The sequence below is a fragment of the Malaclemys terrapin genome, chromosome 4 (assembly GCF_027887155.1).
Source record: "Malaclemys terrapin pileata isolate rMalTer1 chromosome 4, rMalTer1.hap1, whole genome shotgun sequence".
Lineage (NCBI taxonomy): Eukaryota > Metazoa > Chordata > Testudines > Emydidae > Malaclemys > Malaclemys terrapin.
The window spans coordinates 144,113,662-144,243,309 of NC_071508.1; the positions used below are offsets into that span (position 1 = coordinate 144,113,662).

General features: G+C 42.8%; 3 protein-coding genes and 1 non-coding gene across 5 annotated transcripts in view; 2 read left to right on the forward strand and 2 right to left on the reverse strand.

Moving 5' to 3' along the window:
• The window catches only part of MAPK1IP1L (mitogen-activated protein kinase 1 interacting protein 1 like), a 14,056-nt gene extending 1,178 nt beyond the window's left edge, over positions 1-12,878 (reverse strand). The window contains exons 1-4 of the mRNA XM_054025761.1: positions 12,783-12,878; positions 3,656-3,683; positions 2,389-3,102; positions 1-1,588 (exon numbers count right to left, since the gene is read on the reverse strand). The exon at positions 1-1,588 is cut by the window's left edge and continues 1,178 nt beyond it. Of these exons, the coding sequence (XP_053881736.1) occupies positions 1,577-1,588; positions 2,389-3,102; positions 3,656-3,679 (750 nt within the window). The 5' untranslated portion in view covers positions 3,680-3,683; positions 12,783-12,878 and the 3' untranslated portion in view covers positions 1-1,576. The remainder of the gene's footprint in view (positions 1,589-2,388; positions 3,103-3,655; positions 3,684-12,782) is intronic.
• Positions 12,879-41,217: 28,339 nt separating this feature from the next.
• Positions 41,218-53,302, reverse strand: SOCS4 (suppressor of cytokine signaling 4). Its single transcript, XM_054026875.1, has 2 exons — positions 53,216-53,302; positions 41,218-43,495 (listed from the first exon to the last, which is right to left on the reverse strand). The coding sequence occupies exon 2, from the start codon at positions 43,394-43,396 to the stop codon at positions 42,086-42,088; it is 1,311 nt and encodes a 436-aa protein (XP_053882850.1). The 5' UTR covers positions 43,397-43,495; positions 53,216-53,302; the 3' UTR covers positions 41,218-42,085.
• A 37-nt stretch (positions 53,303-53,339) lies between these two features.
• Positions 53,340-101,847, forward strand: WDHD1 (WD repeat and HMG-box DNA binding protein 1). Of its 2 annotated transcripts, XM_054026873.1 has the most exons (26): positions 53,340-53,424; positions 57,078-57,166; positions 60,652-60,763; positions 66,928-67,079; positions 71,367-71,478; positions 72,069-72,119; positions 73,071-73,166; positions 74,811-74,903; positions 75,864-75,970; positions 80,871-81,012; positions 81,196-81,394; positions 81,582-81,766; positions 82,652-82,836; positions 84,433-84,674; positions 85,556-85,693; positions 87,307-87,463; positions 90,031-90,145; positions 92,446-92,577; positions 93,270-93,487; positions 95,303-95,424; positions 96,844-96,900; positions 97,173-97,216; positions 97,356-97,514; positions 97,953-98,077; positions 99,535-99,670; positions 100,885-101,847. In XM_054026873.1, the coding sequence occupies exons 2-26, from the start codon at positions 57,090-57,092 to the stop codon at positions 101,086-101,088; spliced, it is 3,360 nt and encodes a 1,119-aa protein (XP_053882848.1). In that variant the 5' UTR covers positions 53,340-53,424; positions 57,078-57,089; the 3' UTR covers positions 101,089-101,847. The 2 variants fall into 2 exon arrangements, with proteins under 2 accessions (XP_053882848.1, XP_053882849.1); XM_054026874.1 differs by lacking the exons at positions 53,340-53,424; positions 57,078-57,166; positions 60,652-60,763 and adding an exon at positions 65,460-65,537.
• LOC128837519 (U5 spliceosomal RNA) lies at positions 60,775-60,887 on the forward strand. The gene has a single exon (XR_008444958.1). It is a non-coding gene; the product is annotated as a U5 spliceosomal RNA (small nuclear RNA).
• Positions 101,848-129,648: the final 27,801 nt, after the last annotated feature.

Genomic DNA, 129,648 nt, shown 5'->3' on the forward strand with positions numbered 1-129,648 from the left:
CAGTCAGTTTATTTTTAAAAGTCCACTACGCTGTGCATGCAGAAGTCCATAGTAAGGGAGAGAAGAGAAAGTTACCTTGATTTCACAGTTCCACTATGAAAAGGGATTTCCTAATGAGCCGATGTATTACTAATCCGTCAGTATTACTAATTCAGTTTTTTAATTCCACCAACAGAGGCTAAATTAAGATTTCCCAGATTGAGATAAAATAACTTCTGCCTGGTCACAGAAAGTCTAGGTAATCAAAGTACCATAATGAATTAAAAAAAGCCCAAGTCTCAGTGAAGAATGTGTCTTGGTAATGCAAAACTACCAGTATGATAATTCCATAAAGATTCTCAGTCAGGAAAATGAAATTGATAGCAGTGACCCTTCCGATGAAAGGCAGCTACACAGAATTCTAGTCATTCAATTAAAACCAAATCAGATCACGTCATTCAGCAAGGTACAACGTACATTTAGGTATGAACAAAGGGACTACCCAATTACTATGTTCAATGGAGCTCTGACATAAGACTGGCTCATTTTCAAACTATGGCAGAAGGGAGATGGATTCTAAGGCTCTATCTAGGCGATAGGACTATGTGGAAGGCCAAAAGCAGCTTTTTGCCACGGGACTACTTGAATTTAAACTCAGGCTTAATTTCCAAGGATGCTGAATAAAAGTTCTGCAGAGTTTACACCGCTTGGCAGCAAAGCCAAGTTTCAGATGGATAGAACCCAAGTTAAGAGACAGGATTATCTCCCAGTGGGATCAGTTTATCTTCATGTAGAGAACAAGCCAAACTTCTAGTCACCACTGCTAATTTTGGGCTGGCAAAATTATGCCCTCATTTTCATGCACAAACTTCACATTTGTGAATTTAAATTAACTGAACTGCACATCCAGCTACTTGATTTGCACATAAATGCCTGTTTGCGAATGTGAACAGGTGTGCATACAAGTTAGACTAAGTACTTTGGCCTATGACCACTCCGCTGTAGTCCCAGAATCTGAGAGAAATTCTGCTTGAGTGTATATTTATATAAATGCTGAGAACACCTTCAAATTCACATGCTCCATTTCTCTTTAGTATGCTGAATTACTGTAGCATGTTTAAAATATTAAGAGATTTCACAAAGAAATCTCAAAATATGTTGTTTTTACTGATATCTTGGAATAACCAGAAAATAGACAAAATATGACCATCCATCCATTTAGTGACCCCCACAAGTCTGGTATCAAAACTTAAACATTAAATGTCAGTGAATGCTTAACTTTTTAGTAAGACTTTAGGCCTGATCCTGTAATCCTTACTCACTTGGCAATTCCTTTTTCCCCCAAAGGAAGCTCTGCCTTGAGTAAGAACCACCGGACTTGACTGTCTGCTCATCCTAATTCACTTTAATAAACCAAAAGATGCCAGCATATGAGCAAGTTAAAATGTATACAGATTACTCCTTCATACCTCAGAAGTACGTACAAGAGGTGACTGCTCTTCACAATTCCAAAAGTTACTGAAACAAATTTTTTTAAAATCTCTGTAAATAGTGGATGAAGGTGGAAAGCTACAGTACTTTGTTGCCCAGCATGAATTCAACGGTAAGGCTGTAAAAATTAAAACATGAAATTCAAGGTCAATTTATGGCTTTAGCACAACAATACATCCTCAAATCAGCACTAAGCAAATGTCTCAATTAAAGGCAAGGACAAATTTAAATGTACAAGTCAATTGTTACTATAGTGGTTTGTTTTGGTTTTTACCGGTAGTTCTACAATCTAAGGCTATGTCTACACTAGAGACCAACGGGAGAGAGCTCTCCAGTTAGCATAATTAAACCACCCCAACGAGCGGAAGTAAGTCTATGTCAGTGGGAGAGCATCTCCTGCCAACATAGCACTGTCCACACCAGTGCTTATGTCAATGAAACTTATGTCAGTCAGGGGGTGTTTTTCCCCCCCCCCACCTGATTGACATAAGTTTTTTCCAACAAAAGTGCTAGTGTGGACATGGCCTTTGATTCTAGTCCCTATACAAATAATTCTTTCCATTCTCTCATTTAAGCAAGGGGTCGTAGCTGCACGTTCATGCTTAGAAAACACATCAAAGTGATGTCTAAAATGGAAGTATTTTTGGCAGACCAATAAAATACAACCCTAAAGACTATTGTCATAGTTCTCAGGCTTAATAGTATTTCAAATCTGAGTTAACTGCATAAACTGAGCATTCCCATACTTTTTAACTCCACTAGGCAGCTAATTTCTCATTAAACTGTTGACTGGAAAAAATACATAGCAGTTCTAACAGTCCATACCATTTTATTAAGTGGTCTTTCCACTGCCCAACATCAGCACTTGTGTGTGATAAATTTTGGAACTGTTCAACACAGTACAATTTAAATACTCACATGGTGACCACCAGGCATTGATGGAGTACCAGCAGGACCAGATGGCACTTGAAAAGGATTAGGGGGTGTAGGATATAGTCCTGGAGCTGGATATGATCCCGTGGGTGGAGGAAATGGACCCGGTGGTGAAGGTCCCCATGTTCCAGGTGGGACAGTACCCCACGGTACTGTAGGTGCAGCCCCGGGTGTCTGGGTAGGAGTGGCATATGGCCCAGGGGGTGGATATGGCATACTAGGTGCAGGATATTGCCCTCCCATTGTTGCTCCCCATGCTCCAGAAGGCATGGATCCCCATGGCCCAACAGGAGCAGGAGGTGCAGCTGGCTCTGTTGGACCACCGTATGGTCTTGGAAGCTCTGGAAAGGGCATATTTGGTGGAGGATATTGCCCTGGTGGGACAGGACCTGGCACAGATGGGGGTGGATATGGACCACCAGGAGGAGGGCAAGAGGGTCCAGTAGGAGGAGGTGGAAATGGAGCAGGCGGTCCAGGTGGCATTGAAGGATACATTCCTGTTGGGGGAGGTCCAAATGGCACACTGGAGGCTGTTGTATTTGGTGGCAATCCAGATGGCCCCGTAGGTGGAGCACTTGGGGTGTTCCAAGGATTGGAAGTTGGCCAGCCTTGTGTTGGCTGACCAGTTTGTTGACCAGATTTTGTATTGCTCACTTTGGAGGTTTTAGCAGGGGAATGATCCGGTAAAGCATCTGCCAACTAGAAAATAGAGCACCAGTGAGACTGCAAACTGCCTGCTATTGTAATCACTAACTGTGCATGGCAATCCATTACATTTATAAATATTGGACAATATCGTTAGGTAAAGCTATATTAGCTCCCACATGGATGTGCTTAATTTCATATAGCTTCTCTCTTCAGAACAGCTTCACTATAGAATAGAATTTAAGAGGTATTCTGACATGCTATAGCTATAAAACTGAAGACAAAAGGAGAGATACCATATGTGACAATAAGCAACCTTTTCAGTGCAAACCCAGAGAGAAGGGTCATTAAGCATCTTCTATATAACTACCTTGAAGGCATCATGTTGGAATTACATTGCAATACTAATCTCAGACCTGAAAATCCCAAGGAGACCATCTGACAGTTTAGTACATTTAGCCCTCTGAATTGATCTACTCACTCCACAGCTAATACCACAACTGCAGCACCAAAAGAATTACCTCCCCATTTTTTCTTAAATAACTGTCTGGAATTCAGAATGAAGTTGCTTGGCCAAGCGATTAAGAAAAAAAATGTGATTACTTACCGAAAAGTCATCAGCTCCAGACATTTTACTGAAATAAAGAAATAAAGAAATAAAAATGAAGTTAGTTGAAAGCAATTCTCAAAGTGTTTCAGGCAGGAGCTTGTAAGGAAGCTAATTCCTGCCTATTTGTCTAGGTTCAGTGCACACAGCAGTTCTACTCTACTAGATGTCAGTGTTTCCCCAACCACGGCTTTGTTTTCAGGATTCAGAGCTGAACAGATATCGATCTGTTGCCAGAGCGGACTAAGGTAGTTCTCTCATGGGAGAAGAGTCAGTTTTAGTAGGGCCTCTGTCTACACTACAGTTCCAGCACATCAGGGAACCAGTCATAACATGATAGATGGGACCTACCTATCCTGTAATTGGACCATATAACCAGAACTTAAGAATTGCATGTGCTTAAGGCAAGTTGGAAGCTGCCCCAGGCAACTGCCCTCAGTTTCTGCAGAATCTAAACGCTCATTTTAAGTAGCATTAAATTTGTGAAGACAACCTTCAAAATGTGGACTAAACAGATGCTGTCTTAGTGAATCTAAAGACAAACCATTCCATTGTCTACTGCTGCTCAGAACCTTCCCAAACTGCAGCAGGATGAAAACTGACATCTTGTCAGTTTTTACTGCTCCTATTTGGAACAGCATGGGCAGCAGTGAGCTGAATCAAACCGGTTTCAGTCTGCTGCTTGGGCAAATTGAGGGTTGGCAAAGTTTGGCCCTTGAGCTACTCATTGAGGATGCCCACAAACAAAGGAGGTGCAGAGTAGTGGAGATACTTTGTAGCAACCAGAAATCTTGAGGGATAGAATGGGTGGCAGATGGCCCTTCATCACTGTGGCCGGAAGGCTAGAGGGAGGCATAAAGAAGTGGAGGTGCAAAAGTCTGTAGTGCAGACCTGGCCTTCGTATCAATCTCTGGCTAGTAGATTTAATCTTCAGGCTATTAGATCTCCAATTAACTTCTAAGCCCTATGGTGCATAGATAGGCATGAGGTGGGCAGGAGTGAGCTGGAGAGACTGATGGACAGAGCTTAAGGCCAGAAGGCAGCATTTTATCATCTATTCTGGCCTGAAGAGATTTGTGAGGAAAGTAGGGAAAGAGTAAAGCTTTTCTAGGGCAGGAGCTAGAATACAAAACATAATGGGAAGAGAAGAAACAGACCACAAAGCCAGCTCAGGAATAGATACTCATGATTTATTATAGAAAAAGACAATGGGCAGTGAATCCGGAAAGGGAAAGAATAACAAAAAGCAAAACCAATATAAATAGGGATGGCTGAACAGTGTTCATCAAATATATTTATCAAATGGTACATTCAACATGTTTTGCACTATTTGACCAAACACTTTGAAAAATACTAACTAAATATCTGTAAAATTAGTCAAATATAGTCAATGAACGTTTTTCTGTGGTGATTGACAATGTTGCCGTTAAAAACAATGCACAATTGTTTTATTCCGTTAAATTACAAAGGACATAGCCTGGTGTGAGGTTTTAACAATAATTTTTACTTTGGCAAGTAGGCCTAACCCTCAAACTAGTAGACATCAAGTAAAATTTAAATGCTCTGTGCATAAATGGGCTAATCCCATGCATGTATCGGGTGCCAGGTCAGAGGACAATCATTTTATATCTAGTATCCCCTACTGTGGTTATATTTTTAGTGTAGACTTGCCATACCAGTTTACCCCCTCCCCTTTCCAGAGCCCTAAAAGTAAACCCTTAAAACATATTAGATACATTAAGGTGAATTAATTATATTTTATGTAGTTTTTCACTAAAACGTTTTAGAAATTATATTTAAATTAATATTCCGTTCAAGTTGTTCAACGCAGTGAAAATACAGATCCCCCAAAGATCTGTATTGGGACCTGTGCTGTTCCACATATTCATAAATGATCTGAAAAAGAAGGTGAACAGTGAGGTGGCAAAATGTGCAGACAGCACAAACTTACTAAAGATAGTTAAGTCCAAAGCTGACTGGGAAGTGTTACAAAGGGATCTCACTAAATTGCGTGACTGGGCAACAAAATGGCAGATGAAATTCAATGTTGATAAGTGCAAAGTAATGCACATTGAAAAACATAATCCCAACTATACATACCAAATAATGGGGTTTAAATTAGCCGTTACCACTAAAGAAAGGTCTTTGGAGTCATCGTGGACAGCTCTCTGAAAACATCTGCTCAACGTGCAGTGGCAATCAAAAATGCTAATATTAGAAACAACTAGGATAAATAAAACGGAAAATATCATAGTGCCACTATATAAATTCATGGTACGCCCACATCTTGAATACAGTTCTGTACAGTTCTGGCTGCTGAATCTTAAAAAAGAAATATTAGAACTGGAGTAAAGAGAAGGGCAACACAAATGTTTGAGGTATGGAATATCTTCTATCTGAGGAGATATTACAAAGACTGGAACTGTTCATCTTAGAAGAGATGAAAAAGGAGGGATGTGACAGAGGTCTAGACAATCATGAATAGTCTGAGAAAGTGAATAGGGAAGTATTACCCATTTATAGAACACAAGAGGTCACCCAATGAAATAGACAGCAGGGTTAAAACAAACAAAAGGAAGTACTTCTTCGCGGAGTGCACAGTCAACCTCTGGAACTTGTTGCCATGGAATTTTGGAAAGGCCAAGAGTATAACTGGGTTCAAAAAAGAATTAAATAAGTTTGGGGAGGATAGGCCCATCAATGGCTATTAGCAAGATGGTCAGGGATGCAACCACATGTCCATAAGCCTCCAGCTGTCAGAGGCTGGGGCTGGATCAATCTAAATTTGCCTGTTCTGTTCATTCCTTCTGAAGCATTTGGCACTGGCCACCGTCAGACAGGATACTGGGATAGATGGACCATTCGTCAGACCCAGTATGGTCATTATGCTTCAATTAAAGTCTCAATATGCCAGATCAATTTGTAAATGCTTCATTTGACATCTTTTCCCCTTGATACTCTTCATATATGCCTACAACTAGTTAGATGCAGTGGAGCTGTAGCCATGTTGGTTCCAGGATATTAGAGAGACAAGGTGGGTGAAGTAATATCTTTTATTGGACCAACTTCTGTTGGTGAGAGACCACTCTACCTTGAATGGTCCCTTAGAATACATGTTAACTATTTATGCTAAACAATCTTTTCCACCTTGTGTTTAGCTGTGAAACTCTGAGTACCTTTCATATGCCTGAAGAAGAGCTGTGTGGCTCAAGAGCTGGTCTCTCACCAACAGAAGTTGGTTCAATAAAAGATATTACCTCACCCACCTAGTCTCTACAGCTAGTTAGACTCAGAAGTGGAAAGTATTTTTATTCAGCAACATCCAATAATTCCATTTTAAAGTCACTGCTAGCCATGGGCTCATAATTGCATGGGTTCGCAGCAAATGAGATGCTGACTTCATTTTATGAAAAGGGGGTGGTTAACAGTATATGGAATCTCATTTTCCTGTTGAAACCAGCTATTTTGCTATACGTTTCCTAGAAAACCATTACACAAGTGCTATCACTTACAGAGACAAAAATGAAGCCAATTAATTTAACGGACATGGTTTTTGCGCAAGAATTTGGAAGATGAAGTACTCTATTTCCAATGACAGGTTTCAGAGTAGCAGCCGTGTTAGTCTGTATCCGCAAAAAGAAGAACAGGAGTACTTGTGGCACCTTAGAGACTAACAAATTTATTAGAGCATAAGCTTTCGTGGACTACAGCCCACTACAGCATCCGAAGAAGTGGGCTGTAGTCCACGAAAGCTTATGCTCTAATAAATTTGTTAGTCTCTAAGGTGCCACAAGTACTCCTGTTCTTCTATTTCCAATGCTTCTTTTTGGGTATAAGGGAGAAAGGCGTTATCTAGTTTAAGAGTTTGACAGGGAGTGGGGATGATTACAGAACTGAAAGAAAGAAATCAAACCCAAGTCACGCTTCCCTCCATTTGTGGCAAGACAAAGGAAATTCTGTCTTATAAAGACCCCTGCCTCTGGAAACACCCTCCATGCCAGCTCCATGCCCTGCTCCAACAGATCCAGCAGCTTTGAGACACCAAGCCTCAGCAGCCTCCACCTACATATACAGCCACAACAGGGTGAATCAGGGGAAGGGAGATGGAGCTGCTAGAATGGTCTGTGAAAAGATTCTGATTCTAGATGCCAACCACCTCCCTCTTCCCCCAGCATCTAGGATAAGAAGAGGGCCTGCTAGATACTCCATTATTCCGATCCAGAGATGAAATGGGGCATAACATTCCAGCAGCCTCCAATTCCACAGCAGACCTAACAACTGGACTACATACTCCTGAAGTCACATAAATTTACACCGACTTTTAAAATCATATCCAACTCTCCTGCTACTCACTCGCGCTCTCTCGCCCCCCCCCCCCCCAAACACTACTCAGTTAACCCTAACATTAAGTGCTGGTGATCTATTAGCCATTCTTTTTCTATACTTCATGCTTTATGAGAAGCCCTGCCACTTTTTCCAGTCCCCCTCCACACCAAATATATCATTCAGTCTGACCCGCACAATCATTCTTCACTATAGGACTATAAATACATGTGGAGGAGATATGCGAATAATTAGGTCATTAACTAGCTACTGAGATTTGATAATCTCTGTCCTTGTGCCACCACAACTGGGCTTGAACAGGAAAAAGGGCTTTGTAGGATTTTTAAATATTCTCTGGAACTAACTAACAGCTATTTCCAGGACAGGCATAAGGAATGGCAGGGCAATTGCCATAAACACACATGGCCCTTGGTATCAATTATTTACAACTCAAGAGCCAAGTTTACTTCACCTTAAAAATCAAAATAAGAGTGTTTCCCATAGAAGACTGAACTATTTGGGCATGTAAGTTTCTTAAAGCTTTTTTTCATATTCCTACCCCACTCTTTTCCTTCCTGCTGGGATTTCTATTTGTTGCCTCACCACATTTTTATTCTTTCACTTTCTCTTAGCATTACATAGCTTCTTTATTCTCAGATTCAGAGGGTTTAAGGACAGAACGGACCATTAGATAAAGTCTGAACTGTACATCACAAGCCATTCATTTTCACTGTTACCTCTGTACTGACCCTAGTAACTTGGGTATGGCTTAAGCATATTCTCCAGAAGTACACCCATTCTTGATTTAAAAACATCTAGAGATGGAGAATCCATCACTTCCTCTTGGTATTTCTGGCTTCAGCTTCCAGCCATTGGCTCTTGTTATGGCTTTCTCCACTAGATTAAAGAACACTGTAGTACCTGATATTTTCTCCCCTTGAAGGTATTTACACTCTAGTCAAGTCACCTTTTAATCTTCTTTTCAATCATCTAAACAGATAGAACTGTTTAAGTCTCTCATTGTAAGGCATTTTCTCCGACCCTGAAATAATTTGTGGCTCTTGTCTGCACCCTCTTATTTTTCAACATACTTTTAAGATATGGATACCAGAAGTGTACAATGTATTCCACCACTGAGCCCTTTCTTGTTTATGCTCACCCTGGATACCTCACAAGAAATATACAGAACTTTGGTGCAAGTTGTTTGCAGAAAGTCTAGAAGAGGATACTGATAAATTGAGAGATGTGTTGAAGAAAGATGGGCTCAAAATAAACAGAGGAAAGAAAGTATATGGTATATAACTTCAATAATATGAACACTGAAGAATTATCCTTGAAACTAGATGGGCAGACATTACTGAAAATGCAATGTTTCGAGTATATGGGTTTCAGAATCAGGAAAAATGGTGAAATTAGAGCTCAGATAATAAATGCCTGGCTCAGAGAGAAAAAGAGAGAAAAGTGCTGTAGTATGTGACAAGAAGATTAAAAGGTAAATATCTATAAAACAGTGGTCTATCCAGTTTTAGTATATGGTACTGAGGGCTTTTCTACACCTAAAATGCAACAGTGTAGATAACACCTACACCGACAGGAGGGTTGGCGTAGATAATCCACCTCCTGAGAGGCGGTAGCCAGGTCAACGGAAGAATTCTTCTGCCAACCTAGTGATCTGTACATGGGAACTTAGGTCATCTTAACTATGCCGCTCAGGAGTGTGGATTTTTCCACACTAGACTGACATAGCTAAAATCGACCTAATTTTCTAGTGTAGGTCAAGCCTGAGTGTTAGACAACAAAGAAGAAACATGAGCAAGTGATCTGTCCCACAGAAAAGGAAATGTTGAGGTGAATAAGTGGCGTAAGCAGGAAAGGCCATGTGAAGAACATGAACGTTGGAGATGCACTTGAAATAATACCCATACATGAAAAAAATATGGTTTGGTCATGTAAAGCACAGTCCTGATAACTATGTGGTTAAGAGAGTCCAACAGATAAAGAGTAAAGGAAAAAGAGAAGCCAAACCAAAAAGTGGTGGGAAGGCATAAACAAAGACAGGTTAGCATGTGGTGTGACAGGATTATGGCTAAGGCAATATTTTAGTCATGGGGTTTTTTTTTAGTAAAAGTCATGGACAGGTCACAGGCAGTAAATGAAAATTCATAAGAACATACTGGGCCAGACCAAAGGTCCATCAAGCCCAGTATCCTGTCCTCTGACAGTGGCCAATGGCAGGTGCCCCAAAGGGAATGAACAGACAGGTTATCATCAAGTGATCCATGCCCTGTCACCCAATCCCAGCTTCTGGCAAACAGTGGCTAGGGACACCATTCCTGCCCATCCTGGCTAATAGATTCACGGAAGATAGCCATTGATGGACCTATCTATCTCCCTTTTGAACCCCGTTATAGAATTGGCCTTCACAACACCTCTGGCAAGGAGTTCCAGAGGTTGACAATGCATTGCATGTTTGTTTTTAAACCTGCTACCTACTAATTTCATTTGGTGACCCCTTGTTCTTGTGTTATGAGAAGGAGTAAATAACACTTTCTTATTTACTTTCTCTATATCACTCATGATTTTATAGACCTCTATCATATCCCCCCTTAGTCGCCTCTTTTCCAAGTTGAAAAGTCCCAGTCTTATTAATCTCTCCTCATATGGAAGCCGTTCTATACTCCTAATCATTTTTGTTGCCTGTCCATGACTTTTACTATATGCCCCTAACTAAAACTTGGGTGCTGGGGAGGTGAGTGTGGGGTGGGGGAAGAGGTGCGTTGGCGGGGTCCCTACCCAACCCTCTGAAAGCAGTGATGTGTCTGGGAACTGCAGCCAATTGGAGCTGTGGGGGTGGTGTCTGTGGGCAGAGGCAGTGTGCAGAGCTGCCCGGCCACACCTCCGCCTAGGAGCTGAGAGAGGGACATGTCGCTGCTTCCAGGAGTCCCCCCAGGTAAGCGCTGACCAGAGCCCTCACCACACCCTAACCCAACCCACTGCCTCAGCCCAGAGCCCCCTTCCACACGCAAACTCCTGCTACTGCTGGCGTCCCCCCACCCTAGGTGCGGTGGGCACCTCCCCCCAGGTGCGGTGGCCTGAGACTGCCCCAGCCAGCAGTGGCCGGTGTGGCTGCCCGAGCTGCTCATGCAGCCCCCGGGCCAGCCACTGCAGAAGTGACGGAGATCATGGAATCTGTGACTTCCGTGAGAGATTCGTAGCCTTAATTACAGCATCAGAGAATTTGGAGGAAGAGGATTTGAAGTTCTGTCCGCATTTGATGGGATTAACACATGGAATAGGATGACTATGTATACAGAGGTAAAATCACCTCCATATTGCCACACCACTGCACTGGGAGCTCATATACAGATGCTTGTCCAGTAAGACACCTTAAATCCTTTTTAAAGTCATAGCTTTCCAGACTTCAGACCCCCTATTCTACAGGTATGGCCTACATTCCTTATTCCTAGATGTACATCTCCGCATACAGATGTACAGAAACCCATCTTGTTTGAACAGGCCGAGGCTGCCAAATGACACAAATCACACTGTATGAGTACTCAGTGCTCCTTATTTACCACTCTGCCAATCTGCAAATTTGATCAGTGACACTTCCAGTTCATTGATGGAAATGTTGCTGTGTCAGGCTTAGTCCCAACCCAGCAGAAACCCACTAATCTATGCTCAAATTCGTCAGTGGGGAATCTTCAAGTCTGTGAATTAGCCAATTAATGTATTTAACTTGTACATAATATTGCACATTAATTCTAAAATCAGAATGTCATGTGATACTAACTCAAACAGCTTACAAAAGTTTAAGTATTACATCTCACATGATCTGAACTAAAGTCATACTGAAAGGAAATAGGCTCGCCAAAGGCTTTCTTCAGTGAGGTGTCCTTGTACCCGAGTTTATATACATTTTAATAAGCATTTATAAGCTTAATGGGTGCTTTTTTAAACAGACACTCAAAACACACAGTATTTTTTGTACTATTACACTATATATAGCTGAACAAAGTTTAGACTGAACCTCTTTGCTTTTTACATGTTGTGTAAGAACACAGCACTAATTAGTATAAATGCTATTTTTATGATCAGCTACTAAGCAACAAACCAACTGGTTACCAAAATGCCCCCTGATGTAATACAGCATGCTGCCGCATTAACTGAATTCCTTTGTGCAATATTTCTTGTCATCCCAAGGGTGGCATTCGTTTAATGACACTTTGCTGTGCGCACAAATAGCAGCTTTGATGGATGACTCTGTGTAGGTTGCAGATGGTGTTTGTACTTTGAGGCACCTCCTTTTAGTGCGATAAATTGCACCTAGCAGGAGGCAATAACTAGGTCAGCAACCTCTAGTGTACGGGACTGTAGTGGGGCTTATCCCCTCAGCAAGAGTCACAGAGGAACCTTGGAACACTCGTCTACACGGTTCGCATGACACATCCACACCCACACCCTGCAAGGGCTTAGCAGCGGCTTCCAATATAACCCAACAAACCCTTCCACCGCCTTAAAAATAAATCCCCGGATCACCTCATGCAGGGCGGAGAAACCAGATTCTGCTCCTAATCCCCAGGCACAACCCTCCCCCCCCCCCACCCGCGGGGCGCTGGAGGGAACCAGAGGCCTGACCCCAGCCCAGAGGATCAGACCCACGGCTAGGATCTGTCAGAACAAGCCCTAGGGAGGCTACCCCGGCTGGGCCAGAGCCTCCCCCGCCTCGGGCCCCCGAGCCCACCTGCCTCCCAGGCCCCTCAGCCCGGCCCGCCCCGGCGCCCCCAGCCGGCCCCCGCCCTACCTGCGAAGGGCACCGCTCGCCGCAGACCGAGGGCAGCAGGGAGGAAGCCGGCCCCACAGCAGCACCGCGACCCAGCCTCGCACGCGGAAGCGGAAGTGCGTCTCTTCCCCCCAACAGGAAGGTCACGTCCGCTAGCCCCGCCCCTTCCCGACAGAGGAGCGATCGGACCCCGCCCCCTCGCTCCAAAGACGGGTCACGTGATAAAAAACCTCCACCCGCGGCCCGAAGCCCGAGCTCCGAGCGGCCTTTCCGGGCGCGAGATGGATCACGTGACACCTTCCAGCCTCCTCCCCTGTCTAGGCCCCTTCCTTCCCTCCCTGCTCCGCTGCCGATTTTTGAGGGCGCCACAGCGGCCCCTAGTGGAAGGCGAGAGAGGTGCAGCTGTGAGGGGCAGAGCCGTTCACGGCAATGAAGAAGGCGAGAGACTCCCATGCTTGGGCCATTAGCAAATAACAATAGCGCACCGACCAGTGAGGCTGATCATGGAAATAACCCCTTGCAAGAAGCCAAGAAAAACCCAAATAAAATAGCAACAGCCTAATGTGAAAGAATAAGTCACATGACACTTGCATATATGCTATGAAACAAACAATGAAACAGCAGCTCCCAGGGAAGGAGAACAAACACAGCCCTACCACTAGGGTTACCATATTTCAGCGAGCAAAAAAGAGGACGGGAGGAGCCCCGCCCCTGCCCCTCCCACTTCCCGCCCCCCCTGACCTCCCAACCCTCCCCCCGTTCCTTGTCCCCTGACTACCCCCTCCTGGGACCCCTGCCCCTAACTGCCCCCCAGGACTATCTAAGCCTCCCTGCCTCTTGTCCCCTGACTGCCCCAACCTTTATCCACACCCCCACCCCCAGACAGACCCCTGGGACTCCCACGCCCCATCCAACCACTCCCCACCCCCTGACAGCCCCCCCCCAGAACTCCCAACCCATCTAAACCCCTCTGCTCCCTGTCCCCTGACTGCTCCGATCCCTCTCCGCACTCCTGCCCCCTGACAGCCCCCCCCCAGAACTCCCAACCCATCTAAACCCCTCTGCTCCCTGTCCCCTGACTGCTCCGATCCCTCTCCGCACTCCTGCCCCCTGACAGCCCCCCCCAGAACTCCCAACCCATCTAAACCCCTCTGCTCCCTGTCCCCTGACTGCTCCGATCCCTCTCCGCACTCCTGCCCCCTGACAGCTCCCCCCCAGAACTCCCAGCCCCCTACCCCCCCCCCGCTCCTTGTCCCCTGACTGCCCCCTCCTGGGACCCCTGCTCCTAACTGCCCTCCAGAACCCCACCCCCTACCTAAGACTCCCTGTTCCTTGTCCCCTAACTGCCCCCTCCTAAGACCCCCCCCCAACTGCCCACCAGGACCCTACCCCCTACCTGTACCCTGACTGCCCAAAACTTTCTCCACTCCCCCCAAACCCCCCCCCCCGTTTCTTGACTGCCCCCTCCAGAACCTCCCTGCCCCTTCTCCTGCCCCCCTTACCCTGCTGCTCAGAACAGGGTGTTGGGCTCTGTGCGAGCCGGACACGTGGCTGAGCTCCCCAGCACAACAAAACCCGGTCCCTGGCCCTGCACAACAAAACCCGGTCCTAGGTCCGGACCGGGTTGCAGGGGAGAGCTGCCCTTGTATCAGCACAAAGTGCTCTCGCTCCCGTTTTGCTACGCTGCATGGCAGAAACCGCTCCCAGTTGCAAAAGGGGAGGGCTGCACTTTGTGCTGAGACACTTGCTCAGAATGCAGGGCGGAGCTCCTCTCCAGCTGCTCCGGAGTCCAGCCCGGGACTTTCCTGCAGCCCTCCCAGCCGCTCGCTCTGCTGTGCCGGGGGAGGGGGAAATCCCGGACATTGTGAGTGCTTTACAAATTCCCCCCGGACGCTATTTTTAGCACAAAAAGGAGGACATGTCCGGGTAAATCCGGACGAATGGTAACCCTACCTACCACCAGTAATCAGAACTGGAAAAATTCTGACTTAAACCCCCAAATGCTGGGGATTTGCTTAATACAAGAAGAATATAATGGGGTGGCGGAATTAGCTATTTGAAGAAACCCTGAATATTTTGGTCCAAAATATTTTTTTCATAAAATGCTTCATTTTTTATGAAGCAATAATGAGTCCTGTGGCACCTTATAGACTAACAGATGTATTGGAGCATAAGCTTTCGTGGGTGAATACCCACCTTGTCAGACGCATATAATGGAAATTTCCAGAGGCAGGTATAAATATGCAGGTAAGAATCAGTCTGGAGATAACGAGGTTAGTTCAATCAGGGAGGGTGAGGTGCTCTGCTAGCAGTTGAGGTGTGAATACCAAGGGAAGAGAAACTTATGCATCCGAAGAAGTGGGCTGTAGTCCACGAAAGCTTATGCTCTAATAAATTTGTTAGTCTCTAAGGTGCCACAAGTACTCCTGTTCTTCTTTTTGCGGATACAGACTAACACGGCTGCTACTCTGGAAGAGAAACTGCTTCTGTAGTTAGATAGCCATTCACAGTCTTTGTTTAATCCTGATCCGATGGTGTCAAATTTGCAAATGAACTGGAGCTCAGCAGTTTCTCTTTGAAGTCTGGTCCCGAAGTTGTTTTGCTGCAGGATGGCTACCTTTACATCTGCTATTGTGTGGCCAGGGAGGTTGAAGTGTTCTCCTACAGGTTTTTGTATATTGCCATTCCTGATATCTGACATTTATCCTTTTACGTAGGGACTGTCCAGTTTGGCTGATGTACATAGCAGAGGGGCATTGCTGGCACATGAAGGCATATATAACATTGGTGGATGTGCAGGTGAATGAGCCGGTGATGTTGTGGCTGATCTGGTTAGGCCCTGTGATCAGGGCCTGCTCCAGGCACCAGGCACCCAAGCACATGCTTGGGGCGGCACCTGGTAAGGGGCGGCGGGGGGAGCGTGGCGCGGCATTCCACGGGGGGGGGGCTCTCCGGCGGCGCGGCGCTGCGGGGGCGGGCTCCGGTTGTGCGGGGCTCGGCGACGGGGCGGCGCGGGCGCAGCGCTGGAGGGGGGTTCCAGCTGCGCTCGGCGGGGGGCGGGGGCGGGCTCCAGCGGCGCTCGGCGGGGGGGTAGCGCGGGGCTCGGCGCTCGGGGGGGGTTCTGGCGCGCGGCGCTTGGTGGGGGTGCGGCGCGGGCGCGGCGCTGGAGGGGGGGTTCCGGCGGCGCTCGGCAGGGGGCGGGAGTGGGCTCCGGCGGTGCGGTGCTGGGGGGGAGACAGCACGGGGCTCAGCACTCGGGGGCGGGTTCCAGTGGCGCTCGGCGCGGGGGGGGGCAGCGCAGCGCTTGGCGGGGGGGGTCGGGGGCGGCGCTTTTTTTTGCTGCTTGGGGCAGCAAAAAAGCTAGAGCTGGCCCTGCCTGTGATGGTGTTGCTGATGTAGATATGTGGGCAGAGTTGGCATCGAGGTTTGTTGCATGGGTTGGTTCCTGAGTTAGAGTTGTTATGGTGCGGTGCATGGTGGCTGGTGAGAATATGCTTAAGGTTGACGGGCTGTCTGTGGGCAAGGACTGGCCTGCCTCCCAAGGTCTGTGAAAGTGAGGGATCATTGTCCAGGATGGGTTGTAGATCACTGATGGTGCGTTGGAGAGGTTTTAGCTGAGGACTGTAGGTGATGGCCAATGGAGTTCTGTTGGTTTCTTTCTTGGGCTTGTCTTGCAGCAGGAGGCTTCTGGGTACACTTCTGGCTCTGTTGATTTGTTTCCTTATTTCCTCGTGCAGGTATCGTAGTTTTGAGAATGCTTGGTGAAGATCTTGTAGATCTTCATTTTTTATGAAACCCTAATTTTTATTTACAAATTTTTTTATCAGAAAAGTGTCAAGCAGCTGTAGCAATAATATAAATTTATATATATAAATAATAAAATATATAAACTTATATAGCACCATCCATCCAAAACTCTTACTCTATTACAAAGGGAGTAGGTGTCATTTATCTGTCAGCCTGTCTAGCGATCTATCTAGGACTCAAGGAGCTCAATCTATTTATCTTAGCAAGGAGAAGGTTAAGGGGTGACTTGATCACAGTCTATAAATACCTACATGGGGATTAAATATTTAATAATGGGTTCTTCAGTCCAGCAGAGAAAGGTCTAACACGATCCAATGATTGAAGCTAGACAAATTCAGACTGGAAATAAGGTCTAAATTTTGAACAGTGAGAGTAATTAACCATTGGAACAATTGACCAAGAGTCATGGTAGATTCTCCATCACTGACAATTTTTCAATCACTATTAGATGTTTTTCAAAAAGTTCTATTATTTTTGGGAAGTTCTATGGCTTGTGTTATCCGGGAGGCCAGGTTAGATGATGATCATAATGGGCCTTTTTGGACTTGGAATCTATGAATCTGTCTATGAGCTCCATATATTGTACCTAGCACATGTAGCCCTAGCTATTGAGTCTTCATCTTAATGAGCATAAACCCTCCAATGTGTTATTTAAAATTATATCCAAGCATTGGTGATATATTTAGGTAGGATTTTGGGACATTCTCCTGCCTGACACTCCAAACTGTAGTAATGATCCTGCAAACATTTTTGTATCTGAGTAGTCCCATTGAATTCAGTGAAATGTATTCATGTGAGTACACGCATGTCTGAAGAATTGGGCCCCTCATTCTATGCATTTGACTGTTGTCATAAATGTACCTCTTTTATCACTTTCCAAGGTCTTGCTCCTGCTCCCCTTTGAAATCACTTACAAAAGTACCACTCTCTTCAATAGGACCAAGGAGAGGCCCCAAATGTTACCATAGCTGAAATAGGAATGAGAATGTAATAGCTTTGCTGATGCAATTTATTTACATAAATTATTATTGCCTAAGCCAAAATATATTAACTACAGTCCCAATCCTTTTATGAGGTAAATGATGATTTAATAGTATCTCTGCTAATCCGCTCACTCGGCATTTAATGAAATACAATGGATCATTTAGGCCGGCTTCAGCAATTCTTTACTACTGTAATTTTATCTTTGGCTTTTTAGATTGTCTGGCCAGTGTCATCACCACTGATGATTGTACCAGAACGGCCCTGACCAAGTTGGAAAAACGAGGAAATAATATAATAGTAAAATGTACCCTCTTGCCAACAAAATGCCATTCGCAATGGTTCATTTAGTAGCATACTCCAGATTAAGGTGTCCAAGCATGGTAGCTGCTCAGACTGTCTAGCGAACGCTGTACTGAATAACCTGGTAGCCAGGAATCTTAATTAAAGAGCATATGTGCAGCTAATGAAGGTTACAATGTATCACCTTAAATGTTGACCTAAAGCTGCCCTAGATCAGTGGTTCTCAAGCAGGGGTATGCATATCCCTGGGGGTACACAGAGGTCTTCCGGTGGTACATCACCTCATCTAGACATTTGCCTAGTTTTACAACAGGCTACATAACAAGCACTAGTGAAGTCAGTATAAACTAAAATTTCATATAGACAAATGAGAAAGGAAGTAATTTTTCAGTAATAGTGTGCTGTGACCCTTTTGTATTTTGATATCCAATATTGTAAGCACGTAGTTTTTAAGTGAGGTAAAACTTGGGGTACGCAAGACAAATCAGACTCCTGAAAGGGGTACAGTAGTCTGGAAAGGTGGAGAACCACTGCCCTAGATCCATCACATCAATAATACTGCAAGCGTGAAGAGAGAGAGATCTGGTATGTATTGCCCTCCTTCTTCCCCCAGGAAACAGAAAGGGTTGTGCATTTTTACCAAAGATACCTATTTGCACATACAGTCTTCCATTTCTTTGTGTGAGGGCATATTTTGTGTATGTGTGCAAATGCATATGTTGCAGGTGCAAAAGACATGAAGGCTGGAAAATGTAGCCTTGGTTGTGATTTGCCCAAGGCCACACAACTGTGTGTAAGAGCCAGCTACAAAATTCAGGCGTCCTGACTTCCAGTCCCATGCTGGATCTACCAGTCAATATTATTTGTTCATTCTAAAATATAGATTCATAGATTCTAGGACTGGAAGGGACCTCGAGAGGTCATCGAATCCAGTCCCCTGCCCGCATGGCAGGACCAAATACTGTCTAGACCTTCCCTGATAGACATTTATCTAACCTACTCTTAAATATCTCCAGAGATGGAGATTCCACAACCTCCCTAGGCAATTTATTCCAGTGTTTAACCACCCTGACAGTTAGGAACTTTTTCCTAATGTCCAACCTAGACCTCCCTTGCTGCAGTTTAAGCCCATTGCTTCTTGTTCTATCCTTAGAGACTAAGGTGAACAAGTTTTCTCCCTCCTCCTTATGACACCCTTTTAGATCCCTGAAAACTGCTATCATGTCCCCTCTCAGTCTTCTCTTTTCCAAACTAAACAAACCCAATTCCTTCAGCCTTCCTTCATAGGTCATGTTCTCAAGACCTTTAATCATTCTTGTTGCTCTTCTCTGGACCCTTTCCAATTTCTCTACATCTTTCTTGAAATGCGGTGCCCAGAACTGGACACAATACTCCAGCTGAGGCCTAACCAGCGCAGAATAGAGCGGAAGAATGACTTCTCGTGTCTTGCTCACAACACACCTGTTAATACATCCCAGAATCATGTTTGCTTTTTTTGCAACAGCATCACACTGTTGACTCATATTTAGCTTGTGGTCCACTATAACCCCTAGATCCCTTTCTGCTGTACTCCTTCCTAGACATTCTCTTCCCATTCTGTATGTGTGAAACTGATTTTTTCTTCCTAAGTGGAGCACTTTGCATTTGTCTTTGTTAAACTTCATCCTGTTTACCTCAGACCATTTCTCCAATTTGTCCAGATCATTTTGAATTATGACCCTGTCCTCCAAAGCAGTTGCAATCCCTCTCAGTTTGGTATCATCCGCAAACTTAATAAGCTTACTTTCTATGCCAATATCTAAGTCGTTAATGAAGATATTGAACAGAGCCGGTCCCAAAAAAGATCCCTGCGGAACCCCACTCGTTATGCCTTTCCAGCAGGATTGGGAACCATTAATAACAACTCTCTGAGTACGGTTATCCAGCCAGTTATGCACCCACATTATAGTAGCCCCATCTAAATTGTATTTGCCTAGTTTATCGATAAGAATATCATGCGAGACGGTATCAAATGCCTTACTAAAGTCTAGGTATACCACATCCACAGCTTCTCCCTTATCCACAAGACTCATTATCCTATCAGAGAAAGCTATCAGATTGGTTTGACATGATTTGTTCTTTACAAATCCATGCTGGCTGTTCCCTATCACCTTACCACCTTCCAAGTGTTTGCAGATGATTTCCTTGCTCCATTATCTTCCCTGGCACAGAAGTTAAACTAACTGGTCTGTAGTTTCCTGGGTTGTGTTTATTTCCCTTTTTATAGGGAAATAAATATGTAACTGTAAAGGTCAATGGAAGTTATGTGAAAGTATCTGATTGCAGAATATGGCCCTTAATTAAAAAACAAAAACAAAACTATTTAACATTACGTTGCATGATTCATTTGGGAATGTATCATGCGAATGATGACTTCAGAAAGGATGTTATGTGTAACCATACACAAGGCTATGATTAAACATAGGCCACATTACAAGTACAGTCTATAGCAGGGGTGGGCAAACTATGGCCCGGGGGTCACATCTGGTCCTTCAGACGTTTTAATCCGGCCCTTGAGCTCCTGCTGGGGAGTGGGGTCCAGGGCTTGGCCCGCTCCATATGTGCCGTGGCTCTGTGCAGCTCCCGGAAGCAGCAGCATGTTCCCCCTCCGGCTCCTACGTGTAGGGGCAGTCGGGGGCTCCGCACGCTTCCCCCACCACAAAGCCACCCCCGGAGCTCCCATTGCCTGGCAACCGCAGCCAATGGGAGCTGCAGGGGTGGCCCTGTGGATGGGGTACTGCGCAGAGCTGCCTGGCCGTGCAGGAGCCGGAGGGGGGAATGTGCCGCTGCTTCCGGGAGCTGCTTGAGGTAAGCACTGCCCAGAACCTGCACCCCTGATGCCCTCCAGTGCCCCAACCCCCTACCCCAGCCCCGATCCCCCTCCTGCCCTCCGAACCCCTCGGGGGTCCCACTCTCCTGCACCCCAGAGCCGCACCCCCAGCCAGAGCCCTCACCCCTTCTCACACTCTAACCCCCAATTTTGTGAGTATTCATGGCCTGCCAGACAATTTCCATATCCAGATGTGACCCTCAGGCCAAAAAGTTTGCCCACCCCCGCTCTATAATAGCTTGTATTTTTCTTCAGTGGCAGAGTTGTCATCCTTAGCTACTCATTGTAGATTGGGATACGGGAAAGATCATTAGGAAATACTTAATCTAGAATTTAAAATCTGAATAAAGTGTCAGCAATGCTATTCCATGTGAGAACTGTTAGCAATTGCATTTTCCATGAATACAAACATTGGCTTCCTTGGGGTTGCAGGAGTGAAAAAAGGGGGTGGAATTTGCATATTGTGCTTCAGTTATATTTCACAGGCATTGAGCTGTCATTGTTCCTACCAAGTCTGATTTAATCTTTTTCAGGGACAACAGCAGAGATGTGGAGATGACGAACATCGGAGCCAGGAAATCCAATCACACCCTCCAGGCTGTGCATACCACAAACAAGCTATCCAGAGAAACAATAACAAACTCTTTTTTTGCACCAGCTGTGTGAATCCAGCTACTCGGACCCATTACAGAATGGAGAAAAGAAGCATCTTTAACGCCCAGTCTAATAGAAGGATTTTTATTTTTTAGCCCAATAAAAGTTCTGGAATACAAAATGACTTGTAGTTCAGACAGAAAGAAATGGCCACAAGCTTACAATGGACTAGAATGGTAAACTATGTGAAATTAATCTGCAGTTACGCAGAGCTGGTTCTGGCTGAGTTACTTCCATTTTTATATCCATGCATCACTGTGCACTGTGTACATCATGCACTCTAAAGAATTAGCTAACCCACCCTGAATCTAGTTTGTAAAGGATACCAGATGGTATGTTCAATGCATGTGGTAAGCTTTTATGGGCTTCTCCCTTATGGCCAATCGCAGACTGATAATTTATTTCAGAAACCCTCATAAAATAAATCACATTGAAAAAGACGCTGTCTTCTAGTTAATAATTGCTCTTTCTCTAGGCAGATCCTTGCTGCCATGAAGATAAAATCAGAAAGCTGGTTTAATGTGCAATGAAATGGAAAATGCATCCTATTGAGAAAATGAGATTAGACTGGGTTTAACTGGAAAAGGAGCAGTGCTAACATCGTAGAACCTTTGATTCTTCCGGAATTATGTACAGGTGGTCTGTCACGAGAGACACTCTGATAATCACTTAGACTCTGGAACACAGCTCTGTGGCAAGGGGTGAACTCTGCAGCAAATTCTGGGCCTGTCGGACTGGGGAATATATGGGACCCCGATTACATATCAAGCTACTGTTTGAGCTTTTTTCAGGCCTCACGTATGTGGCCATCTGAATGTATTTAGCAGCTGCCCGGACAACCCCATCTATGGAGGAGGATGTTTACTTTCCATTGATGTTCAGTGAGTAGGAATTAGGTATTTCCAGTACATGTTGACACCCATAAACTGGGCCTAACTGGAGCTTCTCATATCATTTTCCATTCTCTAAAAGGGGGGGGGGATATTTTAAAAAGTACTAAACATTGGAGCTAGACCTGAATCAACCCCCCTACATCCGCACAACCACACATTTTGGATCTTGGTCCAGTGATGCCATCTGGCAAGTCTCACAACCTCAGCTGCGTTGCTTAAAGCTTCAGTTGATGCTGCCAGTTGATGGAACCAGGTGATGACATCAGAATCAGTCCTTGCTTTAAAAAAAAAAAAAAAAAAAAAACTTTTTCTAGCCCTCACTGTTGTAGAAAAAAGCTTGAAAATGTGACTCCTGTGGGTCCACAAAGCAGAAGGCAAATAAAAAGAACCCCAAATTTATAATTTTTTAAAAATCTAATGTCATGTAAAAATCTATTTTTTTTAAATCTAATCTAAAATTTAAAAAAGCTAATCTAATTATTTTGGGGGGCCTGACATGATTCTTGAATGCTTGGGGCCACCAGTACTGTGGATTCAAACTCCCTGGTTGGCTCTTGATTCTCTAATGAATAATAAGAGCTCTATTATGGTGCCTGGTACTACTTTTCAGCTCCACAGAATGTTGTATTCTTGTATCTCGGATGGTGCAGCAGCTTGGGTACATACATGTGATAGATTGGTCAAAAGGTATATGCCTTGTCACCCAGATCCTCAAAGGTACTTAGGCTTCTAATTTCCACTGAAATCAATGGGAGAGAGGTGCCTAAATACATTTGAGGATCTGGGCCTGTGTTCATAGTGAAATCCTTTCTGCAGCTTCTCTTATTTTGGATACTGTTTTGAATAGCACTAAAGCAATGAATGTTCTCCCATGGCCCACAAATATATGTCCAAAGCATGAACAGCATTTTCTGTAGGCAGTATGTCCCACAATTGCCTCCATGGCCATGTGAGTAGCCCTGAGCAGGGAGTATATTGTGCATCATACGACACGAAAAAGGATTCATGTCTACATACATAGCACATTACACCAACTGCAGGCATTTCAGAGACTCAGCAACATGGCTACATCAGTCAATTGTTTGCCACTTGATTGCTTACTTGTGAGTCAGCTTGTGAATGCGACTGTGTCTCACTTTGTCTTTCTGTGCAATGTTGTTAGGAGCCATCCGTCTGTCTAGAGATAAACGTGCATTCACACTTTTCTCTCTCTTTATCAAGCATGCTGCATTTCCTCTAGCAATCCCTCTTAGTTCCTTTGAGATCTCTAACTTTGTCCGGCCATAAATGTACACCTCTACCCCGATATAACGCTGTCCTCGGGAGCCAAAAAATCTTACCATATTATAGGTGAAACCGTGTTATATTGAACTTGCTTTGATCTGCCAGAGCGCGCAGCACCGCCCACCCCGGAGCACAGCTTTACCGCGTTATATCTGAATTCATATTATATCGGGTCGCGTTATATCGGGTTAGAGGCATATTTCTACATGTGAAATTAATTGTTCACAATATAAGGTTTCTCATTTATCTAGTTAAAATGTATACTAATGACGCACATATGGGTAAGGTCAATGATCCATTGATTGGTGCCAGAGAACACATTTGCAGTCGAATGGCTTGTATTAATGATTGGAATGAAGCATATATGGATCATTTGGACTTGTCAGGGGTCTATAAGTTACTCTGATGGCAAAGATGCTAATGAAAGGCATGTCATGAATTACTGATATAAGTGCTCCGTCGGAAGCAGTCTGTGGAAAGGGTTAGGCGTAGAAGGTCTGGCCCAAGAGCTAGACACAGGAACCTCACCTGGACAAAGGAGGTGGGTTAAATTTTCCCTTTTGTCTGGATGGGGACCATTGGAGGAGTTAGCTCCTGTGCACATTTGGTTTTAGTTCAACCTCTTTGCGGTTCCTTTGTGTTTCAGAGCAGCAGCATAGAAGAAGTTTTAACAGCCAGGCTAGGTTAATAACCAAACCTAGACTAGGGAAGGACAGGCCTATCCTAGAACCTTTTGCCTGGATCGTAATGTCAATTGGGGAGGGGGGGGGGTCATGAGAGACAGACCAGACATTTCTGTACTGGCAAAAGCCCCAGTGCTGACTCGGTTATACAGGCAGAATGTGCTGTTGCCAGTACTGTATAGCTTACCTCATTCACTGGACCAGTATAAGCTATACCACCAAACGCACTTTTTTGCTGGTATAAACTGGGTCTATACGAGTAGGGTTTGCTGGGATAACTATACTGGCAAACCTTTTTTAGTGTGGAGCTGGCAATAGTTTTGGGAACACAGGCATCATGCAGCCAGGGAGACAGTGACTTTGGGCTATGGGATTTCCTGGGAATAAAGTACGGGACAGAGGCAGGAGACAGGAAGCGTGTACAGTGGGAGCAAAGACGAGATCCTTAGCTGTATCCTCCCCACTTTGGCTCGTAACTTGATGGCTGCACCGCAATGCTGCCAGTAATGCAGGATCCAACTCCACGGCACTCCCTGTACCTCAGCCGCTTTTTACATTGCTCTGTCAGTTTCCAACCCTTCAAGAGCATATTGTAAAAACAGTCAGATAGCTCTCAAAGCTCATCAAATCAACACTATCAAGGATGTTTCTTGCCACATAGCTAAAGTTAAAGGGCATTCAGCCATTCAAAGCAAATCTGGATAAATAATACCCATGTTATTCTTCCTTGGTTCCCCTTTTCAGATTGAAGGCCCTGCTTTGGCAAATCACTTAAGCACATGCTTAAGTGCTTTGTTGAATCAGTCTCTTACTGCTGATAATACCAACCTGCATCTTCAATCCATGTGAAAGTGCTCTAGGGGCAGTGGGGGGGAAGCATTCTCACAATATTGCTTCTGAAAATCCACATGAGCGCTTCCATAGCTGGGTTTTATTTTCACATCAGCCCTCAGGAGAAACTCAGCAAGAAAAGAGGTTAGCCTGGGAGAGGCTTTTCTTCTCAACTAATAAAAACACCATGGTGATACTTATTCAGCGGCATTGTAGCTCAAATGGATTTGCCAAATCAATAGCCATCAATGGATGAATGATTCCTGTAAATAAATAAGAGACTTAGATATTTTGAAGACCTGTTTGACAGAGCTATTAAAATCCAAAAATTGGACTGCAATTAATTGAAGGCACAATCAGTTCAAGCCAAAAGACCCATAATAAAACCCTGAACATATTTTAATCATAGGGATCTCTTTAGTTAAATATATAGCAGTGATAATAAATTCAGACAAATTCCCTGAAAATCTCTGTTCTTCCGACTCTCGAGGCAATTAGCATAATCACCAGTTCCTCTTACCTTTTATGAAAAGAGGAAGAAATTATGCAGGGTAGGAGTATTTTAAACCCTAGCCCGCATCCCTGGGGAGTTTTATAGACATTTCAGTGATAAATTAAAAGATGGATAATTGAACGTTCTTAATAGGCTTGATCCAAAGCCCACTGAAGTTACTGGGAATCTTTACATTGATCTCAGGGCTCTGGAAAGGCCCATGATGAACAGGTCTTGTCTGGTGGAGCCCTGCTGCCAAGGCTCTCCCTGTGGGCAGAGCTCACAACAACTGGGTTTCACAGTGGGGATTACAGAAATGTTAATTCAACCTCGGGCTATATTCTAGGAAGCCAGGTACAGACCTTTTAGGAAGGCCCTGCTTTTTGGGTTTACCTAGCATTCCAGCTGGCTGGATTGGGATCTCAGATCATTATTATTTATTTTATCATTGTGTGTATAAATCCTAGTAATGCCCCAGGATTCTGTTGTGCTAGGCACTGTATAAACACAGAACAAAAAGAAAGTCCCTCCCCAAAAAGCTTAGAATGTAAGTATAAGACAAGAGACAACAGACAGATGGGAGAGTACCAAGAAACAATGAGACAATAGTGGTCAGCAAGGTAGGCTATGGTCTCAACACACCAGTAACCTACCTGTTGTCAAATCAAATGGCCTCCCTATGCTCATTCAAGCTCTGCCAGGATAAGAACTCAAGATCTTTCTAGCATCTAGACTGTTGTTTTAACTACTAGATGGCACAGTCTTCCTTTAACTATGAGGTATGTTACTGAACAGCAGATGCTATCCTGTCTCTTTTATCTGTCTGCTGAAAATCATGGCCCGTTCCTTTGTCTGTCTGCACTGATTCAAAATTCCCTCAGTAATTTTTTGCAAAGGGAGAATTGAGCCTAATTAATGAATATAAATATTTATAGTAATCAAGTTAGGAAGAAAGAGAATTTCGACAAAGCCCACTGCAAACACATTTGGTTTGACTAGATAGCTATATCACAGGAATCAGAGGATGTAATGACAGAATCATAGAACCGTTGCCTCGAAAGGACCTTGAGAGATCATCTCATCTAGCCCCCTGTGCTGAGGCAGGAGTTGCAGGAAACAGCTAGACCATCCCTGACACTTTCACCAGGCTGGGGCAGGGGGTTGGGGTGCGGGGGGGGGAGAGGGCTATGGCTCGGGGTGCGGGATCTGGGGTGGGGCTGGGGATGAGGAGTTTGGAGTGCGGGAGAGGGCTCCAGGCTAGGGCAGGAGGTTGGGGTGCAGGGAGGGGTATGGGCTCTGGGCTGGGGATGCGGGCTCCGAGTGGGGCCAGAAAGGAGGGGTTCAGGGTGCAGGAGAGGGCTCCGGGCTGGGGCAGGGGGTTGGGGTGCTCGGGGGGGTGAGGGCTACAGCTGGGGGTGCAAGCTGTGGGGTGAGGCTGGGAATGAGGGGTTTAGGGTGCAGGAGAGGGATCCGGGCTGGGTAAAGATGTTGGGGCCCGCAGGCACTGCCCCCACAGCTCCCTTTGGTCATGGTTCCCGGCCAATGGGAGCTGTGGAGCCGGCGCTGGGAGCGGGGGCAGCACGCAGAGCCTCCCTGTCTACCCATGTGCCTAGGGGCTGCAGGGACCCGTGCAGGGAGCCTGCCTTAGCCCTGGATCCCCACTGTGCTGCCGACTGGACTTTTAACAGCCTGGTCTGCAGTGCCGACTGGAGCCGTCAGGTCCCTTTTCGACCAGGCGTTCTGGTAGAAAACCGGATGCCTGGCAACCTTAGCTGGGACTTCGGGGCATGGGGTGGGTCGGTGGCACGAGGCCCCATACCTCTCCATGGCCCTGCCCCTCTCCATGGCCCCGCCCTGCTTCTCCTCTTTCCCCTGAGGTCCCACCCCCTGACCAGACAGAAGTCCTGGACCCTCCCCCTGACCTGGGCCGAGGGAGCCTGAGAGCAGCCCCTGGACCCTGGACCCTCCCCGCCTCCTGGGGCACACCACCCAGGGCAGGTGGAGGGTCCAGAGCTCCCAACAGCGGCCCAGGCTCCCTGGGGGGCTCTTACCAAACCCTGACGCTGGCTTCCGGCCTGGCCAGGGGGCAGGGCCTCAGGGGAAAAAGAGGAGCGAGGGGGGACCTCGTGGCGAGGGGGTGCTAAGGCTTACCGCAGTCCACCCCCCACACCAGGAAGAGGAAGGCGGGAAGTAACTGTCTCATTGTTACCTTGTGTTCCCCTAGCTGTTTGCTGCATTCACCTCCTCTCCCTTGAATTATACTTAGATTGTAAGCATTTGGGGACAGAGTCCATCTTATTAGAGTTTCCAGTGCCTAGAACAATGGGACTGCAGCCCCTATAGGGGCATAGACAACTTTTTTTATTGTGGGGGTGGGAATAAAGTTAAGAAATAATAAACGAATAGTTGTTAAATATCACGCTAATGAGTAGTTTTGTACCATGACTAAACTTGTCCACTTTTAATAAAGTGAAATAAATTAGCTTAAATTCCAAACTAAGGGTTTTCTTTCTTTCTTTATTAGTGCAATCCCTAAATTTTTGGAGGGGCTCCAGCCACCCTGAGCCTCCAGTTGTCTGCCTCCAACCTCTAGGTGCTATCTCAGTACAAATAATATAAATAACACTCAGCTGTCTACATCTTCTCTGTCTAGTATCATATTGAAAAGAGATCTCTTGCAGAAAAACATAACATCAGAGCTGGTTGCTGACCTGAGAAAACTAGTCACATTCTGGAACAGTTCAAAGAAATCACTCTCCCTTCCCCACCACTACCCTTGCTAAATACATTTTGAGAAAACAAGATTTGCTGACAAAATAGCTAGAATGGGCCAACTCCCTAAATGGCCGGGAGACCTTCCCCTAACTCCACCGATGCTTCAAAGCACACTCCTCCCTTCAGAACCAAGTATTTTTAGTGCTTCCACAGAGTAGCCAAGATTTTATGATGTTACTGTTTATGTGGTTGTTTTAATCAAATAACAGTGAGTTAAGAGCAAAGGGCACAATACTGCAATCCTATGAAGAGTCCTTACAAGACTAACTTCATAGAAAGACTATTATGTGAATAAAGTCTGCAGGACAAGAAACTAAATCCTGTACATTAGGGCCTCAAATCTGCACTGCATTTAAGCACATGCTTAACTTTAAGCAAGTGCTTAAGTCCCATTGGCCTCAATGGATGTATATATGTGCTTAAAGTTCAACCAGTACTTAAATGCTTTTCTGAATCAGGATGTAGGAAAATAATTTAGTTTTGCTGATTCATTTTGAAATTAGACCATGCAATAGTAGTTTGGAACATTTTAAATCCTTATTTACTACAAGGATTCAGTATCTGAACCATCAAGTCTATTCCCCTTATTCTTTATGGTATTTGAACCAACACTTATGAAATATGGTTGGGTCTCAATGATCTATATTATACTCCCCAATAAAAATATATTTATTGCAAATTTGTGGTTGAAGAAAATGCATTGGCTAATAGGAAAGTGATATTTTACAAGCTTACCAAAATCAGAAACCTATGTGAAAGGAAATTAATGCCAAAGGACATGAGACTTACTATCTTCCTGCATTTAAACTAGCTATCATTGTGTGGTCTACTCAAAATATTCTTATTCCAGGTTGTTGCTAATCCCTCTAACATTACAGTAAAGCGCAGGGGGGTCAATGAAGTGCAAAAAGAGATTTTATGTAGCTAGCCCAGAGCTTAGTTCCACTAAACTACTATTGCACTTTTGGTTAAGCAGCTCTTGTGTTGTGACTACTGCTTATTTGGCTGTCCATAATGATCTCATTGTTACCTTGTGTTCCACCCATCTGTTTGTATCCATCTTTGGGGGCAGAGACCATTTTTTGCTGTGTGTTTGTACTGCACCTAGCACCTTAGAGTCCTGATCCCTAGTTGGGGCTCCTAGGCACTATGGCCTAGATCCTCAAAGGTATTTAGGCACCTAACTTCCATTTAAATCAATACATAGCATGAAGGACAACACTTCTATACAAATGTCCTTTCTGAATGTCTGCCAGAGAAGTGATATGAAGGCAGATGAGGTCACAGTTAAGGTTTTGCATTAGAGTACAAGTCTGGGGAAGCTGAGGCTTCTGCTATTGGGTATCTGTTGGAGACAAAAGTTAAAGCCTTATGGGACATGCCGGGCCGGCTCTAGGCACCAGCGCTCCAAGCATGTGCTTGGGGCGGCACTTTCCAAGGGGCGCCACTCCGGCTCCTTTAAAAAAATTTGGTTTTTGCTTGGAGCGCAAAAAGCTGGGAGCTGGCCCTGAGCGGAGGTGAGCTGCGGCAGTGGAAGGCGTGGGGAGGTCCGCAGGAAGTAACTCGGGGGGGAGGGCAGAGGAATCGCTCCCTCCCCAGCTCACCTCCACTCCACTGCCGCCTGCTCCCCCAGAGCGCACCGCCGCTCCGCTTCTCCCCCCTCCCTCCCAGGCTTTCAGCATGAATCAGCTGTTTTGCGGCAAGCCTGGGAGGGAGAGGGGAGAAGCGGAGCGCTCGGGGGAGCAGGCGGAGCGGATGTGAGCTGCGGAGCGTGGGGAGGGCTGCAGGAAGTAACCCTGGGGGGGGGGCAGAGGAACCGCTCCCCCACAGCTCACCTCCACCTCCTCCCCCGAGCGTGCAGCCGCTCTGCTTCTCCCCCGTCCCTCCCAGGCCTGGGAGGGAGGGGTAGGAGGGGAAATGTGGCACGCCTGGGGGAGGAGGCGGGGCCGGGGATTTGGGGAAGGGGTTGGAATGGGGCAGGGAAGGGGCAGAGTTGGGGCAGGGCTGGGGAGGGGCATGGGAAAATGTTTTTGCTTGGGGCGGAAAAAAACTTGGAGCCGGCCCTGGGCACATGGGAGCATGTTATTGATAGTGCTGAAGGCCAGATGATGGTGGAAAGGAATGCATAAGTCTTTCCCCTTAACTTCTTATTTTAATGTTTTTAAGGTTATGGGTGGATGGAGTGTGTCCTGTCACAACCTTAACTGCCACTACATGTAATTTTTATATGCTAATACAAGACACTGTTTGTGTGAAATGGGGTACGCTTCTTTCTTGAATCACAAAGGGTTACACCCGGTTTCCACAGTATAATTTATATTGCAACTTTAGAAAGTGTTGAAAGGCTGAGCTCTAAAAGATGCTTTCTAGAGTGCTATTTGGTCATGTTTGTGTAGGAGTTTAATTGCTTAAGGATGCAGTTTTGGGGACGGAAGGCATTATAGTTAAATAACAATGGCACAGTTGTTGGCTTGATGAGTGGCTGGAAATGGATGAGTCATGTGCTTTTGCCCCTCCCCCCCCCCCCGAATCTCCTCTCCCAACTATTCCTGGCTACTTTGACTCCAAAGAAATTAGCATGTTGGGTACAAGAAGGTGGTAGTTTATTTCCTGCTTTTGTCATCAAATGAAGAAAAATATAAAAGTATTGACTATATGACCTTGACCCATGTAAAAGAAGAAAAGAAAGAAACCTCTGATTTCATCAGCCAGTCTTTGTCTAGCCATGAGTTTGCTACCTACACCTCTAATGTCTACCAAGGGAATGCACCTCTGTCATTTAGTCCCTATTCCTTTCCATATTGTTTCATTGAGGTTTATATAAATGTGATCATGAGCGAGATTTTCTTTGAAATCCTAGTACCTTATACAGTTTATATGCTTAAAGTCACACAAACCCACACAATATCTAACCCACTCAATTAATCTCCTATTCACCATCACACCTACCCCACCCAAGTGAACACTGGGTCAAATCCATCTACAGTGTAAATCTTCTGAGGCCTTTGGAGTTACACCAAGGATTAATTTCATCCCAGAGTTAAAAATGCCAGCAGTTGGCCTGTCTCACTCATTAATCCCATCTGAGAGTGGCTGAGGTTGGACTGAAACCAACCTCAAAAGCAAAAATGTTGTCATTCGACAAAAGATCTTAAAAGGGTCAGCCTGACCCTCAGTCTACAGCTGTTGGATCTGGAAGGTTTTCACAAGGAGATAAATGGAGGATTTCTGAGCAGTATTCAAGAGCTGTAGTATCAAGTTTTCCCACAGGAAATATGAGCGTGGGGTTTCCTGCTTTTATGAATGAAATACTGTGAAAGTGCAAGGAATTAACAGTTGAGCCAGGACTCTGATCACTCTGGCTCTAATTGGCTCCCCCAGAGAGGGCTGGTTGGGTAATTGAAGTTAATGATCTGATCAGGTGAGTGGAGGCTGGGTGAGCTAAAGAGCCCCTTAGCCCATCAGGCCAAGACTGATAAAAGCACAGGATGTCAGTGTAAGGAAGAGGAGGAGAGTGTGAGTGTGGGTTTTTGTTGCGCTCAAGGTCAGAGCGCTCTCCAGGAAGGGAGATGTCTTCTCCTCCTGGAGCCTGGGAGAGGGGCTGAGGATACAAGGGATGTGGTAAATCATATTGCTGCACAAAACTGGAAAGGTGTTGGTGGAGGAAGCATATACAAACAGCACAGTGTGGAGCAAGAAGGCAGGAGCAGAGCATGCCTTTCTCCAAGGAAACATTCAGGGGTTCCTGCAGTTTGATCCTGCACCACACTGAGCCGTACATCCACACCTCTCTCTTATTGCTGCAGTTTTCCATTTGGATATCTTCTATGTCTTCCCTTGTTCTCTTCACTTTGGGCCAGTAATGGTTTGTGTGCACTAAGCATCAGTGGCCTCTAGCATTTATATCAATGCTCTGACAATGCAAACCAGGTCCATTCTTTTTATAAATGCAAGCAGGTTACAACTGCTCAAAACAACACAAAAGTGTTTAGTCACCAACCTCTGTTGGGCTTTATTGAGACACTGCTGACACACATGGCATACAATCCTTGAGTGCTTAATTTGCTAAAGAAAATTTATTTTCTAGGGGGAAAAAACAACAACCCCAGAACCAATGAAACAATGAGTTTTGGGTGTGTCTGTGCAAATGATACAGTAACATTGCCATAGCTCAGATTAATTTTCACCCAACTAAGTTTACTTGATCAATTTGTCACGGTCTGAATATCAATTAAAAAAAACCCTGTCCATTTGTCTTGTGTGTTACTCCCCTACAAAATAATGAACTGTTTAATACCCCAGAGGCAATTTCAATTTATCTAGTTTAATGAGGGAGGTTGTGGCAGAAGATTTATTACCCTGTTTGATCTGCTAATGTATTTCCCTGACCATCCCAGCAGCACCAATCAGCATATTTACATTATACAGCTCTATTTTCAGAGGGTCATTACTTGCAGACTAAAAATGACACAGTAGATCTCAGCCCAAGAGCTAATCCAATTTTTTTTTAATTGGAAACAAAATTTGATAAGGCCACTTTCTAGTCAGACCAGCATCAAAAATTAAGAGACATTAACAGGGCTTTTTGGCCATCTTGTAACTTTTTTTAAGGCCTGTCCCGGGAATATAACTACACAGCTGCTGCAGGAGGACAAACTGCAGTCTAGTCCTTTAAAATTCACATTGTTAGTGCAAGCAGTAGGATGTAATTGGTGCTGATTAACATGTATTTTTAAAAACATTGTAAAAAAGACCTATTCAATTGATACAAACCCAGAGCTTTTTCTAGCTGTTGGCTCACAGTGACACTTTTAAATAAATTGCCTAAATATACAGAGTAAAAAGGTAAGTAAGAAATCATTCCTCTCTGATGGGTTAGAAAAAGAAATAAAGCAGGACAAGGTGGATTAGGCTGTAGATACAGACCCATGGTTACTTGTTCAAATCCTGATGAGGTTGGCAGTTTCCAGCAATTGTTACCAAATTGATTCATTGATTGCTCTTCCCTCATGGACATCAGTATGTGAAACAAGCGTGGTGGCTTTCCGGCTCTATTTCCATATACAAGAACCACCAGCACAGCTGGCACCCATCTTGTCTATCACAACAGAGAACCCAAATGGACTTAAAGGCTGAACTGCTCCCCCCTTTCAAAGTGTTCGTGCCATTAGGTTGAGTCACATTGATCAGGAAGGGTCCAATGGCACTGTCTGCATTATAGCAGATCCGCAGATACAGAGAGGATTTCAGTCCTTGCAGGGCTATTATCAATGAGGGTGATATAAATTACATAGGTAGATTAGCTGATCAAATATACTTAACATCAATCGTGAGTCTGTCTGAAAGTTCAAGACTGGATGTTCTTCTAAAATACATGCTCTAGGAATTTTGGGGGGAAGGTTCCATGGCCTTCATTATACAGGAGGTCAGATTAGATCAGTGTTTCTCAACCCTTTTGTGCGGGCAATCCCCTTTGGACTTACCCCTGTGGCACGGGGCCCCAGACCCAGTGCTTCCTACCCCCAACACCAGCCTTGTTTTAGACCCCCCTGAAGCTGTCTCGTGACTCCCAGGTTGAGAAACACTGGCCTGGGAATCTATGAATCTTGGCACCTTTAACAGATACATAAAGGTAAGTGTAAATTTTCCCACTGACATCTCAGGGAACAGAATCAAGGACAGAGATCCCACAGATTTAATGAAAATAAAGAAGCACTCAAGCTTTATTATGGGTATGAATGGCAACCTCCACTGGAGACAGGAACTTACCTACATAATGTAGATAAAATAAAATGAGCAAAACAGTTTCAATAAGGGTGGAAATGCCACTCTTAGAATATGTGGCAAAAGATCAAGGAGGGTTGAGTTTGCAAAGCATGTTTGTGTGTGGATGGGGAGGGAGCGGGGGTGGATGGAGAAAGGAGAGAGATTGCATTATAAGGCCTGATTCAGCTCCCTTTTCAAGCCAATGATGTAACTCACTAGCCAAGTGTGTTTTTGTCCTTTCTCATGGCCAGATCTCATAAAGAGGCTTATAAGCCTGCTATAGCCTTCAAGCTACGGAGCTGGTTCTTTAGCTCTAGCAGTAGAGGTTCATGCTTGTAGATCCAGATGTCCCTAGTTCATTTTCTGCAGACAACCTAACCAAGGGATCTTATAGTAAAACTCCCTTTGAGCATCTGTAGGAGCAGATCTGGAGTCCGGGGAAGTTTACCAGAATCTTTAGAGGTGCAACAGACACCTTTAAGAATGCATGCAATCCTCAGCACTTTCACTTGATTGTCAGAGGGGAAACATTTCGATAATGCATCAGCAACACTCATTGAGGCAATAATTACAATGAGTATTGGGGGTGAAGTTATTGCAATTCACCCCATGCATGTACTATTGATTTTATATGCAGCCGTAGCAAATCATGCAGAGTTGAGTAAACCTGTATTGATTTTTACACTGTAGCACAAGATGAATATTCCCAGCATTCTAAAGGCTTTCATGACGCTCTTGGTAACTATCCCCTCACCCTTGCTTCCTGAGAGTAGCATTTAATATGGACAATCAAGTTTAAAAATCAGTTAACAGCTACAGCCTTTGTTTCAAATGGAAATCAATGTACACAGGAGGTCAAATCTCATGCAGGGCAATGGAGACATCTATTGCCACTCCATTGTAGTCCAGCTTGGTTCAGAATAGATACTCTGCCCCCCAGATGACTCTACACATATCACAGTCTACAAGAAAGCAATGAGAAGATGTTTGAAATGGTGTTTCCATCATTCTCCAGTGCTAGCTGGTTCCCAGACTAGGAGTGACATTAGCTCCTGTGCATCCTGCCGAGACGCAGAATATAATAGATTATATGACTGCAGTGCTGGGACTGAGAAAGAAGATGGCTCTCAGTATCAAAGGAAGTGAGAATATTGTATAGATCAACCTAAAATCCCAAACCATCAGCGAAAGCTCCCATCAGCAATATATGAGCTGTGGTCAAGATTTCTGTCTCATTATGCCATCAACTTATCACATCCCAGACACATAAAAAAATAAAAACAAACAAACCTCAACAGCATTTTCTAATATAATGTACTTCAGAGATTAAAAAAAACACTTTCTTCACAGTTAATTTTGCTACACTGGACCAACGTACAAGTTCTTTATTGGATTTTTATTACAGCTAAAATTGACAGAGAAAATTACTAGGATATACTTAGAAATGGGAAGGAAATGTACGTTTACAATAAATAGGTCTCTGAAGGTCTCTTGTTTCATAGGAAGGAAGCTGTCTTTATATTACATGAACTATAAAAAATTATTAAAACTGAAGAGACAGGAAGCTGATAATTTGATTTATCATCTTAATGGCTATGATTCATGAATAAATAATATAATGGTTTATGTCTCTCTCTTGTAAAAAAGTAGGGAAGAGCAATTTGTCTAATAAATGACTTCAAAAATTACAGTTGAGTCTTGTTTGCCACATTTGTTCTATTTAAAAGAATGAGTGAATTCCTTATTTCTTATTACTTACTAAGACATTTGTTGTATTATTTATAAGAGTCAAAAACCTTAACTAAAAGCCACTCATCTTTGACCACAATCTCCCATTAGCTTTAAATTCAGGAAAGAAGATGGGATTGATCACCAGATCAATAAATCTAGCCTCAAAGCTGACTAAAAGCTTCCTTCCACCTCCTTCCTATGGGGTCTTTTTTCAAAATTAAAGTACCCCCTTTTTAATTATTTAAGAGCATGTCAGTTTTACAGTAAGGCCATGTGTGACAGCATCATACAAATATTCCTTCTTTATATTGGAAATGTGGGCAGCTTCTTTAAAGGGACAGCATATAAATTATGATCCCTGTATTTCTTTGCAGCTGGATGTGCCACTAAAGAGATATAGCTTGTAACAAATGACTGCACTGTAGATTTCATTGGTTTGAAGCTGCTGACAAGACTAGTAAAATTGACACGAAATATATACCCCTGATTATCAGACATGCTGAGCACCCAAAACCTTCACTCACTCCAATGGGAGTTACCAGGGCTCTGCACTGCTGATGTCAGGCCAATAACTTACATTGCTGCAGAGAGCTATATACACTCAGTGAGAGTAAAATCCAACATAAAGAGTAACAACCAAAACTATCTTTTCTATAGGAAAAGCTTATATCTGAAATTTGTCCACTGTACATTACAGGGCCTGACTTTCCTTTCTACGCTTTCTTACCAAACAACAATTTTACTGAAGATAATGGTAGCCAGGCCTTTTCTTTTCCTTACCAGATGGGAGGCCTAACTAGCAAAAGTTAAAAGCATTTCACATTTATTACAATCAGCTTGACATGTTTCTAATGTAGGGTAAAGAAAGCATTTCAAAGTGGTACCCTCCCCAGTCCTTCTGCTTATGGCAAGACTGGCAGTGTGGTCCAGTGAATAAGGTATTGGGCTTGGTCTCAGGAGAGTTGGGTTATAGTCCCAGTTTAGCCACTGACCTGCTGTATAATCCTGTGTCAACTGCTTCACATCTCTGTACCCCTTTCCCCTCCCATGCTAGTGTCTGCAACTTAAATAGCTAAGATAGGCAATCTCTTACTATGTGTATGTACAGTACCTAACACAATGGGTCACTTGATTGTGACCTACAAACAACAATTTACTGGCACTCATTTGTTGACTTGGGGAAGCACGGGTGGGAAAGAACATTTTGCCTCATGACAAACATATGGACCAGTTGTCAAACTATTGACATATGCATGAGTTTATCCACTGGATCAGCTTTAGGTGAGGAGTCTTGGGTTAGGAGTAGGAATTGTAGTGTCAGTCCTACAGCAGTACTCAAATAAAAGAATATATGGAGATATGCCTATCTCATAGAACTGGAAAGGACCTTGAAAGGTCATCAAGTCCAGTCCCCTGCCTTCACTAGCAGGACCAAGTACTGTCCCTGACAGTTCCCCCTGCCCCCCTATATTCTTCAATGGCCTCCTCAAGGATTGAACTTACCACGCTGGGTTTAGTAGGCCAACGCTCAAACCACTGAACTATCTCTCCCCCTGTAGACATGGATTTTCCTAACACTGAGTATGATGTTTGATCTCTAGCACAAGCTGAGGAGTGGTGATCAGCAGACTAGACCTTCTTATGCCAGGGTTTGGAGCCTCAGACAATAGGACCAGCATGGTATAGTGTAGGATTACCATGGGAAAAATCAAGCCCCAGAGGTTAAATGGCATGCCAGGTCTACTAGATTTTGCATGGACCTGGGAATCATAAAGATATGATTTATAATCTGGCTCCTGACACTAATTCTCTGTGTGATCTTGAGCCTGTCACTTAACTTCTGTCAGCCCCAGTTATCTTTGAAGAAGATATATTTGCCTACTTCACAGAGGTGGTGTTAGGCCTTGTATTTAAGACAACATATTAGCAAATCTGTTAGTGGCAGAGGTGGATAAAGAATCAGGGATGTGCTAAACCAGATAGCCTCTAAGAGGGTTTTTTCTCCAAAAACTGGACAGTTTGAGTTTTTGAACAAAAGAGGCTTTTTGAGTTTTCATATGCTTCACGGTAAAAAAAGTTTTGTCTTGTGAAATTACACGCCCACAGTCAGATCCCAGGGGTGCAAGAAAATCACATTAAATGAATTGGCAAAATAAAACAAACCTGTACAAATTTTCAAAAAACACTTGTTCAGCAATTTTGTTCCTATCTAGATACTTTAGACAGTTATGATTAATTAACCCACACATGAAAGGCTCTGTTTTGATACACACAATGGCTATCCTATTAAACTATTTAGTCTCCCAAAATTGTAGAAAAATCTGGAATAAGCCAAGCTACTGTTTCATTTCAGTGTTATAACAGATGCCACAATTATAGAGGCTGCATAAAAATACATAGACAAAGCTGAAAAAATGCAGCAGGTTGTAAAATTGCATCCAAGACACATTTGTCTGATGGCCTTTCACTGTGAAGGGACAATTTTTGTTGTTGAAAATGAAGAGAGTCTTTGCTTTGTAAGCCTTCATTAAAGCCCTCATCTTCCTTCTTAATGGGTTCAGTGTAAGAACTTAAATATTAGATCATCTTTATGAGTTGCAATCTAGTTTTTGTACAGTGTTATGGAAAACATGAACAATTCCACTTAAATAAGAAATCCTTTAGTTATGAAGCGCTTGGCTGATATTGGAGTTTCTGAAGGAGACCAGTTTGATTAAGCAAAGTGCCTCTGCAAATTTTGGATAAATTTAGGTTTGGACTATTTATTAGTCAATCATGGACCAATACCCCGTTGTGCTTGATGTTATGCACACATGGAACAAAAGAGGATTCCCGTTTTTCATCCAATCTTATGTGAATATGGCAGCAGTAGATAATGAAGAAATAGATTTCCTAACATGAACTAGCTTAAAAAAAATCATGGATCCTCTTAAGAGAATGTCTGGTCTATTCAATGAAGTTAATTGAAGTGAAGCAGTACAAGGAAGTATGCATTGATGACTATGGATAGTTTCATAGATATCACTTCCCTAATAGCACATACAGGGGCAGAGGCTCAACTGATGTAAACTTTTGATAGACTCATCGATGGTGCTATGATAGTTTACACCAGCTGAGAATCTGCCCCATACACCACTCAGAAATATTAATTAGCAGTGAGTTATTAGTTTTCCAGTGATATATTACAAGGCACCTTTTGGGTATATATCATGACATCAGCATGTTAGGTATAGTGAGTATGTCAGGCCTGACGAGTTGCTGACAGAACAGTGAACCACTAATGGGCCTCAGTGTCACATTTTCCTTTTCAGGCCTCAGCCCTCTCAGCATAGAAAACACCCTGAACAAATCTGGTGTCTTTGTGATGTAGACATTTTTCTACTAGGGACTAAAAGGAGACCATTGTGTTTGTTTTCACTTGTGGTTTAACAGGGATAAAATATTAGTGCATCAATCCATGTTATTACATGAACATATGTGCTAGAATTATGTTCTTAAAATGTGTTTGGCAAGAAATGCATAAGCCTAGACTGCCTTAGACAAAGGAATGTGAATTTGCTTGTCTGACCAGCCGGGTCCTCAGGCAGAAATACTGAAGGTACTTTTACATAAAAAGGAAACAAAGCCATCAAGCTAACATGGGGAGGAACCAGCGTGAAGTCTTCACCAGACTGCATGGCATCTCTTCCCCATAGGAGAAAAGTTACTTTATCTGAGAATACATTTCAAAAGTTTATTGGTCTATAGACGGGGGGGTCTGAACTTCAAATGATAAGCAATTGAATCAACTGATTGTAAACAATATTGCTGTATTATAAAAGTATATTGAATAAAGTCTTATGAAAGCCTATGACATGCTGGTGATGAATATCATTGTGAAATGTATGCATTAGTACTATATAAAGAATTATGGATATTCACTGATGATATGCTTTAAAGTATGTGACCAAACCCAGGGAGAAAAAAGTTCTCTCTCAGCCAGGAGGGAGGGCAGCTCTATACCAGTCTCCAATGTAAATTAAGCAATCAAGAAAAGGGAAGCCCTCCTAACATACAAACCAGCAGGGGGATAGGAAGTCCACAGGAAGCGTTCCTGACTCTTGAAACAGAGACAATGAACTTTGGAGTGATAGAAGGGGGGCAAAAAGACAGCGATCAATTACTTGTGTGATTCAAGGGGCCAGAGCTCTTGAAATCAAGGAACATTGGGTCCTTCAATTTCAAATGTTCAATAGGGGTTGAAGGCTTGAGGAACTGAATATAGGTGAGTAATCTACTTCGGCAATGATTGTATCTTGCTGAAATTAAGTTTTAGTCTTAGAAGGGTATTTTTACTTTTGTTTGCTTGTAACCCTTTCTATTTGTATTCTGTATACAAATAGAATAGGGTATAATTTGACCCTATGACTTTTTGTTTAATAAACTTGTTTTACTTTTACAGTTTATTAAACAAAAAGTCATAGGTAAAAATACCCTTCTAAGACTAAAACTTAATTCAGTTCTGTGACTAAAGTAAGAGTGTTTGTCAAACCTCAGTTAAATTAACAACCTGCAGTGTATTCTTTTTAAAGAGCAACAAATGTAACTTCTGTGAATGTTCCAGGAGAAGGGTGGAGGGAGACAGCTAAGGAAATTTGGGGGGCACTGGCCTCACTCTGCAAACAGTAACTGGGACGTGGAAGCCCGGGTGTAACCTCAATGGTTGTAGACTGACTGTTGGCACTCAGGCTGTGACCCCAGCAGCCTAGCATTTAAGGCATCCACAGTTGAAAGGGAGGTGATCACACAACCCCTAACTGGTCTAGGTTGAACCCCAGGATGATGTCACAGAAGAATTTTTAGGCAAGGAATGCAATGCTTCAGTGGAGCTGTGTGGGAAAGTTTGCACAGCAACCCTTGGCACTACTCAGTCTCCAACTTTTGGGGGAGGGGAGATTTGCTGTCCACAAATTCACATAATTTTCTGACAACTGTTTCTTCGGCCATTTTAATTTCAATGTCATGCTATTTTAGGTTCCAGTTCTGCAAACATTTATGCATGTGAGTGATCTCATTCAAGTCAAAGAGACTACTCATGAGTTAATCACATACGAAAGAATCAGGGCCTAAATTCCTAAGGGATTATTCAACATGTCAAAACTGTCCACGTGGTTAAATGGAAAAACAATATGCTCACTTTAGTTACCTATATTACTTATCACATTTGACAGACAGGCTAATCTGGGCCCAGTGCCATAAGCAGAAGTGAGTCCCTTCAATGAAGATAATGAGATTGGAGAGTGCTCAGCACATCACAGAATTGGGCCCCTCTGCCATTTACAGTGATTAGCTCTATGCCTGACTCTGCACCCACTGCGGTTCACTGGGATTATGCCATTGATTCACGTATGAGAAGAATAATAACTTTATTGAAAAGAAGGCAAGAGTTTGATTTTTGTAAACGACCACACAAATAGAACGTAAAATGGTGCAGCTTTTGGGAGGATTATCCATGCATAATTTTCGTGCACACAGAATTTGGCAGCAAGCAATCTTGTCTGGGGAGATGTAGTATTTGATCAATCTGTAGCTATTTCTTCTAAACCATATTTAAACAAAAAGCCCTCCCGCTACTAAGGAAGTAAGAAGGTTATCCATCTTCTTTTCAGGATTAACAGTGCAAGATAAAACAGTGCTGTGTCAAGAGTGTTTAAAGGAAAAAAAAAATGTAGAAAAAACTTCATAGCAATAACTGCCCATCAAAATATAAAGACTGAATAATATTTTACACACAGTAATAGTGTTAGAAATAGACTGATTAATTTTACTTTATATATAGGTCATTAGCACTCATTTTAAAAGATAGAAAATACAGATTAGTCAATCTTTAGTTTACAGCGCATACGTTTCAAACATGCCTGCAACATATGCAAATTACAATATAAAAAGACAGATCAAATTCAAATATGAATTTTTATTTTTAAATCTAAAGACTATCCCTATGTGGAAACCCTAGAAAACCTACCTGAAATTCCATAAAACCCTAGGGTATGAACATTACCAAAAAACCACAGAGTCGAGTGAGTTGACTAAAAAGGGGTGGCAGGAAGAGTCAAAGTACATTTGGATAGAAAGATGCAGGGAGAGATCAGTTTGGACTGTAAATAATCTGCAGAAAAGATTCAAATTGCCATAGAAAAAAATTCAAAGGAGGAAAGACAACACAAATTTTATCAGATCAAGAGACAACCCCTATTCCCCCCAAAAACTACATTCTAGTTTTGTTGCTCTGGTACATCGATCCTGAGTACTCTAACTTTTGATTTATAGTGATATTCCTTCAGATATAACTTGACAGATGGAGGAATAGGAAGAGCGTCAATGCCATCATACGTTGTAGAGTTGCAAATAACTGTTCTGCATATATGCTGAAGGGAAAAGGGAAAAGTCCTGTTTAAGGGAGTGGATAAAAGTGGTTCAAAGAACATACAAGAGCTCGGGTCTTTATAATGCTCTAAGAGACCAGTAATGTCAGGAGAATGGAAGACACAAGGATCATGAGCATCAAAGCTGAAGTTATGATTCCACTGTTCAATTCTTGCATGAAGAGAACGACTATAGCGTCTAAAACTAACAGAAAACAAATAGTCTTCTTGGGCAGAATCTCGTAGTAAAAAAGTTCCTTCTGGCTTTCCTTCTAGTAGTGCCTCAGCTGCATATTTGTCCATTACGCCCCAGTAGCATGGATTGTTATTGATCTGGAGAAGGTCTGGGACAAGACAGTGGACATAATCAATCTGGGTATGATATTTGGGAGGAGTTTCCAACTGTAGCAGTTCATCATCCGTTTCCCATTTGGGTTTGTTCCTCTTTCTAGAACTTGTGCAAAGTGTTATAACTTCATCATCAGAGTCCATATCACTCTCCTCTTTATTGTTCTTTAACACCTTACTCATAACCGATTCAGTCCTAGGATCACATTTACAGGAGTTGCTATCTGTAATGTCACACAGCTGCGAGAAAGAGTTTCCTCCCCCATCTGTGCTCGCTCCATCTCTCAGATGATCATCTGTCGCTTCATTTTGGGATAAATCAGGGATTATCCAATCTTCTGATTTTTGATTTATGGGGGCAGTGTGTCTTTTAATTAAATGCCATCGAAAAGCTAGCTCTGATCGCGGTGGGAAAGGACACTTATCTAGCATTAATTCACTGATATGAATTTTTCTCTTCGACGGAAGCACTGAAGAGTGCCGACTGCTACAATTCTTTATAGGAAAACACTGTCCCACAGCATCTTGCAATTTCTGTTTAAGAGACCGGCCTAAAAATCGGTGGCCACATGAACGATCTAAATCCAGTTCAATAGATGAACAGCTGTGCTTCCTCTCTTGACTCCTTAAACCAGCCGCTGGTTTTTCTACACTACTTGCTGCTTCACCATCAGAACAATTCTCATTCTTTTTTGACCATGAGAGCTTCTTTCCACTCCACACATAACCATCCTTTCTGTCTGCGCTCCTACTACGGGTGGTTTTGGGTCTTACATCGACATTTTTACTATTACTTTCTTTATTTTCCGCCATTTTGACAGCTTAACTCCAAAAGTCCCAGAGCTATATGTTGTGTTTTTCTGTAACAGTTTCTACAGCTTGAAACTTCTTTCAGGCATTTTCTGGAAGTATCTAAGGAAACAGAAAACACAACTAGGTTAACAGCTTTACAAGTTCACAACACAAGACCAACTCAACTGTATAAATTACAGCAATGGCAATTAACTGCTGGCATATATAAAAATAATATACATCAAGCTCAATTCATTAGGAAGATTCTTCACAAACACTGCCTTGGTCGCAGACCTAGAGGCTCTTAATCCTTCTCCATTATTAATATTTTCCAGTAGTTACCATCTCCTTGAGTATGAATAAGGCATACATACACCATGCTTTATAGCAGAACTGACAACAATTTTGCGCCAGGTAGGTTTTAAAATGGCACACTATATGCATTAGGTTATATTGCTTTGGTTGTTCACTGAGCAAATGCTGCATCTATTCCAATCAGCCTTTCAGGAAAGAACAAGCCAGAACAGAAACAAAGTAGGTCAAAGAGTACAAAGAGCTACTGTACCTAGATGATATGCTTGTTTATTACTAATCCACAAAGTATGATGCCTAGGATCCTATTCTTGACACTTTTGCGTCACTTTCAGGATACAAAATAAATTAAAAATAAGTAAGTCACAGATTCTGCCAATCTCTGAATGCTGTTTTCATTTATTTTTCAAAATGGAGTTAAAAAAACATTAGGTCCCCAGGGGGCTGAAATATCTGGGGCTTTACGTACAGAAAAGGATTAAAACAAAGCCAGATCTCTTACTAAAAGCAATTGAAAAAAGGCCACGAAAGATGGAGCTGCTTATTACTTATTACATTAAATGAGCGTTTTCCTGAGGCTTATACATGCTTAGTTCACTCCCTATGTTTGCTTCCTAAGACTTACTGCATTCTTAAGAATTAAAATGTGTGTGTGTGTGCGCGCGTATATATATATAAAAGCACTCCAGGTCTGTCGGTTTTTTCCATACCAAAAATCAGGATATGTGTCCTCTCCTCCACTGTTTAAAAACTGACAGAGATGGTGAATACAAAGAAGGGAAAGAAAAGGCATACGCTTCCTCTCTCCATCAAATCCATTCTCATCATGAGAATTACCCAGTATTACACCCCATCACTCTGCATTCCCTGAGGGGCTGAGCATGCTGGCACTTCTGCATGCTGAGTTCCCTCCTCTTCTGTTAGTGAGCGAGCAAGAGAGTCAGATGATAAAAGAAACCCATGTCTCTCATATAGAACTACACAGCACTACTAATAGGCTAGCAAGATGTTTACATTTAATCAATGGGCCAAATTCATCCCTGATGTAACTCCACTGTGGAATTTTGGAGAGTCACTTCATTTTACTAGAAAATATTTCCCACAGGCATAGTATGGACTTGGCAGCCTGGGTAGACAGATATATGGCAGCAGGGCTTGCACTAGTGCCCTAAAAATAGTTGTGTGAACACTGCGGCACTGGAGGAGGCTCAGCCCAGCCACCCGAGCTCAGACCCACCCTACCTCCTGCGTCCAAGCTCAGGTGGCAAACCTAAGCTGCCGGTGACGCCTCAACATCCACACAGCTATTTTTAGCACACTAGCCTCACCCTGTCTACTTAGGCTGGAAGGCTCACGCCCATTTGCTGTGTAGACATACCTTTTATGTCGAGTAGGGGAAATACACAGGAAGGGGGAGGGATAGCTCAGTGGTTTGAGCATTGGCCTGCTAAACCCAGGGTTGTGAGTTCAATCCTTGACGGGGCCACTTAGGGATCTGGGGCAAAATCAATACTTGGACCCGCTAGTGAAGGCAGGGGGCTGGACTTGATGACCTTTCAGGGTCTCTTCCAGTTCTAGGAGATAGGATATCTCCATATAATTATTATTATACCAGAAGTTTGTGAAAAGTATTTGATTAGAGCACTCTTGATTAAAAACTCAACAATATCTAGTATTTGAGACTAGGAACTACAGGCCTGGAGAGTAAGTTTAATAGATTCATTGGCCCAGTTTTCATTTACATCCATATACATATATGATGAACAATTAGCATTTGTACTTCAGTAGTGCCTAGAAGGTCCAATCAGGGATCAGACTCCTGTTGTGGTAGGCACTGTAGATACACATAATGAAAAGGTTGCACTGCCCCAAAGAGAATATTATTTTCCCAGTTTCATCGGCTGCTGCAGACTGATTTTGTCAGGCAATTGATACTCAAAATATAGGACTATGCAAGGAGTACCTGGAGCTGCAACCTCTCAAAACCAGATCTGAACTTGGCCTGATACAAGGACAGAAAGGATGGTGCAATGGCTACCTGGGGATCTGGGAGACCCACATTCAATTACCAGCTCTGTACATATTTCCTGTGTGAAGCTGAGCAAGCCACTAAATCCCATTGAAATAGGTGTCTAAATACCTTCTAAAAAACTGGCCCTCAGTCTCTGCATGCCTCGGGGCTTGTCTACACTTAAAACACTACGGCCTTGGCTACACTCGGGACTTCCCAGCGCTGCTGCGGCAGCGCTGTGAAGCGCGAGTGTAGCTCTCGCAGCGCTGTGAAGCGCGAGTGTAGCTCTCGCAGCGCTGTATGTACTCCACCTCTCCGAGGGGAATAGCTTGCAGCGCTGCGAGCGAGCGTGCAGCACTGCAGGCGCTGATTACACTGGTGCTTTACAGCGCTGTACTCGCTGCGCGCAGGGGGGTGTTTTTTCACACCCCTGAGCGCAGCAAGTTGCAGCGCTGTACAGCGCCAGCATAGCCAAGGCCTACAGCAGCATAGCTGCATCACTGCAGTGCTTCTGTGTGGCTACTTCCTATACCAACGGGAGTATTCTCCTGTCAGCGCAGGTAACCCATCTCCCCAAGAGGCAGTAGGTGGGTTGATGGAAGAATTCTTCTGTTGACCTAGTTCTGTGTATATGGGGACTTAGGTTGGTTTTAAATACCCCGCTCAGGGGTGTGGATTTTTCACACCCCTGTCCTACGCAGTTAAATTGATCTAATTTTCTACCACAGACCAGGTCTTAATTCTCTATTTGTAAAAATAAGAAAGTCACAGAGGCATTGTGAGGATAACTACTTTAAAGATTCTAAGGTGCTCAGATATTATAGTGATTGGGGTCATATAAGTACCTTGGATAGGTACTGTACACTTAACTATCCTATCCATAAACTGAAGACTTTCTAACTAAATAATGCCATGTAGGTGTACTTCCATTAGTGACTGAAATGCAACCAAAGGAAAAAAAAAAGAAGAGAAAGGCAGCAGAGATAGAGAGTATACTTTTACCTACCGGGCAATGTTAAATGAAGCTATTCAGTATACCAAGTTATGCACGTCAGCTCTGAGAACTTTACATTTACAAAGATGAACAGACACAACAACCGGCAGATAATTATACACACAAGATTAGAGTCTCCTGTCTACTGAGGCTTTCTTGTAAAGTGGATATACCTTAGGCATGTTAAAAAGCAGATACAGCTGACAAAACTCAAACATGAAACTCTTCCTCCTAAATAAATGACAAGACAAAACAACATGAATGGATAAAACAGGGTTCATGTCAGGCCACTGGATTCTGAAGGTTATCAGACATCATCGTAGCTTTAAAACCCCTACAGGGTCATTGCTACACTGTGTCCTGACATCAACTTCAGGATCTCAACTAAAAGCAACATCTTCTAGCAGATGCATTTATACAAAGAAAATGCTGCCCCCAATCAGACAGTAGGCAACAATTACCAGCCAGTGAAAAATATCAAAGAGATAAAGCCTGATCGTGTGTGCTGGAGTCAATGGCAAAACTCCCATAGACTTCAGAAGCAGTAGGATCAGGGCCATAACAAACACAGGGAAGTCTTGTTCTAAATAACTTGAATGTTGTTTTACTAAAATACTATTTTTCTACAGCCACCATGAATGTCTGTCTGCACTGCACTGCCAATCTCTCCAAAACCTTTCTAATCAAGTTGTTAGTTATAGTTTCCATGTGATTAATTATTTAGACAGTTCTCTACTCAAATACAAAAATCCAAGTGTCTCCATCTGATTTTTCCCTCTCATTAAATGACAACCCCACTCCTGGTATTCTACTAACCAAAAAGATTAGCTTCAGTCATAATTGTGGAAGTTGATATTTTTATGTAACTTATAGCATTCAAATCTATTAAACAATTTTTCCTAACTACTACCCAGCTTCAGACTGCTTACATTTCAATAACTAGTATACATTAGATAACATATTATTTGAATGGTCTATATTTATCTGTCATCTCTTTTTATTAGTATTTTTAGTTTTTTTTTTTTTTTTTTTTTTTTTTAAGATTTTTTAAAACAAATGACTTAAGTTAAGAACAGTTATACTGGGTCAGATCAATGGTCCATCTAGCCCAGTATCCTGTCTTCCAACAGCGGGTGGTGCCAGATGCTTCAGAGGGAATGGACAGAACAGGTAATCATCCATCCCCTGTCATCCAGTCCTAGTTATTAGATACAAAAATATATTCAGTTATTTATGTATCTCTCATTGATCAACTGCTGTTCACATTCATCTTTATTCATCTTCATCTTTCACTCATTATTTTGGCCATCACATCTCACTTTAACACTTTCATTTCCACTGAAGGTGGGACACTGTTAACTTACTTCTGAAATAAACCCAGTTAAACATAGCATTAACTCCCAATTCCCTTGTCTCCGTTTACTTGTCTCTGTTCTATTTATTTTGATTTATGTAACAGATTCTAAAAGTATCTAACCTTATCTCTGGGTGCCTCTGTAATACATTATAGATACAATTCCACTAAAAAATGGAACCAGCAACTACCTCTCACCCCTACACCAGAAAATAATTTACTAGAGATAAAATCAAAACCCAGATGATACCTTCTACCCAACAAGAAATCCTGATTCTTACCCTGCCCTTTTCTTCACCAAAACCCTGGGTAGATGGGCTTTGCACCATGCCCAAAGATTAAATATTGGGGCTATTTCATATCCAGTATGTGCATGTGTGTGGGAAGTAGGTTCCAAAGTTCAGGGATGCTCATGCAAAATGCCCTACCAGAAGTTCCCTCTCTTTTATATTCAAGGAGCTCCAAAAAAATGCCTCTTCAGACTAAACAGCAGTGGCCATGTGGCACAGGGAGAGAAGCAGTCGCTCAAGTAGGCAGGTACCAAGACATTCAGGGCCTTATAGAGCAAGACCAAGTCTTTAAATTCCACACAGAAACCACATAGGCAAATCATGGAGCACTGCTATCATGCTCCCAGCAAGTTTACACCAATTAGTAAGTCAGATACTGCAATCTGCACAAGCTTCAGCATCCAGGTAGATTTAAAGTGTAGCCCTGTGTAGTGTGCCCTGCAATAATCTAATACTCAGACGACAAATGCATAGATGACGGTAGCAAGGTCTGGAAAAAAACGGTTGCACCCTCTTGGTCAAGCAAGGACTAAACAAGCCTTAATAGAAAAACTACTGCTAGACAATTTTTTTTAACAGCAGTTGAGGATCCAATAAAACCCTCAGATTGTACTTTAACAACAAATGGCGGGCAGGCACAATTATCGCCATATCTTCTGGTGGCTTTCCGAACCTAACAACATCATATCAATCTTATATGGATTCAGCTTCGGCAAGATTAGCTGTAACCTGATTTTGTACTTAAAGCACCCTTTACAGTATAAAGCATTTTAGATGAAAGCACAGAAACGTTTATGAAAGACACTATGCATAAGACTACTGAATTGTTTTAAAACATTTGACATGAAATTTCCTCAGCCCCCATAAGAAATTTATGAGTTGAAGAGAGTAGTTCTACCTTCCCACTCACCTGATTAGGAGTTCCTACTATAATAAATTTATTAGAACACATATTACCCCCATATCCCCACTGAAAACCATGTCTCTGTACAGCTTCTACAAAGTTCCGCAATGAGAGCTGAGAATACTAAAAAATATAAAGGAAGCCTAGAGTCTAATACTGTCACTGACTCAAACATGACAGCACCAATGATGTGACTATTACAAAGGGCCCAATAACACTTCCAATACAAAAATTATTTCCCTCCGCCAGGCACTGATAATACAACTGCAGAATAAAACTGGACATAAAAGGTTTCAGCCTATAAGCAATTTTTCTTGGAAGCATGAATAAAATGGGTCATATTGTTAAAGGTACAAGAAGAGAAAACAGAGATCTGTTTTCTTATTTCAGATACTTAGTGATTTTAAGACAAACCATTTTTTTTGTCCTTAAAGAAATAAAACTGTATTGCACCTTTAGTGCTGAATACAGTGTTTCAAAGCATACAGCCTATCAGTTTATGTATTGGAGTAACTATTCATTCAACTACAACTATATATCCATCATAAGTATCAGTAAGATACCTCTAGTTATAGGATAGTAACAGATTAGTCTCTCATGATTGTGAGAATGATCCCACAATGGGTCAGATCTTGCACTCTTTATTCAATACCCGCTAACATCAGTAGGAAATATGATGCCTGAATAAGGACTGCAGGATCATGTTCTTTAACTGGAGCATCCCACAATTTCATTGAGAATGGAGGAGTTAAGATCACAAAGGGAAATATTAGTTCAATTTTAAAAATGAATATTAATGAAGGTTGTAAAGGATCAAATGTGCTTGCAGGGACACCACCAACAAAACACTGCAGGTTTGACTTGTACAGTCAAGCTATTATAGCTAAAAATTATAACAGCAGCATCACTCAGAATAGTGTAAGACGGTGACTTGTGTTTACAAAAATGTCAATGTACTCTGAGAAAGTCTATTTTAGTAACAATGACTATGTAAGTCAGCATGAAACATAAAATATGTTCTTGTGTTCTGCAAACACAGGCTATAAGACATCAACATTTATTTTAACTGCTTTTGTAGACGTCACAACTATCTACAGCAACAAACCTGCACCAAAATACTTAGGAGGACAAGTTCTATTTCCTGTTATTCTCCCCTTCAGGAAAACAACAGTATGAGAAAAGAGGGAACGTGTCCTCAAAATACTGTTGTGTCTCCCCAGTGCTTATGAAATCACAGGCATTTAATACCTGACTCTCTGGAACTAACAACAGAAGGAAAACATGATTACTTGTACTTATCTATATTGTAGAGCTTTCACTCCATGAATGAGATACAACCCCACTATTAAAAGTTTGGCCTAAAACTATTTAAAAAGCTGAATAACTGCTCCTTTAGGACCACCCTGAAGGACTATAAATGGAAAACAATGCATATTTGAAATGAAGCATAGATTTGTGCATACTTATGTCTAAACACTAGCTTCTGTCACCAGTCTGTTCTGAGCAGTATTAAAAACCCAGCATCCCCCCATATTTTAAGACACACGCTAAAATGTGTGAACTGATCAAAGCTTTGACCCCTTCTCTTTTAGCTGCTTGTGAGCAATAAAAAAAAGAATAGCACTGTCCTAATGCAAATACAGCCAACACTACTTACCTGCTGCTCCCCGGCAAAGCCATTACGAGGGGAATATGCAGGTGGGAATCTCAGAGCCCGACCTCATGCCAGGCAGCAGCAGATAACACTCACCATCAGACACAAAGATAGACTGGATTAATTGAACAGCTGGATGGGTGGCAAGGGGAAGAGGGAATGACAGAGGGGGTGTGGGGAGAGAGGAAAAGGAGATTAGAGGGAGGAAGAATATGGGGGGAAGAGAGAATGGAGACAAGAGGAGAGAGGGGACTGGCGGAAAATGAGAGAGGCAGGAGGAGTAATGGGAGTGTGGGACAGGCAGGGGAAAAAAGGAGCGGGAGGGTTGGGGGCACAGAGGGGACACAAGGAAGAGGAGGGGGGAAGGCTGTGATACAGAGGAGGAGGAGTGAGTCAGGCTGGGTCAGGGAGAGAGGAGGAGGAGGAGAAAGAGGGAGTGAGACAGGCTGGGGCAGAAGGAAGGGGAGAACAGAGGGGCAGGAGGAGGAAGGGGGAGTGAGGCAGGCTGGGGTGGAAGAAGTTGTGGAGGAGGGGATGGAAGGAAGAGGAGAAGGGCAGGCTGAGGAGGGGGAATGGGGCAGAAAGAAGAGAAGGGGCAGGGGGAAGAGGAGAAGGGCAGGCTGAGGAGGGGCAGGGGGAGTGGGGCAGGGGGAAGAGGAGAAGGGCAGGCTGAGGAGGGAGGAGGGCAGGCTGAGGCGGGGGAGTGGGGCAGAAAGAAGAGAAGGGGCAGGGGGAAGAGGAGAAGGGCAGGCTGAGGAGGGGGAGTGGGGCAGGCTGAGGAGGGGGAGTGGGGCAGGGGGAAGAGGAGAAGGGCAGGCTGAGGAGGGGGAGTGGGGCAGGCTGAGGCGGGGGAGTGGGGCAGAAAGAAGAGAAGGGGCAGGGGGAAGAGGAGGAGAAGGGCAGAGGGAGGAGGGGGAGTGGGGCAGGGGGAAGAGGAGAAGGGCAGGCTGAGGAGGGGGAATGGGGCAGAGGGAAGAGGAGGAGAAGGGCAGAGGGAGGAGGGGGAGTAGGGCAGGCTGAGGAAGGGGAGTGGGGCAGGGGGAAGAGGAGGAGAAGGGCAGAGGGAGGAGGGGGAGTGGGGCAGGGGGAGTAGGGCAGGCTGAGGAAGGGGAGTGGGGCAGGGGGAAGAGGAGGAGAAGGGCAGAGGGAGGAGGGGGAGTGGGGCAGGCTGAGGAAGGGGAGTGGGGCAGGGGGAAGAGGAGGAGAAGGGCAGAGGGAGGAGGGGGAGTGGGGCAGGCTGAGGAAGGGGAGTGGGGCAGGGGGAAGAGGAGGAGAAGGGCAGAGGGAGGAGGGGGAGTGGGGCAGGGGGAGTGGGGCAGGCTGAGGAAGGGGAGTGGGGCAGGGGGAAGAGGAGGAGAAGGGCAGAGGGAGGAGGGGGAGTGGGGCAGGGGGAGTAGGGCAGGCTGAGGAAGGGGAGTGGGGCAGGGGGAAGAGGAGGAGAAGGGCAGAGGGAGGAGGGGGAGTGGGGCAGGCTGAGGAAGGGGAGTGGGGCAGGGGGAAGAGGAGGAGAAGGGCAGAGGGAGGAGGGGGAGTGGGGCAGGCTGAGGAAGGGGAGTGGGGCAGGGGGAAGAGGAGGAGAAGGGCAGAGGGAGGAGGGGGAGTAGGGCAGGCTGAGGAAGGGGAGTGGGGCAGGGGGAAGAGGAGGAGAAGGGCAGAGGGAGGAGGGGGAGTGGGGCAGGCTGAGGAAGGGGAGTGGGGCAGGGGGAAGAGGAGGAGAAGGGCAGAGGGAGGAGGGGGAGTGGGGCAGGCTGAGGAAGGGGAGTGGGGCAGGGGGAAGAGGAGGAGAAGGGCAGAGGGAGGAGGGGGAGTGGGGCAGGGGGAGTAGGGCAGGCTGAGGAAGGGGAGTGGGGCAGGGGGAAGAGGAGGAGAAGGGCAGAGGGAGGAGGGGGAGTGGGGCAGGGGGAGTAGGGCAGGCTGAGGAAGGGGAGTGGGGCAGGGGGAAGAGGAGGAGAAGGGCAGAGGGAGGAGGGGGAGTGGGGCAGGCTGAGGAAGGGGAGTGGGGCAGGGGGAAGAGGAGGAGAAGGGCAGAGGGAGGAGGGGGAGTGGGGCAGGGGGAGTAGGGCAGGCTGAGGAAGGGGAGTGGGGCAGGGGGAAGAGGAGGAGAAGGGCAGAGGGAGGAGGGGGAGTGGGGCAGGGGGAGTAGGGCAGGCTGAGGAAGGGGAGTGGGGCAGGGGGAAGAGGGGCAGGGGGAAGAGAGAAGAGGGCTGGGCAGGAAGGAAGGCAGGCAGGCGCAGGGTCCGGAGTTGCCTGCCGGGCTCTGTGGCGGGGGGAAACTAGCCCTCCCCCCCGCTCCCCTCTTGGCAGAGCCCCGATCCCCTCACCTGCCTGGGCAGAGCAGCTCCGAAGCGGCCTGAGTCGCGCCCGCCGCCGCCGCCGCCGCCATCCTTCTTCCCCGACTCGGCCCCGCCCCGCCGCTGACGGGAGCAGTAGGCCCGAGCGCGGGGCGGGCTGAGGCAGAGTCGCGCAGGCGCAGTTGCGCCGGCAGGGAGCGCGGGAAGGCTGGAAGCGGAGCCGGGCGGGACACTGGCTGGTGAGTGCCGGGCTGAGGTCTCGCCGGTGGGGAGGGTGAGGGGGTATGGAGGGGGGAGGAGTTGAGTGCGTGTCGGGGGTGGGGAGGAGAGGTGTGTGTGGGGGGGGTTGGGTTGGGGGTGGGGAGGAGAGGTGTGGGGGGGGGTTGGGTTGGGGGTGGGGAGGAGAGGGGTGTGGGGGGGGGTTGGGTTGGGGGTGGGGAGGAGAGGGGTGTGGGGGGGGGTTGGGTTGGGGGTGGGGAGGAGAGGGGTGTGGGGGGGGGTTGGGTTGGGGGTGGGGAGGAGAGGGGTGTGGGGGGGGGTTGGGTTGGGGGTGGGGAGGAGAGGGGTGTGGGGGGGGGTTGGGTTGGGGGTGGGGAGGAGAGGGGTGTGGGGGGGGGTTGGGTTGGGGGTGGGGAGGAGAGGTGTGTGTGGGGGGGGGTTGGGTTGGGGGTGGGGAGGAGAGGTGTGTGTGGGGGGGGGTTGGGTTGGGGGTGGGGAGGAGAGGTGTGTGTGGGGGGGGGTTGGGTTGGGGGTGGGGAGGAGAGGTGTGTGTGGGGGGGGGTTGGGTTGGGGGTGGGGAGGAGAGGTGTGTGTGGGGGGGGGTTGGGTTGGGGGTGGGGAGGAGAGGTGTGTGTGGGGGGGGTTGGGTTGGGGGTGGGGAGGAGAGGTGTGTGTGGGGGGGGTTGGGTTGGGGGTGGGGAGGAGAGGTGTGTGTGGGGGGGGGTTGGGTTGGGGGTGGGGAGGAGAGGTGTGTGTGGGGGGGGGTTGGGTTGGGGGTGGGGAGGAGAGGTGTGTGTGGGGGGGGGTTGGGTTGGGGGTGGGGAGGAGAGGTGTGTGTGGGGGGGGGTTGGGTTGGGGGTGGGGAGGAGAGGTGTGTGTGGGGGGGGGGTTGGGTTGGGGGTGGGGAGGAGAGGTGTGTGTGGGGGGGGGTTGGGTTGGGGGTGGGGAGGAGAGGTGTGTGTGGGGCGTTGGGTTGGGGGTGGGGAGGAGAGGTGTGTGTGGGGCGTTGGGTTGGGGGTGGGGAGGAGAGGTGTGTGTGGGGGGGGGGTTGGGTTGGGGGTGGGGAGGAGAGGTGTGTGTGGGGGGGTTGGGTTGGGGGTGGCTATGCACACACCAGGCAGTACAGTAAACAGGAGAGAGGATTGTGGGGTGTCTCACTGTGACCCCGCACTGGGCCCGATCACCCCTCAGGGGCTGGGTGCAGATCTCCCCTTTGACACATAGAAGATGGAGGCCGTAGCCTTCAGATACTAGCCACCCCAGGCTTTGCCTCCTACTTAGGGGTCAGGACCTACACACAGTGAGTGTGGGGATACATAACCCCCCGCCCATCATCGTTCCTATGGAGAACGTAATCCTATTTTAGGGCTGTACAATTTCTGAGGGGATCTCTCCCCATCTTGCCCCCAACATTGATCTAATGTGAAAGTTTCAGGAGCAGCCAGTGGCCAGCAGGGAAGCTTTTAGGGTACATCTACACTGCATATTAAGCCTGGGCTCTGACTCAGGTTTGAGCCCAAGTTCCCCCACTATCCACACACAAATCAGTCGGATTCGGGTCTGTGAGCATACAGAACTCTGATCCTAGGACCCTGCTGGGGGGGTGGGTCAGAGCCCAAGTCCCACTGTGACTTGGGTCCAAGCCCTATCATTCTGCAGTGTGGATACAGCTCATTGCTTGAGGGACAAACTTCATTCCAAACTGGTGGAATGATCTGCCCTTTCCAGCAGGTATTTCCCTCCTTGGTAGGGGATGATGGTTATCTAACCCTATGCTACATACTGAATTAATGACTTTAATCTGATATCTGGTCATTTTTTCTATTGTCAGTGAATATCCAGTGATGCTTGCACTGAGGTCCCCACCTCCAATAGGCAAAACTCTATCTTAAGCAGCTACTGTACTTCCAAGTCCTGCAGCTCAAATAAATTTGTTAGTCTCTAAGGGTACGTCTATACTTACCCGCTGGTTCGGCGGCCAGTAATCAATCTTCTGGGATCGATTTATCGCGTCTTGTCTAGATTGGGTTGGGAGTGGGGAGGAGAGGTGGTTGGGGGTGGGGAGGAGGGTGGGTTAGGTTGGGGGGTGGGGAGGAGGGGGGGTTAGGTTGGGGGTGGGGGGTTAGGTTGGATTTATCTTGTCTAGACGCGATAAATCGATCCCGGAAGTGCTCGCTGTCGACGCCGGTAATCCTGCTCTGCGAGAGGAGTAGGCGGAGTCAACGGGGGAGCCTGCCTGCCGCATGTGGACCCGCGGTAAGTACTTTTAAGTTCGAACTAAGGTACTTCGACTTCAGCTACATTATTCACGTAGTTGAAGTTGCGTATCTTAGTTCGAACTGGGGGCTTAGTGTGGACCAGGCCTAAGGTGCCACAAGTATTCCAGCCTTATTTTGTTTCACCATTAGCTAAAGGACCATCACTCTAGGGAAGTGGCTTTCACTAGTTCGGGAGGTTGCTAAAGTCAGTTCTTACTTTTTACAATACATGGTAAAACATATATCAGGGAATCAATTTAACAGACATATATGAATTGTGTGTTTTGAGGTTCTCTCCAGTTTATAGGTTTGCTGTCAGGGTAGAATAGAAACTTCAGAGGTATTCAAAAAAGCAGACATGTGGAGGCAGTTTTCTTATTTTAAGAGCCACTGTGTTTAACCAAATTCAAGGGATTAACATTTTTTAACTATGATCCTCCTGGACCTTAAAAAAATACAAGCAAAAGTGAAATGCACTGTGTGTGTTGTTCAGTCACAGTCAGTTCATGAAGAATTTAAAATACAGAACTGTTCTGCTTATATCAATACAACTTAGAACATATGTAGAATTTTAAAAATGCCTTCTGTTCCAACTACATACTTTGAAATGTATCAGAGGGGTAGCCGTGTTAGTCTGAATCTGTAAAAAGCAACAGAGGGTCCTGTGGCACCTTTAAGACTAACAGAAGTATTGGGAGCATAAACTTTCATGTCTTGCATCTGAAGAAGTGAGGTTCTTACCCACGAAAGCTTATGCTCCCAATACTTCCATTAGTCTTAAAGGTGCCACAGGACCCTCTGTTGCTTTATACTTTGAAATGACTGTTATTTGGAGCTGATGTTTATCCATATTTATTTCCCTCATAATAAAGATATAGGCTTGTCACAAAGATATCAATGTTGCTTATGTGAGTCCCAGTACTTCAGTTGGATCTAACCAGGTGAACCCTGGTGCTTGCATGGGACCCCATTAAAGTCATTGGAGCTTTACATGGGTGCAAGGTTCTGCCTTTGTGGATACAGTTACAGGACTTGGGAGTACACTAACTGTTTGGCATAGGCTAGCAGTTGTTAATAAAGTTCTAATCCATTTAACTCTCATACAGTAAAGTGGTGGTGTATGCTCTCAGTTTATACTTGTTTAACCAGAAATACTGCAGTATTTACTAATCCCCCCTTTAAATTTCTTCATTTCCCTTCATCATACTTTTCAGTAATATTTTTCAAAATACATATATTGTAGTGATTCTTATCAACACTGTCAAGCTCTTTAACAGGAAAAAAACATGCAAAAATATCACTTAATCAAAATGTTTTAACTACTGAAGTATAAATGGTGTTTTCCTGTTATTAACACTAACAAATCATTTCTATTTGTTTTATAAAGCTTTTTTACTTTTTTTTTAATTATATAGATAAGAGAGAAGATGCCTTCAACACAAAAGCCAATGCGCTATGGACACACAGAAGGCCACACAGATGTCTGCTTTGATGACATTGGAAGGTAAATTATTGAAATTAGGGCTTATTTCAGTAGTTCATATGTCTGCAAGCAATGCCATTGATACTGCAAAACTAGAGGGGGTGACGAAAGAGTGATGAGAATGTTCATGGGCCTGGCAAAACTCTCATATGAAGAGATGTTGAAATGATTGAGATTGTTCATCTTAGAAAGGAGTTGAGTAATAAAGGACATAATAAAAGTGTATTAAAATAATGAACAGTATAGAGAAGGTAGATCAAGAGCTTCTACTCTCCGTGTTTCATAGCATGAGAACAAGGGGACATTCAATGAAATTGAAAGGTGGGAAATTAAAAAACGATAAATAGAAATACTTTTTCACAAATGTACAGTTAAACTATGGAACTCACGACCACAGGAAGTCATTGAGGCCAAGATCTTAAAAAGGTTCAAAAAGTTATTGGATATTTTTATACTTTTATCATTATTAATTAGGACAGCTCCCGATATTCATATCAAGAATATCTGGAGTTGTCCTAATTAATGATGATACACATTTTGGAAGGGATATTAAACCTGATGCTTCAGGCTTTAAACCAATCTCTAAATCTTAGAGGTCAAGATGAGATATAATGTGAAGGACAGATTATCTCACATCTGCCATGGTTCTTACATCTTTCTATAAAACATCTAGTATTGACCATTGCCAGAGACAGGATACTGGACTAGATGGACTTTGGGTCTGACCCAGTGTGGCAATTTCTATGTTCCCGTGACTGTCCTGAAAGTTGGTTGTAAGGCCTTTACATTCTGATGCCTCAATCATGCAATGACTTGCGCATTAAATTAACTTTACACCTATGAGTAGTCCCATAGGTTGAAGTAGAAACGGGGCAGTGCGAGGAAAAGTGTTATGTGCATATAGACATTGGAAATCCAAAATGTAGCTGCATAGATCCAGCTATTGGCTTGCTATCTTTCAGCATACTCTTTGGTATAGATCTTGGACTATGTTATTGAAGTTGAAGTTAAAAGAATATAAATCAAAGGTCTCCATTAACTTGAATCTACAACTGAGGTCATTTGAAAGATTATTATTGTCTTTGGTGGGCTTTGGATCAGACCCTGTGTGAAGATTTAGCCAGGAAACTTTAATCTTCCCAACAAAAAAAATTGTTCACTTAGAGTTGGGGTTTCTTAAGTGTGTTTATCACAAGTCAAATGCTAAAAATCAAGGAAATCATAAAATAAGACGGTAGGCCCCCATACACAATTGCAGCCTACAAGCATTGGCCCACTACCTTTATCACACTCCACTCCACTAACACCCTCTCTGACATGCTCAATTGCTGCTCTGCAATGCTGTCGCTCTCAGCAGGCACACATCGAAGAACTGAAAATTGCACAGAAACACACAACCTTAACTCCTACATTCCAGTGCTACATTATTTAATTATAATTGTAAGAGTACAAGCGTACCATCCAGTTGTAGGGAAAAGAATGCAAAGTTTGGTCACATACTCAATTTCTTACTGTATTAAAAAATGCAAACTTCTGTATATTAACATGACTTTAAAATAATCAGCTCAACTATACAGTACACACAACTAAACAAAAGCATACATACACATTTTACACATATACATGTCGGTACTAATTATATAACAAAGTAACAAACAGGTCAGGCTAAAGGTGGTGAGAAATAGGCTATGTCTACACTTAAAACATTACAGCAGTTCAGCTACTGTGCTGCAACTGCACCGCTGTAGTGTTGAGTGTAGGCACTCAATACAGCAACAGGAGGGGTTCTCCCATTGCTGTAGTTAATCCACCTCAGTGACAGGCAGTAGCTAGATCAAAGGAAGAATTCTTCTGTCAGTCTAGCACTGTCTACACCATGGGTTAGGTTGGTATAGCTACATCTCTGAGGTGTAGATTTTTCACAACTGTGAGAAACATAGCTATGCTGAGGTCTACTAAAGGTGTAGTGAAGTGGTTCTCAAACTTTTCTACTGGTGACCCCTTTCACTTAGCAAGCCTCTGAGTGCAACCCCCCTCTTATAAATTAAAAACACCTTTTTATATATTTAACACCATTATAAGTGTTGGAGGCAAAGCGGGGTTTAGGATGGAGGCTGACAGCTCGGGACCCCGCATGTAATAACCTTGCGACCCCCTGAGGGGTCCCGACCCCCAGTTTGAGAACCCCTGGTGTAGTATGATAATGCTGCTGAATTGAAACTGAGCCCTGGTCTATACTACAGAGTTAAATCGATGCAAGGCAGCTTACATCAACCTACCTATGTAAGTGTCTACACTAAAATTTTGCTCCCACCGATGTAACTCACCTGCTACACCGACTTAATAATTCCATCTCCATGAGAGGTGTAGAATCAATGTTGATGTAGGTAGGTTGATGCAGTGTCAGTGTAGACAGTGCGTTGCTTACATTGACTGTCATTGGCTTTCAGAAGCTATCCTGCAATGCCCAGAGTGAGGAGTTCAATTGGTGCAAGCACTCCTGGTGAGGGACGTGCACCACCAACACATGGAGCAAAGTGTAGACATGTACAAGCGATATAATTACTGCGGCGACTGTATGCCAGTGTAAGTTAGGTCAACTTAATTTTGTAGCATAGACGTGGTCTGTGTGTGTTAAGAGGGTATTAGGGTCAGAATGGTACGGGGATTGATCTACCAGCAAAGAACCAAAACCACAAAAGGACAAAATACAAAAAATGATTGACCGAAGTTATAAAACCTTTCCATTACTTTGCCAGCATGACTGATAGCAAATACAAATGTCTTAGTCTGAGCCAAGTACACTAAGAGGAGGCTGAAGTGTTGCTGTTAAAATGGAATCCTGAAATCATTCCTGTCTTTCTAGCATTTAAAATTGGAGATTCAGATTTCTGCTCCCAGTCTCTGTTTGTGAAGAAGGTTGTGTGACAATTTGTTGCATCAAAGTTGTAGAAGTGAAATTATGGAAAGACAGGAGAGTTGAATTCAGAATCTTGACAGTTTTTAAAAGGCCTGCCCTTCTTTACAGCCATCTCAGCTTCAATCAAGTATGTTTAGCACATTTGGATTAGGTCAAAACTTTGTGACAGGATAGGGGGCAGATTTTCAGAGGCAGGAAGGGCAGTTGGGTGCCCAACTTCTAGTGAAAGTCAGTGCAAGTTGGGCTCCTAACTTTCCTTTGTGCTGTTGAAAATTTCCTCCTAGATGCTGAAAAATGAATTGGCTGGTTAGTGTCTGAGTATCTAAGGACAGATACAAAAGAGGGATAGGCTTACCTAGTTAGTAGACTTATACTCAAATATTGTGTTATACTAGCAGAATTGCAAGTTTTTCATGTTGTATAATATGAATGTCTTTCTCATATTATTTGAATAAATACACTTATAAAATGTTTCATTTAATAAAAACGTGAATTTTTAAACATTTCCCCCCATATTTTGGGCTGAGGAAAATCATAATAACCCTACTATACACAAATGTTAATAATGATATTATTTTCTTAACAGCTATATTGTAACTTGTGGCAGTGATGGAGATGTTAGGATTTGGGAAAACCTGGATGATGATGATCCTAAGTCCATTAATGTGGGAGAAAAAGCATATTCATTTGCTTTAAAGGTATTAGTATAATACTCTGGTTTCTCTTCAGATCGTATAAATCTTTTGCCTTTTACTAAAGATTTCCTATGAAATGTGCAACACGGGTGCTGATATATACCTTGATCCTGCAAAATCTTCCTCATGTTCTTAACTGTATGCATGTGAACTCAACGGGACTGCTGATGTGCATAAAGTTAAGCATGTATTGGAAATATTTGCAGGACTGGAGCTAGAATGGTATTGGATTTAGCAAACTTGATTTAATGTTACGCATATAACTCATTGCATTAACTTACATAACATAGCTTTCAACAAATACCGTAGTCTAACTTTTTTTCTTAATGTTGTCACGGACACATTTTACATGAGATTAAAAGGATCTGTTTTAATCATACAATCATAGAAATGTAGGGCTGGAAGGGACCTTAAGAGATCAACAGCTGCAGCCCCCTGCACTATGGTAGGACCAAGTAAACCTAGACTATCCTGACAGGTGTTTGTTTAACCTGTTCTTAAAAACCTGCAGAGATGGGGATTCCACAACTTCCGTTGGAAGCCTATTCCTGAGCTTAACTACCCTTATAATGAGAAAGTTTCTCCTAATATCTAACCTAAATCTTTCTTGCTTCAGATTAAGCCCATTACTTCTTGTCCTACCTTTAATGGGCATGAACAATTGATTCCCTTCCTCTTTGTAACAGCCCTTAACATATCAGGTTCCCCCCTCAATCTTCTTTTTTCAAGACTAACCATGCCCAGCTTTTTTAATGTTTTCTCATAGGTCAGGTTTTATTAACCTTTAATCATTTTTGTTGCTGTCCTCTGGACTCTCTCCAATTTGTCCACATCTTTCTTAAAGTGTGGTGCCCAGAACTGGACACACTACTCCAGCTGAGGCGTCAATTGTGCTGAATAGAACAATTACTTCCTGTATTTTACATACGACACTCATGTGAATGCACCACAGAATATTAGCCTTTTTTGCAACTGCATCACATTGTTGCCTCATGCAAATTGTGATCCACAATAACTCCCAGATCCTTTTCAGCAGTGCAGTACTACCACCTAGCCAGTTATTTCCCATTTTGTAGTTGTGCATTTTATTTTTCTCTCCTAAGTGAAGTGTTTTGTGCTTGTCTTTATTGAATTTCATCTTGTTGATTTCAGACCAATTCTCTAATTTGTCAAGGTCATTTTGGATTCTAATCCTGTTCTCTAGTGTGTTCCTTCCAGCTTGGTGTCATCTGCAAATTTTATAAGCATCCTCTCCATTCCATTATCCAAGTCATTAATGAAAATATTGAATATACTAGACCCTGCACTGACCTCTGCAGGACCCCACTAGATACACCTTCCCAGTTTGATAGTGGACCATTGATAACTACTCTTTGATTTGGTCTTTCCACCAGTTGTGCACTCATCTTATAGTAATTTCATCTAGAGCACGTTTCCTTAGTTTGCTTATGAGAATGTTATATGGAACTGTATCATAAGTCTTACTGAAATCAAGATATATCATGTCTACTGCTTCCCCCCATCCACTAGGCCACTAAGATTGTCAAAGAAGGAAATTAGGTTGGTTTGGAATGATTTGTTTTTGACAAATCCATGTGGCTATGCTTTATAACCCTATTATTCTCCAAGTGCTTACAAATTGATTGTTTAATAATTTGTTCCAGTATCTCTCCAGGTGTCAAAGTTAGGCTGACTAGTCTATAATTCTCTGGATCCACTTTGTTCCCATTTTTAAAGATAGGTATTATGTTTTCCCTTCTCCAGTCCTGTAGGACCTCACCCATCATTCATGAGTTGTCAAAGATAATTGCTAATGGTTCCAAGATTGCTACAACTAATTCCACAATTACCCTAGGATGAATTTAATCAGGCCCTGCCGACTTGAATACATTTAACTTTTCTAAATATTCTTTAACTTGTTCTTTCCCTATTTTGGCTTGCATTCCTTCCCCCTTTTATTTATATTAATTGTGAGCATCTGGTAACCATTAAACTTTTTAGTGAAGACTAAAGCAAATAGGCATTAAACAGCTCAGCCTTCTTGATGTTGTCACTTATTAGCTCTCCTTCCCTGCTAAGTAGAGGACCTACGCTTTCCTTTGTCTTTCTTTTGCTCCTTTTAAAGAACCTCTCTTTATTGCCTTTTATGTCCCTTGCTAGGTGTAACTCATTTTGTGCCTTAGACTTTTTGATTTCGTCCCCACATGCTTGTGCTATACTTTTGTACCCCTTCTTAGCAATTCATCCATGTTTCCACTTTTTGTAGGATTCCTTTTTGATTTTCAGGTAATTAAAGAACTCCTGATGGAGCCATATTGGTGTCTTACTTTTCTTCCTATCTTTCCTTTGCCTTAGAATAGTTTGCAGTTGTGCCTTGCACAAACTGCAAAAGTGACTGCACTTCACCAATGTGGTTAGGTGAAGGTATTAAAGCCATTAAAAATTGATCAGTTTACTTTAAATATCATTTTACCCCCATATCTACTGACATCTGTTCCCAAAAGAGAGATTCGTGTTGAATCACTAGAAACATCTAATTGGTTGAACATGTCTATCTGGTTTATAGTTTAGATAAATCATTCAAGAACTTTAAAATGCTTTAGAGCAGGGGTAGGCAACCTATGGCACGAGTTGATTTTCAGTGGCACTCATACTGCCTGGGTCCTGGCCACCAGTCTGGGGGGCTCTGCATTTTAATTTAATTTTAAATGAAGCTTCTTAAACATTTTAAAAACCTTATTTACTTTACATACAACAATAGTTTAGTTATATATTATAGACTTATAGAAAGAGACCTTCTAAAAACATTAAAATTTATAACTGGCATGCGAAACCTTAAATTAGAGTGAATAAATGAAGACTCGGCACCCCACTTCTGAAAGGTTGCTGACCGCTGCTTTAGAGTATATTGATTTGACAATTTATTCCTTACCCCATTCAGTGGGGTAAAGAACTACAGAAGTTTTCCTCATCCTGAGTTTCTCTAATGTACATATCTATCACTTCTTCGCATCGGGATATTCTGACTTCATGATTTTAAACTCTCTTAGAGAAACTGAAACAGAAAATTATTTTTAATATACAGTGTAATTTAATTATGATGCTCAGACTTTGTAGTGGTCATTTGGCTATATGGATCAAAAATTACATTCCAGAAGTCATTTCCTAATGGTGCCCTTGCTAATCATTGGGTGTCTGGCTTTAAAGATTTTTGGGTATCCAAAAGATGGTTCTCTGACCTTTTCAAAGGTAAGAGAGAAATTGAATCTTGAATTCTTCTTCCACTGCAAATAGTAGTAGTTTGTGGGAGTGCTGATTAGAACCTATTCTAGTAATCTAACTGATCTGCTCTAGCATAAAGTGCCTAATATAACTTGCTGTATCCATTATGAAGGAAGTTCATATTTTTATAAATATGGATGGAGTGATTATTTGGATATGATAATTAAAATAAGGATGACTTACATCACTTATAACAGGTGTCAACTGTACATCATTAATGCATCTTTTGAAAACTTCACATATTTGTCTTGAGAATTTTCATAGTAATTCCTTTGTCTGAAGCTATTCTTATGCTACATTAAAATGTATTACATAAATACTTCGGGTTTTGTTTTTTGTATAAAATCTGAAATGTCCTCTCATTTTACAGCATCTTTTGAAAATGAGAGAATTATCCCAGGAGTTTGTAATTAATCTTCAAATAGAAAACAGTTTTTGTGGCATACAAGTTTGCAGTGATACATGCTTTTTTTTTAATAATAAATCTGCTATCAAATTTTGGTAACTTTTTGGGGGGAATGAGTAAGCAATTATTGATATATGTGTATTAAAAAAAATGACTACATTTGACTATATAAGCAAAAACTCAATGTTATCAAGACAAATTTACTAAAACAGGAAAATTTTGAGGAATACTGATTTTATTTTTTCGGATTAAATAGCCCACTGCTTTCAAAAATGTATGTCTGAGTTTGTTAGCATGAGTTTCAAAAACATTTTCCAAGACTTAACTCCAGTAATTTTGTTTTAAAAATTAGATTTAATTCTTAATTCACTCATAAATAATTTATCTTTAAGGAAAAAAGGTTTTTAATTTGAAGTAGGTCTGAGTCAGTTAAGTACAGTCTGATTGATATCTCTTAACACACATCAGATTATCTAGTCTGAGTGTTGCTGCATATATAATTTTTGTAATATTTATATTTTTGAACATAAACTTTATGTAACTCTGCTTTTGGAGAGAAATATGCATGGCAGCTGTAATTATGTATTTTATATAGCCTATAACTTAAATTATTTGTTGAACCTGCTGCCACACAAACGTGAAGAGGGATGATACATTTTCCCCTTAACAATAGATTTTTTCTATAAACATAAAAGATTGCCGTAAAATTTGCCATGTCACTTGACCATATATATTCATTTGGAATTCTGAATAGGGAATATTGGAAAGATTAATGTTGTGATCTTCTGGTTTGTATTTCTGCAAACTGGCCATTTGTTAAACTATGGCTGACAAACCATCAAGCTTTCCTTAATGGCATTTAGTCTGTGAAATTTGGGACAAGGGCGCCCTCTCATGATCATGTGGCACATAAAAACCAAATACAGGCAGTTCTCAACTTTACGACGTGCGAGTTACGACAAACGGCACTTACAACGTTTATAAATTGTCATCGTGTTTCGACTTTACGACGCTCGATCAGACGTTCCTATGGGAAATTCGAGTTAAGACATTTTCAATTTGACATGACTTTCAGGAGCCAATTGTGTCGTAAGTTCGAGGACTGCCTGTATATTTTGATTATACTTTTTTCCTTTGGGAAGTGAGCTTTTTTTCTCTATCAAAACTCTGAGAATTCCTCCTTGTTTTCCTGCTTCATACTCTCCACAGTTAAGGCCTCATAATCCCCTTTTTCCAGGTGTAGAGGATAGAATGGATCTCTTTAGAGCTCATTAGTGCCATTCCTTGACTCTCACGCTCACTATTTTAGTAAAGACACAAGGCTCTAAGCAGGGCCGTCCTTACCCATACGCAAAGCATGTAGCTGTGTAGGGCACCAAATTTCCTGGTGCCCTGCGCAGCTGCGTGCTGCTTCAGCCCCTGCTGCGGCTCTTCCCCATGGCCTCCACCCCCGCTCCTTCCCTGCTCTGCTCCAGCCCCGCCTCTTCCCGCCCCTGCCCACTCTCCTGAGCGCTGCAGCAGCCAGCACCCGGCGGTGGGAAGTGCAGACCCGGCCCCAGCCGCGCCGCTGGTGAATGCTGGGGGGTGGTTCCCCACTGTCCCCCAAGTTCCCCCTCCCCCCCGCGGAGGTCTGGGGCCCGCTCCTTGCCAGCACTGCCCACGGGGGGGGGGCTGTGTAGGGCCCTAGAATAGCTAGGGACAACCCTGGGTCTAAGGCCCTGATCCTGTAAAGACCTATTCACATGCGTAACTATGCACTGTGAGAAGTCCCACTGAAGCCAGTGGGGCTGCTCACAGAGCAAATATTTAAGCATGTGAATACATCTTTACAGGATTGGGGCCTAAAGGAGTAACTTGTTTAAATAGCTTAAGGCAGTGGTTCTCAACCTTTCCAGACTACTGTATGCCTTTCAGGAGTCTGATTTGTTTTCACCTCACTTAAAAACTACGTGCTTACGATATCAGACATAAAAAATACAAAAGTGTCACAGCATACTATTACTGAAAAATTGCTTCCTTTCTCATTTGTCTATATGAAATTTTAGTTTGTACTGACTTCGCTAGTGCTTTTTATGTAGCCTGTTGTAAAACTAGGTAAATGTCTAGAGTTGATGACCCCCAGAAGACCTCTGCGTACCCCCAGGGGTATTTGTACCCCTGGTTGAGAACCACTGGTTTAAGGAAGATAGTTAAGTAATATTATCAAATTAAAAACATTGAAGTGTGGAGGGTTGTACTTGTTAATTGAAAATTTTCTCCTTGGTTTCTGTTAATTTCTTTTGTGGGTGAGGGCAGGAGAGGGAAGAGGAAGAAATATAGCTGTCAGGAACATTTCCCAGCTACTGCTCCTTTTTAAAACCAGAAGCTCTTGTGGAACTACTCAAGATTATATATGGAAAGATCACTGGCTTTCTGTTCCTTGGACTAAAATATTTTTCTTTAACCCACTGATTCCAGAGTTTATTTGTTTTATTTGTAGAATGGAAGACTTGTTACTGCAGTATCTAACAATACTGTCCAGATTCATACATTCCCCGAAGGAGCTCCTGATGGCATCCTGACTCGTTTCACCACGAATGCAAACCATGTTGTCTTTAACAGGGATGGTACTAAAATTGCTGCTGGATCCAGGTAATTTGATCTTGATGCAGGACAAGCCAATAGCCACACTAAATTTGGAACATTAGCAACTTCCTGGGATGTGACTTTTGTTCGCAATGCCATCTAATTAATCTGCATTTTGTGAAGATTTTACAATGCCTCAAAAGGTCTTCATAGACGAAAACGGTCAAATGGAGGAGGCCATTAAGAAAAACTTTTATGGGAGAGGTTGGGGCCACATAAATAACTGCCCCACAACATCAAGTTTCCAGATGTAATTTATATTCTTCAGGGACTTACTTTGCGAAGGCACAAGGGTTCACCCATATGGAGCTCATTTCAGGATCAGGGCTTTAGTTACTAACTTTGTATTAAGAATCATAGTATTGTTAACAGTTTAAGGACCCAGTACTGCAAACGCAAATGCCCATACATAATTGTCACAAGTCTCTCAATGATTACTTTAAGTCTAGAACTTGTGAGTTGACAGTACATTCCACTTAAATGCAGAACATATGGATAGAGCCCTGCAAATCCCCGGGTATCTGCTTTATATCCTTGGACCATTTCTGCAGATACCAGCGTGGATGCGGATACAAATTTTGTTTGCCGCGCAGGGCTTTGACGGTAAGAGCAGGTGGGCAGCTGTGAGGAACCGTGGCGTGGATCCTCCACCTGCCCTGGTCGGGAGGCCTGGGGGCAGGAACAAGGGTCAGGGGCTGCTCGGGCTCCATGCCCAGGGCAGGTGGAGGGTCCGCCACAGCTCCCCATAGCTGCCCTCCCGGCTCTTACTGTGGCCAGGCTGCAGCTCCGAGCCGCCCCCCTGGCCGGAGCCGGATTGGGAAGACAACGCTGTCAGCTATAGGGAGCCTGGGGTCCTCCACCTTCCCTGGGTGGGGGGCAGGGACAGGAGCTGGGGGCTGTTTGGGCCCCCCACCCAAGGCAGGTGGAGGGTCCCCCGCAGCTCGGCACAGCTGCCCGCCCGGCTCTTATCGTGGCTGGGCTGCGGCTCTGAGCTGCCTCCCTCCCTGTTTAAAAGGTAAATTTCGTCAACTGTTCCGTTTTAAAGTTGCAGGGCATGTTCTAAAGATACTAACATGAGTAGTAATATGGATATGAATGAATACAACTTATACACTTCTTACTATGGCTATTTTTTGTGTTAGACTAAAATATTCAGGGCTTGTCTACATAGCGAGGCAAAGCACTCCACTGGGGTGTGATCTGAAGAGCTCTGTAACGTTGTGCTCTAACTGCCCTGTGTATACCGTGCTAGAGTGAGGGACTACTTTGTCCCCTTTAATGCAAACTAGGTACCTTTTAGAGTGTACCAGCAGGGTCTATGGTGGGCAGCTAGAGTTCAACACCGGGGTGACCAATCTGAGCCTGAGAAGGAGCCAGAATTTACTAATGTACATTGTCAAAGAGCCACAGTAATACGTCAGCAGCCCCCCATCAGCTCCCCTACCCCGCTCCCAGCACCTCCCTCCTGCCCACCAGCAGCCCCGACGATCAGTGCTTCCCCCTCCATCCCCCCCACTTCCCAATCCGCTGTTTCGTGGCATGCTGGAGGCTCTGGGAGGAAGAGGGAGGAGTGAGGGCACTGCAGGCTCAGGGGAGGGGGCAGGAAGGGGTGGAGTGGGGGCAGGGCCTGTGGCAGAGCCCGGGGTTGAGCAGTGAGCACCCCCCGGCACATTGGAAAGTTGGCACCTGTAGCTCCAGCCCCGGAGTTGGTGCCTATACGAGGAGCCACATAGTAACTTCTGGAGAGTTGCACGTGGCTCTGGAGCCACAGGTTGGTCACCCCTGCCTTAGAGCACTCTACAAATCACACCCCTTAAAGTGCTTTGCCATCCAGTGTAGACAAGCCCTTGGTATCTTGCAGAAACTGTGGCTGTGATCCTGAAAAGAGTTGTGATTATGCTTAAGACTGCAGGATTGATGCCCAGGGTTAGATTTATTTAATGATTATGTAGATTGCAATTCTCTAGTGGTATTGAGATATTTGTAGGGAAGTGCATTATAATTCTGATTTTAAGTGGTTCATATGTCAACCATTAAAATATATTCCCCACTGAATTTGAGACTCAGGTGTTTCTAACTAGTGTTCTATTTTTTTCATACATCAGAAACATCTGTTCAAGTACTTCTAAATTTTACATTATTTTTTAAGTGTGTGGGACAATGCTGGGTGAAGATGCTATTGTGGGGCCTAAAAGTTGATAGTATTCTTAATTATGGACTAGAGAATACTCAAGGAGCTAATAGAGGAGGTATCTGAGCCTCTAGCTATTATCTTTGGAAAATCATGGGAGACGGGAGAGATTCCAGAAGACTGGAAAAGGGCAAATATAGTGCCCATCTATTAAAAAAAAAAAAAAAAAAAAAAGGGAAATAAAAACAACCCAGGAAACTACAGACCAGTTAGTTTAACTTCTGTGCCAGGGAAGATAATGGAGCAAGTAATTAAGGAAATCATCTGCAAACACTTGGAAAGTGGTAAGGTGATAGGGAATAGCCAGCATGGATTTGTAAAGAACAAATCGTATCAAACCAATCTGATAGCTTTCTTTGATAGGATAACGAGTCTTGTGGATACGGGAGAAGCTGTGGATGTGGTATACCTAGACTTTAGTAAGGCATTTGATATGGTCTCGCATGATATTCTTATTGATAAACTAGGCAAATACAATTTAGATGGGGCTACTATAAGGTGGGTGCATAACTGGCTGGATAACCGTACTCAGAGAGTTGTTATTAATGGTTCCCAATCCTGCTGGAAAGGCATAACAAGTGGGGTTCCGCAGGGGTCTGTTTTGGGACCAGCTCTGTTCAACATCTCCATTAACGACTTAGATATTGGCATAGAAAGTACGCTTATTAAGTTTGCGGATGATACCAAACTGGGAGGGATTGCAACTGCTTTGGAGGACAGGGTCATAATTCAAAATGATCTGGACAAATTGGAGAAATGGTCTGAGGTAAACAGGATGAAGTTTAACAAAGACAAATGCAAAGTGCTCCACTTAGGAAGGAAAAATCAGTTTCACACATATAGAATGGGAAGAGACTGACTAGGAAGGAGTACGGCAGAAAGGGATCTAGGGGTTATAGTGGACCACAAGCTAAATATGAGTCAACGGTGTGATGCTGTTGCAAAAAAAGCAAACATGATTCTGGGATGTATTAACAGGTGTGTTGTGAGCAAGACATGAGAAGTCATTCTTCCGCTCTACTCTGCGCTGGTTAGGCCTCAGCTGGAGTATTGTGTCCAGTTCTGGGCATTGCATTTAAAGAAAGATGTGGAGAAATTGGAGAGGGTCCAGAGAAGAGCAACAAGAATGATTAAAGGTCTTGAGAACATGACCTATGAAAGAAGGCTGAAAGAATTGGGTTTGTTTAGTTTGGAAAAGAGAAGACTGAGAGGGGACATGATAGCAGTTTTCAGGGATCTAAAAGGGTGTCATAAGGAGGAGGGAGAAAACTTGTTCTCCTTAGCCTCTAAGGATAGAACAAGAAGCAATGGGCTTAAACTGCAGCAAGGGAGGTCTAGGTTGGACATTAGGAAAAAGTTCCTAACTGTCAGGGTGGTTAAACACTGGAATAAATTGCCTAGGGAGGTTGTGGAATCTCCATCTCTGGAGATATTTAAGAGTAGGTTAGATAAATGTCTATCAGGGATGGTCTAGACAGTATTTGGTCCTGTCATGCAGGCAGGGGACTGAACTCAATGACCTCTCGAGGTCCCTTCCAGTCCTAGAATCTATGAATCTATAATACTGAAAAAATCCAGATATTTGAAAATTAGCTAATGCATTCTTTCAATGAAATATTTTAAAGTTTCATAACAATTTTTAGCAAACAAGCTTAATATGCATATATAGCAGCTATTTAACAAGATAAGTCAATCAGTTGTGGTAATGATAAAATATAAATATCTACTTTTCAATAGCCAAAATACAGATTTAGGTGATATTAGTCTAAAATTACATAATAATATAGTTATTAATATGGAGTGGGTTGGTGTGACTATGATACATACATGATTTCTTATTAAAGCATTCCATTTCCTCTTTAATTTAGGGGAAAAGTTATTCTATTCTGATATTGATGGCCTGCTTCTGCTCCCGTTGCAGTAAATGGCAAGACTTATATTTTTGCATAGATTCTACAGTGATAAGTGTGATTAAAAAAGCACCCTATCCCTCAATGATCAATAAGATAGAACTCACATTTACTTCAATCAAAGCAGAATAAAGGCCTGCCAGTCAGTATTAAAATAATCTGGTTAATTAAGTGCATTTCTCTCATCTGCAGTGATTTTATGGTCAAAGTTGTGGAGGTGACAGATAGCAGCCAACAGAAAACATTCAGAGGACATGATGCCCCTGTCCTAAGTCTGTCTTTTGATCCCCAAGATGCTTTTCTGGTAAAACATTTTCCTGTCACTTTCTACCTTGTATTACTTTTTCCTCCAGCAGTTCATATTTTATGTTTCTTATGGGATCTTCAATCATAAAATGGTCCAGAGGCACAGAGGTCATTTTTCTTTTTAATTTGTCTACTGAGCATGGCCCATCAAAAGGATCTTGTGAATATCAAACTGTCTCCAATAACCTTAGCTTTACTTTCCTACATGTACATTCTCAATGTGAAATTTTTGTATTGTCCTTACTGCTGAGAGGAGAAGTTGATCCACTAATATAATTTAAAACAAAATGTTGATTTTTTTAAAAAAAAAAATGACATCTAATTTTAAGTATTTCATTGATAAGAATTTGTAAATACAGAAGCTTTGGAATGAACAAGAGTTTCATATATTTTCAAACGATGATTTATATTTTATTTAATATAAAAAATATAAATCATATACAATTTATTGTGAGTTTGTTTAAAGGCTGTTCATATAGTATGTGTCTATATTGCTGGCTGTACACCTCTTAAGCTTTTAAGCATGACTTTTGCTACTTTTACTGCGAATTGTTGATGACATTTTAAAAACTACTCTTTCTTATATAGACATCAGCAAGCTGTGATGGGTCTGTCAGAGTATGGAAAATCTCAGATCAGGTAAAATGCTAATCTTTTGGAGTTAAACCTTAGATTTTACTGTGTGTATTTTACAAAAGAATGGTCTTAACTAAAAGAATGCGTTTTGTCTTTGGATGTGTCAGAATTGGTGTATTGGCAATAAATGGAAAAGATAAATATTTTTAAAATCCTAATTCAGATGAAATCTAATTTGTAGGTTTAATGCTAACAAAAGCTCATAATAATGTAGTTCTCCGGAGTTAGGGCCCAATCCTGCAGAGTTGTGTCTAGAATTACTTTTGCTTAAGTCCCATTGACTCTACAATGGGACTCCAAATGGGAGTAATTATACATGGGCTGATTGCAGGATTGAGTAGTATCCTTGTGATTTGCTAATTTTTAAGACAAATACATACCTAAATTGTCAGACCTAGCATTAGAATCTATGATTGTGGATGCCTTTCGTATAGCTATGCTGGTACTGTAACTTTTCGTATGCAATGTTTTGAGATCATAGCTGTGATTTGCATTTTAATGTATAAGCAGTAATATGGGGCACAACAATACAACCCTTTTTTTATTGCTGTGGTCAAATCCTGCCTTGACACACACCCTGTCCAACCCTATTAAAATCATTGTGGTTTTACAAAGTATTAATCAGGTAGAATAACCAATCTGATTTGTACCACATTTAACTAAAAATGAAAGGTTTGCGTTTGGTCTGAGACATTATGCTATATTTTATAAGTAGCTATACTTTTATAAAAATATTTTCACTAAGTTATAAAACCTGGGCATGGTTTTTTATAATAATAATAGTAAGACAGACTTACTATCATATTTGGGTGAGAGATATTACTCCCTTCCACAATTCTAGTATAATTACCTCTTTTCCCCACACTCCACTTTTAAGACTTTCTTTTTTATAATACCGAAGGATTTTTGCAATTGCAATGTAGAGAACCTAGTTCCTAAATATTCTGTTTTCAGACATGCGTGACAAGCTGGCCACTGCTGCAGAAGTGTAACGATGTGATAAATGCTAAATCAATATGTAGGCTTGCCTGGCAGCCTAAAAGTGGGAAGGTAAGTGACACATTGTTTTGCTGTCTGTATTAGTCCTCTCTCTGCGAGTAGTTGGCACATTGATTGTTAACAACGGAATTTAATCCAGGCCAATCCATATCCCAACACCAAAAAATAAGAAAAGTTTGTTTGATGAAATTATTTAAAAAAAAAAACAACAAAACCTGGAAATGGATACTTGTTAAAGTACTGTATAGCCAGTGCCAAAGTGAGGCTGGCAATACTCCAGCTGTCAGCCTGATACAGTATTATATATTCAAGTTATGCTGAACAGGAAGGAACCCTGTTGGTGGGGAAATAACTTCTTTGTTCACTACTAGGTATCAAAGTGGTTCAGTCGTTCTTTCATGTAAGTAAACTTTATACTGTGAATAATTTCTATTGAATAAATAAACAAGCCTTTTAAATAATAAGTTACTGTCTTTTCAACAGAAGAATAAAATTGATTTTAGTGTGAATGAAGAAGTGCTGATTGTTACATTACAAATAAAATGTATATATAATGTGACACTTACCCTGTACATAGCCATAGTAAAGGGGCTTTGGACAGGGAGCTAAGTGAAAGTGGGAGATACGGGAAAACCTCTCTTCCAGCTTATGATCTGAAAAAATGGTTGCAACTTCTACACCCCATGTTGGGGTTCCCATCCACTGGATCTGCATAAGTGCATTTCCATTGTCCCCTCACAAACCTTGTCTGAATAATCCACTTCAGGCCATCTTGTTCTGAGGCTTTATGTAGAGTCTCTTAGCCCATGTCCACTAGCTCTGGTGCCAGGAGGCTTAAGTGGTGCAGAAGACCATGTATCACCCTTTTGTGCCTGCTTCAATATCACTTACAGTCCATTAGATTTGCACGTTGCTCTACAGGTATACAATTTGTATACAACTCTAAAACAGTAACAATTTTGATTGGCAGAACAATCTATATTGCATTCATATTTTGAAATGTAAACAAATGTATTATTTTTCTTATTTAGACATAATGTAAGAAGTACTTTGACCTACAGTAGTCTATGGGGTGACTGGCAATAACTTTGTTTTTTTCCTTGTTTTTTTGTACTCTTTGAATTGGGTGAAATTATCCTGTTTAGGAATCAAATATTCAAAGATTTATATATAAAATATTATCTACAATATAAGTATAAGATATTAATAAATCAGCTCAAAAGGTTTTATAGATATCAACTTTTGAAGGGGTCCATGGGGGGGAAGTTTTATTTATAAGCAGTTGAAAACTATTTATAAATTTTGCTAGCTGTTCCAAAAGTTAGAATTTCTGTAATTTTCAGGGTCAGTGGTCAGCCTCTTCATCCTTCTGCCAGAAATAAATGCAGATTAAAATACAAACTGCTGTGCTCAAATATGCTTACTTACGGTTTCTTGAAATTTCCAATATAATTCACAATGTTTTATCTGTCTTTATTGTATCAATCAACAATGTTGAGATGCTAATTAAAAGATACTGTGTCAGATTGGCTGTTTTGGCAGTTACAACTATAATATCCCTTCTGAATAAAGGAACTACACTGCTTGCTGGCTGCTGTAATTAGCCTTATTTGAATGGGACAGGAAACGTGAAATAAAAATAAACTGTTTAAATTTGATTTGTCCTAAATTAACACTTTTTTCCCCCCTAAATAGTTACTAGCAGTTCCAGTTGAGAAAGTTGTTAAACTGTACAGAAGAGAAACTTGGGATAATCAATTTGATCTTTCAGATAATTTCATTACTCAGGTAAGTGCGTGCCCTAAATCATAGGTTTGCAAACTTTGTCATAGGGTGAAACACATCCTCTTAGAAATTGTCTCATGGACATTTACCCTCCAGGTCAATTTCCCTCTCATTTGCAATCTTGTGGAATCTACAGCAGTAGTTTAGATACTTTCCTAATATTACTTTTCTATATAAAGTGTTTTGAAGTATCCTTGGATGCAATGTGGTAGAAAATCAAGAGGAGAGACAGCACCATGTAACCAGCCAGATCTCTGTGGGCCTGAGTTTGGGAACATCTGTTCCAGATGTTTGTTCCAAATAGATTTCATACAAAAAGAACTGTTAGAAATATTTCTTTGCTTGCTTGCATAGTAGAGATTTCATTATTCTACTCTATATTTTGATGAATTGAAATCTGCCTACATAGTAGGGAAATAGCAACTTTGCTATCCTCTGTCTTATAACATCACGTCTTTGGAGATCGCTGGGTAGAAGAATGCTAATTCACCTACATAGTAATTTAGATATATGTGTACCTAGGCCTACAAGAGTCTTGGTACAGTACATGTGTAAATCACTGGGAGAATCGTCAATGGAACAGATCTTAATAGTCTTTCAAATATTAAAATATAAAACAGTCTTTTATGCGTACATAACTCCACCTAAAATGGTTGCTTTTTGCAGTTGCAAAATGCATTTTACTTCTGTCCATGTGTTGCAGGACATTTGAAAAACTCAGACTTTGTTGCACTTCTCTACAGCATGAAGTGACTAAAAATAAGTACTCTGAATGAAAAGGAATAAAAAAATGTGCTGATTTTTAAAGAGTGGCTCTTATACGAGGGTAGCAAAAAATCCTCCCACGGACAGCTGGATACAGTTTGCTAAAAGTTCTTAATCTTTTTCATAGATGTCTATTTTACTATACAGGACCAAGAACATTGTCAGCACGCAACTAATAGTAATGTCTACTTTCCCTAGACTCTGAGTATTGTGACCTGGTCTCCCTGCGGACAGTATGTGGCAGCTGGAAGTGTCGATGGTTGTATAGCAGTTTGGAACGTGGACACCCAGGAGTGCGTGGAGAGGTATTCATTGCTTTCCATACAATATATAAATATTTATCTATTGTTTTTACAAAGGGGAGTTTTTTCTTATCCCTTATTTTTAGACTTTGTCCATGTAAATAGATACATAATTTTCTTATAGAAAGCTCTTAAAAAGATATATATTTAGATTTACAAAAAATTCCACTTTCTCGTGCACTCAAGGGAGCTCAGGGGCTGCTTGAGATACTTTACCTCTTCCCCTCACCAGGAGCAACTTCCCAGAAAGAGGGAGGGGAGTAGGCAAAGCCAAGGTATCATCACACATGTACACACAGTGTGCAGTGTGCACCATGCTTTCCTCTCAGGATAACCTCTCTGGGAGGTATTCTCACTTTGAGTCAGAATGCCTCCTGGCAATTCTTCTGGGGCAGGGACCCGAGTGTGAGTTTATGACTAAATACCACTATCTAGCCCTCAGTGGATAAGGTGATGCATTTTATTACTCACCTTCATCCTTCGGTTAATTTATAAAGAGTAGTGTTGTGACAGGCTGTGAGGGGACTATAGCTTTGAGCCTCCCGAAAGGGCAAGAACAATGGCTCTTGTGATGCATTTTTTCAAGAATGGGATACTTAAAACAGGAAGTGGGGAAATAGAGTGGTTGACTCCTTGATGAATCTTTTTCTCCTTTGCCCCAAAGGAGAAAAGGCAGAACCTGATTGTGCTACTGTCTTGTTAGTAAAGTATCTCTGTTCCATAAGTATGATGAAGTGAGGAGGAGGGAGGGGTTTTGCATGTGAATAAGTCAGATAAGAAACATGATTATTACTTTTAAAATACATGTTAGGAGCCCAGGAAGATTATACACTGATGATTCATAGAAGGACACTTACATGAGAACAAAGGGAGAGAGGAGACTTAATCCATTTGACATTTGAGGCAAAGGGCTAATTAGTCAAATATGATTCACGAGAGCAGCTGTGTGTGCTATTGTAACTGGACAATTCAAAAGGACATGTCTGCTGGGGAATTACTTCTCTTTTTCCACCTACAGTGGGAAATTATCATTTCATGAATATAATTCTGATTTATTAATTGTTTTAAAACTCTAATTGATTTTCTTCATACGAAAAGAAGAACTTTTAGGTGCTATATTACATATTTCTGCTAACTTCACTTCACTTCATAGACTTTGAGGCCAGAAGGGACCATCGTGATCATCTAGACCAGTGATACTCAGTAGGCGGCCTGCAGGCCTGACAAAACTTCCTGTATAACCCGCCAGCTCACCTTAAAAATATGTTCCGCTGCCTATCCTTTGCCTGTGATTTCCTTAGTAAGTAACAAGGAGTCTAGTGGCACCATAAAGACTAACAGATTTATTTACCCATGAAAGCTTATTCCCCAATAAATCTGTTAGTCTTTAAGGTGCCACCGGACTCCTTGTTGTTTTTGTGGATACAGACTAACTCGGCTGCCCCCTGATACTTAGTAAGTAATTTACTTGCAATGCTTAATTTGCCTGAGGTGACTCAGCCCCAGCAAGTCCTGGCACAAATTAAGCGACTGGAGAGGGGCAGCTACGGGCTGGGTGCCCAGCTCTGAAGGCAGCGCTGCCACCAGCAGCGGCACAGAGGTAAGGGTGGCATGGTAGTGCCACTCTTCTGCGTTGCTGCTGACAATGGCGCTGCCTTAAGAGCTGGGCAGCCGGAGCTGGGCAGCTGCTGGCTGGGAGTCCGGAGGTGCCAGGGCTGAGCCCCAGCATTCCCTGGCACAAATTAAGCACTGCTTACCGGATCCTAAGTTCTCATGATAGCATTGGCTATGATTGAGCTAGGATGCTGCCCATTTTTTCATTAATGATGGAAACGAAGCCAAAAATGAATGCGAGTGGGAGTAAACATTGCAAAGTCGACAGCAAAAACCAAGCTTTTAACCCAAACTGGACAGCTGATTTTCCTCGTTTAAACGCAAAACCTTTGCGTTTAATATGCCAAACCACTGTATCCATCTGTAAGGTCATCAGTGTGAGGTGACACTTTGAATCAAAGCACAGTAACTTCAACGCGGCCTAGCCTCCTGGCAGTGTTGCAAGACGTGACAAAATTGAAAATCTGAAGTCTTCGTATCACATTTCAAATGTCATTCTCACAACATCAGCGACTACAGGAAAAAGCAACAGCTGCTTCTCTTCGGGTAATATTGGTACTAGCTAAAAAGAAAAACCCTTTCTTGGGTGCCAAGCTTTTGAAGAAATGCCATTGGAAATGCTGGAGGAGCTTTTTGCCAGAGATAAAAACAAAGATGACAATGTGAACCATATGAAGCAAATTCTCCTGTCTGATTCCACGGCAGTGCAAAGATTGGAGGTAATTTACGAGGATTGTTTGTCGGCACTTCTTTCTGATTTAAAAAATGCCAAATACATGTCTCTTTCAGTGGACAAATCAAGCGATTTAAGTGAAACTGTCCAGCTATCACTGCTTGTTAGATTTTATAATGGTGAAATTTTCAAGGGAGAATTTTTGTGCTTAAAATCATTAGAATCCTACTCCACAGGAGAGATCATTTTTGAAAAGGTAAAAGGCTTTTTTGAAAAAAATGGTTTAAATCTGCAGAAAGTAAATTTGATTGTTACAGATTGGCAGGGAAAGAAAAGGGCTTTGCTTCACGTTTGGCAGCGATACACCCTTCATTAAATACACTTCACTGCTTCATTCACCAGACTGTCCTATGCAGTAAATTGTTTTTTTTTTTTTCCAAGTCCCCAGACAATGGGTATTGTGATGACATTAATGAACTACATACACTCAACTTCTAGCTTGCAACATAGTCTTTTTAAAGCTTTTTTTTACAAGACGTTTCAGCTGAATACAGTGACCTGTTGCAGCACAACGACATTCACTGGTTAAGTAGGAGGTGCATGTTGGAGAAGTGTTGTGCACTTCAAAAAGAAATAATAAAATTTCTTTCAAACCACAATACCAAGGCTTGCGAGTTCCTGGAATTTATAAATGATGTCTCCTCTATGTCACAGGTAACTTTTCTGTACGATATTATTGGTCACTTGAATTCCCTCAGCTTGCAGCTCCAAGGCCATGCAAGCAGTGTCGGGGATCTGTTTGAAAAGGTGTGTGCCTTTCAGAGGAATCGTGAAATCTTTCAGACAGACTTAACGGGAAATGCTGCATTTTCCCACATTGCATGTTGTTGTTACAGATGAAACTTCAATGAAAACGATCCAAGAATTCCTAAGCAATCTGATTGAAAATTTTAAAATGTGATTTGAGAATTTTAAAATTCCAATGGATTTGCTTTTATTTATGTCATCTGTTTGTTGTTTCTGCTGATGGACCTTGCCCTTCTAAAGCAAAGAACATTCTTGATTTAATTGATGAAGGTTCCCTTCAGTTAGAAATTGTAAGGCACCAGAGCTCAGATGTCTTGAAGGCAAAATTCAGAGAAGTGGGACTTGTGATTTCTGGACTCAATATGCTGAGCAGTTTCAGAATAGCCAGGATCTAGCCATCTATCTTTTAACAATGTTTGGATCAACATACCTCTGCGAATCTGGGTTTTCTACCATGAACATTATAAAAAAACAACGTTGCAATTGCCTGACAGATGAGCATCTTCAACAGTGCGTGTGCCTTGCCCTGACCTCCTACAAAACACTCTTCACAAAGCTTGCCAGAGATCGTCAATGTCACTTCTCCCATTAGATATTACCTTTGTTTCTGGCAATCATGTTGATTTATACATTTTGTTAAAAGAAACACTAATACTTATGTCTTTATTTAGTGGCAGCTGAAGTTTTGTTCTGTGTTGTTAGCCTTCTGCACTAATGGCCTGCCTCTTGTCATAAAATTCTCAAATTGGCCCATGGGTAAATCTAATTGAGTATTCCTGATCTAGACTGACTTCCTGCACATCACAGGCCACAGATCTGGCCCTCTCCCCACCCTCCACTCCTGCAATAGGCCTATAACTTCTGGCCGAGTTATTGAAGTCCTCAGATCTTGATTTTTAAAGAGTTCAAGTTACAGAGAATCCACCATTTACTCTAGTTCAAACCAGCAAGTGACCCATGCTGCAGAGGAAGGCGAAACCCACTGTGGATCTCTATCAATCTGACCTTGGGGAAAAATTCCTTCCCAATCCCAAATACAGCGATCAGTTAGACCCTGAGCATGTGAGCGAGTCTGACCAGCGAGACACATGGGAAAAAATTCTCTCCCCCAGAACTCTCCCCATCTAAAGTCCCATTTGTGGCCCTTGGAGATATTTGGTAATAGCAGTCGTGGATGTGCTGTATGCCATTGGAGGCAACCTCATCATACCATCTTCTCCATAAATTTATCAAGCTCAGTCTTGAAACAAGTTAGTTTTTTTTGCCCACACTACTCCCTTTGAAAGGCTGTTCCAGAACACTACTCCTCTGACGGTAAGAAATCTTTGTCTAATTTCAAGCCTAATCTTGTTGATGGCCAGTTTATATCCATATGTTCTTGTGCCAACATTAGCCCTTTACTTAAATAACTCTTTTCCCTTCCTGTTGTTTATCCCACTAATGTATTTATAGAGAGCAATCATATCTTCCCTCAGCCTTTGTTTTTTTTTTAGCTAAACAAGCCAAGCTCCTTAAGTCTCCTGTCATAAGGCAACAGAGGGTCCTGTGGCACCTTTAAGACTAACAGAAGTATTGGGGCATAAGCTTTTTACAGATTCAGACTAACACGGCTACCCCTCTGATACTTGTCATAAGGCAGTTTCTCCATTTCTCTAATCATTGTAGTAGCCCTTCTCTGCACCTTTTAATTTTGTTGTTGCTACATTTATCTATATGTTGTTTTATAGTGCCAAGGAGCACTAGAACTTTGCAGAATACACTTATGAAGGTTCCTACCTTAAGAAGCTTAAAAACATTTTTTGTTTTTAGGATGAAACATGAGAAAGGTTACACCATTTGTGGGCTGGCATGGCACCCCAAAGGTGGGCAAATAGCATATACAGACACTGAAGGAAATCTGGGGCTGCTTGAGAATGTTTGTAATAGAGATGGAAAGAAATCAAGTGGCAAGGTAATAAAAATATTACTTAACCCTCATCTGTATTGGTTAAGCAATCATTCTTATTTTGACTGAGCACATAAAAACTCAAAGCTCTAGCAGACTCAGCCCGTGTTTGGTTTGGTTATTAGCTAATCCAATTTCTGAATGCCAGGTTCAGAAAAATGCTCTTTGAGGACTGTTATTTCACTTTAGGTCTCCAGTGCAGTGACAAAGGACTACAATGATCTTTTTGATGAAGATGATGACTTTTTAAACACAGACCTGATTGAGCCACGGTCATCTCCAAAGGTCGTATCTAATGAGGAAGATGATGATGATGACGACCTCATGCTAGCTTCAGGCCATCCTAGACACCGAGGGGCAATAATAGAGGATGATGAGAACTCACTAGGTACAGAATGAACTGGCTCTTATAATGTTTTTTCAGGATCTGATAGTGTTTTATTGAGTCTTACCTACATCCTCTGTTCAAATATGGCCTCTGTTTTATCACACTACACAGTTTTTAGTGTTTTCTTTAATTGTTTTCTATCTCATCTGCCATTGTAATTCTCTGATATTAAAGTTTTACCTTCTAGATACTGCACTGATGAAAGTTAATTCCAATCTTGAAAAAGATGATGACAATGACCAAGATGGTAGCATTCCAGTTCTGCCAGTATCAACCACCCAAAGACCTTTCTATGACGGACCAATGCCAACCCCCCAACAAAAGCCATTCCAGTCTGGTTCCACCCCTTCGCACCTCACGCACCGCTTCATGGTAAGTCTAATTTTATCTATGGCTGCGTTGATTTGTATGATAACTTCTTCAGTAATTAATTACACTACTTCTTGTTTGACTTGTCTAAGACTAAAATCAAATTTTTTACTGTTATCTTGGAAAGCTGTAAAATTTGACATAACTCTGAAGCTAAATAATAAATATATATATATATATATCCCCATTTTACACATGGAGAAACTTGGCTGTAGAGAGGTTAAATAACTTGCCCAAATCATACATGAGTTAGAAGTTCCTATTTTTATTTATTTTGATGTAGACACAATATTTAGTTTTAAGGGAAAATTAAAATATGACATTTTGTACCTGTGCTATTGCATTCTAGATAAAATACTCTTTTAAATCGTTTATCTTCAACTGTGACTAAGATTAAGATTTTGTCACTGTTATTTTTAGTAAAAGTCAGGGACAGGTTGTGGGCAATAAACAAAAATTCACGGAAGCCTGCGACCTTTCCATGACTTTTACTAAAAATAACTGGGGTGGGGGGAAAGGCTGACTGCTGTGGGGACTGACAGCCCAGGTCCCACTGTGGTGGGGAGGTGGGGACTGACAGTTCCTGCTGCTATGGGGGGGGAGGGGGCGGACAGTGCCAACTCCAGGCCTGGCTGCTGACAGCTCCAGCTGCTGGGAGTCACGGGGAGGGGGGACAGCTCTAGCTCCGGCCATAGGGAGGAGCAGGGGGGCAGCTGACAGCCACAGCCACTCTGGGTGGATGGGTTTCTACAGATGAAAGCCAGTTATATTTTTATTCAGGAGCCATGAATTTGATTAAAAAAAAAAACTTTTTAAGCTGTTCATAGGTGTGAATAATTTAACTAGCTTCTTTGGAATTGCTCATATTCTTCACCTTTTGTCTTACAGGTGTGGAACTCTATTGGTATTATTCGTTGTTATAATGATGAGCAAGACAACGCTATAGATGTGGAGTTTCACGATACCTCTATACATCATGCAACACACTTGCCAAATTCTCTGAATCACACAATGGCTGATCTCTCCAGTGAAGCTATCCTGTTGGCATGTGAGAGCACAGAGGAACTTGCAAGGTAAACTGTAGTGCATCTGCATGGAAACTGTACTGTGGAATTAAAGTCAGCATGTTCGAAGAGCTCTTTGTAGTTATAACTTTTTGGTTCTTGATTTAAAAAAAAAAAAATTGGTGGTAGATTTTCACATCCTTCCACTATGTAGATTTAAGGAGTATCCTAATACTTTATGTAGTGCAGTTAGCTTTTCTTTGTTTCTTGTTGTTTGAAGTTCTTCTGTCTTTCCAAGTGTATATTGGAAGATTTTAATGCATTGATGTCTCAAGAGAAACTGTACATACTAATGACAGAATTTCAATCCCCTCAAGTCAATAATGCATGATAAGGTACTGTTGGCCTGGTTGTTACTTCTCTCTGCAGTAGTAGGAGTGATGATAGAAAGCTATTGTGTCTGAGCATTGGTGAGGAGATGCATTTTAGCTGCAGGGCACACACTGACAGAATGACTTAAGTTGTGCACTCTCTAGTGCTTCTTAGAACCTGCTGATGAAACGTGCAGTACATGCTTTCCAACAGCAGCTGGGCATGCTAGAATGTTCTCCCTTACACTTCAGGAGTAATAGCGATAACATTCTGCCTGATTCTTAAGTGAGTGTTTTGGGGAGAGAAGGATCTTCTACCCATTTCCTCACCCAGTTCGTCCATGTACAACTAGCCAAAATGTAGCTCTTAATTTATAAAATGTGATCAGCATCTACTAGTTATAGGAGCTCTGAAAAACCTGTAAGTTTTTCAAGGCTTTTTCAAAAGTGTGTCAAACACTTGGGGTACCGTGTCAAACACTTGGGAGTCTGCCTTTTTTGCCTTCTGGTGTTTGAATGTAACAGGACTCTAAAGTGGCTGTATTTTTAAATTTGCCATATGAAAGATGTTGCACTTGGAATTCCACTTTTAAATGACAATCAGGAATATAATGGGCAGTAATGAATCATGGACACAGGGATCAAACCCTAAACATGTAGCCCTATCCCTGGGTAGATCTTACTTACCTCTGACAGATATCTGTGGGAGTTGTCTGTCTTTTTTATTTTTTTTTATATCCTTGCAGCACTGAATAGAACTATTCATGCAAATAAACTCTCATCAAATTGAAATTTTTAAAGCAATTTGCTTATGTCTATCTCTTAAAGCTTAAATTTTAAAAACTAAAAGTTTTAATTAAAAAAACAACAGAATTCATCAGGAAAATGTGACAAGATTTGTAGGGCCTGATTTTCAGGCGTGGTTAGCACCCTCAGCTCCCATTAATTTTAATTGGAGTTGGAGTTGCTCAGCGCATCTGAACATCCCACCCATAGACTCCAATCAGATTCCACATCATGCTTTTGAAGAATCTGGATTTCTGAAGCTTGGATTTCTGAAGCTGCAAATTGAATTGGATGATCAGTCACTGAGCAATAGGATTATAAATGGTAATCTGCAAGTATCATGCCATTTCACTTATCTGATATAGTTGCAAATTGTAAGTAATCCCCAGTCTCAGAAAACAATAAAACTTTACAGAGCACAGGTAAGTGAACGGTGTATTTTAAGTCATGCTGTCTATTTCAGATTTAAATGTTTAAATGTTTTCCTTTTATTCCTCTTATTTTTTAGCAAGCTTCATTGCGTTCATTTTAGCTCTTGGGATTCCAACAAGGAATGGACAGTAGATATGCCAAAGGATGAAGATATTGAAGCTATTTGTCTGGGTCAGGGCTGGGCTGCTTGTGCCACTAGTGCCATGCTAACTCGTGTGTTTACAATTGGTGGAGTTCAGAAAGAGATCTTCAGTCTCCCTGGTCCAGTGGTGTCAATGGCGGGACATGGAGAGCAGCTTGTGGTTATTTATCACAGAGGTACTCTTCTTCCTCTCATACTCTTTTTTTGGTTTGTTTTAAATCCCTACCATCTCTTGTTAATGATTTCAAGTATTGGTTTATTGTGCATGGTCACCAGTTCTTCTTTTCTTTTCCTCACTCTGTGCTTCCTCTCTCCTCCTCCACCAGTTACTCCTTTGATTGCTGCAAACCCACAAATGTCATTAAACAAAATAAAACCTACATATTCAAACTCGAGTGTCTTAAATTAGGCACCTAAAAATAAGTAACCTAATTTTGAAAGGTGCTAAGGATGCACAGCTCCCATTGACTTCAGTTGGAGTTGTAGGTGCTCAACACTTGTGAAAATCAGCAAAAAAAATTGTTGCTTGAAATTTTAGGCAGTCAAGTTTGCAAATGTTGGCCTCATTGCATATTTATACACATCTATCACTTAAAATATCTTGAATTCTGAAGAAGACTATGCTATAGACATTTAATTGCTAGGCAGGAACAAATGAAATGTTTTGATAATTGGCTAAGTTTGAGGGGAGAGGATCATAACTGTAAGATAGCCACGATCCAACTTGGATTTCAGATACACGGGAGCAAATTGCCCCTGTAGTTTATAAAAACAAATATTACGCATGTGCTTGTAAGAGCTGTAGCTGATCTTATAAGATGCACACAATATGTACCCACATATCTGAGATCAGAATTGGGCTCTCAGTTATTTGACCTAGGAATTAAGGCATGGACCTGAAATAGAATTAGTCAGGTAAGTGTTCAATTAAAAACTTTATATTTAAAATGAGCTCAGAAAGAGGAAGATGCATTTTACCATCAGATTCTGTCTATTCAAATCTAAAATTATATTGTTATGCAATACAGTCATTGGGTCGACCTTCTTTTCTTACTAGGTACTGGCTTTGATGGGGACCAGTGCCTTGGAGTACAACTGATAGAGTTAGGAAAAAAGAAGAGACAGGTTTTACATGGAAACCCACTTCCTCTTACAAGGAAATCCTACCTGATGTGGGTAGGATTTTCAGCAGAAGGTAAGATGATGCAGCTATGTGATGAGAGTTCCAGTGAGCAATCTTGGCTCTCTTTTAGATGCAGAATTTTACAGAAGCATTCACCTAATTTTTTAAAAAATAAGATATTCCTGTAACTCCAATTTGTTTTGAAAGTCTCGTGACCATCGATCCCATCCATCTTCCGCTGGCATAAATGTGGTAATTGGAAATCTTAGTGCATTTACAATATTAAAAAAATACATTCAAATGTTACCAAAAAACCTTGAGCCAATCAGCTTTCCTCCTGCCTCCCCCCAAAAAAGTTACATCTCTGCCATTCTACTGAAATAGAAAAAAACTTGAGATCTGTCCCAAATATCTGCTTAGGGAAAAGCCCGTGAGAAAAATAGATGAGCCCTATAGCATTCTATGAAGGTCAACAAAGTCTCCTCTGTCAGATCAATGTGTGGAGTGAGTTCTGGAACTGAGGGCCCGTAGCTGGGAACACTATGCCACCAACCATTCCCCTTTTAAATGGGGGGCTTTTAAGTCAGTTCTTCAACTGACCTCAACTGCTGTGGTATAGCATGAGGAGAGGTGTTCTCTGCAATAGTCAGGAACAAAATTATAAAGTTATTTTATAGGTTGCAGCCAAGACCTTGACTTGCACCTAGACACAAATTAGAAACAAGAGCACCCTGTGGACTACAGGTGTCATTCTCCCAGCGAGAAGCACCACTAAATATTCAGGAATTGCATTCTGCACTAGCTGAAATGTGAGTGGTCTTCAATGATAGCTTTGTGTGCAATAATAATTGCAGCTTGAGGTGACAAAGACCGGATAACTGGACAGCTTTGTATCCAAAAAGAGAGGTTCCAATCTGCTCGTTCTCATCTATGTAGAAGAACCCTTCTTGGCTACTAATGCTACTTTAGTGCTAAAAAATACTGGGGTTCTAGCAGGATTCCTGGCTTGTACACCTTACTGACTAAATACAGATAAACACGCTCTAGTCCAAGGACAGGTATAAGCCTTAACATCTCTTCTGAATATTTTCTGTGCCAACCAGTATTACCTCTTTCTTCTGTGGATTGAGTCTCCACCATCTAACCTTCATCCAGGCCCCAATTTTGGCTGGATAGTGAGAAAGCAGAGAGATTGCACCATCTGAATCAAATATAGATGATGTTTACAGCTGCTAAGCAGTTGAATTTGGGAACTGCCTGCTTGGGAGTTACAGGATAAATTGCAAATACTGCTGTGCCTCGGGCTGAAGAGAGAAACCTTCTTTCTGTTGAACTTCTAACTTCTGAGACTTATAGTAGGAAAAAGTGCTTATTCTTAACGTTGGGGTTTTTCCTAAAGTAGCTTATTTTCTGTCAAATTCTTCAGATCTTTCAGGTATTTCAATCTCTTACGTATCTCCATGTTTAAATGTCAGTTTGAATAATCTGGCCAGCAGGTGGTGCAGCTTTCTAAGCAAACAATAGCTTCTCCCAAACAGTTTGTACTTTTGGGCTGGATGACATTACTTAATATTTGGGCATCCTCACCACTGCTGTCGAGCAGCATCTGCCCATAAATCCTTAGTCCTATTGCAGCCTTAGATTGAGTTGGCTGCCAGAACAATGCTTGTGTTTGTTACAAATAGGTACCCCATGTTATGTGGATTCTGAGGGAATTGTGAAAATGTTGAACAGAGGACTTGGGAACACCTGGATTCCAGTATGTGACACAAGAGAATACTGCAAAGGAAAATCTGATCATTATTGGGTAATTGGCATCCATGAAAACCCCCAGCAGCTGAGGTGGGATATTGCAAAGAGAGATACTTATGCGTTTGTCTTGGTCATGGTATACGTTACGTTTCCCCTTTATAATAATAGAAACTGTAAAGAAACTTTAACTAACATGATTTTTAAAGGGTAAATAGCTAATAAATATGCTCAGAAAGTGATCCAATTCTATATGTAATTTTTAAAATGGACATTTAATTACTAAATTGACCTTGAATAAAATTGTCAGTAACAAATTGAATAAGAAATTTCTAATGTGTGGCTAACAGGCATCTTACATTTTATCGTGAATTACAAACCTTATTAAAATTACAATTTTCTAAAGCAAATACATTTGTAAGCTTTCTTCTGACTATGGGGTTCCTAAAACAGCATCATAAGCTCTCAATTCCATTTGGTCCAGTCCTACATTGCTTTTTTAACACCTTGATTACTTTGTATACCTTTTCCCTGTGTATCCCCTCAATAATTGCCAGATCTTGCAGTGGCATCCACGTGGGTGGATCCCTGTGCGGATCGAGATGTAGCTGGTTATTTGTGTGATAATACTTAGCCTATGACTGTGAGGAGCTGAGGGCGAACTGTCATTTCCTAGAACAATATATGACAATAACATTGTTTTAACTAATTGATAGTTTTCTATCCCTTTTTTTTAATGCACCCACGCATCCTATCTGTTTAATTGCTGATCCATACTAGGTTGGCCTCTTTATTCAGCTATCTATGACTTCTACATCCTTTTCCGGAGAGGTTCCCGCCGGTTCAGAACCCAACAGCTTGTTTTTTCAATGGTGCACCACCCTACAGACTGCTGGCAGATAAATTTAGAAAAAATGTACAGTAGAAGCTCAAAAGTATGAACACCAGAGTTACGGACTTACCGGTCAACCAGACACCATGTAGAACTGGAAGTAATCAATCAGGCAGCAGCGGAGACAAAAAAAAATCCCCAAAAACAACCAGCTCACGCCTTCAGCCACAGCGGGTTGGGGATGCAGCTGCAGGGTCGGAGAGGGTCAGGGTTCCGAAAAGGGGGCTTGGGGCTTCTGAACCTCAGGAGCACCTGGGCTCAGGGCTTTAGATCTGGGGGGTGGGGGAGAAGCGGTGGGGCTCAACACTTCAGCCCCATGGTTCCATTCCCAGCTTCAGCCCCACCGGGGCTTGGGGCTTTAGCTATGAGGGGAGTGCTGGTTTCAGCTTCAGCGCTCCCCCCATAGCTAAAGCCCCAACCCCTGGCATGTTTCCCCCCCCGGCTGAAACTGGGAGCGGCTGAAACTGGGAGCAGAGCTGTGGGGAGCCCCAAGCCCCGGCACCCCCTGTGAGGCTGAAACAGGGAGAGGAGCCATGGGGCTGAAGTCCCGAGCCCCAGCACTCCAGGTCTAAAGCCCTGAGCCCTGGTGCTCCTGCGGGGCATTCCTGAGGTGTCCATAACTCTGAGGTTCTCCTGTAATTCAAAATGGAGCTTTTTACACTCCTCTGTAGTGTTTTATTAAGTGAAAGTGTTTTGTGTCACTGGCAGACTTCAATTCACTGTCCACTTCCTCTTCCAGATCTTTAAATAACCCTGGTCTCCAGGAAACTCATTAAAATGTATATCAAACTGGTGGGATGACTAAGTCAGAGTCATCATGAGTTTTTTTTCCTCCTGCTCTAAAGAAAAAGTGTGCTCCTCTATGAATTACAAAGAACGTGTTATTCAAAGCCACCACAACTGCTAAAGATAAGAAAGCAGGGGAGGGTCGTTGTTCGGTGTTTCATTTATCAAACCTTATGCAGTAATTGACACACGTAGCCAGACCAGTAATGCTGCTTCTTTTTTTATGCAGTGTTTGAAACAACATCACTTAAGGAGAAATTTTGTTAATGCTGCTGTGATGCAGCTGTATAGATCACCTTTTCCCAACCTGACATTTTACTTAGCTGAACCCAGCAAGAGTGTACCGGCTTAAATGCCATTATAGTGCTACAATAATGTTAGAGTCACTTTATTCAGGACTGCATGTGTGATCCAGTATGTCAAAAAGCAGAACATGCTACAGGACTCTTTCTAGAGAGAGAGAGAGTGTGTGTGTGTATGTGTGTGTATATATATCCCTTTCCATCACACACTCCATTCCTCAGCCAAAAATAAAACAAACAATAAGAAAGGCAGCTCAAATTTTGCAATTATCTTCAGTTTTTCTGTGGACCATGTTTCGGATACATTGGAATTTACAGTTTCTAGAATATACTAAATCGTGTGTTAGAAATTTGCTATAATGTTTTTATTGTTTGATGTATTTAAAGTATCTAAAGTGAACAAGAGAATGGAATAGGGTACTCTGGTGTAGCTGACATTGTGGAGCATATGTTCTGATCATTTCATGAGCTTTTATTTGTTTCACCAGTTGCATAGATGTAAAAATATATTTAATCCCATCGCTACAATATTGATTTAACGGTTAGGATATACAATTTTTGTAAATAACAAATCCTGTTAAAATATCTTGTTCCTTCTATATTCTTGGGAGACCTGACTTGCAATTAGGCTTTTCTGTAGATTTTGAGTGGTTTGTATGTGTTTTGTTTCTCTTGGGCAGGTGCATTCCTTGTAAAGGAGCTCGGTTCCCTCCTACACTTCCACGTCCTGCTGTAGCAATTTTATCCTTTAAACTTCCTTACTGTCAAATTACAACAGAAAAAGGACAGATGGAGGTATGTAGACTTTACCAACAAATTGGGATAAGATTATCTTAAGTGTTTCTAATGAACAGGGGTCCACATTATTAAAACCCTCACTGCAAAGAGGCAAACTATTGAATACATGACAGCACTGAACTAGTGTTCTCCTAGGTCAAGGTTGAGGAACATGGGTAGGATAGTGTAGGGAAGCTTCCACTTCTGAAGTCCATCTGTACATAAATAGGGGTCTTCAGTCACTAGAGCTGTCAATCTGGCATCTATTTATTGCAAAATATCTAACCCCAGTAAACAATTTGGGAACCATACTACAAAGAGGCAGCGTAGAGTCTACGGAAGAGATCTAGGCATGGAGTTTGTTCAGGTTTGGTAGTTCATACAAGTTTTTTGTTGTTGAAATAATTGTATGTACCAAGGAGAATAAATCTAGAACAAAGTTGATAGAATCAATGTAAGATTACTCATTAAGAAATGCTATCTCCCTTTGATCATCAAAATCTAATCTGTCTGCTTTTCAAAAGTGATTAACGTTTTTTGGCTGCCTTAGTGTTTGGGGCTCAACTTGAAACCCATTATAGGTGTCTGTTTTCAGGCAGTGCTGAGCTCCCAACTTTTGCAAATCAGGATCCTTTAAAGTATTTCACTAAGCACCCAAAATTATTAGTCATTCTGAAAATTTTGGTCTTCGGGTTTAATTTGTCTCTTAAAATAGAGACTAGTTGAAAAAAGATGCAAATGCAGAATATTCTTCAGTATCTCTGCAAAAGATCTGTACTTTGCTTCAAATTCTGCTTTGATTTAAACCTCGTTTCAGTTGGGGTGCACATGGTGTAAATAGTGCACTGAGTTTTAATCTCCATCTCAGAGGCAATTTCATATGTTTTGAAGTCTATGCTCACTGATCTATCTATACAGAAGAAGCTTCAGCAAAAAATACCATATTCTTTTGTGAAGTGTTCAGTGGTTTTCCTCCATTTTTCAACAGTACTGACTGAATCTGTGTCTCATTGTCCTTGCCAAGCAGTGGAAGAAGGACGTCCTGAACTGTTAATTTGGCTGGAGGGAGCTTGTATTTTAGGTAGTGTCTACACACTATAGGACTGAATGGTTCCCAGTTGATCCAATGAGCATGGACTAGCTTAAACACAAATGGTTCCGTTTGTGCACGCTAGTCCTGTTTATTTGTGTTTGCAAACCACTGCAGTTTTGGCCAGTGTCCATGCTAGTGCTGTTTTATACCGTTTCACTTACAATGTCTTCTGGTATTCTATCCTACAGTTTCTGTTACAGCTCCCAGAAGCAGTGGATTCTGGGGATTTTGAAAGGCTGCCAATGCACTGTAGAACAGTAGTAGTAGAACTGTTTGAACTGTTTTATTCTGAATGGTTTAGCATTGTCCACTCTAGCCCTAAACTGGTGAAGGCTCAGATAGTTCAGATTAGACCAGCTGCGAACAAGTATAATACAAATGGCGTGCGTTTGTGCATGTAAGCTGTTTGGAGCTAGGGTTGCCAAACCTCCAGGATTGTCCTGGAGTCTCCAGGAATTAAAGATTAATCTTTAATTAAAGATTATGTCATACGATGAAACCTCCAGAAATACATACAACCAACATTGGCAACACTATTTGGAGTACTTCTGTGTGTGGATATGATGTGTTTTACAAGTATGCCATAAAGTTAGAATCATAGGACTGGAAAGGACCTTGAGAGGTCGTCCAGTCCAGTCCCCTGCACTCATAACAGGACTAAGTATTATCTAGACCATCCCTGACAGGTGTTTGTCTAACCTGCTCTTAAAAATCTCCAATGATGGAGATTCCACAACCTCCCTAGGCAATTTATTCCAGTGCTTAGTCACCCTGACAGTTAGGAAGTTTTTCCTAATGTCCAACCTAAACCTCCCTTACTGCAATTTAAGCCCATTGCTTCTTGTCCTATCTTCAGAGGTTAAGGAAAAACAATTTTTCTCCCTCCTCCTTGTAACAACCTTTTATGTACTTAAAAACTGTTATCATGTCCCCTCTCAGTCTTCTCTTCTCCAGACTAAACAAACCCAGTTTTTTCAATCTTCTCTCATAGGTCATGCTTTCTAGACCTTTAATCATTTTTGTTGCTCTTCTCTAGACTCTCTCCAATTTGTCCAAGTTCTTAGTGTGGTCTATTTTTCTTTTGCAGATAAAGGCTTAAGGACAAATATCTATCACTTGCCCCAGCAGGATGTGAAAAGGAACATTAGAGAATAATTTGATACAAGTTGGTGGAAAGTACTAAGCACCTTTTTTTTTCTGGCCTTTTCCTCTCTCTCTTATTCAGGAACAATTTTGGCGTTCAGTAGTGTTTCACAACCACTTGGATTATTTATCCAAAAATGGATATGAATATGATGAAAATGCTAAAAATGAGGCAGCAAAAGAACAGCAGGAGCTTTTAATGAAATTGTTTGCTGTAAGTAAAATTTAAATGCAAAAGAAATGGACACTTATTGTTGAGCATTAATTTTCAGTAGATGGTATTTGATGCTGTTTAATTATGGATCGCTACTTTGTCATTTTCTTCCATGTGTGCAGTTATCCACCTAACACGCTGTATGACTTTAGCCTCACTATTGCTTTTCAATTGTGGAAAAGGTGTTGTACAGAGAGAACTCCTTTTTTTGCTATACTATTAAGTATTGTTGGCACTCTCTGCGTAATAAGTCTAGCACCAGAATACTATAGGTGTTGCAGGGTCAGAATTGAATTGTGTTGGCAGTGCTATGTGCAATGTTTGCGTAGTTCCTGCCCACATTGTGCAAATCCTGTTAACTTCTCTTATGCAAGTAGTCCCACTGAAATCAGTAACACTAATCAAGAGAGTCAGGAGAGCAGGATTAGGTCTATCCTTTGTTGTTCAAGACAGTGTTGTTAAACTTTCACTGTCATGATTACTAAATTTCGGTCTGCGTTGCCTAAGAAAAGTTACTGTCCTTACAAATTACTAGGAGCTATAAGGTATATATACAGGTGTCTGGCTAAGCTATGCCCCTTATGAGATATTAAGTTGGTGGTGGCTAGTGCCATTACTAATTATTCTCTTTGGGTTATTCTAGGAAGTATGCCTGTGGAGTGTGCAACTAAAGGATTATTTTTCTTTATTAGCTTTCTTGTAAACTGGAACGTGAATTTCGTTGTGTGGAGCTTGCTGACTTGATGACCCAAAATGCTGTCAATTTAGCTATCAAGTATGCATCTCGCTCTAGAAAACTAATATTAGCCCAGCGGCTTAGTGAGATGGCTGTAGAGAAAGCGACAGAGATGGCAGCACCTGAAGAAGAGGAGGAGGAGGAGGAGGATTTCCGAAATCATCTGAATGCTGGGTAAAAAGAATTTCAACATGATAAAGAAACCTGCAGGGTTTTTTTAATATGGATATATTCAAAATTATGGTGCAGTCAATCCAATTTTATTGTCCAGTGCTATAACTTGCAATATATTTTAGTGTTAGGACAATTGGCTCTAATCCTAGTGTGATTCTATTCTAAAAATTGTCTATAGAAAAGTAGAGCTGTGTTGTTCAATAGCTCTACTCCCTCTGGGGATTCAATGTATTAAGCTAGCTCTGTAGAGCCAGCAAAGCTAGAGAGAGTGGGTTGGTTAGAATAGAATAGAACTAAGTTCTGATTGCAAACTATTATTGGTGATGATTGAGGCTGAAGGAACTCAGATCAATTTCTTGAGATTCTAGGCTGAGTTGGCAGTGCAGGGACTTAAGGCTGGTCTACACGCAAACTGATCCTGAAATAACTAGAGCAGTTTAATGCACACCTTTTGTTATTAGTGTCCACACGCAGACTTGCACCAAAATAACAAAAATTGTGACTTAAAACCAAGTTAATTATTTCAGTGCAAGAATGTGGTAGAACCGCCCTTAGTTGCGATTTACAGCCAAAGTGGATGTTCCTCACAGCCCCTGTCCCCCTAGGAGTAGATAGAGGAATAGAGCTGGTATTAAACGGTGTCACTAATCCAGTGATAGAAAAGCTTTCACAGCCTTTCACCAGCAGTGAGATAATGGCATCACAGTACAGTGCGTAAAGTTAGGAAGCTTATTCTGATAGAAAGAAGTTTAATTTTGCAACAAGTGCAAGGCCCATACATAAAAATGTCTGCAGGTTTACTTCAGAATATGTGGCTGCAAACAGGATGATACCTCCCTTCCAAGTAGTCTGCTCCAATTTCCTGGTTCATGAATGGAAGCCACAGTCTAATGTTGGTGATTTCAGTCTCTTCTAGGATTATATCACAAAAACTAGATTGTTTTTATTGCCAGATTCAGTCATTGCTGTAAGAGTCTTGTTGGAAAAAGAGAGCTTCTGTTTACATATACACACATCTTAGTAATCAGCAAAGATTGAGAGAGAAATACAGAAAATGTACTTGGTAATTTAATGGGATTTCAGTAAAATATAAGATCATATTTTCAACACTTGCTGCCTAAATTGCAGTTTGAAAATATATGCATCCAGTTATTTGGCTTTGTATTTAAATGAGTAGTTTGTGCATATAATTGGCATGTGTGCACAATTAAATGATTAGTCTTGAAAACTTGGCCCATTTATATTGTTGCAAATTGTCAACACTATATAGCAGGAGATCTCGGATACTTTATCCCTTTCCTCAATAGTTAGCACCTTTCTCCTTAACTCTTCCTCCAAAAATGATTGCAATGTTCTTCTTATTCAGAGCACACTATCTTGCCCATCTTGGGTAGTAAGGTAAAGTTGTGTGGATGTGTCTTTGAGCCTTTGAGTTCTGGAGGTCAGTGCAGGCTGTTTTAATTCAGTGTTGTGAACGTCAAGAGAACACACAGGCACATGTGATCCCACTTAGTGTCATAAGAGTACTGTGATGGTGGTACTGAATGTATTTTGTGTGTTGGTGGCACTGACGTGGTTATTGATATTTAATTTATTAAACCCTTGAATTGTTTTGACTGTCTTATCACAGATTAATCCACAGCATAATCAAAAAAAAAAAAAAAAAAAACCAGACTGTTTTCATTTTATAAAATTAATACAGAAATGTAACTTGGTCTCACTTTATTCCTTTCTGTTAATGAGCGTTCCTCTTTCCCTTTTGGATGAGGTGGAGTTTCATGCACAGCCTCATTAAAATTAATTATTTCCATTTAGTTATAGCAACTCTACAACAGAGTGGAGCCAGCCTCGAGTCAGAAACCTTCTGCATGAACAAGATATGGAAGACAGCAAGGAAGCTGATGCAGTTGAGGAAGTGGAAGAAATGCAAAAATTTAGTAAGAAACACTTTTGGGGCAGGTTGGGAAGTTTACACCGATCTTTGTTTTACAGACTTAATAGGAATTTTTCATTGTGGAAATTCCCCTCATAACTTTATAAAATGGATTGGATGATAACACAACAATTTATATAGCATTTAACATTTTTAAAGAATTAATTTTCAAGACACCAATGTGAGGTAGGTAAGTATCATCTCCATCTTACAAGGAAAGTGAGGCACAGATATTAAGGGACACAGCAGGTCAGACACATAGGTAGAGCCCTGCGCGGATACAAAATTTGTATTCGCATTCGAGCTGTGATCCACAAAAATGATCCGCGGATATAAAGCTGATATCCACAGATTTGCAAGGCTTTAGATAAAAAATTTGGATCCTCATCCATCCGCGATCTGCAAAAATGGTCCGTGGATATCCGTATCTGCGGATGCAAAGCAGATAGCAGCAGATTTGCAGTGCTCTACACATAGGGCTGATCCAAAGCCCACTGAAGTCCATGGAAAGAAATAAGGATTCTTGACTCCAGTTAGGACACTAACCATTAGACATGTTCTGTCTGGTTTGAACATCCCACTTAACTATGTTACTATCACTGCATTTTTTTTATGGTTTCATTTTTAACCATAGCACCTACTGACTTCTGGGTCACCTGATGGAACTGTTTCCTTGGTTTCAATTTAGCTCTTACATGGGCTGAATTAACAGAATGAAGGCACATCCTGGCTCTGTCCTCTCCCTGGCTGCCAATGCCCATTTTCTGGGGCACCTGAAGGAAAAGGGTTATAGGTAGCTTGTGATGCTTTGCTATATCTTCACTATCACCTCCAGACAGACTTTCTAGCATGCATCTCCTTGTGCTCTTTCCATTTCCTGCCTTCTGTGTGTTAATACATATTTAGTAATCTGAATGCTTTGGACTCTAAGATGGAGGGGTTGGAGGGGAAATAATCACTGAACTACAGTCTAGCACATGCTTACCATTTTTTTTGGAGGAGTGAAGAGTGTGCAAACACTGAAACTTGCTTTGAAGACCTGCAATTATAAGTTCGTTTTTTCTTAGTATGCTCTTTTCTATATTATGGTAACACTTTAAGTACTAGAAATTCTTTTCAATAAATGCTGTTGCTTCTACTGCTCAAAAAGATGAAGTTTAAGTGGGGTTATCCATAAAAGTGGCAAAGTAAAGCTTAGCTTAGCAAAGTAAATATTCAGCTCTTTCCTTCTTCTTAGAAAAGGTGAGTCCAAATAGGGATACAATGATTTAAATGTGTCTGTTAAAGCACTTATACAAATACTAAAATGTAAAGTAGTGATGAAAGTTACATACGAGTTCACTAGGATTTTTTTTAAATGAGTTGTGCTGTTTTAATATTTGCATTTTGTTATGAATTTAAAATGCATCTTTTTATTCTGAAGGACAAAATCCATTCTGCAAAACTGTAGGATTGCCAGAAATGTCTACTCCTAAATCTGGTGAGTAAATCCCATTTTATTCCAATAAGAAAATGTTGTTGTCAGGTCTATAATTTTGTTGTCAGTATCTACCCACGTGCCTCCTCCTCCTCCTGTTTCCTAACATCCTAGTAAAAGTGCAGAACTTCCAGTTTTGATTTAACAGGCCGGAATATTTTTATTTTTCTAATTAAGGAAATAAAATGATAAATGTTCCATTTAATCATATGAAGCACACACAATACTTTGCAGAATTTCATGTGTTGTTTTTTTTCCCTTTTCTGTAACAAAAGCTGTAATTACATCTAGCAGTCAAGGACGAGTCAATCCCTTCAAGGTAAGAATTTTGCAGTTCATCTGATAGTGGGTTGTTGGTTTTTTTTAAGTTCAGATTTTCATATAAAAGAAATTCTTTGGAAAAGAAGACTCCCTTTTGTGACTGAAAATAAAATGCTCCCAACTGTTTGTTACTTTAGGTATCGGCTAATCAAAAAGACCCAACAGCTCACTCAGCTAATATTCTAGATAATATGAGCAAGTTCTCCAAGAATACCCCAACACCTAACAGCCGGGCTGTAAACAAACAAAAGTCTCCAGTTATAAAGCCTCTGATGCCCAAGCCCAAGTCCAAGCAGGTAATATTTCCAGTCTTTACACTTTACAGTTCAGTGAGCAAAAAGTTAGTGAGTAAAATGAATTTTCCCTGCTCTTATTGTATATAGGAAACACTGTTGATTGAATGAAACAACCCAGATGGTAAACTCTGTCCGAGCCGAGTACAGAAATGTGTAGAACTACACCATATGCAGATTAAAAAGCAATATGACATTTTTTTTTGTCAAGCTGTACAAAGCATGCCTTTGCAGTGACTTCAGTAGTTATTCTTATTTAATAATAGAGTATTAATAATACACATGTACTGTCTTAAGGTTTTAAACCATTAGTTTAACAACAGAAACCCTCAGTAAAATCGCTTTTCCTTGGGACGATGTGTTTTGTATTGTTAGATGTAGACGTATTCACAATGTGTAAATATCACCAGTGAATTTTTCTAAATCTATAAATTTTTATAGGCTTTAGCAGCCACTTTTTTCCAGCCCCGTCCACCCCATGCTGGTGACAAAGCAGTAGAAGAAAAAGAAGAAAAAGCTGAAAATATATTGCCTGAAATCCAAGCTGCTCCCACTGAAAACAAAAGGTGAGTGAATATAAGGGATTTTGTTTCTCACATAACACTTAATTTTGATGTATACACTTGACACAACTTCAGAAATGTCTGCATTTCTAATATCAGGCTCATTAATTGTTGCTATTTCATTTTTCTCATCTGCACATTAATGTTCTTTAATTCTTTAGATCTGGCTAGTCTCCGGGTATGTCTGCTTTGCAGCCGGGGGTGTGAATAGTAACTCTGAGATGTACCCGTGCTAGTTGTGCTCTAGCTAGCTTGCTAAAAATAGAAGTGAGGCTGCTGCAGTGTGGGCTTCAGCAGTTGCTGCACAAGTGAGTACATACCCAGCAGGGTCAGGTGGACTTGTGCAGCCCGCACTGAAGCCTGTGCTGCAGCATCCGCACTTCTGTTTTTAGTGAGCTAGCTAGATTATATCTACATGAGCTGCCATTCACACCCCAGGCTGCAATATTGATGTACCCTAGAAGTGTCGCATTTTTTAAAAAGTTTGGTTTGAACATTTTGGAACATAAATATATGGACATATACTTATCTCATAGAACAGGAAGGGACCTTGAAAGGTCATCGAGTCCAGTCCCTTGCCTTCACTAGCAGGACCAAGTACCGTCCCTGACAGATTTTTGCCTCAGATCCCTAAATGGCCCCCTCAAGGATTGAACTCACAACCCTGGGTTTAGGAGGCCAATGCTCAAACCACTGAGCTATCATGAGCTATCAAAGTGGTGTGTCAGCACTTCTATTATATTCATCTTCTGAGTCTCACTAGCTAATCGAGTGAAGACTTAGCTGCCTTGCCTCTAGAGGTAGTCGTTACACATTAAGATTGTGGGAACAATTTCTGATGGCATTGGAATGAGACAAAACTGTATAAAACCATGATAAGAGCATTCATTAATAAGTTTTCACAGTTGTGAAGCCACTTTTAGGGTCTTAGCTGGCTGCTATTTATAGTATATGTATTGTCAAACCTGTCTCTGCATAAAACAAGTCGTGTGATTGTAAGGAAAATACAGTGAAAGCATAGAATGTTGCATGTCTCCCAACAGTTACAGAAAATCCATTCACACCTGATTTTGTGTCACTTTGAGATAGGTGTATCCGTACATGACTGATTGATAGTCATGTATGATGTGTAGTGTAAGTTTTAGGCCCTCAGCCATGATTTCTGCTGGTGGGCCACCAGACAGTTTGTTTACATTGACCGCGGGCTGCAGGTTTCCCACCACTGTTTTAAAGTCAAGTACTCTATTTTAAAAACACACAGACTTGGCCTGTTGCTGCAGCCTACTGGTGAACTGTTCTGAAGAGAGAATAGAAACTGCTGAATATGCTGACTTCCTTTTCTAGGCAGGATCTCTGTGGCAATAAAAAACACTCCAATCAGTTCTTGTTGCAGATGCTATTTTTGTAAAGTTGTTCTATAGGCTTCATACACTGGAAATTATTTTTTGTGACAATTTTAGACCAAAGACAGGATTCCAAATGTGGCTAGAAGAAAACAGAGAGAGTATTTTGGCAGATAATCCTGATTTGGAGGAAGCAGACATAATAAAAGAAGGCATGAGTCGATTTAGAGTGCTGTCATCTGATGAAAGGATGGTAAGAAAGCTGTGCTGCACTATATTTTTCAAGAATTGTTTCTCTTTTACCTTTCGAAATTCCAGTTTTGAAATTTCCTTAAATGCTGCTGCTCTCCATCTGGACTCAAAATATTATACTAGGCCAAAACCCAAAATACATGCTTTAATTATCAGCCAGATCTTAATAAATTGTTTATTTTCATAATGATTTAGAGGAAGGAGTAATGTTTACAATAGTAAATTGCAGACATGAAATCAGATTTGGAGAGGATGCAGAGACTAGGAAAGGAAGGAATTTAAAAGTTCAGAAAAGTGGTCAAGAATTAGTAAGGTGAGAGAAGGAGGTAAAAACACCAAGCGGAAGTTCAAAATGGAAGAATACTTGTTACAAAGGAGAAATATTGAGAAAGGCCTAGATGTGATCACAAGCAGCAAATTAGACAAGCACTTACAGTCTGAAGATATAGCAAATGCCATAATAGTATGTATAAATAAGCTGTGGCATGGAAGAGATAATAGTTCTTCACAAAGCCTTGGTTAGACCATGTTTCTGTGAAATAGTTTGTGCAGCGTTGTCTTATTTGTTACAGAAAAGACATGTAAAGAAAAACAAGAAAACTTTGCTGTTTTGGACCTGTAGTGATCTCACGGTGCAAATATTAGTGATTAGATGTCCAGATTTCACCTACAAAAACAAACGGACCAAGGCCTGAACAAAACCTGGTTTTTAAAATGTATAGACTAGAGAAATCAACAAAGTGACTATAACTGTGTTCTAAAGCCTGGGGCATTAAATATCCATCATGCTAAATTGAGAGAAACAAAATATTTTTTTTTTTTTTTGGTGCGGGGGCGGGATTGTTGTATCACTAACATTTCTTTTTGTTGTCAAAATTACTTAAACACAACCTTACTATGGTGTGTGTGCATTTAGAACAAATGACTATTGAATAATTTGTCAAGAGCGATCATTAAAACACTACCATTAGTGTTCACAACTAGACTACTTAGGATATTGATGTAAAGAAGAGTCCTGCAGTAGCACAAGCTGGACTCGGGAAGTAATTTCCAACCTTACCAATGTGTCTCAAACCTTAGCGGTGGTCAGTGTACTCACTATTCCAATGCTGCCTTATTCTGCAGACGTTTTCTTTCTGTGATTATATGGTAGGATAGTAGAATTCACTATATTATGCTTTGGTTTTAGTTTTTTAATGTACCTGCTTTTTTAAGGTCTGGACAGAGAAAGCCAAAGGAGGAGCAGCTAGTAATTCAGCTGAAGCAAAAAAGCGGAAGCGCCCAGCAGATGCAAAGAACGAGGGGAAAGAGAAACTAGAAGAAAAATCAAAGGAGGACTCCAGTTTGCCCAAAAAACGGAAGCCGTTAGATCCATCTACAAATGTCAGATTGTCAGCCTTTGCATTCAAGCAGAGCTAAATCAAAATTGGTACCTTTCCACTGTTTTCTTGTCTCAAGACATTAGTTTCTCGTGTATTGAGAAATTTTCCAACATACTCGAAGTGCACTTGCAAAAAGAGTGAGTGTTTTGTCCTAAACATTCCTTTACAAAGTGGAATGATGGAAATGATGCAGCATCCCTGAGAGCCTTGATGCAAATAAGTTTTTATATAAAGTGTGTATAGTCGACAAGGAGTGATAATTCACTGATAATTTTCTAGATTTAGGGCCAGATTCTATGATGCCGCATGGCCTTTGTCTGCCATACTGCTCATGATATTTGATCCTAAAGCCAGATAGTTAGCCCATGGAGAATCGGCAAAGCGTAAGGATGATCTCATGGTGTTGTAGAGCCAAAGTAGAGGCTCTTATGTCACTTACTCTTATCCTGTCAGTGTAGCAAGGAGAAGAAGCTATGGGGGGAGAGAAAGATGCCCCTGTACCATACTGATCTTTGGCTGCAGTTTCAACTCCTTGTGGTGATTTCCAGCCGTTGAGCTCCAGCAGCCTAATTTAGTACTGAGGGTCCAGCCATGTACCGAAGCTGTACTGGGAACAGTGGGTGTACAGAGGAGAGGTTTAAGCCGTCTTGTGTGTACATGTGTATGCTCCTCCCCTGACCTACACGCTGCAAAAGAGCTCTACCCCAGGATTTGGTCATTCTTAACTTTTGAATTTGTGGGTTTTGTATGTAATATTTGTTTAAAATAAAATGTGAACATTTCTGTGTTTAGGCTAGTGGAAGTCTCCTTTTCAATTTTTGCATGTTGCACTCGGAAGTAGACTTGCACCCAGGGCCGGCGCCAGGCACCAACAAAGGAAGCAGGTGCTTGGGGCGGCCAAGGGAAAGGGGCAGCACATCCGGGTCCTCGGCGGCGGGTCCCTCAGTCCCACTCTGAGCGAAGGTCCCGCCACCAAAGAAGCAATTGCCCCCTGTGGCTGCAAAAAAGCTGGAGCCAGCCCTGCTTGCACCTCATAGTCAGAAGCCAGTTATATACCCCATTCTTGCAGATGGATAAAATACAGTGTCTGATGACTGGAAGTCAAGCACACATTGATTTTGATTTCAGATCTAGGAGTAACAGCTTTAGCTTTTCACTGTAGCAAGTCAAATTTGAAGGACTTCAGTCATTTAGTATTTTTTTCCTCCTGGAATTCTACTGAGATGTTAAGCTGCTGCCCATTCAGTAAGAATCTTGAGTTTTTAGTGTTCAAATCAGTTAGAAGCAAGACAGAAAACTGAGCTTCTGCAAAAAACCCTTAAATCCTAAAGAATTTAAATTTCAGAGGTTAGTGATAAAGTGAGAATTTTTGTTCGTTTTAACATTCTTCATTTTGAAAAGCTTGACCGTGAGATGTCAGTGTATCACGGCATTTTTCATTATATGTGGAAAAGTGGAGGTGATCGTGGCAGCTATTGGTGCTAAGAGTAAGCAAATGGAAGAAAATCTGAAGATCTATTAACCCAGTTAATATAAAGCTTAAATAATAATCTAATTGTATTTGATAAATACAGACTTTTTTTCATACTGTTTTTACTCTTTCATGCTTTTAACCAAATGACATATACATAAGGTAGTGGACACATCAATAAGTAAAAAGAGAGAAAACCGATTAAGCCATTCTGGGATCAATATGCAAAAGCTGCTATTTTAGAAAATACTGACTGAATTCCTAAGACTTACATAGTACATTTTATATGTATATACTATAAAGCACTGAGGCCTACACCTATCTCACATGTCTGGTCCTGGCAGCATGACAAGTGCAGGAGGCTGGAGCCTTCAATGACCTCACTCCACACTGCATCTCCAACCATGGTCTGTCCTCAGGGTCTGTCTACCTTGTAGTCACAGGGTGTGGGTGCAGCGCACATAGATATACGTGAGCTAGCTTTAATCTAGCTAGCTCGAGTACCGAAGCAGTGACACTGTGGCAGTGCAGGCTTCAACACAGGCTAGCCTTGCAAGTAATTACCCAGGGTTTGTGATGGGCTTCTCCAGTCTACTGAAGTGCATGCTGCTGCTGCTTTACTACTACCATGACTCGAGCTAGCTCCATCTAAGCTAGCTTGGGTATGTCTAGTTAAGCTGCAATCAGCCCCTATGATTGCAATATAGACACCCTCAGTCTGCTTCTCTAGCACGATCTATGTACTGTTATTCTAGAAGGCGTTTATGGCTGCAAATAAGCGTGTCTTTGACCTGTTGGCAGTCATAGACCTTGTGCTAGCCACCCTTCATTCGGGTTAAACGGAAGAAATAATTGAGCTCCTTGGTGGAGTGAGATAGCTAAAACAGTAGAAACCACGGTCCAAGGTACTAGATCTCATGGGAAGGGAGAATAAGAGGGATTTCCCTGGGACTGATAGCAAATGCTGGGGCATTGATCTGGAGTCATATGCAGAAAGCCAGAGCGGCATTTGTGAACATGGCCCTGAGAGAGAGCTCCTTGGGGCACAGGACACAGTTGCAAACTTTCATGCGGTAAATAAGCACCCCGACTTTCACAATAAGCCAAAAATCAAGCTAATTCCATTTCAAAACAAGCCAATCCCTAAGAACCCCAACACTCTGACTAGATCCCCCCGGCGTGCAGTCCGGGACTGTGGTGGGCCCACTGTGCATCCCTAGCCCCCCTGGTTTGCCCCTTGTCCCTGCTTGCCAGGAGCCAATCAAAAAAAAAGGGGGGGGGGCAACAAACTGCAACAAGCTACAAGCCAAAATCTAGCCAACAAGCAACTCACAAGCCAATTAAGCCAAAAACAAGCCCAATTTGTGTGTTTTTTTTCACAGGTTTGGCATGTCTGGCACAGGACTGTCTGCAAAGGCAGCCTTGGAAATCATGAGCAAGGAAACTGCCTGCTGTTTGTTCATTCAGTGTTCAGGGAAACAGGACTTTGTGTACATTCTTTTTAAGTAAACAGGATTGCACTGAAGAAATACCTGATTCACATCATCAGTTTCTCTTCCTAACGGGAACAGCCCAGCAAGGCTAATATTGGCTAACCGCTCGGGTCAAGGAGCAACTGTCTTCTCCTTAGTATTGGTGAGAGAGTCTTTGCTGTGGTTCCTGTCATTTGGAGTGAACTACCTCTTAGCCTCACTGCTTTCACTCCTCTTCAAATCCCCATTGAAGAAAGTATCTTTTTGGTCAGTTTAAGTTTATTTCTGTGGGGGAAGGCGTTGTTTTGTTTTGCTCAACCAGCTCATTGTGTGTGACCCTAGAAAGCTGTTTACTCGTGCATTATGTCAGAAAGGTGACATACAAAATGAAGTTGTATGGACAAAATGGGTAACAGTTACTACAGTGTTCACAATAAAAGAACAGCTTTACCCATCTTTGCTGAACCCTCTTAGGTATTTTAGTTTACTTGGCATCTGCTTTTGCTATCATTTTGGTTGCTACAGTAACTCGTAGCAAGATCGCCATACAATTTCACCGTTGATAGCATTGTAAAATCTCAGCTATGACTCAGTACAGCAATTTTCTGCAATGGAGAATCATTGCAATTAGCCCATATATATCTGTCTCACTGTCAATGCCTAGGTCAGAGATGCTTCTTGCTGAAAAGCTGTGACTGCTGCAATTTACCCAGTAATCTTAAAAAAAACGGTATGGTCTGTAAGGATGCACCCATCATGCTGCAATGGTCACAAAATGAAAGTTGTAAAATATTAAACGGTTGACCAGTAAGCATTCGTCTTACCGGTTACCCCACCGTAACTTAACCCTCAACCCCAGGCCAGCGAACCCCAGCTGTGCCGACCAGCCGACCCCAACCTTGATGGGCAGAGCAGCCCCAGGCTAGCTGGCAGACTCCAGCTGCATCGGCCGGAGCAGCCCCATTTTTAATATTTACATCCCTAAAAGAAACGCTTTGAGGCCCCATCTTAAAGAAAGGTTTTATAAATGCAACACTTGAGGTCTAAGCCTAAGACATGCTGAGACCCATTGACTTCAAATGGGAGTTACAGTACTGAGCCACCCTAAAAATCAGATTAAATTGAACGCAGGCAAAATATACCTGAATACCAGGCATATTATTGCATTTCATAACCTACACACCTCTTCAAGAGAGAAACATTTGTGCTATAAATAAGTAAAATACACCAATCATCCTACTAAGGAACATTTTCTTTGGCCTTCCAAGCACTTGCTCAATAATATTTGAGTCCAAAACAAGACAATTATGCAAGGCTTTCAATCTGTGCCAATTGGACTGAGGGATTTTTAATTTTTTTAAAAAGGTGAGATTTTAAATGCCTCATTCAAACACAAAGCAAAATCCTTCATCAGAGGAAAGAGTTAAACTTTCTTAAAATTAACACAAACTGAGGGAGCTTCCAACCCAGAGAAGTGAGGCTTCGAAGGTCTGTGTGTTGTCTTCTGAGTGAAGAAAAATGTGCTTTTTCCCCAATGGCACAAATTCATGTCTGCCAGACTCTCACAGCCTCTGCACTTGGTTCATAGATCTGTTTAATGATCTGATAGGTGGGCCGCCTGAGGGCACCAAGGATGATGCTTGGGCTCAGAAAGAACTGCTGAATGTACTTTGCATAGCTTGCTTTGTCTTATTTTCTCTGGCATGTACTGCCAAGGTACTTGCAAAAATAAAGCCTGATATTTCTTCTTTCTTCCCCACCCTCTCCCGCCCCAATTTCGTAGCCACTTGTTTTACATATATCTGTGATGATTAATTTTTTTTTAATCTGAAGACTCCTGAGCATAATATAGTATCTGTAGTCCTCAGCATATTTAATTTGTCCACATTGTTTCCTTTCACTGCCCTTTAAATAACAGCAATAATCAACCCCATGTCCAGGATGTTAAATATCCATGATGTTTAAACAATATACAGTCAAATAAAATACTGTAGAGTTTATACCTGTGACAGTCTGTATCACTATGTTCACCCCTTTTACAAGATTATGATATATTTTGTGCAAAGTATACCTTGTGAGGTATCATTTGAAAAGTCATAATTTGCTGATTATTATTGTCCTGGTAAACTCTGTGTGGCAACACTGTATGTAAAATTATAAGATTCTACTGGAGGGATAGCTCAGTGGTTTGAGCATTGGCCTGCTAAACCCAGGGTTGTAAATTCAATCTTTGAGGGGGCCATTTAGGGATTTTGGGGCAAAAATCTGTCTGGGGATTGATCCTACTTTGAGCAGGGGCTTGGACTAGATGACTTCCTGAGGACCCTTCCAACCCTGATATTCTATGATATGATTATATTACTCAGACATGTTCCAAACCAGTTCCTCAGAGACAAAAGGCAGACTGATGCCTCAGCCAGGTGTCAACAAAATCAAATGAACTATCACCTGGTTAAGTGGCCATTCTTTGACAGGAAAGAAGGGTCTGAGCAAGAACTTTATATCTTGTCAAACAAACAGCTGGAGGTTCCCATCCCCACTGACTTTGTCTTCTGAGCCCCAGCTGGGGATGATTTTCAAAAGGAAAAGAGAACTATAAGAGAGGGGAACAGATGCCCCAAAATACCCCTTTTCTCTCTCCCCACAGCATCAACACCACCTGCAGGACAAGGAAAGTAACACTGAACTAGGGGAGGCATCTTAGCTGGATGGAATCCAGCCAGTAAGACTGCTGAAGCATGTGGTGAGAGAGACCTTTGCTTTGAATTCATTTAGCTTGTTAAGTTATATATTAGTTGTGTTTTACCTTTTTTATTTTCTTGTAACCAATTCTGACTTTTATGCCTCACTACTTGTAATCACTTAAAATCGATCTTTCTGTAGTTAACACATTTGTTTTATTTAAACCAGTGTGTTTGGACTGAAGTGTTGATAACAGGATTTGTGCATATCATTTTCTGTTAATAAAATGATAGACTTTATATGAGCTTGTGTTGTCCAGGAGAGGGCTGGGCAGTACAAGCTGCACATTTGGGGGGGAGGGGGAAATCTGGGACTGGGAATTTGCTGGTGTTGCTCTGCAGTGTAATTCAAGAGTGGTTTGCCATAGATCTTATACAGTATAGCTGGGAGTAATTTACATGCTGGAGGCGGTATGAGAGCAGATCAGGAGTGGTTGTTCTCACAGCAAAGCAGTGTGAAAGGCACCCCAGGCTGGAAAACTGAGGGGACACAGTTGTTCAACAGTGCAGTGTGTACCGTGGGGTAATGTCACAATGCCTTTTAATACAAGAGTAGTATAAGGGCCCTACCGTCAATCAAACCCTAACCCCGCCCCTTGACACCTTAAGCCCCGCCCTTGGTCCCTCCCACCTGTCACCGGAAGTCCCACCCCGTGGGGTATTACTTCCAGGGTCAAGGTGCCACCTGACCGGAAGCAAGGTGTGTCATGTGACCCCTCTAAGAACTCCCCCCACCACCCTCTACCAATCAGGAGGGGTTTTGTGCCGAAAGGACTGCCCCGAGAGGAGATTTTGACCAATCAGGGTGACTTCCAGGTTGAGGTGACCCTTCTGGAAGTGAGTCATGTGACCCCACTAAGAACTCCTCCCAAGGGCCTCCGCCAATCAGAGTGCAGCACCATTACCCCATAAGTCCCAGCACCAGACAGAGGAGGCGGCCATCTCTTACCAAGGACATGTGTTTTCAAAATCGTGGAAAGGCTGCTGAGAAACATGGACTCCTTCACCACCCACGTGAGAACTTCAGACGTTGTTTTAGGCCCGACCACCTTTGGACTTGTGTGGAGAAAGCGCTACATCAGTAACAGTTCCGAGGAGGACCCTTTGACCCAGCCGTTGGTGGATACGGCGGAACCCGACCCCGAAACCCTCGTGAGGCAGACGGATGAGCATGACGGCCTCTCTTGGTCCACCCCCTCAGAGGTGGAAGGCGATCGCGGCTCGGGGGAGGCACCGGCAGACAAAGCGAACGGAAAAGATGGCGCACAGGTAAAATGAATGATTAAGAAGCGGCGGTCGAGGAGGGGTGGGTAATGGGGTAGTAACCGGGGACTGCGTAAATTAAAAAACAAGCAGTGAGGGGTGCTTACGCGTTTTCTTTTCTGAAAATCTCTCAACAGATCGACGATGCCTTTTTAGAGGCCTTTAAGAAGTTACACTTTACAAACTAGGATGTGGAGTTATTTTACAACCCATAACACCTTTCGCTACATTGACGTCTTACCTGACTTTATAAAGAGTTACAACCAGAGCTTTCACAGAACTATATGTACCAGACCCGTTGATGTTAACCCTTCAAATTCTCTGAAGGTATGGAAAACGGTTTACCGAGATGGTTTTAAAATAAAACCGGTTGTTGCCCCTTTTAGAAAAGGTGACCACGTGAGACTAAAACCAAAGGCAGAGCTGGCATTGCTGGGCAAAGTAATGTAAAACCCCGCCATCGATCATTTTTCTCTCTCTCTCTCTCTCTCTGTCCTTGCAGAAGGAATTTTTTTTTTTGTTCGTGGCTTCATCCACTATGAATATTTCATCGGTAAACGTCTGTTCATAACCTTTTTCAAAAGCGCCTTTGGTTTTAGCGAAAGGTGTTATGGGCTGTAAAATATCTCCACATCCTAGTTTTTAAAGTTCTGTTAAATCGCTCCACAACCCCTGCTTTGACTTCATTATTGGTAACAAAATGGTGAACTCCATGCCGCTTTAACAATCCACTTAAAGGTTTGTTTAAAAATTCTTTCCCCTGATCGGTTTGTAATTTTTGAGGCACGCGACCTTCACTGAAAATAGCTTTAAAGGCCTTGGATACCTCACCACTCGTCTTGTCTTTTAGGCCTAAGGCCCAGGCATATTTGGATAGAAAGTCTATCACTGTTAAGACGTACTTAAAACCGCTGTTGTGTTTGGAGAACCGGTGCATATCCACCAAATCTGCCTGCCACTGCGCATCCACATCTTGAACAATGGTCTTGTTTCTTTTAAAACGTATTCGAGACGGTTTGTGTAAAGTGTAAGCATCCTGGTCTGAAAGCCATGCTGTTACCTGTCTTCTGTTTAAAGTTTTACTATGCTTTCTGACCGCTTGAAAAAGAGGGTTGACCCCGCCGAAGCTCCCAACTTCCCGGGGGGCGTAATATATTTTCTTTGACAGAGCCATTTGTGTAGACATGACTGTTACTGGTACCGTCTTTTACTACCACGAGTATGAAAGGGAACACATTCATATTGACACATTTAAATACGTTTTATTAATCGCCTGGTTTAACATGACCTTTTACAGCCGCCTGTAAAAATGGATGCCATGACCCCTACCATAAGGGAGTCTCAGATGGTTCATTCTTCCATTTTGTCCTTTTCGGCTTGAGATCTGTGTCTCAGACGTGAGCAAAAACAGCTGACGCACGATATGGTTACTCCCACAGGGCTTCCAATGTGTAAGTTCTTAAAGGCCTCTAAAAAGGCATCGTCGATCTGTTGAGAGATTTTCAGAAAAGAAAACGCGTAAGCACCCCTCACTGCTTGTTTTTTAATTTACGCAGTCCCCGGTTCCTACCCCATTACCCACCCCTCCTCGACCGCCGCTTCTTAATCATTCATTTTACCTGTGCGCCATCTTTTCCGTTCGCTTTGTCTGCCGGTGCCTCCCCCGAGCCGCGATCGCCTTCCACCTCTGAGGGGGTGGACCAAGAGAGGCCGTCATGCTCATCCGTCTGCCTCACGAGGGTTTCGGGGTCGGGTTCTGCCGTATCCACCAACGGCTGGGTCAAAGGGTCCTCCTCGGAACTGTTACTGATGTAGCGCTTTCTCCACACAAGTCCAAAGGTGGTCGGGCCTAAAACAACGTCTGAAGTTCTCACGTGGGTGGTGAAGGAGTCCATGTTTCTCAGCAGCCTTTCCATGATTTTGAAAACACATGTCCTTGGTAAGAGATGGCCGCCTCCTCTGTCTGATGCTGGGACTTATGGGGTAATGGTGCTGCACTCTGATTGGCGGAGGCCCTTGGGAGGAGTTCTTAGTGGGGTCACATGACTCACTTCCAGAAGGGTCACCCCAACCTGGAAGTCACCCTGATTGGTCAAAATCTCCTCTCGGGGCAGTCCTTTCGGCACAAAACCCCTCCTGATTGGTAGAGGGTGGTGGGGGGAGTTCTTAGAGGGGTCACATGACACACCTTGCTTCTGGTCAGGTGTCACCTTGACCCCGGAAGTTATACCCCCACTGGGTGGGACTTCCTGTGACAGGCGGAAGGGACCAAGGGGTCAAGGGGCGGGGCTTAAGGGGTCAAGGGCGGGGTAGGGTTTGATTGATGGTATGGCCCTTATACTACTTACAAGGATTTTTAAGCCCTCTTAATTTTCTTTCCTAACTTGCATGGGAGGTCAAATGAGAAGGTTCTTTTATGGAATAACATTTGACTGAGAAGTTTATCTTGTCATTTTGTATCAGTGAATTAGCAATGCAATTTTTAATTAAGACACTCATCTCAATTAGGTGAGGAAAAATGACTCTCCACTGCCTGTGTCATTTGGGATGCTCAGGGCTCTTCCTAGTGTTCTCTAGTATTATACATGAAGGATAAACTTGGTTCTGTGCATTTAAATACTGTCTTAACATTGCATGTTGTGTCTAGATAAAATAGACCCTCCCTAAATTTGGTTTCTGAAAATCTATCAGTTCTTCAAGGTTTCTGGAGGATAGGTCCATCAATGACTATTAGCCAGAATGAGCAGGGATGGTGTCCCTAGCCTTTGTTTGCCAGAAGCTGGGAATGGGCGACAGGGGATGGATCACTTGATGATTACCTATTCTGTTCAATTCTTCTGGGGCACCTGGCATTGGCCACTGTCGGAAGACAGGATCCTGGGCTAGATGGACCTTTGGTCTGACCCAATATGGCTGTTTTTATGTTCTACTGCAATGGTTACTCACTGAGGCACTTCAACCAGCCACATGCTCCTTCCCAGCACACTCATGATTTCTTTTTCATTTCTGCTTACTGATTACCCAATAGTTACTTATTTTTCTCATTCTTACCTTCCCCTTTTTGTTCCTGCAACAATGAGTAGTGCAACATAACTGAGATGTATGTTCAACGTAAGTTCTTTCAAAGAAGCGCCTGCTCTGGTGTTGGCCAATGTTGGCATTTCAATAGCCTGTAACAATGTGCTTGGGCTTGGACAGCTTGGTTAACTAATTTGGGATGTGTTATTACTAGATGGCAGCAGCAGAGTGGTTATTTAAGTGAAATGTCTGGATTTTCCAATTAAGGCTGTTGTGGGCTGCATAACTCTATCAGCCCACTAGCTGGGGATGGATTCAGAGCATTGAGACAGCAAAGTCTGACATGATGTTTCTTGTTTAATCTTTTTTTCCAGTGTGAAATGTGTCCCAAATCCAGTCTCCATGAGCATGCCCCCACCTGTGCACGTGGATTATAGCACCATAGTAGCATGTCTTTAAAAGGGCAGGAAATGTGACCCCTCATGAGATGGCTCAACAGTGCACACGCTGTTTGCTAGTCAGAGCTATTTCACATTAGGCCATATCCTCTCCATGTTGTGAAATACACTTCATGAAGAATGTTTGAAACTTTTCTAATGAAATATAATGGATGGCAAAAAAAAAAATTCTATCTTACCTCTCCTATCTATAGTATTTCCAAGGCATTGGGCTCAATTCTGGCCTTAAACGATTAGACTGAGAGCAACAGAACCTTATTTTACCTTCCTGTGGCATCCTCTTGCCAGAGAAATAAACAAAGGTGTGTGTGGGTAACAATAGCTGCCATTCTGTGGTTTTTGCCATGTATGTATGTGAGAGTGATAATCCATTTCAGAGGTAGCTGCACTTTGTTTCTCCCACTTCAGTTCAGTTGTATACTGCTGGCAAAGTGTTTTGAGGTCCCAGGATTAAATAAATGAAGACCAAGCACAGCAGCATTGCTGCTTTAGATTGGTGCAAACCCTGCTACAGAAGCACTGACTTGACACATGTTCGTTCCTAGCGTGCCAGGTACCAACATTGTGCTTGGCAGTCTACCAAGGAGTAAAACGAACAAGTGAAATATGGAAAACAGAGGATAATGAACTGGACTGGTAGAAATTTAGTGAGGCAGGCTAATCAGCTTCCTGCCTGCCTACTGCAAAACCACGCCAGGAACATTACTTTTAACTTAAGAGTGACTTTTCAAAAGTGCTTAGCATTTACTTTGGTAAATGCCAATGGTAAAACTCCTGATTTAAATTAAAATAGATGAATGACAAGTGCTTTTGAAAATCCCATCTTAAAGGTTTTGCAAGCACCCATACAAGTGCTGTACATCCTGGCATCATATTTGCCCAGTACAAATGAATCTCTCTCTCTCTCTGTAGGTATTTTAAATAATCAATAACATTATTAGTAAAGACCCTGGCTTGTTAACAATACATTGGGACAGATCCTGAGCTGGTAGAAGACGACGACATGGCTCATGATTTTGAAAATGTTCCTTTAATGAAGTCCCTGGTCCGTTTTGTATCACTCCACGTTTTCTCAGGTTGGCCTAATCCAGGCCAAGGGGCCAGGCAGGGACAAGACAGGTCTTGCATTTAACTGCAATTCATACAAGGAAGACTAAGGCTCTCAAGGAAACACATACAGCAAAATCATCCCCTCAACCTGACAATTTAAGAGTTGGGAGAAAACTACAGGAATGAAAGAAGGAAGTGTGTATCCCACAAAGTTAAGGTCTCCAAATTTTTGGCTGCATTCTACATTATGCAAAGTACTAAGCTTTCATTTAAAAAAAATCTTTTTCCACTGGAAGAATAAACTGCCATAATGTAAACCGACAGGCTACTACATTGTTCATAGAATCCTAGAATATCAGGGTTGGAAGGGACCTCAGGAGGTCATCTACTCCAACCCCCTGTTCAAAGCAGGACCAATCCTCAACTAAATCATCCCAGCCAGGGCTTTGTCAAGCCTGACCTTAAAAACCTCTAAGGATTCCACTACCTCCCTAGGTAACCCATTCCAGGGCTTCACCACCCTCCTAGTGAAAAAGATTTTCCTAAGATCCAACCTAAACGTCCCCCACTGCAACTTGAGACCATTACTCCTTGTTCTGTCATCTGGTACCGCTGAGAACAATCTAGATCCATCCTCTTTGGAAAGCATTTACACAGTTTTGCAGAAAACTAACAGCTGTAGCAAAGAAGAGAATCTTATGCTCCCTCATTCACCAAAGCCACGCAAAACTAATATCCACCAAGGTTGTGAAATGAGCCACTTGATGCTAGATTCAATTGGACGTGAATGACAGAGGAAATTCACAAGAATAGTTCCAAGATGTGCGTTGCCAGGAAACTGTCCAGTGTACAAATCACATTATTGATCCCAGGATGATAATGCCACAAAGTAAATGAGCAGAGAGATGCAGGGACACAACTACTATATTTTAGTTTCCTTTAGTCAAAGGCTTGATCTTGTTTTAGATGAAGGTTTATAGAAGACTGCTGTTTTTAAGGGAAGAGCAGTTATAATATTTGGTGTAAACAGAGTTGCCTTATTATATTTGTTTTCAGATTACAATTTTTATACCTTGTAATCAGCTGATAACATTTATAAAACCAGGCGGTTTAATTTTAATGTATTTTATATTTGTTTGTTTAATACCAGAAGATCTGTGTGGGGAAATGGGTAAGAGGGAAGCTATGCCTCCATAGCTTCACCCCCGATCCTTCCACCATCCCCCCCAGTAGCTCCTTTTGGGGGTGGGGGTTCTCCTGTGTTCATTATGATAATTATTTACCACGATCCCATTGTGCTAGGTGCTTTCCAAACACAGGACAAAGAGATGGCCCCTGCCCCAAAGCTCTGTGGTATGGTTTGGAGCATATGGGGCTGAGCAAAATAGGTCTGTGTAGCATCATTTTCTCCTTTAACATGAGGACTTTTGCAGGTAAGTTAATGAAGAGGGTGCATTATAGGAAAACTGTGAGTGGAAACTTGCAGTGTTTCCTGTCCCCTAGGGAGAAGTAGGCCACATGGGGCATATGGCGCCTAAAATACTCATCTATTTTGTTTTTTATTCTAGATGCTGGAATTCTACATTTAACTCAATGTTTCTTTAAACTGACAAATACAGATCCAAATGACTGATGAATCATAGTGCTGAGTGAAACGTTCCTCGTGTATTTAATAGTCTATAGGAAATAGGTAAGTACTTTGTGACATCGTCACTGATTATCGCTGTATTCGACATGTACACCTGTGTATATCATTATTCACCTTACACATTCCAGTTAAATTCTGCTTAAATGCTATTAGCAGCATTTATTTGAACCTCCTATTCTCACCTGAGCTTTTAATGGTATATTATGGCAATAGAGAATACAGCGAACAGTTAGAGAGTCTCTTTATTAGCAAACATTGCACAATTTGTTTCTTTTAAGAGCTGGAATCCTGAAAGGTATTGAGCCCCCTCGACTCCCATGGACTTGAGTCAGAATTGGGGGTGCTCCTTACCTCACAAGATTGAGCCCCAAGAGCCTCATCCAAAGTCAACAGAAAGACTCCTATTAACGTCAGTGGCTTAGGATCAGGTCCTAAATGAGCAATAATGCTTTTGGCAGATTTACCTCACTTCCCCCCAAATGAACATCTCCTCCTCACATTTGCATTCTATACCCTCCGAGGATAGAGGTACATCTTTTCAGCACCTTATCAGCCAAGAACTTGGAATGCTGCAGGTTTCATTTTGCTTTGTGCGGTTCAAAATGGTCTGCGCTCGCAAGTCACTGCGTTGTCTTTGCCACTGTGATGCCTCTTCTCTCTGCTTTGTGTAATCCACCAAGTTTGGCACCTTTTGGGGGCCAATATCTTAGAGGTACCTTCTAGCCACTCTTTAAAAACTTGACAAATCAGCAAGGACTATGACTAGCCGATGTGACATTGAGCATGTCTTGTCCTTATCTGCTACAAAGTTGTAGTTGGCATTCTGTCAGCTGACTCTGCTCTTCATACTCGTGTTTTATTATAAACTTATTGTTGTGCCAGATAAGGCTAATTGATCCAGCCATTCCTCTTGATTAGCCTTTCAAAACAGACAGTGGCACAGCATGCAACAGCAGGGTGACTACAAACTGATGTAGCTGTGAAAGCAACCACTTATTGCTACTGTAATTATTAATGTTGCGGCAAAAAGGCAATGCCTCTCCTTCTCTTCCAGGAGAGGAGAGCCAAAAAAAATGATAGAGTGGGAATGTAAGGATGAGAGGAGGGAGTGTTGGCTCCACAGCATGCTATGCTGTTCTCTGTGACCCTCATCAGACCCAAATGCTATCGAGACAGGGGGTTCAGGGTGCAGAAGGGGATTGAGGTGCGGGCTTACCCAGGCTTACCTTGAGCGGCCCCGGGGTGGCAGCAGCGCACAGCGGGGCCAAGGCAGGCTCCCTGCCTGCTCTGGCCCCGCGCCACTTCTGGAAGTGCCAGCATGTCTGGCAGTGGCTCCTGGGGGTGGGGTGGGGTAGGCGGCTCCACTGTGTGCTGCCCTCACCTGCGGGTACCACCCCCGAAGCTCCCATTGGCCGCAGTTCCCCATTCCCTGATGGGCCAGATACAGCCTGCAGCTCGTAGTTTGTCCTCCCCGATGTATGGAGTCCCTCTTTCCCTGTCCACCCATCATGATGGGAAATCCTGACTGGAGGTGTGAGACTCCCCTGGAGCTGTGTTTATGTGGGGGCTGGGCCTAGGGAGGAGCCAGTGTGAAAACACAAGAACTCCTCATGGATGTTGCAAAGGTATTGGGTGACCTTCAGGTGTCTAGGTCTGAACTCCTTTCCCATTATATAGGGGCAAACAAAGAACTCTTGGACCTTGTCTACACTACAGGTTACTTCAGTATAACTTATGTCACTCAGGGGTGTGAATAATCCACCCCCCCTGAGCAATATAAGCTATGCTGATCAAAGTGCCGGTGTAGACAGTGCTATGTCAGCAGGAGAGCTGCTACCGCCTCTCGCCGAAGGGAGAACTCTCTCCCATCAGCTTAGAGCGTCTCTGCCACAAGCACTACAGTGGCGCAGGTGCAAGTGCTGTAGTGAAGATGTAGCCTTAGAAAGAAACACTGTGAGTTAGAGGCAGGAGACGTTCAGTCCCCAAGACAGGAATAACTCATGCAGGGAACAATTTGACTAAGGAGCTATTTTATACAGGGAGGAGGAAAGAAGTGATGGAGATTCTTTCCTATTATTGCATACAATCCAGGTTATATTCTTTGCAGCTTTACATCCCTTTCCTGTGTCAAATTTTTCAAGAATCACTTTTAAAAATTAAACATTGCAGAAAGCAATCAGAAAAGGGCAAGATACCTACCCTGTGCTTTAATGCTGTCCATTGTAAAGTTCAGTCTGTCACTTCCTTTCCATGGTTCCTGTGCTTCACCTTTCAGATATGCATAACATCATGGAAAGCAGCTTTCTTTGGTGTGATTACACGCCATGTGAGAATGTAGGATGCAAACAATATATTAGAGAGACAAGATGGGTGAGGTAATATTTTTTTATTGGACCAACTTCTCTTGGTGGAAGAGACACACTTTCTTTAGACCTGAAGAAGAGCTCTGTGAAGCTTGAAAGCTTGTCTCTTGCACCAACAGAAGTTGGTCAGATAAAAAATATTACCTCACCCACCTTGTCTCTCTCATATCCTGGGACCCACATGGCTACAACAACCCTGCAAACAATATACAGTAAAAGCTTTGTTATCCAGTGAACTAAGAGTTACACTTACCAATGGAATACCAATTTTCAAAGAATTAGAATACAATAAAACAAATAAAGTATAAAATAGTATACACATACTCACCAATCCATTAGTAATACTGCACTGCAGAGTGGTGGGTTTCTTGAGGCACTTAGGTGTAGACAGGTAAAGTTTTCTATACAGTAGGTTATCTTATGATACTACATATCACTATGGCCAGTGTATGGCGTACACCCAGATCACTAAAAATACACTTAACACTAAAACTTTGATGATTCAGAAGGCAGTGCAAGATCCTGCTCAGACTTCTCCTATATGCATCCAAAGAAGTGGGCTGTAGCCCACGAAAGCTTATGCTCTAATAAATTTGTTAGTCTCTAAGGTGCCACAAGTACTCCTGTTTTTTTTTTGAGGATACAGACTAACACGGCTGCTACCCTGAAACCTCAGACTTCTGCAGACTCAACTCAAACACCAATAGAAATGGGTTCTTCTAGGAATTCACAAGGGCACTTGCAGTAACCAGAAAAAGGAACAATCAACATGAGTAAAAATGGAAACCAGACCCCAGAATCCCTAAGCATAGAAAAGTGTGACTCATGCACAACTTTGTTCTCAAGTTTTCTAAGAAATAACTGAAAAAGATTAGGGATGTCATGGTACACGATGGTGGTTTAATAAACTCTTCTTCATTCCTATCCCCATTTACTTGCATCTTTTGTTTGATTAAAATAGTCTTTCAAATGCTTATCATATAGTTATATATCTTAGAGGAAATAAAGCAGGGCCTTCAGAGCAAAATTTTAACCTGTGAAACACCCACTGTGATCAGTGGTAGTCTTGTCATTGACTTCAATGAGTTTTGAATTAGGCCCTTAATCTGTACATCTGCACTAAGGGCAGTGGCACAGCCTACATAGCCAGATGTTCTCGAATTTGAATCAGTTCAATTCAATGAGATTTTATTGGTATGACAAGCTACGTAAATGTTGCCAAATGTAAAATCAAGATAGACCCCCATCAAGTATCTGTCAGAGGTAGGTATCTTCCCCCAGGATTGGGTTATACACCCGTGTTTGGGATTTGATTCCATGTCCATTTGTCAGCCGAGTCTATTCCTGATCCGGTGTCATGAGCAATAAAAACAGAAGCTCTGATTTTGCTCCCATACTGCCTCTATGCCAGTGTAACTCCACTTACTTCAACTGACCCACTCTGGGTTTACACTGGTGCAAACTGAGGTCAAAATCAGAGCCATGGTATTTGGGTGTTTCTGTTTCCTGCCTTGTTTTTAGTGAATGTAGCGCTGGTGCTAGCAGGGGGATGAAGGAAATTGAGTCATGTTCTAAAATCTGTATCTGTGACACATTTCCCTGCCTTGTTCTTGTCTTTGATCATTTACCATTTCCTAGGTGGCAAACTATAGTACTTGATACTGAGAATGCTGGCAGATAGACCCCGTGTGAGACAGGACAAAAGAAGCTATTAGCATGAATATAAAGCCGGGGAAAGGTTAAAACTTACCTGGACTGCTTCAAGGGACTTCATAGTGAGGCACGGGCTGGCCATTGCTTGCAGAAATAGAGAGAGACAGGAGAGGTTACAGATAAACAAGAGACAGGAGAGGTTACAGATAGCCACCTGGAATTCAGAAATGGGCCTGAAGCAAATTCTCAGCAGCTCCAACTCTACCCCCAAACTTAGGGTGGAGAGTGTGTATGTATGTTATCTATCTAATCTATCCATCTAATACAGGGGTTTTCAAACTGTGGGTCAGGAACCCTAAGGCTGGTGTTAGACTTGCAGGGGCCCAGGGCCAAAGCCCAAGCCCCACTGCCCAGGGCTAAGGTTACATGCCCCCCGCCCAGGGCAGAAGCCCTTGGGCTTCAGCTTTGCCCCCCTCCTCCACCACCTGTGTAGTAATTTTTGTTGTCAGAAGGGGGTCACTGTACAATTAAGTTTGAGAACCGCAGATCTAATATATTTCTAAGGTGCCTATCACTGTCTATGACTTGTATAAAAAAAACTTAATAGTTGTTCCTTTTCTCCTGATCTGCCTACCCATCTGTCTGTCCTTAGCCTTTGAGCTCCTTGGGGAAGAACCATCCTTTCTTGAATATCTAGAAGGCTCCTACCACATCAAGGGTGCTAGCACACTGATTTGTTTATATGGTTATGGTATCTAAGCCTTGATATAGGTCTGAATTTCAGGACTGACCTTAAGTTTTATATATATAATATGATGGGGCTGAACCAAATCTATAGATGAAAACATTGGAGAGCTCAAAATCTGGTTTGGCATTTTACAGTTTAGTCCCATCTCCACTAAGCTCCCAGGGAAGGGATCATGTGTTCCTACATGGTGTATTTGTACAGCACAATTATTATTTATTTGTATTTCAGTAATGCCTAGGGCCCCGGATCAGGGCCCTGGTGTGCTAAACCCTGCACAAACATATGATCCGAGAATGGCCCCTGCCCTGAAAAGCTTTGTCTAAATAAATAAGACAGATACAGTATTACCAGATGTTCAAAAATCGTAACTCAGGACCTCAAATGTCATGAAATTACTTTAAAAACCATGAGATTTTATAACACATTGGGGTGTTCTTTTTTTTTTTTTTTTTTTAATTGAGCCTTTAGGATACACATGAGCAATGTTTTCAGGCTTTTTTCCATAAGCATGAAGGCTAGAAACTTACTTAAAAAAAAAAAAAAAAGAAAGAAAGAAAGCTGAGCGTATCATGTAATCCCCTGACTCCAAGAGCTGGGGCTTTAAGGAAAAGACCAAGTATCAGGGGAGCTGGAACCATTGTAGCAGGGATGGGAAACAGAAGTGAAGCGACTTGACCATAGTTGGTCAGTCTGGCAGAGCTGGGAATCTAATCCAGGTCTCCTGAGATATAGCCTAGCGTTTAATCCACTAGACCAGTGGTTTTCAACCTCTTTTTCATTTGTAGACTCCTAAAAAATGTTGAATAGAAGTGCGGACCCCTTTGTAAATCTTAGACATAGTTTGCAAACCACAGGTTGAAAACCATTGTTCTATGGTAATGACAACCTTTTGTGCACCCCTTAGACATAGTCTGCAGTCCCCCAGGTTGAAAACCACAGCCCTAGACCAAGCTGGGGGCTTTGGGTGATGTCACAATACAAATAAATAATCATTTAATGGTTATGATAATATTTGATGGAGTACACACTCTGTGTACTTTACCATCCCGTAAGAGCACATTTGCATTTCATTGCACACTGCAGATCCACGTTTTACTCTGTACTTACAAAAACCAGGTTCAATAAATAGTCCCTTCTTTTCTTATTTGCACAATGCAGTCCCCCTCCCGCATAGGCCCAGGGCAGGAAAGGGTTAACGAGATGGCTAGCAGACTCCACCCCTGCAACATCGGCCATAAATGTCAAGCTGAGAGGATAGACCCTTCAGCTGGAGGAAATAAGCAGGAGGAGAACAGGAAATTAAAGGGAGGAAGCAGAGTCTGGAGAGGAGTTAACTTGCTGGTGCTAAGATTTGTCTTCCATGCTCATAGGGGCCAGAGAGCCACAGTCTGTCTCAGTGAGGTAGTCTGGGCACAAGCTACATAAGGGCTTTTTCTTCAACCACAGACTTAATGACCATGCTGGGAGTGGGTGGGTTGTCCTGGTCTACCGGGGGAAAGTGGGACCCTAGAGATTAAGTGAGTTTGCCACCGTCTCCCCTCCACAGACCTAATTCTAGCCTGTACCCAATTTGAGCAACAGTATCCTGCTGGCTGTCTCTTGTTTACCTTTTAAGTAAGGAGGGAGTTGTTTTTTCCAGCACCACCCACCTGTATACCGCTTGATACCTCTGCTGTGGTCAGCTGATGTTTTAACATGATAACTGCACATCCAAGAGAAATGGAAGATTAAATCAGTGCACTGTGGTGAGATTAACTAGCAGAGCTTCCCTTCCCAGAGACAACATAAATCATAGTTTAGATCAGGGGGTCTCAAACTTCATTGCACTGTGACCCCCTTTGGATAATAAAAATTACTATGCGACCCCAGTGTTACTCAAGGTTGTTTTAACCGAAAGCTCTCAGCAACTTTTACTTTGTGCGAGGTGGTATTAAGAAATAAATCAAGGGAGACATGGCCGTCCGACCGATAGATGGCTGGCACAAACAGGACAACGTGAGTGCTTTTACTTAAAGCTAAACTTTACTTAGTCTCAAGGACTTACACACATCCGCAACAGGTTAGTGAAACACCCCCAACCCTCGATAATTACCGAAGCTGAGCGTGGCTTTCGAGTGGCACCGTGACAGGCTTCAGCTGGCCAGGCGTCTGGCTGCCGGTGGGGACCCGAAGATGCGTCCAGAGGGAGCGTCCCTGAAGGGGCCCTCCTGAGAAGTCCAATTACCTCAAACTTTTCCCCCTTATTTATACACTAGTAATACAATGATATATCCCTTAAAGAAAACTTGCTAAGCAAGCAGCGTTAAAAGATCAGACACTTTGATTGCCAATTAACCAGGGATTTTTTTTTCCAGAGTGTCCATGCCTTGGGGCCCTGACAAACATTCCCGGGGGCACATAGAAACAGACTTCTTGTTTCTTTACAATACATGTATCAGCAACACTCTTAGCAGGAAGGGTGCGGGGTCAAGTTGTTCTGTCTGTGGCACCCGAAACCCCCGCCCCTCCTGTCTGGTTACACTGAGGCCGCTGCATGACCAATTTACGACCTTAGCTGTTTTTGTTAGCAATAAGCAAGAATGGTTCAGTATGGCTTGCTAACTTGACTACTGTTAGCAATACACAATAGTGGTTTAGGCACTTCACTGGTTTGCCAAAACTTCCCCAAACACCAGGAGGGGGGACTGAAGCCTGAGCCCCCGGTCGGAGGGTTGGGGAGAGGCAAAGCTGAAGCCCAAAGGCATCAGCCCCAGGCAGGGGGCCTGTAACCTGGGTCCCTAGGCCCAGGAATGAAGCCCTCAGGCTTTGGCCTCGGGCACCAGCAAGTACAAGCTAGCCCTGGCAACCCCATTAAAATGGGGTTGCGGCGACCCACTTTGGGGTCCAAACCCACAGTTTGAGAACCACTGGTTTAGATTTAAAAAAACAAACACATTATGCTCTTGGAGATCCCTCTTAGCCCTAAAGGAGGTTTTGTGGAAATCTGGACAACTGGCAGGCCGCTCAGTAAACTCTGAGCTGCAGCAGTGGAATAACAAAGGATTGACTTTACGGGCTCAGCAGTGTGAGCAAATTTACATAGCAGCTGGCACTGTTAGTCCTTCATGTTAAAGGGCATAAAAAGTAGCCATGATTATAGAGGGGGAAAATCTGTGCCCAGGACCTTTCTGGTTAATGTTATGTATCACACCATCACTGCCTCAGTGTAGTTCAAAACTATAATTATGCGGTTGCAGTAACATTGTAAATAGACTCTAGTATTGCATATACGAATAAAGAGAACTTTAAATCATAGAATATCAGGGTTGGAAGGGACCTCAGGAGGTCATCTACTCCAACCCCATGCTCAAAGCAGGACCAATCCCCAACTAAATCATCCCAGCCAGGGCTTTGTCAAGCCTGATCTTAAAAACCTCTAAGGAAGGAGATTCCACCACCTCTCTATGTAACCCATTCCAGTGCTTCACCACCCTCCCAGTGAAAAAGTTTTTCCTAATATCCAACCTAGACCTCCCCCACTACAACTTGAGACCATTGCTCCTTGTTCTGTCATCTGGTACCACTGAGAACAGCCTAGCTCCATCCTCTTTGGAACCCCCTTTCAGGTAGTTGAAAGCAGCTATCAAATCCCCCCTCATTCTTCTCTTCTGCAGACTAAACAATCCCAGTTCCCTCAGCCTCTCCTCATAAGTCATGTGCTCCAGCCCCCTAATCATTTTTGTTGCCCTCCGCTGGACTCTTTCCCATTTTTCCACATCCTTCTTGTAGTGTGGGGCCCAAACTGGACACAGTACTCCAGATGAGGCCTCACCAATGTTGAATAGAGGGGAATGATCACATCTCTTGATCTGCTGGCAATGCCCCTACTTATACAGCCGTTAACATTCTTGGCAACAAGGGCACACTGTTGACTCATATCCAGCTTCTCGTCCACTGTAACTCCTAGGTCCTTTTCTGCAGAACTGCTGCCTAGCCACTCGGTCCCTAGTCTGTAGCAGTGCATGGGATTCTTCCGTCCTAAGTGCAGGACTCTGCACTTGTCCTTGTTGAACCTCATTAGATTTCTTTTGGCTCAATCATCTAATTTGTCTAGGTCCCTCTGTATCCTATCCCTACCCTCCAGCATATCTACCACTCCTCCCAGTTTAGTGTCATCTGCAAACTTGCTGAGGGTGTAATCCACGCCATCCTCCAGATCATGAATGAAGATATTGAACAAAACTGGCCCCAGGACCAACCCTTGGGGCACCCCACTTGATACCGGCTGCCAACTAGACATGAGCCATTGATCACTACCTGTTGAGCCTGATGATCTAGCCAGCTTTCTATCCATCTTATAGTCCATTCATCCAGCCCATGCTGCTTTAACTTGCTGGCAAGAATACTGTGGGAGACCATATCAGAAGCTTTGCTAAAGTCAAGGAATAACACGTCCGTTTCTTTCCCCTCATCCACAGAGCCAGTTATTTCATCATAGAAGGCAATTAGGTTAGTCAGGCATGACTATATTCTCCTCCTTCTCTCCTGCCAGTTCCCTCTCAATCACTCTCACTCACTCTCTCTCTCTCTCTCCAAAACCAAGTTAGGGTTAAATTTTAACATAGTTTTGTTAAGGTTGCAGTTGCACAACAGCATCATCTCTTCCCTGTACCTCTTGAATATATTAACCTTTTTAAATCTCCAAGTTTGCATGTAAACCAGGAAGTGCCAACTTAGCTTACACACGTGCTTCCCTTAAAAGAAAGTTAATTTAGCAAGTAGCCCCCTTTCCCCGAACTTGAGAACCAGGACATGCAGAGTGAAGGTGACACTTCCCACACAATATATTTGGATAACCTTAACTCTGCCCCTGTAGGGATGACAGTAACAGACGTGGTAAGTTTGTATCTAATAATACATGGAACATTGCCTGCTGAAGTGTATCAGTGGGTTTGTTCCTCCAGAATGTTGAGCCCCAGCAGTAAGTGACTGTTTCTGCCACCTGGCAGTTATGCTTTGTGGGATATTTTTCTTCAGTGTGATGTAACTAATTATATAGAAATAGTGACTAAGGATTGAAAGCACTGTCCCATTTCTCATTTAGTATTAGACAGCCATAGGACTCATTCCCAACTTCTTACAATCCCCTTTCCTGTTCTTAATTGGATAATTTCCTTATGGAAGCTCCAGGAAAGGCAACATTAGTGCCTTGTCTAAACATAGAAGTTATACTGCTTAATGTGAACAGTTCGTCTAGTATGCGTGTGCTTATACAGGTATAGCTTATTCCCATAGAGGAAGGAGATTGATATCCAATATAAGCATGCTTATTTTGGTATAACTGATAGTATCTTTAAAAAATATCGCACTACTGACATAGTTATACTGGTACAAAACTTGTGTGTAGGCCAAGCCCATGGACTCCCAAGCTCTGTTAGTCTTTCATTGTACAGAACACAAGTAATAAAGTCAGCTCAGTGCATCCATTTAGGTCCCTACGGGAACAATAATAAGTATCTGGTGGGCTTTATGGAGGGACTTTTTGGATTATGTGAAATCATAGTCCTGTCTGTTTGTGCTGGACACTGATATAATGGTAGTGTCTATTATGGAAGCATAAAATAGTGATACTCAAGTTTCTCATGGCATCTCAAAGAGGACAGAGTTATGGTTGTCTGGAAGTAATGGAGATGTTACCTTAACATTGCATTTTCTGGCTGTGTCAAGTTTCTGGAGTTAAACTGAGGGTCCTGTAGCACCTTTAAGACTAACAGAAGTATTGGAGCATAAGCTTTCGTGGGTGAATGCCCACTTCATCAGACGCAAGTAATGGAAATTTCCAGAGGCAGGTATAAATCAGTATGGAGATAACGAGGTTAGTTCAATCAGGGAGAGTGAGATGCTCTGCTAGCAGTTGAGGTGTGAACACCAAGGGAGGAGAAACTGCTTCTGTAGTTGGATAGCCATTCACAGTCTTTGTTTAATCCTGATCTGATGGTGTCAAATTTGCAAATGAACTGGAGCTCAGCAGTTTCTCTTTGGAGTCTGGTCCTAAAGTTTTTTTGCTGTAAGATGGCTACCTTTACATCTGCTATTGTGTGGCCAGGGAGGTTGAAGTGTTCTCCTACAGGTTTTTGTATATTGCCATTCCTGATATCTGACTTGTGTCCATTTATCCTCTTGTGTAGTGACTGTCCAGTTTGGCCAATGTACATAGCAGAGGGGTATTGCTGGCACATGATGGCATATATAACATTGGTGGATGTGCAGGTGAATGAGCCGGTGATGATGTAGCTGATCTGGTTGGGTCCTGTGATGGTGTTGCTGGTGTAGATATGTGGGCAGAGTTGGCATCGAGGTTTGTTGCATGGGTTAGTTCCTGAGTTAGAGTTGTTATGGTGCGGTGTGTGGTTGCTGGTGAGAATATGCTTAAGGTTGGCGGGGTGTCTGTGGGCGAAGACTGGCCTGCCTCCCAAGGTCTGTGAAAGCGAGGGATCATTGCCCAGGATGGGATGTAGATCACTAATGATGCGTTGGAGAGGTTTAAGCTGAGGACTGTAGGTGATGGCTAGTGGAGTTCTGTTGGTTTCTTTTTTGGGCCTGTCTTGTAGCAGGAGGCTTCTGGGTACACGTCTGGCTCTGTTGATTTGTTTCTTTATTTCCTTGTGTGACTTCCTTGGACTGAAGGTGAAAAATCCATTGCTATCTACATACTGCACAGACCACAGTGAGAGATTATGCCATACACTATCAAAGAAACTGAGGAACCACCTGATCAGCATCCTATACAACAAACAGAAAAACATAAAGAAAAAGCTCTCCAACCTGGAGACTTTCATAAATAACCAACCCTCCACACAAATGGACTTTACTAAAATAAGACAGGAGATCTACATTACACACTTCACCTCTCTACAAAGGAAAAAGGACCGTAAGCTGTCTAAAATCCTACCTGCCACATGGGGCCACAACAGGGGTACCCCTAACTCACCCAGCAATATCGTTAGTTTATCCAGCTACACACTCAACCCAGCAGAAGAGTCTGTCCTATCTCGGGGACTCTCTTTTTGCCCCAGCACCCCCATGAACATGATACAGTTCTGCAGTGATCTGGAAGCCTACTTTCGCCGCCTCCGACTCAAAGAATACTTTCAAGATAACACTGAACAGCGCACTGATACACAGATACCCTCCCACCAACAACACAGGAAGAAGAACTCCACATGGACTCCTCCTGAGGGTCGAAATGACAGTCTGGACCTATACATAGAATGCTTCCGCCGACGTGCACAGGCAGAAATTGTGGAAGAACAACATCGCGTGCCTCATAACCTAAGTTGTGCAGAACGCAATGCCATCCACAGCCTCAGAAACCACCCTGACATTATCATCAAAGAGGCTGATAAAGGAGATGCTGTTGTCATCATGAACAGGTCTGACTACCAGAAGGAGGCTGCCAGACAACTCTCCAATACCAAATTCTAAAGGCCACTTTCCTCAGATCCCACTGAGGAATACACTAAGAAACTGCACCATCTACTCAGGACACTCCCTACACTAACACAGGAACAAATCAACATACCCTTAGAGCCCCGACCAGGGTTATTCTATCTACTACCCAAGATCCACAAACCTGGAAATCCTGGATGCCCCATCATCTCGGGCACTGGCACTCTCACTGAAGGACTGTCTGGATATGTGGACTCCCTACTCACACCCTACGCCACCAGCACTCCCAGCTATCTCCGTGACACCACTGATTTCCTGAGAAAACTACAATGCATTGATGACCTCCCAGAAAACACCATCCTAGCCACCATGGATGTAGAGGCTCTCTACACAAATGGAATACAAGCTCTGTTCATCCCCTGTAGGAGAGATCTCCCATCCCAGGGATTATGCCCTATCAAGTCGGCTTCAAAAACTGTGCATTGTGCCCACACTCCTTCTCTGTGAGCGGTGAGCACCTGTGGTTTCTGTACTGCCTTGGCGAAGCTCACGTGGTTGCTAGCTGCACCATCTGCCGTTTATTCCTGTCCTGCACATGGGAACTTAGTCTCCACAAGTTCCTCATGGAAGAGGCTATGCGCCCACTTGTGCAATTGGATCCATGACTGGCGTAACTACCAGAGTGGAGTCCATCACTGCCAGGGAGCACCCCTCCATCTACCTCCCGGGCGCTGGGTGCGTCAGTATCACCGAGGTCTGACAAGCCCCACTGTAGCGAGATGGTCTGGTTCCCCGCCGCACCGGAGAGGGACGAGCCCCTCCGGACACCAAAGTTGGTGGAGCCAGCGAGTCCTGCGCCCATCCCCCAGAGGTCAAGGTGCAGGACAGAAAGTATAAAAGCCCAACCCAGGGCTCACTTGAGGGCAGCTGCTGGAGAGGCCAGACGCCTCTGGGCTAGCTCCCTGTTGGGAGACCCCGGCGACCTATGGTGGACCTGAGGACCTGCCTGACCTGCCGATGCCTAATGGCGACTAGTGCCCAGAGGAGCTGCCCAGCCTGCCCCTCGCCAGTTACCCAGAGGACCCCATGGTGTAGCAAGGAGGTGTGGTTCCCTGCCACCTGGAGAGGGATGAGCCCCAGCCAAACATCTCTAGACCTGCCAGGAACATAAGAAACATGGCCATGGACACAAGGGTAGGTCCTATCCAGGACCTGTGCCCCTACCACCAGACAGGCAGAGAGGCAATACTTTGTCCCTTCAAAGGGAGCAGACTTCCTCTTCACCTACCTGCCCCCTAATTTGCTGGTGGTCCACACACCTAGATCTCCTCACACAAGTGCAGGGTTGCCTCCGGCACCCCAACCTCAGCCTGCTCCACCTCATGCAGGTATTTGGACATTGCACATAGACAGGGTGTGCTCCACCCCAATGTGCAATGTCCTCACGCACAGCAGGAGGTCATCCACCAGGACTTGCTGTCAGGCTAAATGGAAACAATTCACTGCTTGGCCTCGCTGCCACCATTACCCACTCCATATCCATTCCTATCCTACTAGACTACCTTCTCCAACTCAAAATGTCGGGCCTTCCCCACAACTCCATCCAGGTCCACCTGACGGTGCTCATGCCTTCCTCCCCCCGATGGACAGTACCTCTGTTGTCACACATCCGACCACTGTTTGCTTCCTCAAAGGTCTGCTCAACACCTTTCCTTCAGTGCTCATACCTACCCCTTAATATTGCTTTTTTTGCCCCCACCAGGACACTCTTTGAACCCCTCGCCATGTGCTCTCCCATCTCTCAGTGAACATGATCTTTTTGGTGGCCATCACATCGGCACGACGAATTAGCAAACTGGCGGCCATGATGGCTGACCCCTCCACACCATCTTCGACAAGGTCTCCTTACACCAGGCCCTTTCCTCGTAGCACATCTCCAAATGGATGTCCCATTGTATTCACGAATGCTACACTGTCTCTAATGTTCCTCCACCTCCTAGAGTCACTGCTCACTCCACGCAGATGCAGATGGAGGACATTTGCCAGGCGGCCAGGTGGAGCTCCGTCCACTCCTTCACTTCTCACTACGCCATTGCCCCAGCAGCAGCTGCGGATGCGGCCATAGGCTGTGCCGTACTACAGACTGTGACTTCTTGCGAGTCTTCACACTCCACACCGATCACTGCTTCCTACTCACCCACTGTTGGGATCCATATAGGGACCATCACTTGAAGAAGAAGAAGAGGAGGTTACTTACCTGTAACTGGAGTTCTTCAAGATATGTGATCCCTATTTGGATTCCAAAACCTTCATCCATCCCTTTTGCTGAGGACTACGCTGCTTAGCCGTAAAGAGGGATACTGGAGCGGTGTCGCCCTGCACGGCCTCTTATAGCCTCGGCTGCAGAGACGAGGACAACACACATGCATGTCAATGGACACTGCTATGAATTATTCCAGTGCATGGCATGCATGCCCACGTTTGGATTCCAAACAGGAACCACACATCTCAAAGAACCTCCATTTACAGGTACGTAACCTCTTTTCAGCCTGTGGTCCACGGCTCCTGGGGCGGGGGGTGTCCGCAAACTGTGTCTAGGATTTCCAAAGGGGGTCCGCATAGGCTGACCAGAAAGCAAATGTGAAAAATCAGGATGGGATGGGAGGTAATAGGAGCCTATATTAGAAAAAGACCCAAACATTGGGACTGTCCCTATAAAATCGGAACATCGGGTCACCCTAGGTCCGCACCTCCATTTTAAATTTTTTAGGGGTGGGCAACTGAAAAAAGGTTGAAAACCACCGAACTAGACCACTCCGCCCCCATTTTCACTTTGAGCAACCAACCCACAACCTTAATCCTGCCCCTAAATATGACCTTGCCTGCACACGCAGACTTCAGTACTAACGTCTTTCTAAAACTGCCAAATGACAAACAATCACTACTACAGAGCATTCATTCACACAACTCTCCTTCAGCATGGCAGAGAAACCTATTGTCGACTACTTGCAATCTGACCCCCCCCCCCCCAACTTCACTTACAGGCAACCAAACCCCACACTGAGCTATGTCTAATGTCACTCATGAAAGCCATGCCAGTTCCCTAATACAGTGCGACCCACAATGAGTTAAGGCTAAAGGGAGGCAGGAGAAGAATTGATGAGTGGAGCGTCCCTAGGGCTGTTGAATGGTTTGACTGCTGCCTACTTTGCTCTTTACTCTCTGTGTGGGTGGGATCTTAGTCAAGGCAGCAACCCTAAGCTAAAGCCAGTCCTCATGGTGTG

Coding starts and splice junctions, on each gene's coding strand:
- SOCS4 (XM_054026875.1), bottom strand. CDS start 43,396: ATGGCGGAAAATAAAGAAAGTAATAGTAAAAATGTCGATGTAAGACCC.
- WDHD1 (XM_054026873.1), top strand. CDS start 57,090: ATGCCTTCAACACAAAAGCCAATGCGCTATGGACACACAGAAGGCCAC. Junction 97,515..97,952: donor CCAAGCCCAAGTCCAAGCAG/GTAATATTTCCA, acceptor AAATTTTTATAG/GCTTTAGCAGCCACTTTTTT. Junction 99,671..100,884: donor TGTCATCTGATGAAAGGATG/GTAAGAAAGCTG, acceptor TGCTTTTTTAAG/GTCTGGACAGAGAAAGCCAA.